At 43.2% G+C, this 144,179-nt stretch overlaps 1 protein-coding gene across 1 annotated transcript; it reads right to left on the reverse strand.

Annotated features, from left to right (window-relative positions):
- Positions 1–10,463: 10,463 nt before the first annotated feature.
- LOC128833203 (sodium channel protein type 5 subunit alpha-like) lies at positions 10,464–111,810 on the reverse strand. Its single transcript, XM_054021227.1, has 26 exons — positions 111,568–111,810; positions 108,885–109,003; positions 108,107–108,229; positions 105,841–105,969; positions 98,789–98,880; positions 97,654–97,875; positions 88,574–88,637; positions 85,739–85,880; positions 84,614–84,811; positions 83,069–83,251; positions 80,644–80,770; positions 73,433–73,671; positions 72,878–73,072; positions 69,957–70,310; positions 65,960–66,406; positions 56,751–56,897; positions 52,934–53,054; positions 38,119–38,273; positions 29,334–29,507; positions 28,677–28,799; positions 23,764–24,042; positions 22,925–22,982; positions 14,824–14,961; positions 14,068–14,168; positions 13,395–13,665; positions 10,464–11,744 (listed from the first exon to the last, which is right to left on the reverse strand). The coding sequence occupies exons 1-26, from the start codon at positions 111,808–111,810 to the stop codon at positions 10,519–10,521; spliced, it is 5,670 nt and encodes a 1,889-aa protein (XP_053877202.1). The 3' UTR covers positions 10,464–10,518.
- Positions 111,811–144,179: the final 32,369 nt, after the last annotated feature.

Genomic DNA, 144,179 nt, shown 5'->3' on the forward strand with positions numbered 1-144,179 from the left:
TGCTGTCCTTTCACAAGCAGGCCATCAGCCCTGTGAAGGTCATTTCAGTCCTGTCAATGTGGTATGAAAGTGGACTCCTTTGTTTTTTATGTCCTCTAAGTGATGGATAACTAAAATGTCTTTTTGCTTCCCTTATATTACTCAAACTCCATTGCTCGACCTCAAGAGCCAGGAAGGATTCCAGTGGTGCAGATTCTATTCTCTGGCATGCTCACTAAGCTTCTGCGTATTAGCTTGATAGCTTTGCTTACCCCGTTTATACGATCGAACGGGGACTGGTGCCAGATCAGAGCATCAAAAATCCAGATAAATTGGAGAATCGGAACGTGCAAGGCTGCAGCACCATCTAGCGGCCACAGGAGAGATCGCCCCCTTCTGGACCTGTGTGTGCCGGTTGTCTGATTAACACAGAGCTGGATAATGGCAGGTTGGCTAAACCGAGTTTTACTGTATGTAAACATATTTCCATTGTCTTCTGCCTGTAATCAAGATAGTCAGACAGGGGAATCCACATTCCCTTCTCTAAGCTGGGCTCAGCTGCCTCCCAGACTTGCATCTGAAGAAGTGAGGTTCTCACCCACGAAAGCTTATGCTCCCAATACTTCTGTTAGTCTCAAAGGTTCCACAGGACCCTCTGTTGCTTTCTGCCTCCCAGACACACTTTAAGAACACATTTCCACTACACAAATATAACTCTTTATACACAACCCACACATGTATCACACAGGGATTTTTGTGTTCGGCATGTCAACAGTTTACAAAGGATACCTTCTGTGACACCTTTTAGATATGGCTTATGACAACACTGTGTTGGGGGTAGTGCCTTTGTCAGGCCTGATATGAATTAAGTTATAGTGGGCCCTCCGCTAGTTGGCACTGAGGGGCTCTTAGCGTCACAACTGCCTGTTAAATTTAACTCTCTTGTTTACAATAGTCTGTTTGCGTATGAAAAGGGCACCAAAAGCTCACTTTGGTGTATTCTCTCTTTCCCTCATCAACGAGGAGTAGAGCACAGAGGATGTCCGCAGCAGCAGCACCCAGGGCAAATATCAGGATGTTTACCTGATATTCTTGTGTTCTCGCTGTTAAACCAGAAGCCACCTAGAATTGCTTAGATCTCTGGGTCCAGCAAGGCCAGCTGCCTGAGTTGCCAAAAATCATACTTCTGTAACAAAGCCATTTATGCTATGGGCTCCTTGGCTGCATTGCAAGACGGCTGTGCATTCCTGCCCATCCTGGCTAAGAGCCATTGATGGACCTATCCTCCATGAATTTATCTAGGTCTTTTTTGAACCCTGTTATGGTCTTGGCCTTCACAACATCCTCTGGTAAGGAGTTCCACAGGTTGACAGTGTGTTGTGTGAAGAAATACTTCCATTTGTTTGTTTTAAACCTGCTGCCTATTAATTTAATTTGATGACCCCTAGTTCTTGTGTTATGAGAATATTTGTGCCATTCAGGTGCTTCAAACTGATTGGGTGCATGAACACAGAATTACCTAATTAAAGTAAGTTATCAAAGTACTTTTTTCATAGCCTTTTTGAGGGAGAAAACATAATAACCGAACCAATCTGAGGTAAATTTTGACCCACAGTAAGAGGAGCTGAAACTGAAACAAGCCTGAGGAAAGGACCTCAATTTTTCTCTCCTGTCTCTTTGACAGTCCTGAAGTGGTACAGGGAACATGGGAGAAATATGGACAATCTGTTATATTTTAACCCTTCCATTATGGCATTGTTTCCATTCACCCTAGTAATTACGGTTTTCATCACAACCTAGTAGCAATTTCCAATTACTCAGCAAAACATGCCTTGTTTTTTGAGAACCATCTAGTAATAAACAACACTTCCTTATCCACTTTCTCTATGATTTTATAGACCTCTATCATATCCCCCCTTCCTCGTCTCTTTTTCAAGAAGAAAAGTCCCAATCTTATTAATCTCTCCTTATACGGAAGCCGTTCCATACCCCTAATCATTTTTGTTGCCCTTTTCTGAAGCTTTTCCAATTCTAATATATCTGTTTTTAAGATGGGGCTACCACATCTGCACACAGTATTCAAGATACATGAATTTATATAGAGGCAACATGATATTTTCTGTCCTATTTTCTAACCCCTTCTTAATTATTCCCAGCATTCTGTTTGCTTTTTTGACTGCCGCTGCACATTGAGTGGATGTTTTCAGAGAACTATCCATAATGACTCCAAGATCTCTTTCTTGAGTGGTAACAGCTAATTTAGACCCCATCATTTTATATGTATAGTTGGGATTATGCTTTCCAATGTGCATTACTTTGCATTTATCAACATTAAATTTCATCTGCCATTTTGTTGCCCAGTCACTCAGTTTTGAGAGAACCTTTTGTAGCTTTTCACAGTCTGCCTGGGTCTTAACTATCTTTAGTAATTTTGTATCATCTGGAAATTTTGCCACCTCACTGTTTTGCCCCTTTTTTCCAAATCATTTATGAATATGTTGAATAGGACTGGTCCCAGAACAGACCCCTGGGGGACACCACTATTTACCGCTCTCTAGTCTGAAAACTGACCATTTATACCTATCCTTTGTTTCTTATCTTTTAACCAGTTACCAGTCCATGAGAGCACCTTCCCTCTTATCCCATGGCAGCTTATTTGCATAAGAGCCTTTGGTGAGGGACCTTGTCAAAGGCTTTCTGAAAATCTAAGTACACTATATCCACTGGATCCCCTTGGTCCACATGCTTGTTGACCCCCTCAAGAATTCTAGAATATTGGTGAGGCAAGATTTCCCTTTATTAAAACCATATTGACTTTTCCTCAACAAATTATGTTCATCTATATGTCTGACAATTTTGTTCTTTATTATAGTTGCAACCAGTTTGCCCGGTACTGAAGTCAGGCTTACGGGCCTGTAATTACCAGGATCACCTCTGGAGCCCTTTTTAAAAATTGGCCTCACATTAGCTATCCTCCAGTCATCTGGTACAGAAGCTGATTTAAATGATAGGTTACAGACTACAGTTAGTAGTTCTGCAATTTCACATTTGAGTTCCTTCAGAACTCTTGGGTGAATACCATCTGGTCCTGGTGACTTATTGCTGTTTAATTTATCAATTTGTCCCCAAACCTCCTCTAATGATACCTCTGTAATGATATCTCATGTGATCTAGTAGAATGTGCAGTCAGTCATAGGGGAGATTGAACAACACCAAACCATAGCAGCCAATACTACATTCAGAGAGCCTATTAGAGAGTCTATGCATGGAGAGAGTGGATCCCATAGCCCTATCCACAACAGACACAAAAAGTGTCTAGGGGACTTTCTGGATGGTTTGATTCTGTAAAAACCTATTGCCAGCCTGACATCTGGTGTATGGAAGGTAGTTTTCTGCATAGTCTGAAACAGCTTAGGAAAGAAAACTGGAAGGTGAATAGTTCAGTTAATGTGATATTCTGAAGAAACCTTTGATAAAAGTTTTGGATGGGGTTGTAATGATGCCTTCTTCCTGGAGAACACAGTAAATGGAGGTCCTGCATTTAGAGCCCCGATCTCCCAAACCCTTTGAGCACAGAGATGACCACCAGAGAGCCGTCCTCAGAGATAAATGTAAAAAGGAGCAACTAGTGGTTCATACAGCTGTTTCATGAGAGGATTACGAACGTTGAGATCCCAAAGCAAAGTAGAATCTCTAATTTCTGTAAAAATATTCATAAGACATTTTGGGAACCTCATTGTGGTTGGATGGGTGAAAATTAAGAACCCTTCTACTGGTCAGTGGAAGGCTGTTATTGATGCTAAGTGCACCTTAATGGAACTCGCAGACAGTCCTGATATCTTCAATTCCAACAGATAATCCAAGATTGTGGAAAAAGATGATGGTAGTTACACCAAAGAGGATCTCTTTTCCATTTCTGGAGATAAGTTTGTCTTGTAGATTCCTTCCTGCTGTTTAACAACACCTGTTTTACTTCCAATGAACAGGACGCCTCTAGTCCCAAAACCCACTGAGGTTACTTGGAGTTGTGGAATGTTCAGACTGCGGTGAAGTGTGCAACCCACATCCTGAGACAACAGTCAAGAAAAGATTGGGGAAATTTTTTTAGGGAAAAAAGAAAATGGAAACAATTCCAACTACTATATATCCTATAAACTAACTAACGTCATAACAACTATGTACTATATCCTAAACCTAAAGAGAACAACTGGCACCCATTAAACATCATTTCTGGCCAAAGGTGGTTGAGAAGGAACTGAGGGCAGTTCACCCATACATCCCTATATAGCCTCAGTGCCTGGCCTGAGAATGCGTAGGGTGCACGTGAGGGCTGAACGTACATTGCTACAAAAAATCTCTGCACAAAGGTGCAGAGCACATGCACACCTGAAGTTGGGCACCCATAAGGACACTACTTGAAGAAGATGTCTACTGTAATAGCTGCTGTTTGACATTATCCAGAGCTATAGTGAAATGGAGTGCTATCATATACGACTACACCATCAGTTTTTTCCCAAATACAGATCAAAGAAATATTTATTGAACTCTTCTGACTTTTCTGCATTATTATTGATAATTCTACCATTTCCATCTAGTAATGGACCCATACCATTGGACCGATACCAATATCATCACTTTTTGTTCCTAGTTTACTTAATAAGCTCTTTCTTATTGTCCTTAACTCTGCCAGTCATAGATTTCTCCTTGTGTCTCTTTTCTTTCCTTATTGATTTTCTACAATTCCTAGCTTCTGATTTATATTAATTACAATCAACTTCCCCTTTCTTTCATGTTATATATTATTATTTAACTTTTTATAGCTGCCTTCACTTTCCCTCTAAACCAGGTCATTTTTGTTTTAACCAATATGGCTTTCTTAATTGTGGCTTTTTGGGCGTCTAAGTAAATTGTTCTTAATTCCCAATTGTCATTGGGAATTGAAAGGGCAGTCTGCAGACAGGTTTTCTGTAAGTCTCCCTCAGGAAAATAATTGCGACTTTCTGACCTCCTGTGGGATCCTGGAGGCTGGAAGATGAGAGGATGGGGCCAATCTCCATGGGAAAGGGATCTGAATCACTTCACCTCATGCTGGGTCCGGGCTGAGGGGAGGCCAATTGCACAGGACAAGGAATAAGCCAGAGCAACTGGATATGAGTGACTCACTGGTATCTGAGATGTTGCAGGAGCTGGCACCTTTCATAAGGCCTTGCAGGTAAAGCAGCTTGTGGGAAGGGGAAAGCTTTGTGGCCTTTTCAGCCATTACAGCACAGACCTAGCCTATGTGCTGACCAAGATCAGAGATTTCTTCCTCCAGATTCCCCCAAACATTGCCTTTTCCTCTGACTCAGGAGGCTCCATTGAAACTTTCCTGCTTGCTCTCCAAGTTGAGGGAATAGGGGGAAACAAGGAGGGGCGGGGGGCTTTGAAAAAAATTACCCCCCAGCTCTATGCCATTTGTTCTGGCCTGCTCTCAGTGAAGGGAACTTCCATGTGGCCTGCCCAGCCGTCTCTGAGGGGATCTTGACAACACATTGCCTGGGAGCCAGGTTCACTGTGGCCTGTTGTCTGCCTACCATTTTAGAGGGGAGCTGCCATCCTCCAAGCCATCCTCAGAAAGCCCAAAGCAGGGGATTGAGTTTAGCAGGTCTGAGGAGAAAACCCTCAAAGCCAGTGATGAAATAGAGAGCTGTTTAGTTACAAATCTTTTAAAACTCTCATGAAAGCTGCACCCCAAAGGGACCCAGAGGCTGCAGCATGAGCTGCTCAGATGCAAAGAATTCTACAATGCTCTTCTTGAGGGACTGCCGGACACCAGGATCACAGCCAAGAGCTGGCTTGTCCCCAGTTGCATGGATACAGGGAGCATCCCACTGTGAAGACTGGCTGCCTGGGAGGAAGCAAAGGGGAACAATTTTCACTTTTTCACTGGTGGAGAAACTGAGGCAGAGAGGTTGAGTGACTTGTGCAAGCTTGCACAGGAAGCTTTTGTCAGAGCTGGGACGAGAAACCAGGGTTCCTGCCTCCCTGTCCTGTTACTGATAACAGGGCATTAAAGTAGTAAGGATTTTCTGGTGACTCAGTGGCTAAGAAAAAACAACCTGGCAGGAGACACTCATTGGATAGAACCTCAGATACTCTGTAACCTTGATTGTAGACTTGGACTACCCTAAAAAAAATCCCTTTTCTATCAGGAGGCCTTTAAAACTTTGGATAAAATTTTGAAAAGCACCTGTGTGTCTTAGGAGCTTCTATCCCATTTTCAAAAATGACTTAGATAAGTAAATAGGACTCAGACTCCTATCTCCCCACTGAGTTCTGAACTGTAAAAAGTACATCATATAACCACATCATTTGGCTTCACCCAGTTTAATACCTACTTCAGCATAGTATCTTATTAACAAGAACTTCAAGCATACAATATAAATCCTTGCTCCATATTAATGAATGTAAGGTTAAGAAAGTTTCTCTTTATATGTCATTTTAACCAAGACCACTAGGTGGAAGTGTTCAGCAAATTTAACATTTATCTAGCCTGCATTTCTAGTTTCATGCCACCTGCTGCTAATATTCTCAGATTCTAAATTACTCCAGAACTAATTGCCTTGTAATTTTAGTCAAATTTAGATCAAGATTGAGAGTATTTCTAGCAGGTATGCTCCGTCTAGTTCAATTATAAGTTACTGGGCTCACTGGAGGAATAATTGACCTGTGTTATGCAGGAGGTCAGATAGCTAAGCATTGCTCACTTTTTTCAGATTGCTGACCCCTTATTTGAAGACAAGAATTTTCATAACCCCCTTACATTTGCTATAAAAGTAAGAGTAAAAATATATCAGTGGTAACAACGGTAAGCCTATATAATTTGTGTGCTTTGAAAAGTGGACAGATAAAACTTTAACTTCAAAGGCAAGCTTGTGCAGGAAGTAAGGGAGTGAAATTTTCTTTGTTTTAGATAGAAATTTTATTACAAACACCTTCTAACCCCCTGATTGCCTTTCATGGCCTCCCTGGTGGTTGCAATCCATTGATTGAGAACCAATGGACTAGATAATCAGAATGGTTCCTTTTAATAATGATAATCTTAACAGAGCTTTCCAGTTTCAAGTCTATCCCATGGTATAACTGCTGATATAACTAACAGAAGTGGGTGTTTTACTGGTTATTGCTAAGTGGTCCAAAAATCTTTCCATTAATTCATGTTCTGATTAGCGTGTGCATGTGAAAGGGAATTAGCATGGTGATTACTATAATTTTCTGTCAAAGGTGTGTGCACTGAAGCTAGTGGGATGAGGCATACAGAGGAGAGCTGCAGTATTGCTGGTTGTGGGGGCTTTCACTTCTCTTTACTATGGAGATATTTACTGGTACTCCCTCACAGTCAGAGATTTGCTTGATAACATGTTGTGTTTTCAGTTAGTGTGTTTCTAGTGAAGTTGTGCCGGAATCAGTTCTTGGTCTTTTGCTATTTAATAATTTTTACTAATGACTTGGAAGAAAACATAAAATTATTACGGATCAAGTTTGCAGATGACAAAGATTGGGGGAGTTGTAAATAACGAAGAGGCCGCTGATACAGAGTCATCTGGATCACCTGGTAAGCTGGGCATAAGCAAACAATGTGTAGTTCAATATAGCTTAATGCATAAAAGAACTGGCCATACTTACAGGATCCTGGGAAGCAGCAACTCTGAAAAAGACTTGGCAATAATGGTAGATAAGCACAAGAACATGAGCTCCCAATGTGATATTGTGGCAAAAAGGACCAATGCAATCCTTGGATAATAGGGGATTATCGAGTAGGGACGGTATGTTACCTCTGTATTTAGCATTGGTGTAACTGCTGCTGGAATACTATGTCCACTTTTGGTATCCACACTTTAAAAAGGATGTTGAAAAATTGAAGAGAATTAAAAAAAGAGTAACAGGAATGATTAAAGGATTGGAAAACATGCCTTATATGAGAGACTGAAGGAGTTCAATCTGTTTAGTTTATCAAAGAGAACGCTAAGAGGTGACTTGATCATAAGTACCTACATAGGGAATATATTTAATAGAGGGCTTGCAGACAAAGGGATAACAAAATCCAATGTCTGGATATTAAAGCCAGACAAATTCAGACTAGGAATAAGGTGCAATTTTTTTAAGGGTTGTAGTGAGTTCCCCATCACTGTAAATTTTTAAATCAAGATTGGTTAGATAAGCTCTAGTTCAATCACAACAATTGGCTGTGAAGCAGGAATTAATTCAGAGAAGTCCTATGGCCTGTGTTATGCAGGAGATCAGAGGAGGTAAGCATAATGGTCCCTTCTGCCCTTAACATACAAACATGAATCTATGTTCTTTTGGTGTCCCGGAGTCTCCTGCTTGTTTAACAGAAGAGTAAAGATGAAGGCTGGCTAGTCTCCCAGCCAGGGTTACAAATGAAAAGGAAATGCTTGTAATTGTACATTTTCATGAGGTGGGATGAGGATGGGGGCTTCATACACTTACACATAATTCAAAGCTTTGAGAAGTGCAAGATCGCTGGTGTGCAGAATGCTAAATACTGTGTGTGTGCAGTGCACAAGATGGGGCAGGTACCTACCTCATACAAAGACGTGTGCAGGAATTTAAATCTGACTGCTTTTAGAGCAGCAGTCAGGGGCTGGGGCAGCGAACAGTGGTCAGCCGCTGGGGTTGGAGTAGTGGTTGGGCTGGGTCTGAGGCCAAAGCAGCGGCCGGGTCCAGGGCTGGAGCAGAGTTCGGAGCTGGGGTAGCGAACGGCGGTCAGCAGCATAGTTCCACTGATTTCAATAGTACGGAGTCACAGACTTCAATGAAACTATGCAGATTCACACCAATAAAGGATACTGACCATGGTGTCTAGCTTCAAAGTACAAGGAGAAAGTAACAGCATGGGCCCAAAACTCCATAGTGAAAGACCATTTACACCAGGAGAAGCAGGGGGAATAAAACAGAGAGAAAGATAAAAGGGGTTTACAAATATTATTTATTATTTTTTGTATTCAAATAGTACCTCGAAGCCCCAGTTAAGACTGGGACCACACTGTGCAACGCACTGTACATATGCATAGTAAGAGGCAGTCCCTGCCCAAAGAGCTCACAATCTAAATAGATAGACAGACAAAAGTGGGAGAAAGGGAGATTTATTAAAGGAAGTATTATTATTCCCATTTTATAGAGGGGGAACTGAGTGAAAGAGATTAAGGTACATCTGCACTGCAGTCAGACGTGATTTTCCTATGGTCACATGGAAAGTCTGTAGCCAAGCAAGGAACTGAACCCAGATCAGAGTCCCAATCTAGTGCCTCAGGCACAAAGCCAAGCTTCTTTTCTGTTTGAAAACACTGCGGGGAAGAAAGGAAAGTTGTGCCTCCCCTGGACCAGTCACCCTTGATAGTCACATAAATCTTGCCACTTTTTTTTAATCTTATCTTGAAAAGTGATTTACATATACAATTAACAGTTTTAAATATGGAATGTAAGTGTCAAGAGAGACTTGAGTGGTCTTGTGGCTCTGAATACCTGACAATGCAACAGAAAGGAAGACAAATCAGTAAATGAAAAGCAAAATGGTTCATACAGAAAGTATGAACCCATGCATCTCAAATAAATATTTACAAACATGGTAGAAGAGACTGAAGGCAGGCCAAGGTGTAGAGTTCTTTGTGGAGAAGTTGCGGCTAATGATATCATGATGTCATAAGAATCACAAAGATCGTTAGAAAGAAAACATGATGAAGATAAAGATACCAACTTCATAATTCCAGAGGAAAAGCAGTTCAGTTTTGTGTAAATAAAATAAAATAAAATAAAATTCTAATGTAATTCATTACTGTTTCTGGAATGTTAAGTATTACATTCATTATGTCATTATACTGCAGTAACTTGACTACAATAGTATACATACCATGGCTATTGTTTAAATTCATCATATTGGAGGAGTTCCAGTACAGTTTGACATATCAATGGGTCATGCAATAGCTATGTTTATGGTATGTGGGTCACAGAACTGAAAAGATTGGGAGTCATTAATCTACCAGGTTTATTATCAAAGTGTTAATTACGCTATATTTTACCCCCCTCCCTACTTCAAAACCCTCACAAACCATTACATTTTCTCCCACCCCTTTCCCAGACATCTTGAAACTTATTTTCCACTTCTTGAACTTGGTCCATAATGAGGCAAACCAATCTAAGTGGGTGGGTGTTTGGTTAGCAGAAGTAAGCAAAGTGCAGTTCTAATCAGCTCTGTGTCTGGGCCATAGTAACAAGATTCCAAGGATTCTGCCTTAACTCACAACTGCCACCAATATAACAGTTATGACTCTACACAGATACTTCCTAGGTATATCTAAATATAAACATTGAGTAAAGTTGAATGTAGCAGGGTCAAAGGTGACAGCTTATGAACTCCCATAGTTAAGGGTAGAACCCTTGTTTCTTTTGCAACTAATGTTTAAAAAGAAGGCTGTTTCAGTTGCTATATATTTACATCATTATATTCTGTGAATATTTTAAAGCATTATTAACAAATTATTAAACAATGGATTCTTTATCTTTGTCTGGAGATAGCTGACAACCTATAGGTACATCACATTTGGAAGAGTCTGCCGTCTTTACCTGGAGGTTGTCATTAGTATCCCCAGTGACACTGTTATAGGATGGAGGGAAAGATGTTGAGGACACAGTCTCGGACTTGTCTAGATTCCTACCATAATTTTCATTCATCATGAATGCAATGAGACCTTCCTTCTGTGAAGCATCTTCAAGGATGTCACCATCACAAGTTCTGTGATATAAGAGAGAGGCCTGCTTCATGGACCGTTGAATCAAATGACTCCGATAGGCCCTCTGGATAATAATGGCAGAAACCTCCTCTTCTTTGTGTCTGAGCGTGGTTGTGATTGGTTCATGAAAAAACCTGGATGGATTGGCAGCCATAAACTTTTCCTCTGTCTGTTCTTTTAGTTTGTCCATTTCCCCAGATTCTCCTAGCACCCGTTTGGTAAAAGCAAACAAAATATCCAAACAGTGGATCCTATCTCCGCTGGCCAAGGGAAGGTCCATGGCTATGAGTTTAATTTTGTTTGGTTTTGCTATGCGTAAAGGTTCTGCCAAAGCATCTGCAAAGTCTGAAAGTACAGAATACTCAATAAATTGAGTTGCTTCAGGATCAAACTTCTCCCAGATTTTATAAAACATATCAAAGTCATCTTCACCCACAGGAACTGTACTTTCCTCAGTGGCAACATTGAAGTTCTCTAAAATAACAGCTATATACATGTTTACAACAATGAGAAATGATATAATGATGTAACTTACAAAGAAAATAATACCCACAACAGGTTTACCACATTCTCCCACAACATTTCGTATGTTTGGATCACAAAACGGAGGTTCAGTGTTTAAAATAGGACTGAGAAGACCATCCCAGCCAGCAGATGTTGTCATTTGGAAGAGACAGAGCATGCTATTAGCAAAGGTTTGGAAGTTGAACATGTCATCAATCCCACTCTCCCACTGAACATAAGCAAAGTTAGCCATGCCAAAAATGGCGTAAATAAACATGACCAGAAAAAGTAAGAGGCCAATGTTGAACAAAGCAGGAAGGGACATCATTAAGGCAAAAAGGAGAGTTCTAATTCCTTTGGCAGCTTGGACAAGTCTTAGTATTCGTCCAATCTGAGCCAACCGAATGACTCTGAAGAGTGTAGGTGAGAAGTAATTTTCAAATGCATTAACAATGTGAGAAAGCAGAGTGCCTAAAAAAAAAAAAAAAAAGGATCAATCAGTTAGAATTTCTAATTTCTTCTGAATTAGTAACTAAAAGAAATAATATTATTCGTAAAACTGATATCTCCCTGACATTAATGCGTTGATGATCTAGCATTGACAACTCTTACAGGAAAACTTACACATTTTAAAAAAAGATTAATGTCTTATCTGTAAAACTTTAGAAGTTAAAAAAATAACACACCTTTATGGAATTATTGTGCCCACAAAATCTGTGAGCTGCTGCACAAGGAAAACACACATGTATACATAAGTAGGTGTTTTATGTACAGCATTTTGCACAGCCACTGGGTGTGTAGGTTATGTGACTGTGTTTTAACATTTGGTCCTAAAGGTTGAAAAAAATCAAAGTTCAAATAACAAACCAAAACATGACACCAGAATCATAGGCACTCAGATGCCTAGATGAGAACTATGTAAGCAAGATAGACAGAAACAGATAAAGTAACTATAAGTGTAATCCATGTTAACAGCGGCAAAGAGTCCTGTGGCACCTTATAGACTAACAGACGTATAGGAGCATGAGCTTTCGTGGGTGAATACCCATTTCTTTGGATGCATGTAGTGGAAATTTCCAGGGGCAGGTATAAATATGCAAGCAAGAGTGAGAAAGGCTAGAGATAGCGAGGTTAGTTGGCTAGCCATTCTACAAAAGCAGTTTCTCCTCCCTTGGTGTTCACACCTCAACTGCTAGAAGAGGGCCTCATCCTCCCTGATTGAACTAACCTCGTTATCTCTAGCCTTACTCAATCTTGCTTGCATATTTATACCTGCCCCTGGAAATTTCCATTACATGCATCCGAAGAAGTGGGTATTCACCCACGAAAGCTCATGCTCCAATACGTCTGTTAGTATTGAAGGGGGGGAGGGATAGCTCAGTGGTTTGAGCATTGGCCTGTTAAACCCAGGGTTGTGAGTTCAGTCCTTGAGGGGGCCACTTGGGGATCTGGGGCAAAATCAGTACTTGGTCCTGCTAGTGAAGGCAGGGGGCTGGACTCAATGACCTTTCAAGGTCCCTTCCAGTTCTAGGAGATGGGATATCTCCATTAATTTATTTATTTAGTCTATAAGGTGCCACAGGACTCTTTGCTACTTTTACAGATCCAGACTAACACAGCTACCCCTTTGATACTTGACATCATGCTAACAGTGTGGCTTTTGGCCCCTCTCTTGTGATTTGACCTCTTTATTAGTCTGATAATGCCACTAAACTAATGGAGAAGGTCCATTTTTTGTGCATCCTTTGTCGAATGATTAATAGACTTTATTTAGAAATGTATTAAGTGCATAAAAAAAGCATATATTCCTTTCATGAGGAAAAGGCATGAAATCTATATTTATTCATTCATTTTTTGATGGTTTCCAGTTAAGTTAAATTATTATTTTTTTCAAAATGGCTAATGGTGCCAAAAATGCACATGGGTCCAAATGTGATACCTAGGGAACCCAGAAAGCGTCGGAGTGGACTTCCAAAAACCATACGGCCAACTCCTAGAGCAGAAAGGGGGAGGAACAAAATGGTAGCAGGAGGGACGGGGGGGCATGGAAACATATAAAATAATATATGGTAATGAAATATAAAGGGCTATTACTGAGCTTGTTGGTATATTTTTACCTACCAACTACAGACATAATGATCACACTTAAATCAAATATGTTCCAGCCATTGGTGAAATAGTAGTGTCTCAGAGCCAACAATTTCACGATGCATTCTACAGTAAAGATGGCAACAAAGAACATGTTGATTTTGTTAAGAATGTCAGTCTTCCTTATACTTTGATCATCAGTTTCCACCATCATAGTGATCATGTTAAGGCAGATGAGTATCATGATGATAATATCAAAGGCTTCGCTTGTTACAATGTCAAAAAAAAACCCTTGGTATTTGTTCTGCAGGGGGAAAAAAAGAGTATTTAGTATTAGTTATGAAAATGTGGCCATGCTTAGGCATGCATATTTCCGTACTAGCAGTCTTTATATGTTTCAATGTTATTTAATTCCATTATAAATAGATATATTAGAGAAAGGTAGAGTATAAAAGATGATAGCATAATTCCCTTCCCATTCTGAAGGATAATCAATTCCATGGTAAATATTTCTGCAAAGAACTTCATAAATATGTATTCTTTATAATCCTTCATTGGTAATTTCTATGAACATTTTCTGAACATCAGTGGAAACAAATACATTATATATAATTAATTAATACATTTTTGGGTGGATTAAGTTAATTTTACTATGGATTTTCACTGATTAGAAATATTTTAGTTGGAAGAACTCAAGTGGTCTCACCAATGGCCTTGGGATGGGTTTTTGGGGTTTCTTGGATCCCAGTTTTTTCATTGCGTTATAATATTTTCTCTGTTCTTCTGTCATAAAGATGTCTTGTCTACCTAAGTATATGGAGATAATGATACTGTTACTATTGATGAGAAATTTTTAATTTTAAATTTATAAAAAAACATCCCTGCTGTGCAAGTCTAAAATATTGGAAGCTAACATTTCTTTCTTTTTCTGCCCTTTTATCTCTTGTTGTTACTAACTCTTCTCACAGTACCTAATTGGGACCAAATGCATTTTAAAAAGTTCTGAGGTGGCACTCCACTGGCTCAGAAAACAGGAAAATGACTAGGCACATGAGGGAAGGATCAACTTGTTCCTGCCCCTTGACCTCCGCTTGTTGCTGCCCTTACCAGCTCTGGCACACTGCCCAATCCCAGAGCTGCTCCTCAGACCCTGTCCCACAGTGCTTAGCTCCAAGATAGGGGAAGTAGCATTCAAGGGACTGTGTAGCTGACTTCTCAGCCTCTTGAATCAGTGCTGCCTCTGGAGCTAACAGCTACATGGAGGGAAACAAGGAATGGCGAAGGGGAAGCACTTCATAGCACTTACACTTGTAATGCTTCCTCAATTAAATTCAATACTGATGCTGTTCCATGTAATAAATGTAAATAAATGTTTTAGAGATTCAGTGTACAGCAGGCATCCTATACACTGAAGACAGCATGTAAGGGATATATCAGGGGTCTGGAAACATATCCAATATACTTATCTTTTTCTTTTGTTGGTTAAAATTGTCAATAATGACACCAACAAAGAGATTCAGTGTGAAGAAAGATCCAAAGATGATGAAAACCACAAAATAGAGGTACATGTACGGATTATTTTCCTTCTTTGGCTGTTTTTCTTTCTGCAAAAATGATAACCAAGATGAAAAATGACTGAAAACAATATGCCTCTGTTCCTAGAATGAGTTTGAAATCAGTGCCTCGATTCCCCCGTGCAGACTTCATTGCAGGATATCAAATTTACTACATCACTACAAATCGTAAAAAAAAGTTGTCTAGTTAAAAACTCTAGTTGGCAACAATAAGTACTCCTGACAGAATTCTGCGCCCTTGCAGGAGTGCAGAATTCATATGGCCCGCATATTTCTGTGCAGAAAAATGCAAAAAAAAAAAAAAAATCTGCCGGGCGACTCGCATCTTCTCTGGTAGCTCATTCAGTGCATCTATTCCAGTGTGCTTGGAGCAGCCTCAGAGATGGGGGAGAGGGGCTGGGTGGTGGCTGGGTGTGCATGCCTGTGTGGTTGATCACTGGCGAGGTGTGGGGGAGAGAGGCTAGGCGTATGTGCGTGCCAATGAGAAAGAGAGAGAGAGAGAGAGAGAGAATCTGCCCCTCTCTCTTGCGACTGCAGCTTGTGGCATGGAAGGGTAGAGCTTATTATGCAGGAGGCTGGCTATATCCTGGAGGCACAAATGTAGAAGCGTGCCTCTGTAGTAACATTGTTAAAGTTGCTGTTGATGTTTAATTGAGCTCATTCTCTGAGGCATAAATGTAGCAGCCTGCCTGTGTAGTAACATTGTTAATGTTCCTATTGTTAGTTAACTGTTCCCATTCTCAGTCAATTCCCCCAGGAGCATAAAACCTGTAAAAGTTTTAAGGCTGTTACATTGCCAATGTGATGTAAAGGAGCCTTCTTATAAATGACAGTAAGGAAATCTTCAGCTAGAAAGATCTATGTGCTTTTTCACTTTTTTCTTGTGCCAAAGTGGCACAATGGGGTTAGATTACAGCTCAGGATTTATTTTACTTACCCATTTAAAAAAAAAAAAAGACTTTGAGGGCAAATAAAACATTTACCAACCAGTCAATAAAATGTCAGGACAATCAGAACCAAGCACTTCTGAAAGTACCCAGCCAGGTCCAGGACAATGATTAGCAAAACTGTATGACTTTCATGTATGTAAGTCTGAGCAATTTAAAATAACAGTCTGCCTTTTTTTTTTTTTTTTTTTTTTTTTGCTGTTTGGTGTTCTGTAATGTAATTTAAATGAAAATCCAGGATTATAACTGGAATGCTGGGTATGCTACCAAGTGTTTGTAACTTAGCTTTCATGTGTTTAGGAAATGCTGACTAGTTATTGTGACTTTTTCTGTATTGTAGTTTAAATAAATTACCAAAACAATTGAAACTGGGGTGATTATATTGTATTATTATGACAAATAAAATATGCAGAATTTTGAATTTTTTGGCACAGAATCCCCCCAGGAATAAATAAGTCTTGCATTTCATGGATGCATTTGAGGAGAGGGAGAGAAATCTGCAGTGTGACTGTTGGATAACGTTAAATCTAAGGACACCACAGAAGACGTGGATGACAATTTTACTGAGAGCAATGTTTCTCCTAACACTTGACTATCCTTCTTGGTGACCTGAAAATATCTTCTAAAAATAATATGCCAAATTTTCTGTTGTCAATGAAGTAAATGGGCAGTGAATTTGGCCCAATGTATTTTAATGGTATTATTGTTTTGATTTCTCTGCAATCTTTAAGGTCTTCTCTGTCCACATATGGAGGAGATCACTGCAACTGACACTGATGTTGATTATACTTGTGCTAAGAAACTTGTAGGACAATATCTCCCATTCCATTTATGCTGCTGACAAAGAAATTAAAAGCTTGAAGAATGAATTATTTTAAGGAGAGTGAGAGGAGTTGCACTTCTGTCTTCATGCAAGGACACATAGGAAAATGTTTCTCTTTTTAACCTTCTGTTTAAAATATATATCATGACTTAGTCAACGGGAGTCTTTATTGACTTCAATGAGAGTTGAATCACATCTTACTGGCATGATTTTCAAAGGTATCGAGGAGCAACCAACAGCTTTGATTGAGGTTGGTGGGAAAAGACAGTTACCTTTTCCGTAACTGCTGTTCTTCAAGATATGTTGCTCATGTCTATTCCACAATAGGTGTGCATGTGTGCCACATGCACCAGTGCCAGAAGTTTTCCCCCTAGCAGTACTCGGGGGGGGGGGGGGGGGGGGCGGCTGTGACCCCTGTAGTGGCGCCTGCCTGGCGTGGTATAAGGGAAGCTGCACACTCCCCCCACCCTCAGTTCCTTCTTGCCAGACAACTCCGACAGAGGGGAAGGAGGGTGGGATGTGGAATAGACATGAGCAACACATCTCGAAGAACACCAGTTACAGAAAAGGTAACTGTCTTTTCTTCTTCAAGTGATTGCTCATGTGTATTCCACAATAGGTGATTCCAAGCTATATTTGTTGGAAGTGGGTAGGAGTTCACAAGTTCCCAGGACGGAGGACATCCCTGCCGAACCCAGCTTCATTCCTGGTCTGGGGGACGATCGCACAGTTTGAGATGAACGTGTGAACTGAAGACCATGTGGCGGCCCTACAAATGTCCTGGATGGGGACGTGGGCCACGAAGGCAGCCAAGGAGGCCTGCGCCCGAGTCGAGTGTGCCCTCACAATGAGTGGCGGGGGGGGCACCCACCAGCTTATAACAGGAACGGATGCACGAAGTGATCCAATTGGAAAGCCGCTGAGTGGAAATTGGCTGGCCCCTCGCGCACTCAGCCGAGGCAACGATAACTTGTGAGGACTTTCTGAACGGCTTATTCCACTTGAGATAGAAAGCCAGAGCCTGCCGCACATTGAGCGTGTGGAGACGGTGCTCCTCGCTGGACACGTGAGGCTTGGGGGAGAGGACCGGTAGAAAAACGTCCTGACCCATGTGGTAGACGGAGACCACCTTCGGGAAGAATGAACGGTGTGGGTGGAGCTGGACTGTGTCCTTATGAAAGACCATGTACGGCGGCTCGGAGGTCAGGGCCCTGAGCTCCAAGACTCGCCTGGCCAACGTGATTGCAACCAGGAAGGCCACCTTCCATGAGAGGTGAGACCAGGAGCATGTGGCCAGTGGTTCAAGCGGGGGCCCCGTGAGACGAGCCAACACCAGGTTTAGGTCCCACTACAGGACTGGGGGTCTAGAATACGGAAAAAGGTGGTCCAAACCCTTAAAGAACTGGCCAGTCATAGCACGGGAAAATACCATGTGCCCTTGCACCGATGGATGGAAGGCCGATATGGCTGCCTAGTGCACCTTGACTGACGAGGGTGCCAGGCCCTGGGCCCTCAGGTGGAGGAGGTAATCAAGGATAAGCTGTATCAGGGCGGTCACTGGGGGAGACACCCCAGTCAGCCGCCCACATAGAAAACTGGGACCACTTCGCCAATTAAGCGCGGCGAGTGGAGGGCTGTCTACTTTCGAGGAGGATGCGCTGAACCTGCTCTGAGCACGTCCTTTCCTCTCCACCTAACCACCGAGCAGCCATGCTGTGAGATAAAGAGCCATTAGGTTGGGATGGAGGAGGCGGCCCTGGTCCTGAGAGAGCAGGTCCGGGCGGAGTGGCAACGGCGGAGCTACCACCAGGCCCATGAGGGTCCCATACCAATGCTTCCTGGGTCACACCGGGGCAATTAGGAGGACCCGGGCCTTGTCTGACTTTATCTTCTCCAGGACCCTGCTGATTAGAGGGAACAGGGGAAAGTCGTAGAGAAGCCGGCATGACCAGGACAGGAGAAAGGCTTTGGAGATAGCGCTCCTCTCCAGGCCACACCCCCACCCCGCCCGGAGCAGAACTGGGGGGCATTGCCAGTTCGCGAATAGGTCCACCTGGGGAGTTCCCCACCTTCGGAAGAGCCGGTGGGTTATTTCCGGGTGGAGGGACCACTCGTGTTGCAAGGAAAAGTCCCTGCTCAAGCGATCTGCCCTCTCGCTCCTGGCGCTAGGTAGGTGGAAGGGCTTCAGATGGATGTCGTGGGCTATACAAAAGTCCCACAGCCTTAGGGCTTCGCGGCAGAGGATCAGGCTCTGCCTTGCCTGTTGATACAGAACATCGAGGCCGTGTTGTCTGTGAGGACCCTGACTACCTTGCCCTCCAGGTGAGAGTGGAAGGCCATACATGCCAGCTGCACCGCCCTGAGCTCCTTGATGTTTATATGTAGAGTCAGGTCTTGAGCCGACCACACGCCTTGGGTCTGAAAGTTCCCCATATGGGCCCCCCAACCCAGGTCCGACGCATCGGACACCAGCTCCAACAACGGGGCCTTGTTCCTGAACGGGACCCCTTGGAGCATGTTGTTTGGGGTGGACCACCACTGTAGGGAGGCGATCACAGAGTCTGGCATGGTGAAGACTTTGTCCATCCTGTCCATGGCCTCGGAGAACTTTGAGGCCAACCAGAGCTGGAGAGGCCTCATCCTGAGTCTGTCGTGACGGACCACGTACATGCACGCCGACATGTGATCCAAGAGTTGCAGGCAAGCCCTGGCTGTTGTCACAGGGAACCAAGTCGATGAGGTCTTTCAGGATCTCGAATCTGTCTGGCAGGAGAGAGGCCCTGGCTGACACTGCATCCAGGAGCAGCCCAATAAACTCTATGCGTTGGATCGGGACTAACACGGACTTGGTGTTGTTTACCAACAGGCCCAAGACGGTGCACGTGGACAGGAGGAGCGCCATGTGATCCCGCATCTGTGACTGGAAGGTGCCCTTGAAGAGCCAATTATCCAGATAGGGAAATATCTGGACCCCTGTCGTCTGAGGTAGGCTGCTACCACCAACATGCATTTTGTAAACACCCTGGGGGCAGTGGACAAACCAAATGGGAGGACTGTGAATTGGTAATGATTCTGTCCCACCACGAAACAGAGGAAGCTCCTGTGCCCCTTGAATATGTGGATCTGGAAGTAGGCATCCTGAAGATCGAGGGCAGCGTACCAGTCCCCGGGATCCAGGAAGAGGATGATGGAGGCCAGGGAGACCATGCGGAACTTGAGCTTCACCATGTACTGGTTCAGACCTCGGAGGTCCAGGATGGGCCTGAGCCCCCCTTTGGCCTTCGGGATAAGGAAATAATGGGAGTAATACCCCTTGCCCATGAACTCCTCGGGCACTGCCTCTATCGCTCCTAGTCCTAGGAGCCGCCCCACCTCCTGCTCAAGCAGAGCTTCATGCAAGGGGTCCCCAAGAGGGATGGGGGGGGGTTGGGCAGGGAGGAAGCACACTGGAGGGTGTATCCCCGGGAGATGGTGTGGAGGACCCATCGGTATAAGCTTAGCTGTGACCATTCTGGGAGGAAAGCACACAGCTGGTTGGAGAAAGGAAGCTTTATTGGGGGTGGATCCCTGATGAGGACTGGCGGGGTGGCCCTGAGCGTCCCGTCAAAAACGTCTTTTCCCTACCTGCTTGCCCTTGGAGGACCCAGGCGGGGAGGGTAGGCCGAAACTGCCTCTGAGGCCATCTCTTATGGTCCCGCTGCTTCTTATGGACAGCCTCGTACTTCGCAAGAGCGGCCTGGGCGGGAGTTTGCTGCGGCTTGAACTTAGGTTTTGCCAGAGCCAGGACATAGACGCCCAGAGTCTGGAGGGTCGTGTGGGAGTCTTTCATGCCATGCAGCCTTGTATCTGTTTCCTCCACAAACAGAGCTTTCCCGTCAAATGGGAGAGCCTGAATGGAAGACTGCACCTCGCTGGACAGCCCAGAGAGCAGGAGCCATGATGCCCATCTCATGGACACCACAGAGGCCATTGATCATGCAGCTGTGTCCGCAGCATCCGAGGCTGCCTGCAGGTACCCCCTAGCGGCCGCTGCCCCTTCCTCTACTAGCACCTTGAACTCCTCCTGCAATCACATCCTCCGGGTGGGGCGAAGAGGTTGGTGCGGTGCTCTGGGTGTCGGCTGGCACCAGAGGGTCCGCCACCTGGTCAGACTCTGGGCACGGTGCCGAAGACGTACGTCCCACCAACTCCTCTCTCGGAGGTCTGGAGAGAGAGGTCAACAGTGCTTCCAAAGCTCCGACCACCAAGCGAGTTCCCACTGTGGGCTGCGCCGGAGGCCACAGTGCCCACTGGTACCATTGGGCTTGCCATGACGCTTGGTGCCACTGCACCTGCTGTGGCACTGGTGGGTCTGACTGTCTGGGTTGGCTGGCCTAGTCCATCAAAGGACTGCAACAAATGGAGACCAGGCTGGCGTAAGATCTGCTGATGTCTCTGGACTGGGAGAAGTGGCAGTGCCAGGATCTACGACGGCCACAGGACCGTGACCTCGACATGGAGGACTGTACCGACGGTAATAGCTGCTCCACGAATGGCCTTGAAGGGCAGACCCGCAACGGCGAGACGACGGCGATCGACCCCCGGGGCTGCAATGTCTTGGCGGAGACTTGGAGCGGGAGTCCGAGCGGGAACGGCATCGATGATTATGCCATGACCGACTGCGGTACCCTCTCCGAGATAAGGACTGACGGCGACGCTGGGGTCCCCTTGATATTCGCTCCTTGAGGACGAGTGGTGCTGCGAGTCCCAGCCGGATGGGACCCAGCCAGACAGTCTAGTCAGTGTCGGTGGTGCTCCGGGCACTGGCATGGACATGACGTCCTGGGCTGCCTGGAGGGCTTCAGGCATGGACAGCATCCGGACATCTGGAGAGGCCTGTCCCGAAGGGGCCGGGGTATTCTGTTCAACTTGAGTCGGAGGCCTGGGGCCTGGTGGGGATCGAGGACTGCCCGACATGGGGTTAGCCTATGTCCCCAGAATTCCCTCGGTGCCTCTGCAAAGAGGGAGTCTTCCTGGCCCTCTTGGCGTGACCCAAGGACAGGGAATGGTGCTGGCTGGTCGATGGCACCGGAGGGTCGCCGCGTACTGACGCTGGGGTGCCAGGTACTGGTTCGGAGCGGTGTGCCGGGGTCGGGGTCAGTGCCGACTTCATCAGGATGGGCCGGAACCTAATTTCCCTCTCTCTTTTGGTCCGAGGCTTAAACGACTTGCAAATCTTGTACCTTTCGCTGATATGGGTTTCTCCCAAGCAGCGCAAAAAGTCTGCGCGCGGGTCACTTCTTGGCATAGAATGCCTACAAGAGCCACACAACTTAAACCCCAGAGCGTGGGGCATGCCCCGGCCCAGGCTCACTGACTAACTAAACTAAACTAACTACAGGTACTAATGCTGAACGAACGAACAGTTCTGGGTACGAGCTACAGCAAAGCTGGAGCAGAGAAGTTCCAACGCACCTTCACTGGCAACAAGAAGGAACTAAGGTTGGGGGGAGTGCGCAGCTCCCCTTATATTGCGCCAGGCAGGCGCCACTCCAGGGGTCGCAGGGAGCGCTCCCCCCCATGGGTACTGCTAGGGGAAAAACTTCCGGCACCAGTGCACGTGGTGAGCAGGCACACCTATTGTGGAATACACATAAGCAATCACTCGAAGAAGAACTGTTGAGCACCCAACATTTGAAAATCTTATTTAGGAGCCTAACTTCAAGCTTCTGCTTTTGAGAATCTTGGCCTAGATGTGTTCTTCCAATTTAAACCTTTGGTTGAAAAGTTATTCTATTACTGTTGGGAAAAAAGCAACAAAGTTTTAAACAAACCCGAGAAAATTTATTTTTGAATGTGGTTACATTTGAGCTCATTCATTTCCTCAGAAGATATGCTGGTAATTTTGTTCAATTTAAGTCCTTTGGATGCAGGACTGTATCTTCCTCTGTTTTTTGTACAGCATCTAATGCAGTGGAACCTTAATCCTGACTGGAGTCTCTAGGTGGCACAGTAATGCAAATATTAAATATAATAATAATAATTAATAAATAATGCTTGACCATTTATTTTAAATGGATGCTCATCCATTTTAGCTCAGTAAGTAGATAGCACCAAAAAAACAATGAACAGACTATATCTACACATTGTGTTCACTAACACTAATAAGCACGAAAATTACAAAACACAAGTAAAAATTGGAGAGATGGTTACAAGAGAGAACATTTTAATTTTCATGACCTACCCCTCGTGAATCTACTGCTGCATACATAATGTCTGTCCAACCTTTAAATGTTGCCTAGAATAACAGAAAAATTATTAAAATCATATTAAATTTTGAGGATGAGATTGTTTAGCCTGTTTACAATATCTTTGTGCTTCTGAGATGGTGCAAAAGGACTATAGTCTGTCCACAAATGCCCCGCACAGAATTCCTCTGGTGTAGGCTATCTCCTTACTAACATGTTTGTGACAGAGTTGGGCTCTAGGTGTCGACCCCCCCTCACCCGTACCAGTGTAGAAAGGATGTCAGGGGCAAGGAGGACATGTGTTGCAGTGACGTTCCACTACAGCAGTCCTCCATAAGTTATAGTTGATTAAGGATCCAAATCTAGCGACAAAAAACAAAGCTGCCTGACAACAGCTCTAAATTGTTTTGGGGTGGGGGTTGATCACAACAAATCAGGGAATTGGAACCAGCCCACTGATGCTCTCTCCCCACTTCCCATTTCTGCACTGAGCTTTACTCAGTGCAGGAGAGAATTTTGCATTTAGTTTAATGAAATTATAACAAACATTTCATAGCATCTTCCCAGGAGATAGCTGCAAATCAGAGGAGCACATTTTCAAATGGTTACATCATAAGTTCGTAGCTCACCACTGGACACTATATGTGCATACACTGGAGGAAGGGACCCTGAATGGGCTAACCATATTGCCAGTCTCAACATGGGGAGGGGATGGGACAGCAGGCTCTGCAGGACCACTGCTTCCCACTCCTTGCAGATGTGGGTAAGCAACTGGAAAAACCTTGATTCCATCCCACCCCACAATGTGCCAGTCAGCAAAATAGAACTTACCACCTGAAGAAGAGCCAGATAACCAGAACCAACATTATCAAAGTTGACTTTACCATTTGTCCAATACATTTTTTGTGTCTCATTATAGGCTGTGCAATTCTGTTTGTTCTTAATACTTGTATTTAATTCTGATTTTCCTTCAGTCAAGTTAACGCATTTTCCAAATTTTCCTGCAAATAGGTGCACTCCCATGATACTAAAAACGAGCCAAAAAATGAGGCAGACAAGCACAACGTTCATGATGGAAGGGATGGCACCTACTAAGGCATTCACCACCACCTTAGGAGAAATGAAAGGAAAACATGCAGTTACTATAGATATTCACATGTGCAAAGCCTTAAACAGCTATTTGCTACATTCAACTGTTTTGAAAATCTAAGCAATCCCATGTCATTTCAGCAAACAGTTACACACATGAGTAACTTTACTCTCATAAATACTTCTACTGAAGTGGCAATTATTTTGAGTAAAGATTCTTACATCTATAGTGTTGGCAGGATCAGGCCCTTCAATTGTCAATTCTTCTGGACAGGAACCTGTTTTTTGTTTTCTGTGAAACACCTAGTGCACTTGGACGCACTATTAAATAACAATAAAGTATTTGAATGTAACGGTAGAATATTCACTTTTGGAGCTTCCCTTTTTTTTTCTTTTTTTCTTTTGAACAAGATTCTAAATACACATTATTTCTTCATGAGGATTAATACAGCGGTCTGTTTTTATTCATGTCAGCATGACATTTATTCAAGTTGTGTGGAAAATTAGTTATTAGAGGATCAATAATGAATCTCTGATAGATATGTAAAGGTTGCTGCAGATATTGTAACTTCCATGAGAAGTTTTGCACAATTCAAGAGTAACCTGGAAAGTGCCAATTCAGCATGTAAGTTTTGAGCACACTTACAAGTTCCACTGGTATGAAAAAATAAGATCTACCATAATCTCTCCTGGGGAAATAGCAGAAATTGTGACCAACTTGCATAAATTACACATTCTGTCTAATGCATGATGGAGACTAACTTCCAAAGTGGATCTCATTACATCTGGCTAGGTGTTTCAAGGAGTAACCTCTACTAATGATCTCATAGAGTAAACAGATGTCAAAACTGTCACTTCCCGCTTAGGACAGGAACTTCTGTTCATGGCCCAGTAAAGGGCAGAGTAGAACCCAGTACCCCCCAAAAGTAGGATATGGGTGATCCTTTACCTTCACACAGGTCACAGCCAGTGGGGCAAGCTAGCTTCCCAAAGGCAACACTTTGAAAAAGAGCGGTCAAGCAGACCACTGGGAATCCCCTCTAAGAAATATCTAAAGTTAAAGTGGGAGCCTGGGTTTATTGGGAGGGTGGAGTGGGAGTGTCCTAAACTGAGTGAAAGTATAGCATGACACTCACCCTATATGCCAGTGAATACATTTCAGATTCATAACAAATCCCAAATCCAGGCAAGCTTTTCTTGTTTCCTTACAAGTTTCATACAACTTTCAAATTAGAGGAGAGAGCAGGAAAGAAACCGCAAATATTGTACTAGTCAAGTTTGTGCTTGCTGGGTTTGACATGCCCAGAAAAGCCTTCAAGGTCTATATGGTTTGTGCAGAAACTATAGCATTTCCCAGACAAAAACTTTATGATAATGTTAAGATTATAAATAAATATCTTGATTCAGAACAACATTTTTAGAACACCGGGATTATATAAATAGAGGACAAATCTGTAGTTAAGATTGTACAAGCTGTCTTAACTATACCCCAATATCCTCATGCTACCTTTAGTGATACACCAAAAACCCTCATCTCTACCTGTCCTGTTTCATATAATTTCCAGTCTGGACTACAAATCATCATGAACCACCAATTGCAAATGGCCTACAGACAATTGTGTATAATCTTTTGATTCACTTCCCTTTTATAGATCAGAGACATCAACATCTTACTGTCCATAGACAGTTCAGATGATTGACATCCCCCGTATCAACTTTCCTCTATGGCCAACAGACGACAAAGATATCACATCAGACTTGTAGTATACAGATAGTACAGCTTGCCAGAGACAGGTATATAGAATGCCACTTCTACAACACATTTTCCTTTCTTTCCTGTTATCCCAAGAGAGGCTCTCCAACTGACACTGTGGGGCCAAAGGACTGGGAGGGGAAGCAGCAGCTGTGGAACCTGTCTAGAGACACAGGACCCCCACATTGACAGACATCACCTTCACTGGATCTACCAAGATCTGGAACTGATCTCCTGGCTCTTCCATAGGAAGAACAGTGACAAATTCCTTATGTAGGATCTTCCCACATATAGGTGATGATTTGGAGATAATACTTAGCAGAACAAAGAAAAGCAGTAGATATGTTAGTTACAAAACTGCCTTCAGCTACCCTGTGCAACTCCTGTGGAATTCAACAGGGGTTGCACAGTTTTAACTGAGGACAGATTTGGACCAGTTATCCAGGATTCAAAGCCTTCCTGCCATGTAAAATATAAAAGCCTTTGACTTAACATAAAAGACATCTAAAAATGCATTTACACCCTCTATCACAACATGTAATTGTTTTCCCACTATATAACTAAGTTTTTGCTACTACTGTATGCTAATGACTCACATTAGCATTCATATATAATGATTTAACAGTCTTTCTATAAATTCCAGTCTATATTTGAATGAGTTTGCTGCTCAGTTCTTTCATGCTATCATAGACTTTAAGGTCAGAAGGGACCATTATGATCATCCAGTCCGACCCCCTGCACAACGTAGGCCACAGAATCTCACCCACCCACTCCTGTAACAAAATTAGGATCTTCTCTGCTGACACAAGTCTTTTTTTCTCTTTTTCTCTGACATTTCTGAGCCTAAGACAAAGTGATATTGATTCACAAAAATGAAATTTTATCTATTTTTGAAACTGAGTATGAAAATGCCAGGTCTTATTCTCCATCATATCACAGTATTTCACTTTCTTCTAAACTATTAATATAGTATTTCTCTGTCCCTTTTGCATTTCTCTACATATCACAGAAAAATGACATTACACATTCACAACAGGTAATCATGAAGGCCACAGTATGGATCAGATCCTCAGTTATTGTAAATCAGTATAGTGTGTCCTTCACAACTAGCTTCAGGTAGTGTGAGTTTTTGCAGTGTAACCCAGAGATGCTGAAGGCAAGGGTCATGGTAGTTAGGTGAACATATAAGATTCAGGGGGCAAAGTGACTTTAGACACTCAAGTGAATCCCCAGCTTTTTCTATTACTAGTGTGTACAATACCATATTGTGAGTGACCAAGGTAAATTATTTTCATTATTAATTATGATTATTAATTAGTGAATTTAGTGCTAGTGAAAGGGTCAGAACTGGCAGGCCTCGAGATGGAATTCTTATATCCATAGAACATGTATGTAGATTAATTAATGATAGTACAAATTTCCCCATAGTATCCAACTAATGTCTCAACCTTGAAGTGCAATTACGATGTTGGGGGAAGAAGGAGGGAGAGGGGAGATTATCTAGTTTGCATTAGAGATGGGTCTAAACCAAAACATTTAAACAACCTGTGGTAAGTTTTAAGGAAATCTTAATCCAGTTTCAAACTTCACTGTTGGTGCGTCTTTCTCTTATGGGTTGAACCATAATCTCTGGTCTAAACTTCTCCAAACTCTGGGAAAGTTCAGATCTGAATATTGTGAGTTGGACTTATCTCCAGTTTCCACATTCACTGAATCCTTGACCTTTCTGCAAGTAAGATCAACAAGGGTTCCAATTGTTCTGGTGGTTTTGTTACCTTAATGCAGACAATTTTACTTTAGAAACAGGAATGAGCCATCAACTTATTGAACATTCTATAGATATTAATGACTTTTAGTTCATACAAACATGTACTGAATCTGAATTTGATATAGATATAATAGGCTCCCTATCTTAATACCAGTCTCCTGAGTTTATATAATTATTACATAATTAATACATAGTTATACCTTTCCTTAGCACAATTAAGGATTTTGTGTTTTCGAATATAGTTTTTGCTTTCATTTATTGAAAAAATTATATGGTACCTTGCTATGTGTGTCTGCATCAGAAATCTTAGGTGGATTTGTAAATGTTAATTACACTGCTAACCTACATATCGTGTGTTGCCATGTGATCTGCAGTATTAGTGGTGCACTTGCTGATATAGAATACAATTGTAATAATTTGCTAATCATGTAATGATAAAAAGGAAATACAAAAATAACAAATCCAGATCACTACAGGTCAAATCCTGGTCCAATTGAAGTCAATGGGAGTTTTGCGGACTTAGTAAGATCATCAAACAAAAATAAACAGATACGAGAACTCCTGGAGAAATATTAATTCACCAAGAAAATGCAAAAGTGAACAAGAAAATGTTTGGACAAACAATGAACACAAGTCATATGGTTACAAGCTAATTATGGCATTCCAGATTTAAACTGAAGTATATTAGAGGATTTTTGTGTGTGTGTGTGTAAATTTACTTATAAATTTTCCAGATTTATAAATGTAAGATTACTTTTCTTCATTATTTAAAAAAAAAATCCTCAAACACTTTGTGACTGTTTCTATGTCTGAATTCAAGTGAAAGAAAAGAGAAAATCCAGTGAAAATCAGCCAAAAATGATTTTTGAAATCTTATTGTTCTCTGCGTTTCAATTCATTGTTCATTAAAACCACCATGAAAAATCCAAAAATATATAAACTTTGAGCATGATTTGATTTTTTTTTTTTTTTTTACAAAATAAAGTTTTAAAAACTCCTCTTAACATTTAACTCAAATGTAACCTTAACTATTATGCAGCACCATAATGAAAGCAAACCCATATGAAATAGGGGTCTTTTACATGCTTGATGTTCACACAGAGAAGCTTCAGTGATTGCTTTATTTACTCTTACCCTCATCCCTTCAAATTGTGACAATGCCCTTAATGGTCTCAAGGCTCTCAGGGTTTTAAGGGATTTCATGGGTCCCATTTCGGTATTTCCAAGTGAGCTGGCTATAAGGCTTGCTAAAGAGACCTGAACAGAGAGAGACAAAAAATATTAGCAAAATCCTGCCTTCTGGTTTTCTTTTTTCTCATGCTTAGAAACTCCTATCCATGAAAGTATGAAATGGCAGTCTGTACAGTACAATAGAAATGCATCTTAAGGGGACACTAAGAGGTATAAAATAACAAGTGAAATGCAGGCCACATTGAAGTTAATAATAAAACACTCAGTGATTTCAGGGGTGCCAAGATTTCACCCAATCTATTTTAACAAAACAAATGTACTTGACCTGTGTTACTAATGTTACCTTAGATTATTAAAGCTGTAGGAATTTTGAGGCCAAAATTTTAACAAAATTACTATTTTTATTGCCCAAATTGAGATACTTTGAAAGGTCTGGTTTTCCAAAGGGTAGGTGCTCGGTACTTTCTAAAAATCAGTTCTGCTTCAAATGAAGGTGCCTCAATTTGGGACATCCAAAAAAAAAAAAAAAAAAAAAGTGAACATTCTGGTGTTCTATACTACGTAATCCAGTCCGCAAAACTGATCAAATGCAATACTTACACCTACAATTAGGAAGTCAAGCCAACACCAGGCATTGGTGAAATATTTCTTGAAGCCATAAGCCACCCATTTCAGAAACATCTCCAGGACAAAGATGTAAGTGAAGATTTTATCAAAAAATTCCAACATAATTTTAATGTTTTTTCTTTTCTCAAGATGTATATCTTCAAATGCCTGAAATAATAATGCTTAGATATAACCCACTCTACAGATTTTCATTGGAATATTGTAATGTGAACGGTTACACAAGAGTTTAACTTTACACAAAAGTAGTCACTCTGAAGGTAATCATGATGAAATGGACGTTCGACATTTTGGAGGGGCTACAAAATATTACCATACATAAAAAAAAAGTGAGTCCTTGCTCCATTATACAGTTGAACTTCTGTATTAAATTTGTATTTTGTGGCACAGCAATCTATTTTTGGCAGAAATGTGTGTGACAACAGTGATATGGGAAAAGAGAAGATACAAAGTCAGTGAAGATGAGCGATGGAAATGCCAACTTTGCTATATTTTATGCTTCTCCATATATTACATTAGCATCTATGAATCCTCCAGGTATGAAAGCTGAAAGGACATTGTGTGTGGTCACTTTTTTAGTGATGACGTAATCACACATAATTGATTATTTCAACAAGCGAAGAGCAGGTTCTTAATCAAAACTGTGTGTGCATTTCTGCTCTAGCCAACCCCCCTGTGGAAAGTTGACATATTTCTTCAGATAAAGAAGACCCCCAGATAAATCAGAATCCTAGAAGGAGAATTTTGAGAGGGAGCAGCAGTAGATGTGATGTCCCTCAGATACTGAATATGTTACATGCGGAAGTTTGGGAGTTGCACCCCCTGTCTCTACGAGAACCCTGATACAAGTGTAAATAGGTATAAACTCAGCAAAAAACAGACCTGACCAACTATCACAAAAACAACAAGGAGTCCGGTGGCACCTTAAAGACTAACAGATTTATTTGGGCATAAGCTTTTGTGGGTAAAAAAACCCCACTTCTTCAGATGCATGGAGTGAAAATTACAGATGCGGGCATAAATATATTGACACATGAAGAGAAGAGAATTACTTTACAAGTGGAGAACCAGTGATGACAAGTCCTAATTCAGTCAGGGTGGATGTGGTCCACTCCCAATAATTGATGAGGAGGTGTCAATACCAAGAGAGGGAAAATTACTTTTGTAATGAGCCAGCTACTCCCGGTCCCTATTCAAGCCCAAATTAATGGTGTTAAATGTGCAAATGAATTGTAGCTCTGCAGTTTCTCTTTGAAGTCTGTTTTTGAAGGTTTTTTGTTGAAGGATGGCTACTTTGAATAGGGACTGGGAGGGGCTGTCTGCTGTAGTGGTTTTACTGTTCTGCTAATAAAACAGAAACTAACATGAAAGAGACTTGCATGGTGACAGGTTTCAGAGTGGTAGCTGTGTTAGTCTGTATCTCCTCGTTTTTGCTAACATGAAAGTGAGGCTCTGCAACTGATTGCAGAGTGACCAAACTATGTAAAGGTGCAGAATATCTCATTTCTCCACCCTCCATTAAAATACTTTCCAAACATATATACATTACCATTTATGTGGATAACATAAAACACTATATAACCTAACTAAAAATTGTGGGTGGACTACTGCAGACTCTTAAATTGCAAGGGATTATTCTACCTTAGAATAGCATCTCTAGTTAATGTGACAGGGCAAGGCCAGATGGCTATAGTAAAGTAGTGAGGAACAGGTATGTTAGCCCCAGGCTAAACAAATCCCTGGTACCATGGTAACCAAATGGCAGTTGCTCCAGGTTAATCAAGACACCTGGGGCCAATTAAGATCCTTCTAAAAAGCAGTGGAGATAGCTAGGTTGACTGGGACACCTGAAGTCAATCAAGGGCTGGCTAGAACTAGTTAAAAGCCTCCCAAGGTAGTCAGTGAGGTGTGCATGTCAGGAGCTGTAGGAGGAAGTTGCGCTGTGGGAGAGACTGAGCAGTACACACCATATCAGGCACAAGGAAGGAGGCCCTGAGGTAAGGGTGAAGTGCATCTTGAGGAAGTGGGGGCTGCTGTGGGGAAATAGCTCAGGGAATTGTACGCGTCCTGTTTCTAAAAGATCAGCTACCATAGCTGATACTATTAGGGTCCCTGGGCTGGAGCCCAGAGTAGAAGGCAGGCCTGGACTCCCTCCTTGCCCCACCTGATTAATCACTGAGACTGGGAGACAGAGACTGTGCAAGGGAGGATAGCGTCTCACCTCCCTCGCTGGCTTATGATGAAAATGGCTCAATAGGCTGTGACCCTTGCCTCTAGAGAGAGAAGGGCTATGTGAAGGGTCACAGTGAGCCTCTGATACATTTGCAAATTCAACACCATTAATCTGGGTTTGAATAGGGACTGGGAGTGGCTGGCTCATTACAGAAGCAGCTTTTCCTCTCCTGGAATTGACACCTCCTCATCTATTATTGGGAGTGGACTACATCCACCCTGATTAAATTGGCCCTGTCAACACTGGTTCTCCACTTGCGAAGTAACTCCCTGCTCTCCATGTGTCAGTATGTAATGCCTGCATCTGTAACTTTCACTCTATGCATCCGAAGAAGTGAGGTTTTTACCCACACAAGCTTATGCCCAAATAAATTTGTTAGTCTTTAAGGTGCCACCAGACTCCTTGTTGTTTTAGTGAGCCTCTGAGGCTAGCAAAATCCACCAGGAAATGCGGGACCCACGGAGATAAGGACAGAGCTTTGTCACACTAAACAATGTATAAGTTCAGGTGCAAGCACTGGTTTTTGCACTCTCTTGGGATAACATGGTGATGCTGGGGAAGCAATGTCTGGTACAACAAGAACAGTCTGTGGTACAGAATCAACCGGGTCCGGTACTAAAATTTGTTCCAACAAGTCATGAAAATTAAGAGTTGAATGGAAGGAGGTTTGATCAGAGGAGCAGAGTCTCCTGCTGGAATAGTCATGGATTCTGGTACTTGTTGAGGCTGCAACTGGTCCAGATGTCATTTCCACAAAGTACCATCACATAGTTTAACCATGAAGGAAAAAGGTCTCATGCATTTCACAAGTTCCCCAAGTATCCATTTCACTCAACAACTGTAGTTGTGAGTCCACATTACATCTCCTATTTGAAAAGAACAATGACGAACCTCACGTCATCAATCACTTTGCATGGAATTTGATTACACATAAGGCAACATCAGGACATAGCAGGTCCCAAAAGATACCCAATGATTGCTTCAAAAAAACAGTTGCAGCTGACTGCAAGGTGGTAGCACATGGTGTGCTCCTGCAGACAAACAAGAAATTGTCCAATTTCTGCTGATGACTCAAAATAAACTTGCTTAAGTGTTCGTACAAAGTGTTCCACTAGTCCATTTTTAGCAAGATGGTATGGAGCAGAACATATGTGCTGAATTCCATTTGATGCTAGGAACCTCTGAAATTCTTCTGAACAGAATAGAAGTCCATTGTCACTCAGCAACTGTAACAGTAGACAAAATTGACTAAACAAGGCATGAAGATGTCCAATGGTCTTGATAACTGTGTTAGAAGTCATTCTGAAAACTGGTCATTTCAAATGGGTGTCAACTATGACCATATATATATATATATATATATATTATATATATAATATTCTAATGGTCCAACAAAGTCCACATGAACATGTGTCCTCCAAGGAATCTGAGGCCAGAACCAAGGGTGTAAATATGCTGGGCCAGGATCATGCTCAATTTGCTGACATGTAGTACAGCACTTCACCTTCCTCTCAATGTCTTCATCTACCCCTGGCCACCAGACAGACCTCCAGACTATAGCGTTCATCCATACAGTGCCAAAATGACCATCATGAATTGCTTCTAAAACATGAGACTGAACTGATTCTGGAAGGATAACTCAGATTCCCCATAAGATGCAACCTTGATCCACAGATAATTCAGGCTGACACGACCCAAATTGTGTAAACTGGGGATTCATAAGATCCAACGCTGTACCTTGTAGTACCATTCTCTTCACAAGAGAAAGCACATCATCCTTAACAGTTTCTTTGTGCTACTGACAGGCAATCTATCCCTCACATTTGAGATAAAACACTCCGCCTGAAGTTTCTTTGGATTGACAGGAGCTTGGGCATGACAGATATGACAGCCCATCATCATTTCCATGCCGAGTCCCTTTATATAACTGAATAGTATAGAAATCAGCTGAAAGTAGTAACACACATTGTTGCAGATGAACAGCAGCTAATGATGGAGCCACTTTTCAGTCCAAAAATTGAAAATAATGGGTGGCCATCTGTTAGCAAGGTAAAATGTCTACCATACAGACAGGTATGGAACATCCAAATTCTGATGATAATGCTGAGAACTTCTTGCTCTGTTTGTACATAGTTCTTCTCAAGGGTGGTGAGTGTTTGTGAAACAAAGGCAATTGGTTTCTTTCTGTTGTCAGCAAAAATATGGAAAAGAACACCATTCACTCCATACGGTGAAGCATAAGAAGCCAATTGCAATGGTAATGAGGCATCAAAGTGAGAACTTCGACTGATCCCAACAGTTTCTTTGCCTCCTTAAAAGTACACACACATTCTTTAGTCCATTTTCATTTGTTGTTTGTAACAGTTCCTGCAAAGATGCAAATACTGTCACCAGTTTAGGCAGAAATTTACCGTAGTTATTAAGCAGTCCTAAGAATGAATGCAACTGTGACATGTTCTCTGGCGGTAGTGCTTGAAGAATTGCCTTCTCTTTCTTTGGCAATTTCCTTTAGCCCATCACATCAATTCCATGCCGAAGGTATTCAACTGAAGGTTTGAAAAAAAAGCTCATCTTTGTCTTGACATACTCTCACTCCATTGTCTTCCAAATGTTGCAAGACAGCATCCAAATTTTGAAGATGATCTTGCTTTGCTGTTCCTTTCCTGTAACAAGGATGTTGTCCAAATAGCACTGATTTCCATTCAGTCCCTTCAGAATTTTATCCATGGCCTTCTAGAATTGCTATCACATTAGCATCTTCCCTAACGGCAACTGATAGCAAAATAAGCTATGATATAAGCTGGGTGTATTAGTTGATCACAGGATGACTATAAGCTGTCAATGTGATGTGGCTATGAAAAAGGCTAATGCAGTCCTAGGATGCATCAGGAGAGGTATTTCCAGTGGAGGCAGGGAAGTGTTAGTACCATTATAGAAGGCACTGGTGAGACCACATCTGGAATACTGTGTGCAATTCTGGTCTCCCATGTTTAAGAAAGATTAATTCAAACTGGAACAGGTGCAGAAAAGGGCTACTAGGATGATCTAAGAAATGGAAAACCTACCCTATGAGAGGACACTCAAAGAGCTTGGCTTGAGAGGAGATATGATTGCTCTCTCTAAATACATATCAGAGACGGAGAGGAGTTATTTAAGTTAAGCACCAATGTAGACACAAAAACAAATGGATACAAACTGGCCATCAACAAGTTTAGGCTTGAAATTAGATGAAGGTTTCTAACCATTGAGCAGTGAAGTTCAGGAACAGCCTTCCAAGGGGAGCAGTGTGGAGGCAAAAAATCTAACTGGCTTCAAGATTGAGCTTGGTAAGTTTAGGGATGGGATGGTATGATGGGACTGTCTACAATGGCATGTGGCAAAAATCCCCAATTGCCAGAGATGGGGCACGAGATAGGGAGGGCTCTTAGTTACTACAGAGAATTCTTTCCCAGGTATATGCCTGGTGAGTCTTTCCCACATGCTCAGGGTCTAACTGATTGCCATATGAGGGGTTGGGAAGGAATTTTCCCCTAGGTCAGATTGGCAAAGACTGGGTATTTTTTGCCTTCCTCTGAGGCATGAGGCAGAGGTCAACTGCAGGTTTAAACTTGTGGAAATGGTGGATTCTCTGTAACTTGAATTTTTTAAACCATAATTTGAGGACTTCAGTAACTCAGCCACAGGATAGTGGGTGGGTGAGGGTCAGTGGCCTGCAATGTGCAGGAGGTCGGACTAGATGATCACGACAGTCCCTTCTGACCTTAAAGTCTATCCATCTATGAATCTATTTGTAGGTATGCATTAAACAAATCCAATTTGCTGAAACACTGTCTTCCACGAAGAGTAGCAAACAAATCTTTGGTACAAGGAAGTAGATACTGATCTGCACATAAAACTGGATTCACTGTCACTTTGAAATCTCTGCAAATTCGAATGGAGCCATCATTCTTGATCACTGATACAATGGGTAGCCCACTCACTGTGTGTAAAACGACTCCGATGTTCACTAAATGGTCCAAATGAACTTCCACCAGAGGCGTCAGAACATAAAGTGCAACTCTGAGTGTGCAATATTTCATCTGGCGGTTAGACTTACCAGTGAACTTCACTGACATGTTGCTTATCTGTTCAATTCTTTTTCAAAAACTTTGGAGTGTCTGTCCAGTATTTCTTGAAGATTTTGAGATGCTTTTATGATCACCTTGATCTTGGTCCAATTCACCTTGAGCTTCTCAAGCCAAGTCCTGCCAAATAGTGATGGATACTTTACTTCAATCACATACAAGGAGTATCTCTTAACTTTTCCCTGGTATAAAAGTCTTCAAAACTGGAGAGTTTTCTTCCAGAGGAACTTCTGAGAAAGTCGGGTGATGGCAGATGCAGAAATCAGTGCGATGGCAGCTCTGATGCCAAGCTCCATTCTTGTAGGAACTCCCTCAATCAATGGTGTGACCCAGATGACATCTTTCTCCAGCTTCCAACAACATATGAAGTGCTATGGTTTGGTCAGTGCCACTAGAGCTCTTGACTTTTTCCACATTATGAATTCCCAACTTCTATACTTTCTTAGGTTCAGTCTTCATACATGTGCTCTTGGATGGATGGTTACTCTGTGTTGTTGGATGTTGAACAGTGCAACCACAATGTTTCCTTTCTCCTGGCACTTTCTCCAAATGACCAGATATGCCCAGCAATCCTTCTTAGCATGTGCAGTTTGTGCACAATGGCCAAACAAAAATTACTTGCATTCTCATGGTCCTCTGTCTCACCAATTCATGAGATGTACCTCTTGGTTCACACTAAATTCCAGAGAATCCTCTGTGGTTTCCATGGCAATAGCTACCTCAATAGCCTTCTTGAATATAACACTGATATACAGGTAGTCAGTAACTTCTTCTGGATCTAGTCGTGTAATCCAGAGACAAACTGGTGACACAAGGCATCACTTAATGTTTGTCCACACTGACAATGCTCTGAGCACTGTCTTTAGAGGAGCAACAAACAGTTTCACTGACTCTCCTCTTTCCTGATGTCTCTGATGGACCCGCTGTTATTCTGCTATTATTGATGGGTAGGAGAGAAATATTCCTGCATTGCTGCAGTAACTGCAGCATATGTGGCAGTTCCAGGCATAGCTGGATATAGTAGATCATGCAGCAGTCTGTATGCCTTAGGACCCATCTCTGTCAGCAAGGTTGAAACTCATTGTACATCTGGAATGGAATTGCAGGTCACAAATCGCTCAAAATGCTTGAAGTACACAACTCATGATTCACGGTTCTTTTCAAATTCACTAACATTTCCCAGAAGAGTTGCCATTTTACTTCTGTCCTGTTGAACTACACACCCTCCTGGATATCTGCTTTTCCACTGATTTTTTTTTTTTTTTACCATGCGCTGTCTGTACTTGATCTCCCTTTGCTGGCTGTGTGCTTACACAGCAGAATCATTCCTTTGACAGTATTTGGGCTCCCTCTGACTGTATACCCTCAGTGCAGGTTAAGGCTGTCTCTGTCTTCTTGCATGAGGTCATCCAAGATGGCTGCTTCATCCTCACTGCTCTGTGTCTGGCAGCTCAGCAGCAACTGCAACTGCTTCCTTCTTTGTTCTGCCCTATTTGCCTACTTTCCCTGTTTTTCTGGCTGGCTAACACTGTCCCCATGGGACAAAAGCTTCAGTCTGCTACCTTGTGCCTCAAGGTTAATTTTTTTCCTTTTTAAAATAATATTTAGTTACTTTTTCTCCATGGGCAGGCAGCAAGAGCACTGGACAGCCATGGGTTAGAAGCTCCCATGCTATATTTGGAACCAGCAGACAAGAAGATAGACTTAGGGATTGCTAATTTAAATACAGCTGACCACTTTATTGTTTTGGCAGAAAAACAGAAACTAACATAAAAGTGAGGCTCTGCAACTGATGCAGTGTGACCAAACCTTTTAAAGGTGCAGGGCATCCCAAGTCTAAGAAAGTGTAAGTCAAGAGGGAGACTAAGTTAATTAAATCTTCTGGCCCCTCAATATGTAAGTTACACAAACCTAGCTCCCTTTAGACTTATTTAATTTACACTATCTTACTAACTTGTAACTTTTACACACAGACACACTACACTTCTGTCCTGAGGAGTTCATTTTCAGTAATTTTTAGGGAAGTATTTTTTCAGATGGATACAAAAATCTAGTTCAAAAGTAGATTCAGCTTCATGTTCCAAGAGAATTAGCACCAGGAAAGACTCTTTGGTCTTAATGATGAACATAAAAATGATAGTCTCTGTGTGTGAAATAACTGCCAGACAAAGCTTCAGAAAAACCAATATACAACCAGAATAGAAATCATCAGAGCTTGTTAGAGTTGCTCATTCTGTCATTCAACTTGTTGTATTTTCTCATTATTATAAAAAATAAGTTAGCCCTTTACTAGGCCAGTTTTCTTCTTCTTCTTCTCCCCCCATCAGCTTTGAAAATACACCCTCTTTCCTGTGCTAAAAAATCATTTATAATTCAACCTGATATGAGAGTAAGTTAAATTTACCAGACTTCCACTGCTTAGCAGAATCATGAATATGATAAAGCTTTCGAACCAGTCGTGTTCAACAATTTTGTAGCATGTTTTCCTCAGGTTCCACCATGTTTTGCCTGGAAACTTTGTGGTATTCACTGAACAGCAAGGGGAACGTCGAATACAGCCTGAAAGAGGGACACATGGTAAATAACTGTACATGAACACCCAGGACTGCTGTAGAAATTTCTGGGTTCAGGGGAAAGTCCTTGATCACCTTAAACTTGTGTCTCTGCTGTTTCATCTCTCTGTCCATTTTCCTTTGAAAACAAACTACAAAAATATTTTTAAGCAATGAGGAATATCTTGCACCGTTTAGTGAGCTACCTTTCTGATCAACAGATATTGCTGAGAACACTGGCAACACCCTCAGAGTGATGATGTTCAGATTGACAAAACAAAGGCAACATAACATGACGAATTTCATAGCTTTGCCAGCATTTTCAACAGCACAGTTAGCACTGGAATATGGAAGGATAATGCAGTTGGCAGAAGGAGTTATTGCATCATAAAAATTAAAGATAAAGACGAGCTGTCGGGTCATCTAGTCCACCTTCTTAACAGTGTATTATTGTTCCCTACATTCTAACTTCTAGTCATTTATTCATTCTAGATTCAAATGTACAAAGCAACTGGGTTTCCACCATACACCTTGAAAGAAGATATGGAGGTTCCTTAACTGTAACTGGAGGTTTTTTGAGATATGTGGTCCCTATCTGTATTCCACATGTGGGTATTCATGAGCACAGTGCACCTGAGACTGGAAAATCTTGTGAGCAGAATCTATTGGTCAACCCTTGCATCCTGGAGATTCTTGTGCTCAGTATCCAAAGTGTAAGGGGAGGTGCAGACTGACGACCTCTCCAGTTCCTTCTCTACTACAAATCCAGTCATGATCCAAAGCAGAATGGAACGAGGGCAGGTAGTGGAATAAATATAGGGGCCACAACTCTCAAAGAGCCTCCAGTTACACGTAAGTAGTTTTCATTTCTTCTTTGAGTGCTGGTCCCTACAATGCATTCCATATGTGGGTGACTGGTAAGCAGTAGTCAAGTAGGAAGGAGGTGCAAAGCTGCAGAGGGTATAGATTCTGTAATATTGCTGTTCCAAAGACTGAAATCAGCAGAAGAGGCTTGGACTAAAACTTAATGCTTTGTGAAGGCGCGGCTGCAACTCCAGATTGCTGCCTTATACATGTTCAGCATAGGCACTTCTCGGAGACATCCTTTGTGAGGACCCTAGGTGCTAATCTGTAAGATGGGTGAAAGTTCACATGAAAGTAAAGCATCTTTCATGTCAAGAACCGCAAGCCCTGTATCTTTTTCGAGGGAGGGAATTATGGATGCCAATGTAAGCAAAACTAATTTTAATTTGCAAATAAAAATAGTTAACTGACAAGTCAAGAATTGGTATCCATCCTCCCTTTGTCTTAGGAAATAAAAAATACTTGGAATAGGACCCTTTCCCCCGATGCGCAGGAAGCACTCACTCTATAGCCCCTTGTGGGGAGAGAGTCTGCCTCCTGATGGAGGATTTCCTTGTGAGAGTGGTCTCTGAAGGGGGATTGGAAAAGAAACTAGATGTAGCCAGAATGCATGATATCTAGTACCCATGTGTCCATTGTTATGGCCCTCCAGTTGTCGGCGAAGTATGCTAGGCAGCCAATAAAGGTTTAGGAAGCAGCAGGGGATGGTGTCTCTGATGGTTTGCAACCCTTGAATGTCCAAGCAAAAGTAACCCTTTGCTGGTGAATGAGGTTGGGTGGCTGATATCGAGGTGGATGAGGCTACATATTTTGGTCCTCGGATCTTCTGGCACTTGCAGCACAGTCTGTATGGAGAAGGTGGTAGAAAGATAGTGGGAGAGGAATTAGCTTCTACAGCTGTTTATAGTATTTCCTCTTACAGGCTGGGAAATAAATGCCATTGCAATGGAGGATTGTCCTGGAGTCCTTTAATGAGTGTAAGGATTCATCTGTGTTCTTGTTAAAAAGATTAGACTTGAAGGAAAGATCCTTGATGGTATTCTGAACCTCCCTTGAGAGTCCCAAAGAGTGAAGCCACAATTCACGCTGCATAACTTTTACAGTTGCTATGGCTTTAGATGTGGTATTAGCCATGTCCACTATGTCTTTGCTACCAGTTTACCCTCATCAATGTGGATGAAATTGGACCTTCTGTCACTGTGGGAATTTCTCCTTAAACTTCAGGAACTTGGAGTACTTTGTAAAATCATACTTCGCTAACAGGGCCTGGTACTTAGCAATTCTAAACTGGAGGCTGGTTGGTGAGAATACCTTCTTCCCCAGAAGGTCAACGCATTAAGCACCCTTGTCTGCAGGGGTAGTCTTGAGATGTTGCCACCTGGACCTTTCTATGGCTCCTTGTACAACTAGGTAGTTGCGGGCAGGGTGGGTGAACAAAAATTCCTCTACTTTTGGTAGGTACAAAATATCTTTCAGCCCTTTTAGGTGTAGCAGTGCAAGAGGCAGGTGTGTGCTACATCACCCTGGCAGGTTCCACGATGGCCTCATTTAGAGGGAGAGGCACTTGATTGAGACGAGTAGGCTGCAGGATGCCCAGAAGCTTATACTGAAGTTGGATCTGGAGGTCAGCCGCTACCCTCTGCAAGAGTTCTTGGTATTGCTTGTTGTCATCAGTCAGGGATGGCGAATATAGGATGCTAACCTCATCAGGTAAGAATGATGATACAGGTCTGTCTCATCTTACGCGGGGGTTCCGTTCCGCGGTTAGTGCATAAAGCGAAAACCGCGTATAGTTAAAATTACATTGAGTTCAATGGCGGGTGGAATCGCCCGCACTACAGGTACTGTATTAAAATATTTTTCTCTTTTTTTGTTTTTTTTTTTGGCCGACCGCGTAAAATTGAAACCGCGCATGTTAAATGCATGCAAGATGTGACAGACCTGTATGCTTATTGGTACTGCTGCCACCACGGGTTCCAGCTCAATATCTTCCTCTTCTGCATACTCTGGTGGAGCTGGTTGGTGTTGTCTAGGGGAAGAGTCAGTGAGACTCTTGCATGGATCAAGGGTGCCATGCATAGGGATCCCATGGGCCTCAGTAGGGCCAGTATGATGGCTTGAAAGCTGGTTGGGGAGGACTCCATTGGGTACTATCGGTCCCTCAGAGGGTAATAGTGTCTGGGTGGAGGGAGGGTCCAAGACAGTCTAGAGGCTCTGTCAGGGCTAATCTCCCTTGTGGAGGTGATTGCTCATTTTGGATGTCAGATTTGGCTGAAGAGAAGGTTGGATCCAGCGATAACAGTGATACTGGGAGATGTAGACTCCAGTCTGTGGACAGAGTAGGGGAGTAGCTCCTTCTCCTCAAGGTGGGTTCCTCTTTTGGGGTCAGAACCATCCTTAGAAGAACTGGATTTGGGAGAAGAGGAAATTGAGGGTAGGGAATGTGAAGATACCATCCAGAAAGGTAGAAGTTTCAATTAATCCAAGAATACAAGGTGTCCCAGTAGTTGGTATGGGCAGATCCAGCACTTCCACAGGCTTAGCAGTTGGCAGATCCTTATGGGGTTGAGTCAGTACCATTGGAGAAGAAGATTCCTGCCTGGAGCTGATGGTCAGTGCCAGCAGATGGTGATCTTTTGGCTTAGTAGTCAGAACCAGAGTCAGTACCAGTGGATCCTTGCTTCTGCATGCCTTACCCTTGTGGTTGGGAGGTTTAGGCAGGCCTAAGTCTTTAGGATTCGAGCACAAGGTTTCATCTGATTTGGAAGGAATCAGGGAGGGATCCCTTCTTTTGGAAACAGATTTGGAAGTGTATCTGGTCCTGTGTTTTAAGTGTACCCCTTCTCTCATGAAAGGGCCAACACAATGGGTCCTTTGACTTAGTAGATTTGACCTCTGTTCTGGAGCTCATGCTCAGAGAGGTGCTGCACTAAGTCTTCCCAGCCCGGATCCTACTGGGATCTCATGGCTTTCTCCATGAGACACTTCCTCAATTGAAGCTCTTGTCCCTCTCACGTTTGGGGAGGGAAGGAGCAGCAGATGCTGTAGTTGGTGGAGATATAAGCTTCCCCAAGGCAGGAAAGGCTGCACCCAGGATCACTACTGACTGAGAACGAGCAGGGCAGGACACATGGTTTTTTAATCCCTGATCTCTGGGCATAGGCTTTCTTCCAAGTGGGGAGAACAGGGAAGGTTCTGAGGTGGGGAAAAACTATGTGAGGACTGAGGCATGGCCAGTCAGGCCTAGAGGTTGGAGTCAGGGGCCCAGAATGAGAGCCGGGGGCTGGAGCTAGAGACAAGGTAAGGAGTCAAGGCAAGGGTCAAAGCCAGAGACCGTTACAGTTACCAGTGTTTTACCCTACTTCTAGGGCAGATGTTAGTTTACGTACTCTGGATGTTGGAAGGACATTAGCCTTTCACTTGGAAAGAACAAAATCTTTTAGACCTTTTCCTAGACTTTTCATCTCCTTTACAGCTCGGATGAGGGGAACCCTTATCTCCACCCAAAGACTTTCAAAGAGGGTCTTGGATTTTTTTTTTTTTTTTTTACTCATCTAATCTTCAGTGCCGTTCAGTTGTTATGGCCCATTTCACTAAGTAACAATCAGCTTCTTGTTGAAAAATATTCCTATTTTGGACATATGTAAAGTTGCCACTTGGGTGTCTGTTCTCACCTTTTCTAAACACTATGCAACAGTGCACAGTACTTCAGCAGATGTTGCTTTCAAGGGAGCTATTCTTCAACCAGTGTTAGATGGACCTCCAGAATACCCACCTCCTTAGATGGGATTGTACCTAGGAGTCATACCGAGCAAAGCACCCATAAGGAAATTTACTTGAAGAAGAGGGAGAAATTACTTACTTTGGACAGTAGCTGGAATTCTTCAAGACGTTTTGTCCCTGTGGGTGCTTCACTGCCTGACCTCCTTTGGAAACCTTGCTGTGGTTGGATTCTGCAGTAAGGAAGTAACTGGAGTGGCAGTTGGTCCAGCACGGCCCTATGTACCCTTAGTACAGGGCACAAGGATAGTTATGGTGCATGTGTGGACCGAACAGACTGCTACCAAAAATCTCTCAATCTGAGGCACATGCATACCTATGGCGGAGCACCCAGAGGAAAAAAACATCCTGAAAAACTCCAGATACCGTACACAGTAAGTACCCTATCTTTATTTCCCTTCCAACTGCTTCTGACTCCCCATCTCTTCCATTCCTGAGTTTTGACCAAAAATCCATAATGAGGCAGGTTAATGGTATCTCCTCCTACTAAAATTACTGTGTTTTTTTGACAACAGATTCATACTGTAGCTTCAGGGTGGAGACAAATAAAGCTAATAGTATTGTGGTGTTATGCTTGTGATTTAGACTGTAAATTAATGTTAATTGACTGTAATATAGCTGAATTGCTTGTAATGGAAACGGTTGCAGTAGAATGCACAAGGATAATGATATCCTGGAAAAACTGAAAACAAAAAAGAGAATACAATATTTACACAAAGTAAATAGTTTGATGTGCTAGTCTGATATATTTGGAAACGTTCCTACTTCCCAATGCTGCTTTAAATGGGAATTTATACTTTCTTCTGGCTATGAAAATATATGGCCAGATCCTTGGCCCCAGTCAGGTCCCTTTGGGTCAATCTCTGACAGGGAAGCTGGAGGTTCCCCAGATTAGAGGAATCCCTGTCTCCTGTAGAAGTGACATAGCCAGCTCTGCACCAGCTCATCCTTCCCGATCTCATGAGGCATTGTCATAAATATAAAGGGAAGGGTAACCACCTTTCTGTATACAGTACTATAAAATCCCTCCTGGCCAGAGGCACAAAATCCTTTTACCTGTAAAGGGTTAAGAAGCTCAGGTAACCTAGCTGGCACCTGACCAAAAGAGGACAAGATACTTTCAAATCTGGGGAGGGGGAAAAGCTTTTGTTGTGTCTGTTCTTGGTCTGTCTGTTCTGTGTGCTTGCCGGAGACAGATCAAGAAGGCAAGCAATCCAACTCAATTAGAATTAGTAAGTAATAATAAGGAAATGCGTTAGCGTACTTTTATTTTGGCTTGTGATTTTCCTTGTCTAGAGGGAGGTTTTGTCTCTGGATTTGTAACTTTAAGGTTTTGCCTAGAGGGGAGATCCTCTATGTTCTTGAGTCTTTTGTTATTCTGTAAAGTACTTACCATCCCGATTTTGCAAAGGTAATTCTTTTACCTTTTCTTTAATTAAAATTCTTCTTTTAAGAACCTGATTGTTTTTTCATTGTTTTAATATCCAAGGGTTTGGGTCTGTGTTCACCTGTACCAATTTGTGAGGATATTATTCTCAAGCCTCCCCAGGAAAGGGGGTGTAGAGGCTTGGGGGGATATTTGGGGAAGGTAGGGCTCAAAGTGGCCCTCCCTAAATGTTTGTTTAAATCACTTGGTGGTGGCAGCGTTACTTAATCCAAGGAATAGGGGAGTTTTTAACCTAAACTGGTCGAAATAAGCTTAGGGGATCTTCATGCGGGTCCCCACGTCTGTACCCTAAAGTTCAGAGTGGGGAGGGAACCCTGACAGGCATGTACCGGGATTAGAAGTGCTTTGCACTCCAGTAATCTCCAGACAGCAGAACGGCTCATTGGAGGCCATTGCTGTGGGCAGAGATTAGAGAAGCCTACAGGTCAGAACAAGGTAGAGACTGCTCTAATTTATGTTGGGGCAGAACTGGCTCCGGCTACCGTGAGGATAGTCACCTTTTCTTTCCCCACCTTGGGTTCTACGCTGAGAGTAACTTGGCTAGACCTGAGGATCTGGTTTGTAATAATTTTCCTGTTTTTAAACTGAAATTGTCTAGATAGAGGGGATACAGAACTAGTCCATGCTAAATTCCAGTGGAATTACATAAAATCCACAACAATCCATCATGCATAACGTAATTACAAAGAATGCTAAAGTATAGTACCACACAAAATCCTACTTAGAATATGAATTTAAATGCCATGGGATATGAGATCATATGGATTAAATATTTGTTGTAGGATCATAAACTATTTCAAGCTTATGCATGATCTTAACTGGAAGAAGGTGAGTAGCCCACTGGAAGTCTACTCACCTGCTTACAGTTAAGTATGTGTGTAAGTGTTTGCAGGATTGGGGCCTAAACAGACAAAGCTGCATACAAAGGTTGTTGGGAAGAGAGAAAGAGTCAAATTAAAAATTATAAACACACATATACACACACACGCACACACTCACTCTACTGTTTGATTTTATAGCAGATACCCTAGAGAATAATTTAATGGCAGAGTGGAAAATGGAGGATGAATATCAGGAAAAGTTTCTTTCCATATCAGCACATTACTCAAACTTGTTTGTACTTATTCATCCTCCATTTTTCTAAATAGTAAAATCAACTGAAGTGCTGATTCTTCTTTGAGTACTGGTCCCTATGTGTATTCCACCTAATGTGCCTGAAACAGGAAAATCTTGTGAGTTTATTCCTGTGCTCTGGAACTCCTCTTGCTCAGTACCATGGTATAATGGGAGGTGCACACCTACCGCTTCTCCAGTTCCTTCTCATTGCTGCACGGTCTGAGTCAGAATCCTCTCTGCCCAAAGCTCCTTCACTGTCTTATTATCTATTAAACATTTCTTAGTTTTGTTCTGCTAGCCCTTTGAAGTAGCAGAGAGTACTTTGTGAGGAAATCATGGATCTTGAACCCAGGCCCATAGGTCCCCAGGTAGTGCTCAGACCACAGCCACCACCCAGTGCTCAGCAAGGGCTCCACCCATGAAGCTCCTGACTGGAAAAACATCCAGCCCCACCAATTGGCTCAGACGCACTACTTAAGCCAGGACGTTGTCTGAGCTAGTAGGTGATGTGGCGTTGTGCAGTCTATATGGTTTTATAAAAATATAAGATAAAAATATAAGTGAATGTAATGTAACTGGGATATGCTTCGTGCAAAAGGTCTCTTGTAAGGTATCATTACAAAGCTCATAATCTACTGAGTGTGATCATCCTATTTGTAGAAATGTACCACTCTAGTATCTAAAACTAGAAATATAAAACATAACTCTGAGGGCCTATTGTAATTATGTAAAGTGTGGGCCATTAAGGATGGTTTGGAATCTTGATGACTCCCATTGTCTGCAGATGGCCGTATTTACCTGTGAGTCTTCCTGTATATGTGTGTGCTGGCAAGTGAGTAATGAAGTCTTGCAGTGACATGTGATCATGTCACCTGAACTGGAATCCATTTTTAACCTGGTGCTTTTCCAGTGAGGGGGGATGGAAACCCAGAGGGACAAAGGGTTCCCGCCTTATGCAAAAGATATATAAAGGGGTGGAAGAGAACAGAGAGGGAGAGGAGCCATCATGAAGAATCCCCTAGCTACCACCTGAGCTGCAACAAGAGCTGTACCAGGGGAAAGAATTGTGCCCAGGCCTGGAAGGTGTCCAGTCTGAGAAAAAACTTACTGAAGCATCTCTGAGGGTGAGATTATCTGTATTCAGTTTGATTAGGCATAGATTTGCGCATTTTATTTTATTTTGCTTGTGACTTACTTTCTTCTGTCTGTTACTACTTGGAACCACTTAAATCCTACTGTCTGTATTTAATAAAATCACTTTTTATTTAGTAATTTACTCAGAGTATGTATTAACACCTGGGGGAGCAAACAACTGTGCATATCTCTCTATCAGTGTTATAGAGGGCGAACAATTTATGAGTTTGCCCTGCATAAGCTTTATGCAGGGTAAAACGGATTTATCTGGGTTTAGACCCCATTGGGAGTTGGGCATCTGAGTGCTAAGGACAAGCACACTACTGTGAGCTGTTTTCAGGTAAACTTGCAGCTTTGGGATAAGTGATTCAGGCCCTGGATCTGTTTCTGGAGCCAGACGGGAGTGTCTGGCTCAGCAAGACAGGGTGCTGGAGTCCTGAGCTGGCAGGGAAAACAGAAGCAGGGGTAGTCTTTGCACATCGGGTGGCAGCTCCCAAGGGGGTTTCTGTGATCCAACCCGTCACAGGTGAATCCCTTGCTGGCTGCCACTTTGGACCCTGCCTATTCAGCTGATTCCTGAGCCCTTCCTTCCAGCCTGGTCAGGGTTCCTGCCCTCCTTATTCCAGATCCTCCAACACACCCAGTTCCTGTGTTCCTTCCTTGCTCTAGGTCCCTGCTCCACGGAAGGGCTGCTGGGAGCCCGGAGCTTGCCACATGGCAGGGCAACCAGCATCCTGGAGCCCATGGCCTTTAGCGCACAGCTGAGCTGGGCCTCCAACACCCCCAGTTCCTGTGTTCCTTCCTTGCTCTAGGTCCCTGATCCTCTGCCCTACCCTTTACTCTATCTCCGGCTCGACCCTGGCTTGACTCCCTCACTCTGACTCCAGCTTCAACCCTTGTCTTGACACCTCACTCAGACTTTGGTGGACCCTTGACTCCTTGTAGTCATGGAGGGCTCTGAGCATAGGGGTTTGTGTATGTGCGGGGGAGGGGGGGGGGTTAGGTGAGGGGCATTGTGGTTCTCAACCTGTGGCCCAGGTAAAACTTTGTGGGCCGCATATGCAGCTTACAATGATAAATAGGTTGAGAACCCCTGATTTAGCATAACAAAGAGAAGGTTAAGGGGTGACCTGATTAGAGTGTATATGTATCTACATGAGAACAAATATTTAATAATGGGCTCTTCTATCTAGCAGAAAACAGTATAACATGATCCAATGGCTGGAATTTGAAACTAGACAATTTGAGACTGGAAATAACATGTAAATTTTGAACAGTGAGAGTACTTAACCATTGAAACAATTTATCAAGGATCATGGTGGATTCTTGATCATTGACAATTTTTAAATCAAAATTGTTTTTTTCTAAAAGATGTGCTCAAGGAATTATTTTGGGGATGTTCTACTGCCTGTGTTACATAGGAAATCAGACTAGGTGATCACTGGATTTAAAAGATCTTTAAGCTCCAAAGGTAATATAATAAATGTGGTAATTCAGAATTGGAAGGAGAAAAGCTGCCACATATACACCGAGACTGAAACCTCTTCCATTTCTCAAGGTAAGATTTCTTTGTGGATGGTTTTCTGCTGTTCACCAATGTTTTGCAATTCTGCAGTACAGTTCATCTCTATGCTTAGCAAACATATTTTGAGATGGATCAGATAGGGGTGGGGGAAGGATAGCTCAGTGGTTTGAGCATTGGCCTGCTAATTCCAGGGTTATGAGCCCAATCCTTGAGGGAGCCATTTGGGAATTTGGTTGGGGATTAATCGTTCTTTGAGCAGGGGGTTGGACTAGATGACCTCTTGAGGTCTCTTCCAACCCTAATCTATGATTCTAAGACTGGAATGGAGAGTCCTGAGTCAGCAATTTGGGCATCAATGGCAAATAAAGTGACAGTTAAGACATTAATAAGGTCTGGGAACTATATTTGTCTTGGACATGCTGGTGCTATAAGAATGACTCTCACCTTTTCTTTCTTTATCTTTTTCAGTACCTTCAAAAGCAACACCGAATGGGAGAATAGGTATAAGCCAAACTCCCACACCATGTTATGAGGAATTCATCCTCTACAAAACTGTGACCTAGACTTCCCCTAAAACAGTACCCAGCTAGTAAATTTTCTGTAAAACACTGAATGGTTCAGCTCCTATTCGTGATCCCACAGGAAATGTCTACTTTGTCTGCTGTAGTGTTCTGCAGACCCAGTAAGTATACAGACAAAATGGCTTATGCACCAATTGTCTAGCTTCCCTGCTTCTGTACATAGGGAGAAAGATCTCATTGCTCATTTATAGGTTACATAAATCATCAAAAGCAACAGAGGGTCCTGTGGCACCTTTAAGACTAACAGAAGTATTGGGAGCATAAGCTTTCGTGGGTAAGAACCTCACTTCTTCTTGCATCTGAAGAAGTGAGGTTCTTACCCACGAAAGCTTATGCTCCCAATACTTCTGTTTGTCTTAAAGGTGCCACAGGACCCTCTGTTGCTTTTTACAGATTCAGACTAACACGGCTACCCCTCTGATAAGTAAACTATGGTCACCTTGTCATCTGTCATGATTCTGATCACATGATCCAGAAGATGAGCACCCCAGAATATTACAAAGGCATTTGTCACTATAGTCTGCATGGGTAAGGTGAGTGGGAAAGAATAAAAGGTACTCCAATGCACACCTTTTTTGGATCCTTCCACCAACTGAGCAAGTCAAGAACCCTCTAAGAAACTCACTGTTTAGACTGTGGTTTTGGGTATATTAGCACTCTTTAACAATGTTTTAAGGCATTGAAGATGCAAAGTGGCATGAGGTGTTACAAATGTACATATAGCCATAACAACTCAACATGTACTTGCTGTTTTGTGTGGACTCAAGTGCAGTTGGAAAATGAGGCTTGACTTTGTATCAAACCTGTCCCCTGATAAGTAACCTCTGGCAGTTTTGGAGTCCAAGTTGGTTCTTATAAACTCAATGAGCTGAATGGATATCAAAGTCGACTCTCCTTTGTTGAGTTTTAACCCTAGAGTCTCGAATAAGGTTATTGCCTTGTTTATTGCTGACTGTACTTTGTCATAAGATCAACCTTGAGGAGCCAGTCATCTAGGTAAAGGGAGACTTGAACTCCTAAATATCTTAGGTAGGCTGCTATTACTGATAGAACTTCCATGAAAACCTTGGGGACAATCAAAAAGCCAAATGGAAGTACACAATGCTGAAAGTGATCATGGTCAATCACTTTGCTATAAGAAAATATTCATTCTGGAGGTCAAGGTCTGCAAACCAGTCCCTTGGATCTACTGTTATTGTTGCTGCATAGGTAACCATCCTGAATCTCTGTGTCTCGATGAAGGTATTCAATATTCTGAGATCCAAAATAGGTCTCCACCCTACCTTCTTGGACACTAAGAAGTATTTTGAGTAAAAAAACCCTTCCCACATAGGGGAATAGAACTGGTTCTAGATCTTCTAGTTATAGAAGAGATTCTACCTCCTTTCTTAAAAAGCTTCTTGTGAGGGGGGTCCCTGAAAAGGGACAAGAAAAGTGGGTGAGGTGGAGGAATGGATTATCACTTCTAATGCCCATTTGTCTGATATAAACTTTCCCATGAGTCTTTGTAAAGGGAAAGATGGCCTCCAAATGGCGGGAAGAGTGAAGTAGAAGGGTAATGCAGCTGTAAATCCAAACAGTGAAGTGGTTCACAGCTCTCAACCAATGTGAGGTGAGGTAATATCTTTTATTGGACCAATTTCTGCTGGTGAGAGAGACAAATTTTCAAGCTACACAGAGCTCTTCCTCGGGTCACCAACTGCCTGAGGAAGAGCTGTATGTAGCTTGAAAGCTCATCTCAATCACCAGCAGAAGTTAGTACAAAAAAAGATATTACCTCACCCATTTTGTCTCTCTATTATCCTGGGACTGACACAGCTACAACAACACTGCATACAAAATGAGTGCTTGCCGGATGTGGAAGACTGTGTTGCAGTTGCAGAGGTGGAAGGTCTATTCTTCTGGAACTTAGATCTCTTTCTAGGTGGCTACAATGCCCTGTGATAGGTTGGAAATTGAACTGGATGAGATTTGGTATGTCTGTGGCCTGCTATATTTTCTTTTGTTAGCAGGAGTATAAATTTTGAGTGAAGGAAGCATTGCCCTCAAAAAAGAATGTCACAGTCATGGTTTGAGGCCAAAGGGACCCATCAGGTTACCTAGTCTGAGTTCCCGTATATCACAGGCCATCAACACCACCCAGTGCCCACAATGTAACAACAGAAATTATACCAAAGTATTACTGCCAAAAGGAGACTAAACTATTATGTGCCACAGGCAGAAAATAGGAGGCACCAAGGTGCACCAATGCCTAAGGCCCCTGCAATGGAAGGGAAATGATTAACTGAGATATACCCAATTAATGCAGGCAAATTACCATTACACCCCATTGCAGAGGAAGGTTAAAAAACCCCACGGTCACTGCCAATCTGACCTGGAGGAAAATTCCTTCCAGACTCCATGTATGGCAATCAATTAGACCCTGGGCATGTCAGCAAGAATCCACCAGGCACACACCTGAGAGAGAGAGTGCTCAGTGCAACCTCAGAGTCTTGGCGCTCCCTTTCCAATGTCCCATCTTCAGCCGTGGCCATCCCTGATGCTTCAGAGGGAGGAGATAAACTAACATAATAAGGAGAAATCCTTTCCTGACTCCTGCAAGTGCAGAGGTTTGTCCATGGTATCACTAAGCAGTTTTGTTCCATCAAATGAGATATTCTACACAGTATTCTGGACCTCTTTTAGGATTGCAGCCGCAATGCCCAGTTTATCACTAGTGCTGTTCCCATACAGCAGGACACTGTAACTGCCACATCCAATTAAGCTTGCAGTGATGCTTTGGAAATAAGCTGACCCTCCACAATAATTGCCTAAAACTCTCCTTTTTGTTACTAAAATATTCAATAACAGATGTCAATTATTATTGTTGAGATAATTGTATTTAGCAATGAGAGCTTGATAATTTGCCACTCTAAATTGCAGAGAAGCCAAAAAAATAACTCTTTCAGCCTAATAAATTCAAACATTTCTGGTCCTGGCATGAGATAGTCTTGGAGTGGTGTTGCTTATTTAGCTCATTCAGAGCGTTCATCACCAACGAATTCAGCGTTGGGTGTGTAAATAGGTATTCTGTCTCTTTCACAGACAACATTTTTTGTCTGCACTCTTGCAGATTGGAGGTGCAGTCGCTGGGGGATGTTTTAGGTGGTTCAAGAAAGGCTTCACTTATTGGTGGAATTACTTTGCCTTAGGGAATGGTGTGGAGTATAATTACCAGATGGTGGGTTTCCTGAACCTCCTCCAATGAAATTTGTAAAATCTCAGCTACTCTCTTGAAATGTCTGAAGTCATCTCAAAAGGCAGGAGGAGAAGGCATTCTTGTCTCATTAGACGAAGAGTAAGATATATTTGCTGCTGGTGGTGTTTCCTCATCTGGTCCCATCTCTTGCTCTTCAATAAACTCCTTTTGCTGAGGAGATAGATGGGAATGGTCTTGTGCTATAGCTGGTTGTCTCCTCTGATTCTCCCTATCTGGATGTCTAGACACCCTATGATAGTGCTCCCCAGCCAGTAGGAAAAAACAGCATGTCAGCTAATGCAAGTGACAAGGAGCGAGAACGCTGTGGAAAAGGGATCTGAATACTGTCAGGCTTTCTAAAATCAAAGAGTTAATTATCCAGGAACTCTATTCCTTTATAGTTATATGGAATTGTAACCTAGAAGGAAATTAATCCAACTGTACACCATTACAGATGTACACCATTACATCTATTACAGACAGAGGGAGACTATCCTTTGTTCAGAGTAATAATTGATATAAGGGTTGGAAGGAACTGTTAATAAATTTAACTTTTCCTCTAGCGCCAACCACAATAATCTTGTTATGGATAGTTTTCGCTAGAAGGAGCCAGCTTTGAAAATTTAAAAACACATTGAGCACAAATATTGGCATGAAATAAACTTGTAAAGCTAAAAGCTATACAGCAATTTAAAGTGGGCCTCCAGGCTTACCATCCTAGAGAAATTCAACCAAACACTAACAAGTTCTCTCTGCCTATTTCTCGTATGTTTTCACTATTACTAAGATCTATGGATGAAAAGTGCTACACAAGTACTACGTAATTATGTATTATTAAAGTATTTTTAGCATTAAATACTCTGCAAATAGACAGAGTTCCTTGGTGTTGAGTGCATGAGTGTCTCAGCATTAGCTAGGAGAACAGGTTACTGTGGGCTGTTCGTCTTACTTCCTAGTCATACTGAAATCAGCAGATCCTTACCGTCTGGAAAACAGTTATCAGGTTTCTTTAAGTATTCAGCCAGCTCAGGAATCTGTTTCAGAAGCTCCTCAGGATTTGTCAGATCCACTGTGCTGCCTTCAGAACAGCTGATGTCATCAAGCTGCTACACGAGAAAAGACAATGCATCAGTTTTCCCTTAATGCAGTCATTGTGCTTTAAAATAAACTGAATAAGTACATTGGTGAACAGTTGTAATTAAGGGAAATATTAAAAAAATAAAACTTAGTTGGGTACAGTACTTATTAATAACATGGCAGTCCTGGAATGGCCTCCTGCTTTACAGTGTATGTGATCCCTAAAATATCTCCACATCAATTCAAACAGAAGTCAAAGTTATATTTAAAGGAACCAGATTAATCAGTGTACTAAAGCTCACAAATGGGAATGATTCCAATTCTTCTGCATTTAAGTACATGTGGTTTTCAAACATGGATAGGCTTTAAAACACTCTACTAGCTAGGGCTGAAAACAATTAAAACAGAGGACAAAACATAACATGAAAATATAATTTCATCAAAGGACTACTTTGTAGAGCTCTAAAACTTTCTGTTCAGAATGAACCTATGAAATGCCTATGGCAGTTTACATGAAATAGAATATGTAATCATATCATGTATTCTTTACTGTGTGACAAAGTTCTGTCCTTGGCTCGGTGGGTCCTGCGTTTCCTGACAGATTTTGCTAACTTCAGAGGCTCACTGTGACCCTCCACATAGGTCACAGTCTACTGAGCCATTTTCATCAGTAGCCAGCAAGGGAGGTGAAGAGAAACAACCCTCCCTGGCACAGTCTCTATTGTCTCCCAGTATCAGTGATTAATCAGGGAGGGGAGGGGGGAGCCCAGGCCCGCCCTCTACTCCGGGCTCAAGCCCAGAGACCCTAAAATTAGCAGCTATGGAAGCTGACTTTTTGGAAATAGGACATGTACAATTCCCTGGGCTACTTCCCCACAGCAGCCCCCACTCAATATCTTCTTCACAATTACTTCAGGGTCTCCTTCCTTGCACCTGATATGGATTCATACTACTTCATTCCTCCAACAGCACAGCTCCCTCCTATAGCTCCTGACACCCACACCACACTAACTGGGGGGCTTTTAACTAGTTCCTGCCAGCCCTTGATTGGCTTCAGGTGTCCCAATCAATCTAGCTATCTCCACTGCCTTCTAGAAGGATCTTAATTGGCCCCAAGTGTCTTGATTAACCTGGAGCAACTGCCATTTGGTTACCATGGTACCAGGGATTTGTTTAGTCTGGTGGTAGCATACCTGTTCCTCACTACTTTACTGTAGCCATCTGGCCTTGCCCCCATCACAACTGGTATAGACTTCCATCCTATTTCAGTATATTTAGGATATCACACCACTAGAGATGTGTGAATAACTCATAACTAATAATTTATTCAATTATTTTTACTGTTTCCAAATTGTATATATTCATTGTTCAAAATTACTCTCCAAAATATTTCTGTGAATAATCATTGGACTTTAGTTTATTTGTGAGCAATTCATTTAAAATATTCTGTGTTTGAAATCTGAGCTGTTTTGATTGGTCTCACAGGCCACATAGTATGTTTCCTTTCTCTGACCGAAGGAGCAATTTTCAAAGCAGAATACTCATGATTACATATACAGCATTCACTTGAAGTTCTTCCAATTCAAATAGAAAGAACACACTGGACACACCAGAATTTTCTGGGATAATCTTTTAACACCTTTTTATTTCAATAATTCAGATTTCAAGAAAAATACAGTAGGCAATGTTAATTTTATAGTGATCTTTTTGAATATAATGATTTCACATTGTTTCAGTAACTCAGGACTATTTCTCTTCTTATTAATGTTTTATATCAATATTTAGAAATACAGCATTGTGCCATTTCCATTCACTGAAATCCACTTTATCCTTCACCAGTGAGACAGAATACTTCAAGCTAAATACAACGAATGCAGCTAAATTTATTAGTGATGTTATGATGCAATTGTGAACACCTATGTGGCTAAGATATCTGGGGACTCTCATAACACAACTGGAATTGCAGCTAGCAAGGGATGCAAAGGGTAACAAAAAGGGTTTCTACAGGTATGTTAGCAACAAGAAGGTGGTCAGGGAAAGTGTGGGACCTTTACTGAATGAGGGAGGCAACCTAGTGACAGATGATATGGAAAAAGCTGAAGTACTCAATGCTTTTTTTGCCTTGGTCTTCACAGACAACATCAGCTCCCAGACTGCTGCACTGGGCAGCATGGTATGGGGGTGGAGGTGAGCAGCCCTCAGTGGTGAAAGAACAGGTTAAGGACCATTTAGAAAAGCTGGACAGGCACAAGTGCATGGGGCCAGATACAATGCATCCGAGAGTGCAGATGAGTTGGCTGATGTGATTGCAGAGCCATTGGCCATTATCTCTGAAAACTCGTGGTGATTGGGGGAGGTCTCGGACGATTGGAAAAAGGCAAATATAGTGCCCATCTTTAAAAAAGGGAAGAAGGAGAATCCAGGGAACTACAGACCGGTCAGCCTCACCTCAGTCCCCAGAAAAATCATGGACCAGATCCTCAAGAAATCCATTTTGAAGCACTTGGAGGAGAGGAAGGTGATCAGGAACAGTCAACATGGATTCACCAAGGGCAAGTCATGCCTGACAAACCTGATTGCCTTCTATGATGAGAAGGCTCTGTGGATATGGGGAAAGCAGTGGACATGACATACCTTGACTTTAGCAAAGCTTTTGATATGGTCTCCCACAGTATTCTTGCCAGCAACTTAAAGAAGTATGGATTGGGTTAATGGACTATAAAGTGGATAGAAAGCTGGCTAGATCTTCGGGCTCAATAGGTAGTGATCAATGGCTCGGTCTAGTTGGTAGCCGGTATCAAACGGAGTGCCCCATGGGTTGGTTCTGAGGCCAATTTTGTTCAACTCTTCATTAATGATCTGGATGATACAATGGATTGCACCCTCAGCAAGTCTGTGGATGACACTAAGCTGGAGGGAGAGGTTGATATGCTGGAGGATATGGATAGGGTCCAGAGTGACCTAGACAAATTGGAGGACTGTGCCAAAAAAAATCTGATGAGGTTCAACCAGGACAACTGCAGAGTCCTGCACTTGTGAGCCCAAATCTGGAGTACTGCATCCAGTTTTGGGCCCCCCACTACAGAAAGGATGTGGACAAATTGGAGAGAGTCCAGCAGAGGGCAACGAAAATGATTAGGAGACTGGGGCACATAACTTATAAGGAGAGGCTGAAGGACCTGGGCTTATTTAGTCTGCAGAAAAGAAGAGTGAGGGGGGATTTGATAGCAGCTTTCAACTATCTGAAGAGGGGGGAGGGGTTCCAAAGAGGATGAATCTAGGCTTCTTCTCAGTGATGGCAGATGACAGAACAAGGAGCAATGGTCTCAAGTTGCAGTGGGGGAGGTCTAGGTTGGATAGTAGGAAAATCTATTTCACTAGGAAGGAGGTGAAACACTAGGGAGGTGGTGGAATCTCCATCCTTAGGAGGTTTTTAAGGCCTGGCTTGACAAAGCCCTGGCAGGGATTGGTCCTGCTTTGAGCAGGGGATTGGACTAGATGACCTCCTGAGGTCTCTTCCAACTCTAATCTTCTATGATTCTATGACTAGTAAATTAGAGAGTTCTTGTGCATTAACACAAAATAGGGTAATAAATACAAAATTTAAAGTACAAATTTATTTCTTGATTAATGATCTTTATAGGATTCTGAAAAAATGAAACCGATATAAAAGAAATCAACTAATGTTGGTGATTCCATGTCAGATATGAACACAGTGTTACCTCTTTTTGTAGTAGAGATGATGATCCAGCCTTCCACTGTTTATCTATGTTAAACTCACTTAAGTCTTTAGAGGAAATCTCAGATCCTTTACACCAAGCTCCAGGTCTCTTACATTGCTCTCCCCTCTGTCTCAGGTGGTTTTCCTGCTGAAGATAATTTGAGATGTGTTTATTTTATTTTCTCTCTTCTTTTTGGTGGCAGAAGGATGGCACACATAATTTTAAAGTAGAACTTTCCAAATGGAACACAAAGCACCTTAAACTGCTCATTTTCAGTATCTATATTTTTACAGAAAGAAACAAAGGGGGGGAAAGTTTTCATCGGTGACCTAAAATAAATTATGGAACCCACAGTTTAGCCAGGCCTGATCCAAAGCATACTGATGTCAATGGGAATCTTTGCATCTGGACTTAGTGAGGAACTCAGTATAAATATGTAGCAGCCTTCAGGACCAGAAGGGGAACATTTTAGAGTCTTAGGCCTGGTCTACACTACGAGTTTAGGTCGAATTTAGCAGCGTTACCTCGATTTAACCTTGCACCCGTCCACACGAAGAAGCCCTTTTTTTCGACTTAAAGGGCTCTTAAAATCGATTTCTTTACTCCACCCCCGATGAGAGGATTAGCGCTGAAATCGAATTTGGGGTAGTGTGGACGCAATTCGACAGTATTGGCCTCTGGGAGCTATCCCAGAGTGCTCCATTGTGACCGCTCTGGACAGTGCTCTCAATTCAGATGCACTGGCCAGGTAGACAGGAAAAGTCCCGTGAACTTTTGAATTTCATTTCCTGTTTGGCCAGTGTGGCGAGCTGATCAGCAGAGATGACCATGCAGAGCTCATCAGCAGAGGTGACCATGGAGTCCCAGAATCGCAAAAGAGCTACAGCATGGACCGAACGGGAGGTATGGGATCTGATCGTTGTATGGGGAGACGAATCAGTGCTAGCTGAACTCCGTTCCAGTAAACGAAATGCCAAAACATTTGAAAAAATCTCCAAGGGCATGAAGGACAGAGGCTATAACAGGGACTTGCAGCAGTGCTGCGTGAAAATTAAGGAGCTCAGGCAAGCCTACCAAAAAAACAGAGAAGCAAATGGCCACTCTGGGTCACAGCCCCAAACATGCCGCTTCTATGATGAGCTGAATGCCATTCTAGGCGGTTCAGCCACCAGTACCCCAACCCTGTGCTTTGACGCCATCAATGGAGTAGGACGCAACATGGAAGCGGGTTTTGGGGACGAGGAAGATGATGAGGAGGAGGTTGAAGACAGCTCACAGCAAGGAAGCGGAGAAACTGGTTTCCCCAACAGCCAGGATCTGTTTCTTACCCTGGACCTGGAGCCAGTAACCCCCGAACCCACCCAAGGCGGGCTCCCGGACCCTGAAGGTGGCGAAGGGACCTCTGGTGAGTGTACCTTTGTAAATATTAGACATGGTTTAAAAGCAAGCATGTTTAATGATTAATTTGCCCTGGCATTCGTGGCCAATACAGCTACTGGAAAAGTCTGTTAACGTGTCTGGGGATGGAGCGGAAATCCTCCAGGGACATCTCCATAAAGCTCTCCTGGATGTACTCCCAAAGCCTTTGCAAAAGGTTTCTGGGGAGGGCAGCCTTATTCCGTCCTCCATGGTAGGACAATTTACCACGCCAGGCCAGTAGCATGTAGTCGGAATCATTGCAGAACAAAGCATTGCAGCGTATGGTCCCGGTGTTTGCTGGCATTCAAACAACATCCGTTCTTTATCTCTCTGTGTTATCCTCAGGAGAGTGATATCATTCATGTTGAAATAGGGTGGTTTTATTAAGCCGACATTCAGAGGTGCCTGTTCCTGCTGGGCTGTTTGCCTGTGGCTGAACAGAAATGTTCCCCGCTGTTAGCCCCGCGGTGGGGGGAGGGGTGAAGCCATCATCCCAGAGAATTGGGTGTGTGTGTGGGGTTAGTTGGGTTTGTGCTGCACGTTAACCTGGAAACCGCAGCCCCGCCTTTTAAATTGCCAACCCATTTTAAATGGCCAACCCAACGGCCGCTTGGTATGGGAAATGAGGGCGCTGCTGTTTGAAACCATTCCCACATGTTATGAAGGTTAAAGAAGCCAAAAGACTGTGGCTTACCATGGCTGCCTGCAAGCCGAGTTCTGTTGCGCGGCCCTGCGTGAGTGATCTCTCACACCAAACTGGCAGGCCCTCCCTCAGTAACAGGCAAAATGCGACCTTGTAATGAAAACACGTGTGCTATGTAATGTTAACAGCAAGGTTTACCATGAAAGAGTGTACCTATTGTTCTATAAACTATAAACCCATTGTTCTTATTAACTACCCCTCTCCCTTTTTTTTCCTCCACCAGCTGCATATGTTTCTCCTTCCCAGAGGCTAGTGAAGATTAGAAGGCGAAAAAAACGCACTCAGGATGAAATGTTCTCTGAGCTCATGCTGTCCTCCCACACTGACAGAGCACAGCAGAATGCGTGGAGGCAGACAATGTCAGAGTGCAGGAAAGCACAATATGAACGCGAGGAGAGGTGGCGGGCTGAAGAGAGTAAGTGGTGGGCTGAAGATGATAGATGGTGTCAGCTTGCTGATAGAAGGCAGAAGTCAATGCTCAGGCTGCTGGAGGATCAAACTCATATGCTCCAGTGTATGGTTGAGCTGCAGGAAAGGCAGCAGGAGCACAGACTGCCGCTACAGCCCCTGTGTAACCAACAGCCCTCCTCCCCAAGTTCCATAGCCTCCTCACCCAGACGCCCAAGAACGCGGTGGGAGGGCCTCTGGCCACCCAGCCACTCCACCCCAGAGGATTGCCCAAGCAACAGAAGGCTGGCATTCAATAAGTTTTAAAGTTTTTAAGTTTTAAAGTGCAGTGTGGCCTTGTCCTTCCCTCCTCCCCCACCCCACCTGGTGGCTTCCCTCCTCTCTCACCCCTCCCAGGCTACCTTGGCAGTTATCCCCCTATTTGTGTGATGAATTAATAAAGAATGCATGACTGTGAAGCAACAATGACTTTATTGCCTCTGCAAGCGGTGATCGAAGGGGGGAGGGGAGGGTGGTTAGCTTACAGGGAAGTAGAGTGAACCAAGGTGGGTGGGGTTCATCAAGGAGAAACAAAACAGAAGTTTCACACGGTAGCCTGGCCAGTCATGAAACTGGTTTTCAAAGCTTCTCTAATGCGCACTGCGCTCTCCTGTACTCTTCTAACTGCCCTGGTGTCTGGCTGCGTTTAATCAGCAGCCAGGCGATTTGCCTCAACCTCCCACCCCGCCATAAATGTCTCCTCCTTACTCTCACAGATATTGTGGTGCGCACAGCAAGCAGTAATACCAATGGTTTTGCTGAGGTCTATCCGAGTCAGTAAACTGCGCCACGCCACTTTTAAACATCCAAATGCACATTCTACCACCATTCTGCACTTGCTCAGTCTATAGTTGAACAGCTCCTGACTACTATCCAGGCTGCCTGTGTATGGCTTCATGAGCCATGGCATTAAGGGGCAGGGTGGGTCCCCAAGGATAACTATAGGCATTTCAACATACCCAACGGTTATTTTCTGGTCTGGAAAGAAAGTCCCTTCCTGCAGATTTTCAAACAGACCAAAGTTCTTGAAGATGCGAGCGTCATGTACCTTTCCCGGCCATCCCACGTTGTTGTTGGTGAAACATCCCTTGTGATCCACCAGTGCTTGCAGCACCATTGAAAAGTACTCCTTTCGGTTTATGTACTCGCTGGCTTGGTGCTCCGGTGCCAAGATAGGGATATGGGTTCCGTCTATTGCCCCACCACAGTTAGGGAATCCCATTGCAGCAAAACCATCCACTATGGCCTGCACATTCCCCAGAGTCACTACCCTTGATATCAGCAGCTCTTTGATTGAGTTGGCTACTTGGATCACAGCAGTCCCCACAGTAGATTTGCCCACTTCAAATTGATGCCCGACTGACTGGTAGCTATCTGGCGTTGCAAGCTTCCACAGGGCTATCGCCACTCGCTTCTCAACTGTGAGGGCTGCTCTCATCTTGGTATTCTGGGCGCTTCAGGGCAGGGGAAAGCAAGTCACAAAGTTCCATGAAAGTGCCCTTACGCATGTGAAAGTTTCGCAGCCATTGGGAATCATCCCTGACCTGCAGCACCATGCGGTCGGTCCCACCAGTCTGTGCTTGTTTCCCGGGCCCAGAATCGGCGTTCCACAGCATGAACCTGCTCCATTAACACCATGATGTGCACATTGCTGGGGCCCATACTTTGTGAGAAGTCTATGTCCATGTCCTCATCACTCTCGTCACTGCGCTACCGTCACCTCCGCACCTTGTTTTGCTTTTGCAGGTTCTGGTTCTGCATATACTGCAGGATAATGCGCATGGTGTTTACAGTGCTCATAATTGCTGCGGTGATCTGGGCGGGCTTCATGATCCCAGTGCTATAGCGTCTGCACTGAAAAAAGGTGCGAAACGATTGTTTGCCGTTGCTCTGATGGAGGGAGGGGCAACTGACGACATGGCTTACAGGGAATTAAAATCAACAAAGAGGGTGGTTTTGCATCAAGAAGAAACACAAACAACTGTCACACAGAATGGCCCCCTCAAGGATTGAACTCAAAACCCTGGGTTTAGCAGGCCGTTGATTTCACGGAGGGAGGGAGGGAGCAAATGAATACAAAACAAATCGGGTCTATTTCATGTTTTGATCCACTCCATCTATCTTTTACATCTTAGACTGGCAGCAGACGGTGCAGTATGACTGCTAGCCCTCGTCATCTCCTGGGTGCTCGGCAGAAGATGCTGCATTATCATTGCTAGCCCTTGTCATCTCCTGGCTGCTCGCCAGAAGATGGTGCAGTACGACTGCTGGCAGGACTAAGTCTCCAGGAGATGAAACTTAAAAAGGGAATGACCTGGCTGAGTCACTCCCATGTCTGCCCAGGCGCCCCTGACTGACCTCACCGAGGTCGGCTAAAAGAGCACTGTAGCGGGGTGGACACCCGCTCCTGCCCTGAAGGGCTTGAAACCAGCCCTGAAAGAGGGCTGCAGCTCTAAAAGCTGGGCTGATTGGGGAAGCGGCTGCAGCCGGGCCACACCCCAACCAGGCCACAGCTGGCCTGTATATAAAGGCTGGGAGCCAGGAGCTCAGAGGTCTCTCTCTGCATTCAGAGAGAGAAGGGCCTGGCTGCAGGGAGCTAGAGACAGGGTACCTGAGTGGAGCAGGGCTGGGGACAGGCTGAGGAGCTGGGGAGCTCCAGCCTGGAAAGCCTCATCCTGGAAAGCCCCAGGCTGCAGCCTAGCAGAAGGCCAAGGGGTACTAGGGGTTGCAGAGGGCAGCCCAGGGGTAGGCCAAGGCAGCAGGTCCAAACCCAACCTTGCCAGTGGTGAGTAGGCTGATACTGCAGACTGCCCCAGGGTGTGGGGCTAGACAATGACTGGCAGTAGCCTTATACTGAGATTAGGTGGGAATAGTGGGTGGGGGTTCCCTGGGGAGGGGAGGCCCTAAGACTGAGGGGTTACTGCTAGGGGGCAGCATCCCAGGTAAAAGGGCACCGGGGTCCAGGGAGGGACACGGGGGCCAGAGGATAGGTGGATCACTGCAGAGGGCACTCCAGGATACTGGAAGAGCTAATTCCCAGAAGAGACCAGCAGGAGGTGCCGCCGGGTGAGTCCGCTCCTCTACAAGAACCCAGGAGTATGACGGCGACGGCTACCAGTCGTAATGCACCATCTGCTGCCAAAAGGCAATGAGCTGCTGCTGTGTAGCAATTCAGTCCCACGTCTGCCAGCACCCAGGAGACGTATGGCGACGGTGAGCTGAGCGGGCTCCATGCTTGCCGTGGTATGGCATCTGCACAGGTAACCCAGGAAAAAAGGCACAAAACGATTGTCTGCTGTTGCTTTCACGGAGGGAGGGGGAGCCTGATGACATGTACCCAGAACCACCTGCGACACTGTTTTTGCCCCATCAGGTATTGGGATCTCAACCCAGAATTCCAATGGGCGGCAGAGACTGCGGGATAGCTACCCACAGTGCGACGCTCCAGAAGTCTATGCTAGCCTGGATACTGTGGACGCAGTCCGCCGACTTAATGCACTTAGAGCATTTTGTGTGGGCACACACACAATCGACTGTATAAAAACGATTTCTAAAAAAACGACTTCTATAAAAAAAGTTGGTGTATCACAACATTCCATCAATTACAGTAACCTTGATGGCCTCCACAGCACTAAAGTCTGCAGGCATTGCGGACCATGCATAGCTCTAGTAGATTGATACGATGAGTCTTGGCAAGAAACCATTTGCCTTGAACCATATGCTGATGCATGTGGGTACCCCAGCCTAGCAGCGAAGCATCAATCATGATTACTATTAATGGGGGTTCCTGTTAGAATGGGATGCCCATGCAAACGTTTTCTGGTGTTGTCCACCAGCGTAGAGTCCAAGATATGGGGTGGTACTGTCAGACGCTTGTGTAGGCTGTGCTTGCTGGGTATGTATACTGAGCTCAACCAGCCCTGTAGGCAGCACATATGTAGTCTTGCGTGTTGTATCACAAATGTTGTAGCTGCCATGTGTCCTAGCAATTGCTGGACAGTACAAGCCGGTATTTGGGTGCTGAATTGTACCTCAGAGATAAGGTTTGTCAGAGTTGTGAATCTGTTCAGGGGCAGAAATGCCTTGGCTTCTATGGCATCGAGATGTGCCCCAACGAAGTCCAGTTGTTGGACAGGGATTAGAGTGGATTTTCATTCATTTATCTGTAGCCCTAGATCCCTGAATTGTGCAATCATCATCTGGACTGAGTCCAGTGCTTCTTGTTAAATTGGGCCTTTGAAAAGGCAATCATCCTGGTAAGGGAAAATCATTATTCACGGTCTGCATAGATGTGCCACTACTACTGCTAGGTTTTTGGAGAAAACTCTTGGAAGTGTTTGTGTTCTACTATGAAACACAGGAATTTCCTGTGAGAAGGGTATATGGTAATATTAAAATAAGCATCTTGGAGGTCGAGGGCTGAAAACCAGTCCCCCTTTTGCAGTACTGGAAGCATCGTGCCCAGTGTCACCATCTTGAACTTTTGAGTGTGTATAATCTTGTTGAGTTTTCTGAGATCCAAGATAGGTCTCCATCCCCCATTCTTCTTCTGTGTCAAGAAGTAGTGGGAGTAGAACCCTTTCCCCCTGTATTGTAAAGGCACTCATTCCACAGCACCTAGTTGTAGAAGATGATCAACTTCTTGTCATAACAGGTGCTCGTGAGAAGGGTCCCTGAAGAGGGATGGAGAGGGGAGGTAGTCGGGAGGTAAAGGGGATGGTATACCCCGATTGTACAATCTTTAACACCAATTGGTCTGTGGTTATTGATGCCCAGATGTGGTAGAATGGGTGAAGGCAGTGACCAAAGCATGGGGACTAATCAGGTGAAAGTGCTGCTTGGTGAGGGAGGTCATCTAGACCCTCGACCAAAACTGCAAAATTGTGGCCTGGGCGGAGCCGATTGAGAAGTCTATGGTTGAGCTTGAGGTGCTCTCTGTCACTGCAACCTTGGTGATATCGTTGGTTCTTGTATTGACGCTGTTGTCATCGGTTGGAAAAGGAATCCCTGTTCCTCCGATAAAGCTGGTATCGTCTTTTCTTAGCAGATGGAGTGTAGATCCCTAAAGTGCAAAGAGTGGCTCGAGAATCCTTCATTGAGTGGAGGACCTCATCAGTCTTGTTTGAAAATAGCTTCTCTTGGTTGAATGATAGGTTTGGAGTTCTTTAGGTATGCCAGAGGATTGTAACCAGGATGTCTGGCAAATGACTATGGACGTGGTTCTGGCTGCTGTGTCCATGACATCCAAAGATGCTAGGAGGGCTGTTTTAGCTATGAGTTGACCCTCACTTACAATGGCCTGAAATTGTGATTGTTTCTCCATGGGGAGCACCACTGTGAACAACCTATGTTTCCAATAATTATCATAATTGTATTTGGCCAGCAAAGCCAAACAGTTGGCGACTCAGAATTGTAATGTCACTGAGGAATAAATTTTTCATCCAAAGAGGTCAAGCCTCTTGTGGGGTCGATCTAAACTGTTGTTGTTTGCCACGCTTATTAGCAGTGTCAACCACCAAGGAGCTGGGAGGCAAGTGTGAGAACAGGAAGTTCATCCCTTTGGCAGGGATGTAATACTTTCTATCTACCCTTTTGCATGTCGGCCAAATTGAGGCCAGTGTTTGCCAGACTGTCTCTGCTGGTTCCAAAAATGCATCATTGATGGGCAGGGTGATTTTGGAAGTAGATGCAGCTTGTAAGATTTGTACAAGCTTGTGTTGGTTTGTCTGCACTTCCTCCAACGGGATGTCCAGGCTTTGGCGACCCACTTAAACAGCAACCTGGCAGGAGACCACCATTGTTTCTGCGGTGCTCTCTTCAGAGATTTCTGCGCCCTTTGCCTTAGTCTTTTAGAGGAAGGCATGTCTCCTGTCCCGATAGGGGGCGTACCCGGAGAGAAGGTCCGTTGGTCTGGCTCAGTTTGGAGAGATTTCTCCATCAAGATCATTTTGAGTCTGAGATCCTGGTCATGCTGGGCTCTCACTTTCAGATTGCTACAGTGGGCGCATTTTTGTGGGATGTGTGCCTCCCCAAGAACATGAACACACAAAGAGTGTTAGTCCGAAATGGGCATTGCTTCATGGCAGGAACTGCACTGCTTAAAGCCTGGGGAGCCAGGCATCTTAATGGTTAACCCCCTCCCCCTCAGTGTGGGGAGGATAAACATAAAAAGTAAACTTTTTTGGAAAGGGGGGGGTTAATAAAAACTAACGCTACATTAACTATAACTTTCTATATGACTAACTAATTAATTATATTATTTTTTTCTGAAAGGTTTGGAAGAGTGACTGCCCCAGGGCTCTGTCTTCAGCTGAGGACAGTTGAGAAACGCTAGATGCGGCACCAATGGCACCCTGCGACCCGCGCTGACACTGCTACTGTAAATCTCTGATCGATGTCGCCGGAATGCCCTGATACCTGAAGTGGAAGACCCACAGGGACTTCAAGAGATGGAAAATTGACCATACTTCTTGGTAAATTCTTCCAATGGGTAATTACCCTCACTTTTGAAAAATTACACTTTAGCTCTCTTTTGAATTTTTCTAAATGCATCTTCCTGCAGCTGGATCATGCTATGCCTTTGCCAGCTCCATTAAAGAGCCTGTAGTCTCAAACATCTTCTCCTGAATAGGCTTCTTACCTGTTTACTGTATTCCATTTCTGTGAATTTACTTGAATTATTATCATCATCTTCATAGTCCTCACTATCAGATTCTGCATCAGCAAGAGGGACGCAGACAAACATGTTGGGGTTGGTGATAAAATCTTCAAGAATGCTAACGGAGCATTTCTCTCCATTCTTCTCTGTCAGACTGTCACTGTGATTTTCTTTACAATTCTTCCCTTCTTTCCCAATCTCCACACATGTGTTCTCAGCAGCCAATTTCATTTTCTTTTTGGTGATTTTCTTTGGTTGCCAGAGCTTTCCACAACAGTAATCCCATATTGCGTGTTTCAGCAAGCGAAGTCCTTTGTGGATCCGAGCAAATGCAATCTGAAGGTTGTTCATCTCTGCATCTTCTTCGGGTGCTTGGAGGTTGTCAGCACTGAAGGAGTTCAGCAGTAGTGCAATGAACAGGTTGAGAACCTGAAAATAATTGAAGTGAAAAGAAAATCATGGCAATATAATTTTGAAATTTAAATAGGACGCTTGAAGATTAGTCAGTTTCTAAACAATTTGTTCTTAATGCATCAACCTTAAGACAAAACAAAATTATTATTGTTCATAAAATAATTTTTCATGGAGCATATTTAGCTCTCATAAGGGTATGTTTTCATGATCCTCCAAAAAAATAAAAAACAAAAAACATATTTTTGTGGCATAAAACCTGATCTTTTCTGTAATACAGGCCTGTGTATGAAAATCACACAATTTTACTGCAACATGTTTTAAAATGTTAGTAGTAGTAATGGTAAATTAATAATTAATTGTGGTCATGACTATATAAGTAAGGTTGAGTGCAGTTTTGCTCTTCAAACAAGAATTTAAACTTTTTGTATTTGTATAAAGAATACTCTGCATCTTCCCCCAAAATTACAGCATTTACTCTTTGAGTATTGAATGAATTGTCTGAGCATTTACAAGTAAATCCATTAACATGAGTTAAAATTACAAAAAAAATTTAGCACTCTCAGTCAGCCCTTTTTGTCTTAAATGTTTTCAATTCATGTATTATCTATCTATGCAAAACTTGGCAGAGATAAATCTTGAAACATGGAACGCCCAGGTACAGCACACAAAGAGCCTTCCTTGACCCTGTAGTGATATGTGGAGGGGGGAAAAAAGATTAAACAAATCTAACATGTCTTTTAAAATCACTTTAAGCTAATCTGGAACAACAAGCATTAAAATGCATCAATGATTTTTATGGTTATTGCCTGGCATCACTATAGGAAAGAGTTAGGTTGTTTGGGTGCATTAACTGTGCATTTCTATATCTTAATATGTTTAGATTTCCTTTAAGTTTATCCTGAATTCTGAACATTCTATTTATAAAGTTTGTTTTGGGGATGATTGCAACATTCTTACAGTGTTTATTACCTTTAAATCACTGTTATGCACCCTCCTGCTTAACATTTTTTGTCTGGGAATAAACTCTAGTAGTATCAGCTGTGATGGATGAGTCGAGAAATCAAGTCAATTGAAGTAGGGAAGATTTTATGGCAGCTGGAAAGATGTTGGTGAGAAGAGCGTCTGGGAGACAGTGTGTCTGAGGGAACTGGGAAGAGTATGGCATTTGGAGGCAATTCACCAAGTGCATATTGGGACCCACCAGGTTCTGCAGCTTATGAGGCCTTGCAACTGAAGAACCTTTAATGTTTGCCTCAGAGTCACAGTCTCCTAGGAGCACTTCCAAGTGGTGTAAAAGAAAAAAAAGTTGGTGTATCACAACATTCCATCAATTCCTTGAGGGGGAGACAATTACAAAAGTTACTGATATACATAACTATGGGGGCACTGTTCCTTTAGCTGGCCAGAATTGGCAAAAGGAAGCTGGAGATAATTTGTACAGTAGAACTATCACCCCCTGTATTAGGCTAATAGCACAGATTCAGCATAGTAAAGAATAGTGAGGGCCTGATTTTAGTCTCATGATGGTATTCTTAGGTGAAACGCCACCAGACCTGAGTGGAGCTGCTACGGATTTGCATTGGGTCCAAAACCCACACTGAATACTTCTACCCCTTCTTTGGTGTTTAAACCCTTCGGGTGCTGGCAGCTGATTATCAAGTCCCCTGCTGGACATTCTTTAGCTGAACAGAGCCCCCTGATTATTTATGATGCTTTGCTTTCAGAGAGACAGTCATCCCCAGGTGGGTATCATACATCCCCTCACCTTGCTGCCACAAAAGATTTCTGACAGCTTTAAGTTCCATCCAGGACTCCCTAGGAGCTCTGTAGGAAGCAGATGCACTGATTAACATGTCCGTCACCCATCCTGATTCTCTCCTGCCCACATTTAGAGCTGTGCGGGTCAGCCATGAGCCTCGCATCTTCCAAGCAGACTTCCACCAGAAAGACTTCCACAACCCAGATTCCACTGGTGGAACCCAAATTACCGTGTCCACTTCCCCCTTCCCTTTTCTCATTTCCAGTCTCCAGTGCGTTTCTGGCTTTATTGCATTAAGCTTCTCTTTAAAAGAGATCACTGCCAGCTCCAATCTACTATTTTAAAACGTAAAATGAGAATCTTTGGTCATGATCTTCCTCGCCCTTCCTCCAATGGAGTAACTCCTGACATTGATGTAAGCAAAAGAAGAATCAGGTTTTGTATCCCCTTATGAGTCTTTTTTATATATTTCATTTTGCACTATGCTTGCAAATGTGGGAGGATATCATGTAAACATGCTAGGCTGATGTTTTTCATTATCTCTGAATATCCTGGGTTTGTAATGCATGTTTGGGGGATAAATTAAAACATCCTTATAATGTTTGGGGCTCTTAAGTTACTGATATGTACTTTCAAACTCACTTCCAGATTAAGGTTTTTATTATTCCCACACAAAATACAATGTTCACATCTTAATATTTGTTTAAACAAACAAACCAACAAACAAGAGATTCCACTGATTCGCAGAAAGCCGACAAAAGTAATTCAAAACGAAAATTTCATCTGAGAGTTAGTTTTCTCTCAGCAACTCTACTTTTACAGTAGGGCAATAACACTGATTTTAGTGTATTTACTTCTGATTTAGCCTACTATAAGAAAGAGGAGAAGCTGATCCGATGTCTTGCATCTAAAGAGAACTGAACTATGACCCTGCATTGAGCTATGTTCTGGCAGAATCCTGATTTCAGTGGGTTCATGTATGGGCCCAGGGATTGCCTGCAAAGAACTCAGTAAAGAAACAAATTCTTAAACAAAAAACAGGTTGTGATATGCAAACACAGGGCTGCGTTCTCAAAAGGAGTTAGGTCCCTACTTTCTATTTAGGCATCTAACTCCTATTGAAATCAATGGTAACTATTAATCAATAACTTCAATTTCAATAGATTTCAATAGAAGTTAGGAGCCTAAGTAGACATTTGGAGCCTAACTCCTTTTGAGCATTCAGTCCTTAGTGATTATTTCCACCAAAGTCTTGAGATGAAAAAGAAAATTGTTGCTAGTAATTTTTTTCTGTTAGAAAATTGTTCCTCACTGGAATGAATATTGGTCTGTGAAAAGATTCAGTGATGCAATATTGAAAAAGTGTCTTACTTTAAATATGAACACAAGTTCCACAGGTGAAAGACAAACAGGGGATTTACTAGAGCACAATTGACATGGGGTGGTCCCTTTACCACCATCTCTTAGAAACCTACCATTCATAGAAAGTCAAGTCAGTAGATTATGCAGAGTTTTGTAGCCATGTTGGTCCCAGGATATTAGAGTGATAAGGTGGGTGAGGTAATATCTTTTACTGGACCAACTTCTGTTGGTGAGAGAGACAAGCTTTTGAATTTTCACAGAGCTCTTCTTCAGGTCTGCTAAATCCAGACCTGAGGAAGAGCTCTGTATACGGTCCAAAGCTTGTCTCTCTCCCCAACAGAAGTTGGTCCAATAAAAAACATTACCTCACCTACCTTATCTCTATAAGTCAGTATATTGTATACTGTACAGGCAATAAAAATAGAAACATATCTGGAAACTCACCACTAGGTTTCCTATCACCATGGTCAGCAAGAAGACAATAAGGCATAACGGTTGCCCATCTACCACCATACAATCCCACATGGTTTCAAGCCATTCTCCACACAGAATTCGGAATATAATAAGGAATGAGTGGAAAAAATCCATCATATGCCAACGTGGCTTGCAATCATCACTTATTTTACAGCAATGTTCTTTGTAGCTTTTACCAAAAAGTTGCGTTCCTAATACAGCAAAAATAAAGACTATGATTGCCAGAACCAGGGTAAGGTTACCCATGGCACTCACTGAGTTACCAATGATTTTAATAAGTGTATTCAAAGTTGTCCAGGACTTTGCCAGTTTGAAGACCCTCAGCTGTGTATAAACAAAAAACATAGCATTAGACAACAGAAGATTAGATAATCTTCATTTTGCACTGTTTAAAAATGGTTAAAAACATTATGCAGACATTTCAAACTACTCAAACACAATGAAATGGAGGGTATTTTAAGTCAGTATATGATCAATGTGTAATACAGACTACTGATTTGTATATATGTTATATCTCTGTGTCTTTTAGCACAATGATGCCACAATCCTGGTTGTGGTCTTTGCACAATTCCATAACATAAATGTTCACCATGCCACCAGTAGCAATTTATTACCACCTTCCATTGTGAGTTTCTCAGGCAAGCAAGTTGTTGCATTTCCTTCTTCCTGCATTTTCACATCTTCTAGAATCTGAACTTAAATTCCTGTTTATCATAATCTGTACTTTATTTCCATTTTCAATAACCAAATATTTACATGCAAATGTCCTGAATTTTAGAGGTGCTGAGCACCCACAATTCCCATTGACTTAAATAGGAATCATAGCTGTTCAGCACCTCTGTAAATCAGGCCAAGGATCTATCTTAAGTTTGTATAGCATCCATCACCACAGTATCACAGACACTAAACAAGCAAACCACATAAAGTACATGCTTAATTTTAAGCATGTGACTTCAATGGCTCTTCTTACATGCTTAAAATTAAGCATGTGCTTAAAGGACTTTGCTCGATCAGGGTCTACGTGCTGATGCAGAAAGGTAACTACTTATCTGTAATTCTTGTTCTTTGTATTTATAGAAGTTATAACATCTCATGACTCTTGGGATCTCTGCCTCTGGCAAATGTCAGGTTCCACAGCCTGTAATCTTTTAAAGAGTCAGTTCCTTGCCATTTTGAAAATAAAATGGTAAAAACAATAACATCTTATAATTCTGAGCTGGTGAATGAGGATCTATTATAACCACAGTACAATGCATTCAGAAAATAATAAAAGGTAAGTAATTTTCTTCAAAGAGAAATGTTATGATAGATCTCCAATCTTGAAGAATAAAATTCTTATGGGAACTTTCTCAGAAATCCTAATTAATCAAAAAGAAAAAAATTACCACAAAGAGGAACCAGTAACGACTATGACTGACAAAGTGGCAACAGTAATTTTTTATTTTAAATTTTTTAATTTAATTTAATTTAGTAGACTGGTAGAGCAAAGGGGGAAATAAATAAATGGGAAAATGTGTGCCTATAGAGTTTACATATAGACACAATACATCTCTGTTTGTGCACTGGGAGAAAGTGAGATACCTTCAAACAAATCACAAATACCAGCTAAAATCCCAATTCAGGAAAACACTTGAGCTGACACTTAAATCCATCCCTATTCAAGAAAGCGCTTAAGTATGTGTTTGTCAGTTAAACACATGCTCAAGTGCTTTCTGGAACAGGGATGCCACAAGTACTCCTGTTCTTCTTTTTGTCCTAAATTGGTGTTTAGGAGACATCCCAAAAACATTTAAATGAGAATGCATGTTATATCCTCCTTTGTCCATCCAATCCATCACATAGGCCCCAAACCTGTGAATAGTTACACACAAGAGTAACTTCAAGTCTCTTGATGTGTGTAAAGTTACATGCTTGAGTGCTGAAAAATATCCTTATTCTTTCATGTGGGCACTATAAAATAATAATCTTAGCCTGAGACTGATTTATTTGAAAGGCTCACACATTTCTCTCTCTCAGGGTCAGATGCCTATCTTTTCAAAAGTTATGTAGAATTTGTCACATGATTTGCTTTTCTTTTCAGCCATTCCTTTAATTTTGACAACATTTTCTCCTCAGAAGCTGCCTACTGTGATGGTCTCGGACAGGCAGAAGAACAACTTGCAAAAGTACATCACAGGAGAAGGAACTAGTTGACAATACTAAATATTGTTGCTGGAGATGATATAGCAGTTGCTGTTGCAATAGTTAATACGAAGAACAACAACTTTCCATTCCAAACTGAAATGAGGTAAGGATGGCAAAATATGCATTTTGAAGATTTCACGAACCTGAAATACTATTTCAGGGGTTTGTAGGATTTACCAAAAAAAAAAAAAAATTGAGTTTGCAAACCATTTTCACATTAAATTAAAAAAAAAACCACACTTTCCCCAAGGTTGTTTTATTTGTTTTTTTAGAAAGTGTTTCTAACTAAAAAGAAGACTGTGATATAGTGTATGAATAGATAAACGAACCACTTCCCTAAAATCCAGGATAGCACAAGTGTATGGTGATTATACAGTATAAATATGTCTTTATTACATTTTTTCTCCTCCATTTCTTCTTTCTCAGTTTCTCTGAATTTGTTTTTCATTCTCTGCTCCAACATTAACTACATTTTAACATTGGATTTTTCTTTTACTCCTTTCAGTCCATGTTTTAAAATCATCTCACAGTGAAATACAAAGGCTATATATGTTTGTCAAACTTTTAAATGGGTTTGAAATTAGACAAAATGAGTTTCCAGTTCCTAATACAAGGGTGCAGAAATTGCACTGAATGGGGGAACTGAAATCCTCTCTATTGTATTCATGCAAAAAGTTTTATGAGACTGAATATATATGAGCCATTACCAGTTTGAAGGAACGTAAAACTAACAGGTTTCCCCGTTCTTTTCTTTCTTTAGCTTTGGTGTATACACTCAGGTCAATTAAGCTTACGGTGACAATTATGCTGTCAAAAATATTCCAGCGCTGCTGAAAATAGTAGTAGGGATCTAGAGCAATGATTTTCAAGATCACTTCTGCAGTAAAAATTCCAGTAAAGACCTGTGACAAAAGAAACAGTAAGTCATGTTTGCCTAAATGGTTCTGTGAGCACATCTCTCTAGACCACCCTCCCACAAATATAGTAGTATAGACATAGGTACATCAGTAAAGTGAACAGCAAACCCTACTTGTATCATGTATATCATAATGGATTGTCAACAAAAATCCTAGCCTTGTCTGCTCTTATTTTAAAGGATGTTTAGAACAACTGCGAAACAAGAGTAACATTTGAGAATCCCATATCCCGGAAATTAACAGACAAAGAATGAATAAATGAATCTTTCTTACTACCATTCTTTTTATCCTGGGTAGAAATATACATAAATTCATTCTTGATAGTGAATGTCAGAATTCACTTACCTTGTTGCCTACGTCAAGCATGAATTTTAAACTTCTTGTCATCTTATAGTGCTCCAGTGCCATGAAGATAGTATTCATCACGATGCAAAGAGTGATAGTGAGGTCAGTAAATGGATCCATTACTAAAATTGTCACCTTTTTCTTGATTCTCAACCACAGAGGACAACAGTCCCAAATAAGATATTTTAGGGCAAAATTCTTCAAGCAGGGAGGGCATTTCTGTTGTGATTCTTCAAGTTACAAATGACAAAGAAAACAAAGCAATAACCAGGTAATTAGTTTCAGAGTAGCAGCCGTGTTAGTCTGTATCAGCAAAAAGAGCAGGAGTATTTGTGGCACCTTAGAGACTAACAAATTTATTAGAGCATAAGCTTTCGTGGACTACAGCCCACTTCTTCGGATGCGTATAGAGTGGAATAAATATTGAGGAGATATATACACACACATACAGAGAGCATGAACAGGTGGGAGTTGTCTTATCAACTCTGAGAGGCCAATTAAGTAAGAGGAAAAAAAACTTTTGAAGTGATAATCAAGCTAGCCGAGTACAGACAGTTTGATAAGAAGTGTGAGAATACTTACAAGGGGAGATAGATTCAATGTTTGTAATGGCTCAGCCATTCCCAGTCCTTATTCAATCCTGAGTTGATTGTGTCTAGTTTGCATATCAATTCCAGCTCAGCAGTCTCTCGTTGGAGTCTGTTTTTGAAGTTTTTCTGTTGTAAGATAGCCACCCGCAGCTCTGACATTGAATGACCAGACAGGTTAAAGTGTTCTCCCACTGGTTTTTGAGTATTATGATTCCTGATGTCAGATTTGTGTCCATTAATTCTTTTGTGTAGAGACTGTCCGGTTTGGCCAATGTACATGGCAGAGGGGCATTGCTGGCACATGATGGCATATATCACATTGGTAGATGTGCAGGTGAACGAGCCCCTCATGGTATGGCTGATGTGATTAGGTCTCATCATAGGACCTAATCACATCAGCCATACCATGAGGGGCTCGTTCACCTGCGCCTTGGTCCTGCCCTTGATGAGCCAATCGTCCAGGTAGGGAAACACCTGAATCCCCTGCCTGTGCAGGAAGGCTTCCACGACTGCCATGCACTTCGTGAAGACCCTTGGGGCTATTGACAGACCAAAGGGCAGAACCCTAAATTGTAGATGAGCATTGCCCACGACAATCCTGAGGTAACGACTGTGCTGAGGGATTATCGCAATGTGAAAGTATGCGTCCTTTAAGTCGAGGGCAGCATACCAGTCTCCTGGATCCATGGAAGGAATGATGGAGGACAGGGAGACCATGCGGAACTTGAGCTTCTTTACAAACTTGTTGAGATGCTGCAAGTCCAGAATAGGTCTGAGGCCCCCTTTCGCTTTTGGTATTAGGAAATAGCGAGAATAGAAGCCCCTGCCCCATAGCTCCTGAGGAACCTCCTCTAGTGCCCCTGCTGCGAGGAGAGACTGAACTTCTTGAAGTAGAAGTTGCTCGTGAGAGGGGTCCCTGAAGAGGAACGGAGAGGGGGGCTGGTGGGGCGGGAGGGAGGAGAACTGGATAGAATATCTCCTCTCTACCGTGCGAAGCACCCAAGTGTCCGATGTGATTCGGGCCCACGCACGATAGAAGGGGGACCAACGTGACGAGAAGGTAAGGTTGGACGGATCCGGGGTTCTGACTGGGAGGTCGTCCTCCACCAAGCCATCAAAATGGTGGTCTAGGCCCCTGTGTAGGCCTTGGTTGGGCAGATGACTGGCCGAAGGGCTGCTGTTGTTGCCTCCTTCTGCCCATCCTTGCCCTTCTGCGCAAGGCATCCCCTCGATTTTGAGGCTGGTACGGCCGTGGGGCCTGTGGTGGCCTCAACTGCCTATGCTGGGTGACCGGGGTGTGTAGGCCTAATGAACAGAGCGTGGTCCATGAATCCTTTAGGCTATGAAGCCTCTTATCCGTCTTCTCCGAGAAGAGCATGGGTCCTTCGAAGGGGAGGTCTTGGATCGTTTGTTGGACCTCATGTGGGAGGCCGGAAACTTGAAGCCAGGCTCCGCGCCTCATGACCAGACCAGTTGCCAATGTGCGTGAGGTTGAATCGGCCGCGTCCAAGGCCGCCTGGAGGGAAGCCCGGGTAATCAATCTTCCTTCTTCAACCAGGGCTGAAAACTTGGTTCTCGACTCCTGTGGAAGGAGGTCCGCGAACCTAGACAAAGCCGAGCACGTGTTGTGTCCATACCAGCTCACTATGGCTTGCGGATTGGCAATGCGCAACTGCAGATCCCCCGTCGAATATACCTTGCGCCTGAACAGGTCCAACTTTTTGGCATCTCTATTTTTGGAGGTAGCTCCCTGGAACCACTGGCGCTCCCTCTGGTTGGCCGCATCTACCACTAGGGAGTCTGGGGGAGGGTGTGTATAAAGATGTTCATAGCCCTTGGATGGAACAAAATATCGCCTCTCAGTCCTTTTAGCCGTAGGGGCCACTGAGGCTGGAGTTTGCCACAAGGTGCGGGTTGTGTCAGTAATGATCTTTATGAGAGGTAGGGCTATCCTGGATGGGCCAGACGGGGTCAGGATGTCCACCACCAGATCTGTATCCACCTCAATCTTCTCAGTCTGGATCGAGAGGCTCTGGGCTGCTTGAGTAAGCAGCTGTTGGAGGATCCTATTGTCCTCTAGGGCCGGTGCCGCTGAAGTTCCCACAACTGCCTCATCCGGAGATGAGAAGGAAGAGATCCCCTGAAGAGGGCCTTCATCTACCCCCTCTCCCTCTACAAGGGCCTACGGCACACGATACTCAGGTTGCGCGGCCGTTGCGGACTCAGGATGTGGCACCGCGGCCGGTACCGGGGTCGACACCGAGAGACAAGGCGTGCTGGACAGTGCCTGCAGCATTGGGAGCAAGGTCCCCGTCGCTGCTGTTGTCTGGCTAGGCGGTGCCGTGTCCCTTTGTGGCACACTCCTGTCAGACGGCGGTGCCGGTGGTGGTGGCATTAGCGGTGGGGCCGCCAACGTCGAAGAGACAGATGCGGCTCGTGAGCCGGGTCCATACGCCTAACCCACTGACGGGTGGTAGGCCCATGGTGTCCAGAACGGCCACTGGGGGGGCGGTTGCCACTGCTGCTGCCACGGTTGGGTACTTGTACGTGAGGACGATTGCTTGCTCCTCGATCTGTTAGAGCGGTATGAGTCCGCCTCCGAGGTCTCTGAGTACGAGGACATAGGAGGCACGGTACCCACTATCACCGGGGACCGGTGCCGCCGGAGCGGAGAGGGTGCTGTTTGCACCGGTGCCGCTAGAGTGGCGCGGCGTGGGAAGCGCGGCGACAGCATTGCCGGTTTGCCCCTAGATTGAAACTGGGGTCGAACGGTAGCCAGAGGTTCTCAGCACCAGTGCGGCGACGCCAGCACCGGGAGGCTCAAGAGGTCTGAGGCGGCCTTGAACGCCTCCGGCGTCGACGGGAGGTGCACTTCTTCCATAATATCCGGGGATCTTGGCCTGTCCGTACTTGACCGTACCCCTCTCCGGGGCGGGAGTCAACGGGATGGCTGAATGGGTCTGCGGCGCAGACTGTCCCGTAGCACTCGTTGATGGCGATGGCCCCTTAGAGTTCCGGTGGGGGGAATGTTCCCTCACCGGCCTCTTCTTTTTAACCGGCACTGGCGATGGGGAACGGTGTCTCATTGAGGCTGATTTCTTGGGCGCCGATTCTCTCCGGTGCCGGGATTTGGGGGCCTTGGCTTCACGACTTAGCGCCAGTGCCGGGACACTGCGCACCGAGGATGAAGTGCTGAGTGCCAGCTTGGTAGGCCCGGGATCTGATTGTGGACGCAGGGCCACCTCCATTAGGAGGACTTTAAGTCTCTGCTCTCTATCTTTGAGAGTCCTGGGGCGAAAACCCCTGCAGATACTGCATCTATCTCTTTGGTGGCTCTCCCCTAGGCATCTTAAGCACGAAGAGTGCGGGTCACTCTTCGGCATGAATTTCCCGCAGTCCCTGCAGAGTCTGAACCCTGGGGACCCGGGCATGCCCCAGCGGGGCGACGAAAACTTGGGGAACCCCCCCCCCAACTACTATCTAACTAAACTAATGCTAAACAACAAGCTAACTAACTATTTACAACAACGACGGAACACTGCCACGATTGCTGAAGAGCAAGCGAAGTTCCAGCTAGCCGTCACCGGTGGTAAGAAGGAACTGAGGGGGTGGAGGGTCGGCTGGCCCCTATATACAGCGCCATGACGGCGCCACTCCAGGGAGCGCCGAAGCCGACCCTACGGACGCTGCTATAGTAAAATCTTCCGGCTGGCGTGCACGCGGCGCGTACACACCTGCTTGGAATGGACATGAACAATCACTCAAAGAAGAACATTGTCTTTCTAAAAAGAGAAGTGGCTACAGTCAAATCTCATACACTTCAGGAGATATATAGATATAGTGTGTCCTCCCCTCCAAAAGCAGAATAGGAACTCTTTTCCAATTTGCACATGGGCTGGCATCAGCAAATACACCTCTATCCCGATATAACGTGACCCGATATAACACAAATTCGGCTATAACGCGGTAAAGCAGCGCTCCAGGAGGGGCGGGCCGGGGGGCTGCGCGCTCCATTGGATTAAAGCAAGTTTGATATAACGCGGTTTCACCTATAATGCGGTAAGATTTTTTGGCTCCTGAGGACAGTGTTATATCGGGAAAGAGGTGTACTAATGTGGGAACACTGCTTCTTGACAGACTTTGTAGGATGGCCTGGCACTAAATGCAATATATGTTGTAATACAGATATTATACTGACGTTGTGATATGTACTGCATGATGTTCAGGCATATGGGGTCACGTTCAGATGATAGATTTGTCTCTGTATAGATTAGGTACTTGTTATAGCTATGGATATGATTTCTGTTAATTGACTGTCTTACTGAATGTATGATAATCACACAGTGTGCTACCAAGATGTGCATTACTGAAAACATCGTTCCAGAGCTAACATAAATCCACAAGTACAGGGTAATTAATAGCATACATGGAGCACTATTGGACTTGCTACACAGCATTTTTCTGAGCATGTATGTGTGTTGGAGGAGGATAATTTTGTGAAATCTATATGTATACATTCTTCGACAGGGTAACAAGCCTTGTGGATGGGGGAAGCAGTAAATGTGGTATATTGTGACTTAGTAAGGCTTTTGATACTGTCTCGCATGCTCTTCTCATAAACAAACTAGGGAAATAAAACCTAGATAGAGTCACCATAAGGTGGGTGCATAACTGGTTGGAAAACCGTTCCCATAGAATAGTTATCAGTGGTAAACAGTCAAGCTGTAAGGGCATATCAAGTGCAGGGATCAGTTCTCGGTCCAGTTCTGTTCAATATCTTCATTAATTATTTAGATAAGAGTACACTTATCAAGTTTGTGGATGATACCAAGCTGGGAGGGGTTGCAAGTGCTTTGGCGGACAGGATTAAAACTCCAAATGATCTGGACAAACTGGAGAAATGGTCTGAAGTAAATAAGATGAAATTCAATAAGGACAAATGCAAACTACTCCACTTAGGAAGGAACAACCAGTTGCACATATACAAAATGGGAAATGATTGCCTAGGAAGGAGTACTGCAAAAAGGGATCTGGGGGTCATAGTGGATCACAAGCTAAATATGAATCAACAGTGTAACACTTGCACCACCCCTCCTTTTGTCCTGACCACTTTTTGTCAATTGAACTGGCCATATGGTGTTGGAAGCCCTATATCCCTCTTCTCCCACTTCCAGGGCTCCTAAGTATGAACATTTTTGGCTCCATCATCCATTTTGGGGGGAATTATTTTAAAAATATTATTTACTATACCCTTCTGGGAAGTATTAAAAGTAAATCATAGAATTATAGGACTGGAAGGGACCTCAAGACATCGTATAGTCCAGGCCCCTACACTCATGGCAGGACTACGTATTATCTAAACCATCCCTGACAGGTGTTTGTCTAACCTGCTCTTTAAAATTTCCAATGATGGAGATTCCATAATAATTAATGGAGATATCCCATCTCCTAGAACTGGAAGAGATCTTGAAAGGTCATTGAGTCCAGCCCCCTGCCTTCACTAGCAGGACCAGTACTGATTTTGCCCCAGATTCCCAAGTGGCCCCCACAAGGATTGAACTCACAACCCTGGGTTTAGCAGGCCAATGCTCAAACCACTAAGCTATCCCCCCCCTCCCATTTAAAAAATTAATGGAGATATCCCATCAAAAGATTGCAGTCTTTATAAGTATACCTTGAGTAAAATACGGCCTGAACCCAGGTATGTACCCAGGTATGTACCTTTCTACCCAAACAGTGCCTCCTCCAGCTACACTGCTATTTTTAGCAGTGTAGTGTCCTGCGGCCTACCCACTACCAGAGTCTTTTCCAACTGCACGGAAAGGCTCCAGCAGCAGGAAAAAGCTCTGGTGCGAGGAGACAGCGGAGAAAGACTCCGGCAGCTCCCCTCTGCCACAGCTTTTCCCCACTGCCTCTCCCGCCAGAGCCTTTCACATCGCAACATGCTTTTCTCTGTGGAGCGTAGCTATACATACCCTACACACTGCCACCAGTGATGTGCAGTGTAGACATAGCCTTTGAGTATGATCTTTCAACAAGTTTTGCACCCACCTTATAGTAATTTCATCTAGTACACATTTCCCAAGTTTGCTTATGAGAATGTCATGTGGGACTGTGCCAAAAACCATACTAAAAAATCAAGATATATCACATCTTCTGCTTCTCCCCTATCCGCTAGGCCAGTAACCCCGTCAAAGGAGGAAATTAGACTGGTTTGGGATGATTTATTCTTAACAAATCCATGCTGGCTATTCCTTATAACCTTATTATCCACTAGGTGCTTACAAAATGTTTAATAATTTGTGTCAATATCTTTCCAGGTATCCAAGTTAGGCTGACTGGACTACAATCCCCTGGCTCTTCTTTGTTATCCTTTTTAAAGACAGGTCCCCTCTAGAAAGACAGGTATAAAATCATAATACTGTATATATTCACAAGGGAGCCAAATTAAGGATGCACAGAACATTTATTCTGGCATTTCCTAACTGAAGCATTTGCAAAGGCTCTATTCCCCGCCCCCCCTCTCCCCGGGCCTGTTTTTTGTTTGTTTTTTAAAGATTTTGATCTTTTATATCAACATATGCTTAGGTTTCAATTAAAAAATGATGAGAAATAACTTACCCTCCAGGACACAGGTAATGGTACTGACTGCCCCAGTTGTCCTTTGACTTTGTAGTGGCTCATTAAAATAGTCCACTGACAGATGATGAGGCAAATGCTTCTTGCTCACTTCATCACATACAGGAGTCTGTTTAAAGAAGTAAACACGGTTAGTAACATAAAGAGTACAAAGTGAGGAAACAATTAGACAGGGATAGCCATGGACATTAATATGAATGTTGACATGCAGTGAAATAAATGGGCCTCTTCTATAGGAAATAATAGCATTTAGAAGGGGTTAAAAAATAAAGGCCTGACTCCCTTGTGGCCATGACAGTTCCCAGGGTATATGTAGGGTGACCAGATGTCCCGATTTTATAGGAACAGTCATGATTTTTGGGTCTTTTTCTTATATAGGCTCCAATTAGCCCCCCACCCCTGTACCGATTTTTCACACTTGCTGTCTGGTCATCCTGGGTATTTGCCTTCCAGTATTTTGAACAAACTGCAGATTGGTTAATGAGATTCTGCCCATCTAAAACTTCTCTTTGATTACAATATTTTGCCTTTCCTATCCTGAACTAATCTGTAGTGTTGCTTTTTCATACTCAAAAAATGGATGCTCTGTTTTTTCTCAAAATTTTCATATTAAAAAAAAAAAATCACCTCTGGGAAGAGACCAGACCTAGAAAGTTTTTACTCCTCAAGAAATAAGTTTGAAACATGTCAGGCTCAATGAACCACAGACTAGCTGGTTCCTGCCAGATTGTCTAGTGGACTTCTGGGGACCCCAGGCTTCTGGTGAGTAAAATACGGCCTGAACCCAGGTATGTACCTTTCTACCCAAACAGTGCCTCCTCCATCTACACTGCGCAACTCCACTATGTGTACTGTCCCAGGGCCAGAGATGCGGGACTTCCACATTCTGCAGCTCTTGGGAAGCCTCACCATGTGGACTGCCCTGGGGGCAGGGACCCCAGGGCTTCTAGACTCCCATACCAACTAGCTCACAAGCTGCACAAATCCGACAACCTGGTGAGCCAGCTTCCCTGAGAGTCAGACAGTCTGGGGAGACAGCTGGCCTGGGAGTCTAGAAGCCTTAGGGTCCCTGGCCAGAGCAGTTCACATGGTGGGGCTTCCCAGGAACCATGAGATCCCTGGCAGCTGCTGACTGAAATTTACATGAATCATGTTATTTTCAGTCAGCAGCTGCTAGAGTCCCAGGGCACATATCTCATTTTGGAAATACCAAGTGTTGGTATTTCCAAAACAAACGTTTTACAGAATTTCCAATTAATGGGAAATGTCAAAAAATTTGGGTTTGGTCCACATCTAAACAAATTTTGAAATCTCTAATTTCACACAAACTAGAAATTTTGCCAGTTCTAATTTGGAGTAGCAGAGTCATAATTATGGCTCATTTAACTTTGCACACTTGGTTGTCATCAACATAGGTGTCATCAATAGTGACCTGCACTGGATTTCATTTTCCAAAACACTGAAGATCTCATCATCAACAAAATCAGTTTTGGAGCCAATGTCTCTGCCAGCTAACTGGAAATTGAATATGCTTCCATGGCTGACCCTGCATTTCATTTGGTTTGCACTGGGACCACAAGTAAGTGCAAGGAGAACCTAAAGTCCCAAAAAATGAAAAAGGGAAAAATGCATCATGCAATATGTTTCTTGAGAATGATAAAGATTTTTAGTACCTCAATCAACCATGGAAGGTTTGTAAGTCCAACATTAAATAAAGTTACTCATACAATGATTTAATTTAGGGCAGGTCTACACTACTGCTTAAGTCAATCTAACTTACGTCGCTTGGGGTGTGAAGACAGCCTCTTGAGCGATGCAAGTTACAGTGATTTAAGCTCTTCCTACACCGGCACTATGTCAGTGGGAGATGCTTTCTTGCCGACATAGCTTCCGCCTCTCATGGAGGTGGAGTAATTATGCTGACAGGAGAGCGCTCTCCCATCAGCATATAGCATCTTCACCAGATGCGCTACAGTGGTGCAGCTGCATCAGTGCAAAAGTCTGTTATGGAATGTTAATTAAATTCCAGTTCCAATGTATTTTTTTTAATTTCCCAGTATTACATAGAATGTTAACGTATTTTTAATCTACATATATTTTAAATGTTCATGAAAATATTTGTTATAGCAAAATGCTTCAGTGCATGTCGATGCCTCACTTTCATTACATCTTCTCTGTTTTCATTCACACATGACTTTCTCAAAAGTTTTCCTTTTGCATTGAAATGTTATCTGCTTCTTTCTCAGCTGAAAAGAGATTTAGTTTTAAAGACCAAAGAAGCAGATGCTAGTTTATATCTATAAATACAGCATTCTATTTCTTAATGGGATTGTGTTTGTGCTTTTGAGCAATTTCTGTTCTAAAACTGACAAAGCTATAAGGATTTTCGATTTAGATAATTAATTACCAAGTTTTGTTGACGGCTACTGGACTGTGATTTGGGAACTTTTTGAGCTTCCCCATAATCTTCTCTCCCTAAGGACATATTTTTATTTCTCCTATTGCTTCTATCTTTGACTTCTTTGGAGGGTAAAGGTGACATTTCAAAGGAGCAAAGTGACTTTGTATCATTTCCTTTAGCAGCCAATGCCTAAAAGTAAACAAACAAAAAACATAGCTGATACTCTAGATACAGAGTTAGGATATCAGTAAGGGAAAAGTACTGCTGTGCTCTATAATTCTTGTTAACAATTATCATTTCATATAGATGGTTAAAATACTAACAATGTTTCTGGTGCAAGCTGATCCCTGAAGGTATTAGGAAGGATTTCCCACTCCATATAGAGAATTGAGCAATTGGTTACATGCAGTGTTTGTGTGCAAACAGATACTCCCCCTGTCAGAGGCAAAATATAAAACTTTGGATCGTTCATACCACTTAACTCCTATTTTTCTGGGTACATATTACAGATTGTACAGAATCAGTTTAAAATTTGAGTATTAGCACATCTATCCACTTCCCAAAATGAGGACTTAAACACTGAAAATCACAACTTCTCTGTTTTCATGGGTGAATACCCACTTCGTCGGATACATGCATCCAACGAAGTGGGTATTCACCCACGAAAGCTCATGATCCAATATGTCTGTTAGTCTATAAGGTGCCACAGGACTCTTTGCTGCTTTTACAGATCCAGATTAACATGGCTACCCCTCTGATACTTCTCTGTTGGGAATCTTCAGGATCAGTGTCACACCGTGGTCTGCTGTCATCACTCCAATCTGTGTTTTCAGCGATATTTCAAATATACAAAGAATCCTGCTCTCTAGGAGCCTGATCCATTGAAGTCAATTGCAGTCTTTTCATTGTCTCCAATTGGCTTAGGATCAAACTCTAAAGCAGTGAAAGAATAGAATTATTGGATGTTTCAATACCCTGCCTACCCACAAGAATGGGCCAGCTGAGCAATGGAATAAAAAAACAACATTCATGTGTCCTTATGGAAACTATAGGTTGGTGGAATTTTAGACCCGTCAGCCTTTACAATACTATTTTGCTTACAGTACCATGAACTAATGTTGCATTTTTATGTTCACTATTCACACATACTATTTATGTGTGAGGAATTGTTTCTATTTGCCCTAGAAAGCACTCTGATAACTTTGAATAAGATAGTAGCTGGCACCTGTTCTCATCAGTGATCACAGTGTCATTGTTTATACACACTCAAAGATAAGGAGGGACTGATAAATTCCTCTACAAATACCTCTACCCCGATATAATGCGACCCAATATAACATGAATTTGGATATAACGCGGTAAAGCAGCGCTCCGGGGGGGGGGGGGGGGCAGGGCTGCGCACTCCAGAGGATCAAAGCAAGTTCGATATAACGCGGTTTCATCTATAACGCGGTAAGATTTTTTGGCTCCCGAGGACAGTGTTATATCGGGGTAGAGGTGTATATTGTAAATGGAGAGTGCCAAACATTAACAAGGGAATAGTTTATGGACCTCTTGCTCTTTTTTCAACAGTTCCATGGCTTCCTGAAACTTCCTTTCCTTTGCCTCAGTTTCAGCAATAGTAGCTTTGTTCTGCTCTTCATATGCCATAGTCACTACAGCCAGGATCAAGTTGATCAGATAAAATGAGCCCAAAAAGATGACCAGCACAAAAAAGAGTATGTAGATCTTCCCAGAAGCTCTGAGAGTCTGTAAGCACAAAGTACACACTACAGTAAGGAGTATGACATGACACTTCTAGTGTAATTAGATTAGTTAACGCTCGTAAAGCATATTGAAGATGTAAAGCACTATATGAAAGTAGTAAATATTATTTTAGGGTATTTTTAAAAACCTTGGTCACATTTCCATATTCCTGAATAAATGCTTTAAAAAAACCTTTAAAACCCCACAGCCTATTTGGGCTTCCTTTCCCACTTCCTATACCGCCCTCAATGAGCCCTAATGACCTTCCTGATAGTGGCCAGTAGAGCTCAGTTTGGGTGAACAGAAGGGAGCTGCACATCTGAGGGGAAGGCTCTGTTGAGCTGTGCATGGTGACATCTCAGTCCCCTTCTGCTGCACTACACTCCCTGGGACTGCAGCACATTAGGGTTGGTTTAAAGGGCTGTGGAAGCATTTTGTTGTCCCCTTGCAGGAAGTCTGGCAAACACCGCAGTACAGAGAGGCTATGCTCTTGCCAATCAGCCATCAAATTGGAAGAGTTTTAGTCAGATTCAGAGGTGCAAAGCTTTGTATTATGTTACCGCTCACAGTCCCTTGTGGTCCCCCTTTTGGGGGATAGAGATGTAGCATGTTTTGAATCTTTCCTCCAGGCTAGTAAAATCTTCTGCTTTGTACTTATTGACCCATCATATAACAAGCTATTAAGTGTTTTTCATGATGTTTAATTTCCTTGTAAAAATTCTTTATTGAAAAAAGCAGAAGCTTTGTATCGTGAGTTAGCTGTAGTACTCTCATCATATGGATGTGCAGAGTATAGTCACTTATTCTGTGACTTGCGCCCGTCATTTCATTTTAAGACTTCTTTTCCTCTCTTTTTACTTTAAATACTTTATACATTTATCCAACTACATTACTGCTTTATTTAATATTTGAATTAAGTAAATCTGATACCTGTTGATAGAGACGCTCCCAGTAATCTTGTGTCATCAGGCGGAACAAGGAAAGAAAGGCCCAGCCAAATGTATCAAAACTTGTGTAGTTAAAATCAGGATTTTCCCCAACTTTGAGACATACATATTTATCTGGACAGGAGCTACAGATGAATAATAAAAAGTGATGAAAACTTAAAATGTCCAAATTTAAAGGCAAATAGCTTCAGTTCCTGTGAAAACTCAGATTATACACTCAGTTATACTACAACTGAGATATAAGGACTCACTTCTTCCGTGAGACCTGCAAACACTAACCCACGCTAAGCAAATATCCTCCACACCCCTACAATATTTTGTTGGGAAAGAGGGCCATAGAGTGGAAGGACAGGGAGAGAAATACAAAAACACACGTACACAAAAATATGTTAAATATTATTTTGTATATAGATAGTATTATTTCCCATTTTAAGTTAACATTTCCTTTGCTTCTTTTAGTGGATCTTGTCTTAAACACAGCCCCAATTCTGCGGAGTTATACATGTGCATAGTCTGATTGAAATCATTGGGAGAATTGATGCTGGAGTAACTGTTTAGAGGACCTATCCCTACCTTCTGCCTTTTACACTGTGAACTAAGGTTATCTTTAGACTCTGAACTAGTCAGAGGCTGACTGCATATGCAATCGGCAGAGTTGTATCAGAGTAACATATTATAAAAGCTGTTTCCGAGCCTATGTGCCTTGAGAGATGACAGGACGACAATCATGATGAGGATGACTAACACTTCAGGTGCTTTTGCGAGGGATGGTGTGAATTTATGGATGCTCAGATCTCATTCTGTATTCTCTCTATCTTGCTCCATGGAGTGTTTGTGATTTTGCTAACTGTGCTAATGAAACTATTGCAAATACAAGGTTTTTCTAAGTGTAAGTGTTGCAACTATGCATGTCGGGGTTCCCAATTTAACAGTAATTCTAACAACACTGGGCCTGATTTTGAGACTAGAACCTCCTAACGTCTGAGTGTTGTCGACTGGGGATTCTGGAGAAACAGAAGAGGAAGAAAGAAGATCAGAAGAGAGCTGAAATCACTGAAGAATGGAGAGCTGCAGCAGCAGTGACAGCTAAGAAGTCATGACAGAGCAAAAGGACTGTAGTCAGATTCGAGGGGAAAAAAACTATAGAGAAGTAAGCATGATGACCATAGTATAAGGAACCAAGACAGATGAGTGTGTATGCCAGAGATGATAAAGTTGGATGTTGTGTATGTATGTTTGTTACTATGTATACAATTTTAATGTTTTAGGTAAGTACTTGCTGTCAGCATTCTACATGTGATTGATCACCACATGTAGAATGTAACCACTTAAAAAGCTATTTCCAACTGTATTGTATTGCAGTATTGGGTACTTTGATATGCATACATGTGCTAATGGGATTTGTATTTTGTTTCTTGAAATATGCGTTTAAGGTTTATTGTATCAGGGAATATTGGTATATTAAATTAAGATTATTTTGTTTTTTGAAGAATTACTGCCTGAGTGTCAATCCTTCAATCGGAAGGCTGTATCCATGTCCTCACAAGGGTCAACAGAGTTAGTCTACCCTGCGGTGTTTTCTAAGGGTCAGAGAGAAACCCTTAGTAAAACCCCAGCAATTCCTCCAGGGCGGGCCACCCCGTTCCACCTACCAAAACAGACAAATTGACAAGTGGGTTACTGATATAGGCAGGCCATTGTGAGGGTGCCTGGAGTCTGATTTTGGGGGTAATACAGCAAGGGAGATTTAGGTTAGATATTAGAAAAAAAATTCAAACTATAAGGATAGTAAAGTACTGGAATAGGTTACACCAAGGGAGGCTGTGGAATCCCCGTCATTGATGGTTTTTAAGACTAGGCTGGACAAACACCTGTCAGGGATAATCAAGGTTTACTTGGTACCGCCTCAGCGTGGAGGGATGGAGGCCCATCCAGATTTACATTTCTATGCCTGTATTAAATTAATCCTGTCCTCAGAGTTCCCACATCTCATTGACATATCAATTCTGCCTGTCCCCCAGCTCCAACATCAGATCAGCCCTACAGCCCACACCTAGACCCTAGATCAGTGTCCCCCACAACCCCACATCTGCTGTACCCCATCAATTCTGCCCCTACATCTGCCCACATCCCCCACAAGCTCTTCCCTTCCGCCTGGCATCCTCACTTCTCCTCCTCCTCTTATGGTGAGTGAAAGGGGAGAGACTCTGCCTCCTTCCTGCAGGGTTGAAATTTGTGAGGGGGCTGGAGTTTCTTGCATTATCAAGAGACAAAAAAAATCTCTATATCTTGTCCCTGACCCTTTAAATCCTGTCTGATGTCCTGGATAGAGAAGAGGAAGTGCAGCTGAGCCTCCCCAACCTATTTGTCGGTCCTCTCCTTCTACACCCTTAGGGTAGAAACAGATTTGGGTTAAATTTTATTTTTTTCTGAAATGATGCACCTATCCCTACTAGAAAACACTGAAGTTAACCCTACTTCCGTCTCCACCTCTCATTCTTTTGAAATTTAATTCACTAAATGGAAGTGTATTAAATACATTTCTGAGAAAAAAGTTAAAGTAATTGCAAGAACATCTGCCAGAAGGCCTAGGAAGAATTTAGATTTGAGTATAGAAACCATGGGCTCAAACTCTATCCCCTGTCATTCATTATACTGTCTTATTATTTGTTATATTTGTATTATCCTTGTTCCTATTACTGTTGTCTTTAGGAACTTGAAATTTGCTCTTCACATTAGTCACTGGTGGGTTGAGCTAAGCCAAAAGTACTGAAGCAAAGAAAAAAGTTCAGAACCAAGAAAAGTTAACTGCACTTACCCAGCATCTGAGCTGTTGCCACACAATAAAGGATCCTTGGTGCCATTCTTCTTGAAAACATTTTCTACACGAAAAATGAAAGCATAATACATTCAAAATACTTTTTAACATGTACCTTCTAGATTAATATGACATGATAAATATCCAGTGAAATAAATATTGGCAAGGGCACATAGACACAAAGGGTAAATTTGACATGTGTTTATTTACCTGTACAATAACTCGTAGGTAGGTAGGTAGGGGTGTGTGTGTATTTTTCCACTCTTGGTTCGCATGCATCCCATGCACTGGAGATTGGAGTCTTTTGGCCATTAGGTCTGCACATGTGCCCTGAATGTCCTTGTGATCCTGTATGAGGGGCATCAAGGGCAGTGTACGCCCACCTGACAGTTCCTTTGCAACCACAGAATCCACATGTAATAGGATTCTGTAGTAGTGGGAAAGGACGGCAGGTCATAGAATATCTATATGGACAACACATCTTGAAGAACTCCAGTTACTGTACAAGTAAAACTTCTTTCTTCATTGAGTGTTTCTCCCTATATATATACTTTTTTGGCAATTCCCAGCAGTGACATGATATGAGTAGGTGGGTATTCGGAGTCTACCTAAACAGAGATGTCAGCACGTCTTCCAAAAGAAGTGAACAACATGGATGCTTCCACTATGGAAGGATGCTTGATAAAAGTATGTACTAAACCGCAAGTAGCTGCTGGACAGATCCAAAATGGGGATACTTTGCAAGGATGCAGAAGAGGCTGCCAGTGCCCAAGCAGCATAAACTACCTAAAACATAATAAAGTTGAATTCACCCCAAAACCCATTGAGATAATCTCTGGGTAGGAATTGGTTGGCCTTCATTGTGTCAGGAAATGATATGAACTGTCTAGGGGAAGCTCTGAAGGACTCTGTCCTTTGCAAATAAAAGGCTAGGGACCTGCTAACATCCAGGGTATGTAATCTGGACTCTCTCTGGTTAGAATGTGGTTTTGCAAAGAATACAAATAGATGAATCATTTGATTTAAATGCAGTTCTGAAAACTACCTTGGGAAGGAATTTGGGATCTGGCCTAAGAGACACCTTATCAGTACGGAAAACCTGCCATGAGTCCCTGTATCTCCCCAATTCTACAAGCTGATGTAATCGCTACATGTTGCTGGGGTTGGAATGGAGGGTCCACCAAACTTACAAGCAATTCACTAAGGTTCTGGGAAGATAGGGGAGGTTTCTTTACTAGTAGAAAAACCTTAGGTCTCTGAGGAATTTAGACAGAGGGGTGGGAAGAGACTTTACTGTCTTCAATAGGAGGGTGATATGCAGTGGTGGCTGCCACGTGTACTTTATCAGAACTAATCAAAAGTCCAGAGTTCCTTAGAGATAGTAAATAGCCCAACATAGGTATCTTTGTGTTAACAGGGCATAACTGGTACTATATGTACCCTATTGTAAATCTTTTCTGCTTAGGAGTGTAGATTTCTCTGGTGGAATTTTTCCTACTATTTATCAGAATGTTCAGGACATCTGGAAAAAAAAAAGATCTTTCTATATCTGACACCCATCCATTAGCCATGCAATGAGATGGACGATGGATGTTCCTATTGTCTTGGGATATCACATCTGCTGTTTGAAGTAAAGGTCTTAGAGAAAGGATCAGTAATAGTACCAGCTCCAGGTACCAAAACTACCTCAGCCAGGTGGGAGCTATCTAGATGACACTGGCAGTGCCTTGCTTGATCTTTCCGAGTACCCTGGGAATCGAAGGAACTTTGTCCAGTCATGATCTGAAGAGAAATGCCTGCTCAAATTGTCTGCCAGAGTGTTAGCAGACCTGGAAGGTGAACTGCTGTTAGAGATATCTGGTGTCAAATGCATCAATCCATAATCAAACCACCTCTTGGCATAAGGCAGGATGATCATGCTTCCTTCCCCGCAACCTCTCTCTTTTAATAAAACATGAGTCATGTTGTTGGTCATAATTTGGGTAGACAATCCTTAATCAGAGGTAAGAATTCCATGCCTTGTAAACCACTGAGTTCCAATAAGTTTATATGTAAAAGAGTCTTCTCAAGAGTCCATTTGCCATGTGATCCAGATGTATTCCCCATCCCAGAAGTGATGCATCTGTCACAAGATCTTTCCACCAATTCAGTGAGGAAAGAACATCTTGAGGACGCAACTTGGCGCATACACTGATTTTAGCCAACCCTGCATGCTGCCTAGGTGTACTCTGGCATTCAGCACAGTGAACCTTCTGGAAACCAGGTGTCTGAGTAGACTTACACAAGTCCTTACTATTATCTGTAGATTTGTTTGAAGTTGAGTAATAAGACTAGACATGGTTTGAAATTTGTCTTGGGGAAGACAGGCTCTGTCTAACACTGATTTCTTATATGAGCAGCAACTACTGTTAAGACATTGGTGAATACTGCATCTTTGGTTATAAAGAGAGATCAATGGGTCTCTGCTGATACAGTAGTGTATTGTACTGTCCCATCTGGAAATTTAAGCATTTTCTGTGTGCCAGATAAATGGAAATATGGAAGAAGGCAACCTGAAGGTCACAAGCTGCAAACCAGTCTTGTGGATCTAGAGATGGAATTATGAAGACTAATGTGACAGTTTGCATTTAAAATGGTGTATGAAAATGTTGAGCCCTCTCAAATCCAAAATTGGATTCCATTCTCTCCTCCTTCTTTACTATAAGGTACTAACTAGAGCAGAAACTTTTCTTCTTGCATTCCTGTAGATCCTCTTCTATTGCTCTGAGAGACAGAAGTGTTTCTAGTTCCTGCTGTAATAGTCTCTCATGAAAGGGGTCCCTGAAAAGGCATCAGAAGGGGGTGAGGGGCAAGTGCAGAATGGAACTGTATGGACTAATGTACTGAGACAATCTTCAGTCTCCTGCAGTCTGTTAGAGAGTCCCATAATTTTGGGAAGAAGCGTAGATGGTTCCCAAATGGAGTGGAAGAAGGGTCTAGATCTATTAAAATGGTTGTGGTGTGAATCTCGACCAACCTGTCAAAACAATGTTTGTAGGTTCAGGGTAGAATTGAGAGATGGCTGATGCAGAAACTCTTCTCTTTGGAAACACTTCCTCTTTTTATGGAGTTGTTTTTCTCTGGGAAAAGAAAATGCATATGATGTTCTCTGTTTAGAATAGCTATGAGGTCTCCTTGGTTTTCTTTTGGTTACAGATGTATACACTGTAAGAGAGCAAAGTGTGGCTTGGGGACCTTTCAACATGTGGAGAGTGTCATTGGTTTTAGGGTTGAAAAGATCTGAACCACAAAGGGAAGATCTTCCACAGTTAATTGAACCTCTGTTGGAATGCCTGAACTTTGGAGCCAAGACATCCACTTCATAACTACTGATGTTGCCTAGTTGATGAAGCAGACTTAACAGTTTCCAGAGCTGCCTATAAGGACATTCTAGCAATCAGTTATCCTGCAAAACTAAGGATTTAAACTCCTCCCTATTTTATTTTGGAAGCTTATAAACATAATCCATACATTTGTTGTAGTTGAGAAAACCATAATACACCTCTACCCCGATATAATGTGGTCGTGGGGAGCCACGACCACATTATAGGTGAAACGCCATTATATAAGGGTAGCGGTGGCAGGGCTGCAGCGGTGATTTAAAGGGCCCAGGGCTCCCCGCAGCAGCCGGAGCCCCGGGCCCTTTAAATCGCCTGCAAGCCCCACTGCTGCAGCCCCAGGGTAGCAGTGGCAGTGCTCCGGTGGTGATTTAAAGAGCTCCAGTCTCTGGCAGCTGTGGAGAGCCCAGGCTCTTTAAATCGCCGGCTGAGCCCCACTGCCGCAACCCTGGGATAGCGGCAGCATGGCTCCGGCGGTGATTTAAAGGGCCTGGGGCTCCCCGCAGCAGCCAGAGCCCCAGACCCTTTAAAGCACCACCGGAGCCCCACTGCTACCGCGCTATATGCGAACCCATGTTATATCTGGTCGCGTTATAGCGGGGTAGAAGTGTATGCTAACTATTTCTGATACTTTGAAATTCTGAATTTTAAACTGGCAGATGAGTAACATTTATGACCAATGAAATCTAGCCATTTTGGTTCCTTTTCACTAGGAGTCATTCTTGGTTGGCATTGTCTGTTTTTATCATTATCTGCCACAATCACCCAAGAGATAAGTACTAGGTTTGTGAAAAGATATTTTGCTCCAACAGATGGCACCTGAAATCTTTTGTCAGCTTTCTTTGAGGTGAAAGTGATCAACACAAAAGCATTTGCCAAATATTTCTGGCATGGTCCAATGAAACCTCCTTAATGGGGAGTGCCACAAACTTTGGCACTGTGGCATGGAGAATGTCCAGCAATTTCTGTGGGACTCCTGCATCTCTGCTAATGGAATCTGGGAGGACTCAGCTATCTGCTTCAGCAGTTCTTGGAAGCTTTTGTAGTCATTCAGATGAGATAAAATAAAGGGGATCACTACCTCACTTGAAGACAAGGACAAAATAGTCAGATACTTGTAGATTTTCAGTCTGAGGTTGTTCCTCCTCAGAAAGTTCCTCTGTTGTTTGAAGATCCAATGGTGTCATCTGAGGCATCATAGGGTTTTGCCTCTGAACAGGGAAGGAGGATATCTTCCTGAAGGTTAGTGCCTGGGAGTTATGCCTTATACGATAAGGACCCCAATAGTTCCAATATGGCCATGGTGGTACATTAGTCATACAAGGACTGGGGGGCCACGGGAAAAGGTAACAGATTATGTGCATCTTCAAACTTTATGGTGTCTAGGTCTACATGAAGTCCTGGATTCCCTCTCAAATTCATAAAATTCATAAGAAGGGATTCTTGGGGAATAAATATGGAATCCTTCCCCACTGTGCTGAGACTCACAGGATGAGTATGAACATTTCACCTCTAAGGGAGGGGCTGCTGAAGGTGGAATGATAGGTTCTAATGTAAGTCTAGCAGTGAGTTCTACGGAGGAGCTCAGTTCTGAGAAAACACTGGGCATCCATACTGAGGACTGAATATTTAGCCCAACAGAAAGTAAAGGAGATTCCAGCTCCCCTAACAGTTGAATGTCCTTCAGTACCATATACTTTCCTGTAGCAAGATGCACTCAATCAATCACCACCCTTTATCTGCAGCTAATCTGCATGCAACAATTCTATTGATTGTAATGACTCAGTCATATGAAGGAGACTGGACACAACAGTTCTCACTGGTAGATTACATGGCTTAATTGTCACTGCTCCTTAAAGATTCTATGTTTGGATGTTGGCATGAGCATCAGTGCTTGAAAGGCACTGCTACTTCGGCTTTACTGCACATTGAGGTAGAAGTGCTGGAGAACTGAGGCAGGAACTCAGGGGAAGCCCTTAAAGTGCAGAGATATTGAGACTCGGAGACTGGACTATTTCTAACCCCCTTCATACAGTACCAGTCTCACTAATATAGCCCTCTTGTCAATTGCAAGTTAAGGGACAGATTCACCAATACAGAATCATAGAAATATAGGGCTGGAAGGGACTTCAAGAGGTCATCAAACCCATTTCCCCATGCTGAGGCAGGATAAAATATATCAAGACTATCCCTGACATGTGTTTGTCTAACCCAGTGGTCCCCAAACTTTTCAGGGTCACGTCATCCCAGGGAGCTGGGGCTAGCAGCAGGGCCACGGCTCGGGGGGGAGGGGTGAGGAGGAAAACGAATAGGGGTAAGGGGGCTGAAGCTAGAGCTGGGAGTGGGTCTGGGGCCAAGGCCAGGAACAGAGCCATGGCCGGGGGCCAAGGCTGGGGGCGGGGCTGGGAGCCAGGGCATGGCTAGGGGTCAGGTGGGACTAGTTGGTGCTCCTTCCCCACCCCCCTGAGGGGGCTAGCCCAGGCCCCATTGCACCCTCTGAACATTCCTCTGCACCCTCCAAGGGGGCATGCCCCAAAGTTGGGGAACCTCTGATCTAACCTGTTCTTATAAGTTTCCAAGGATGGGGATTCCACAACCTTCTCAAGAAACCTACTGCACTGCTTAACTATCCTTATAGTTAGAAAGCTTTTCATAATATCTAACCTGAATTTCTATTGTTGAAAACTAATCCGATTAATTCTTGTCCTACGCTCAGTGGACATGGAGAACAATTGATCACCATCCTCACTGTAAAATCTTTTACATATTTGAAGACTGCTAGCACACATACCCCCTCAGCCTTCTCTTCTCTAGACAAAACATAAGAACATAAGAAGGGCCCTACTGGGTTAGACCAAAGGTCCATCTAGCCCAGTATCTTGTCTTCCGATAGTGGCCAGTGCTAGGTGCCCCACAGGGAATGAAAGAACAGGTAATCATCAAGTGATCCATCCCCTGTCGCTCATTCCCAGGCTTCTGGCAAACAGAGGCTAGGGACACCATTCCTGCCCATCCTGGTTAACAACCATTGATACCCAATTCTTTCGATCTTTCCTCATAGATCATGTTTTCCAAACCTATCATCATTTTTGTTGCTCTCCTCTGGACCCTCTCCAATTTGTTTACATCTTACTTAAAGTGTGGTGTACAAAACCAGACACAGTACTCCAACTGAGGCCTCACCAGTGCCAAGAAGAGTGGGACAATTACCTTCCATGTCTTACATACAATATACTTGTTAATACATCGCCGAATGACATTTGACTTTTTTGGAACAGCATCACACTGTTGGCTTATATTCAATTGTGATCTACTGTAATCCCCCAGCTACTTTTCTTCAGTACTGCTGGTTAGCCAGTTATTTCCCATTTTGTATTTGTTCATTTTTTTCTTCCTAAGTGTCATACTTTTCACTTAACTTTATTGACTTTCATCTTACTGATTTCATACCAATTCTCCAATTTACTATGATCATTTTGAATTCTAATTCTGTCATCTGAAGTACTCTCCACTTCAATATCCAAGTTGTTAATGAAAATATTTAATAGTACTGGACCTAGAACAGACTTTGGTTGCTTTGCACTGCTCTAGCCCCCAAAATTGTGCTACTCTGCCGCCCCAAAATTACAATTTATTTTAAGATAACATAAAATGACCAAGTTTAACATACAGTAGGAGGGAAGCAGTGGAGGGAGGACAAGGAGCTGAAAAGGTAGAACAGCAGCTTAGGAAGTCTCTAACTCCCACTCCCTGGAAAGGGAATTGAACTGCCATGGGATCTAGTGCATGGTTTCAGGCAGTTCCACCCCTATCCACAGCAGTGTGTACAGTGTGAGAGATCCAACTCAGCACTGTCTACCAAAGGCCAGCCAAGACCCCCCAGAACTCCAGACTAAAGAGCCAGGAGATGACCTTGCCCCATCCGGAGGTGAAGACACTCTAAGAGGATCCTTTTTTGTTTGTTTATGCTGGCCAATGTTCACAGCACTGCAGCACTTGTCTCTGGACTCAACCTTAGCATGCCACCTGGCTGGGAAGATGCCACGGAGGGAGCTGTGGTTTGAGAAGAGTAGCGAGTGCTGGGAGGTGGGAAATTTGTTGATGTGTTAGTACTTATAAGTTAACCCTAAGGCTTTCCTTTCCCAGATGCCATTTTCCTGCCCTGAATAAAGACCTCCTTTGTAATTTCTGGGTGTGTCATTTCTTTGCTCTGCTTTGTGTAGATGTGCTTTATTCTGCCATTATGTAGTGGATTTTATACTCCTTTGCCATTAGCAGCATTAGTCGTTTTTCGAAAAGACAGCACCCCTTGTGCCCTGGGCACAGTGAAGAGTCACCTTGGGTGGAGGCACCAGACATCACAATAAAGAGCCCAGGACCAGCCCATGCAAGGAGAAGAGAGAAGCCACTCTAAGTAGTAAGCATCCCCAGGGAGGCTTGAGCCACACCTCAGGGGAGGGGCAACACTATGAATCACAAATGTGTATCCTACAATGAAATATAAATTATGTCCAACACAACAAAGTTAATGTTTGTAAAGGAACATTTAAAAATTAAAAGAAAAAAATGAGGGCTAGGTCGGTAGTTTCTGTTTCATGTTATTCCTCTTGTGTATTTTGAAATTCCTCTTTGTAGCCAAAGCTTTTACACATCCATTGCATGAAAAAGATCTCTCTCCTGTGTGAATTCATTAGTATTTTTAGAGATTGCCTTCTGATTGAGACTCTTCCTATATTCCATGCTTGTAAATGACTTGGTTCCTGTGTGGATTTTTCCAGTGGGTTTTGAGAATTCCCTTACCATTAAAGTTTTCCCTACATCTGGTACATATAAATAATTTTTCTCCTGACTGAATTCTTTGGTGTGTTTTGAGAGATCCCATCTCAGTAAATCTTTCACATTCAGTGCATGCAAATGGCATCCCTCCTGGGTGGATTCTTTTGTGTATTTTAATCTCTCCTTTACAAGTACAGTTTTCTCCACACACAGTGCTTATTGATAGTTCCTTCTGCGTCTAAATTTCCTGGTTATTTGGAGATTTCACTCACTGGTGAAACTTTCCCCAGATTCAGTACATGCAGATGATTTTTCTCATGTTGTTTCTCTCATGTATTTTGAGATAGCTTTCCCTTGATGCATCTACATTTTTTCTTTCCTCTGAAGATGCTTTGTTGTGTTTTCAGATATCTGTTCTATTCATCCATATTTTCAGCACTAATTGTAGTCAAGAAACACATATGGAATAAAGAGATATACAACTTATTTATAAGGAAAACACACATTTTAGCTGAATATTTAGTTCAGCTGAAACTGTTCACAGTCCATATCAAAAGACATAAATCTGTAGACTTCTTAAATGTACAGCAAACTATGTATATAACTGCTTTGTACACTGTACAAGGCCGAACTTCTGTAAATTATGTCAGAGAATGAGCTAATGTGCATTTCAGTTACTATGGTATCATACTGGGAAACACAGATGACTATTGTTTCCAATAATGGGTTGATGGGGAAAAAAAAGAAAGGAATTGTAGCACCAAGAGCAGAAATCATCCCTGGACCTTTGCAAACCACTCTGGCATTTCAAAGACTAACATTGCGCTGTGGTACTAATTCATCTGTATTTTCAATATATTTTGCAGTGCAGAAGTCAAAAGATATATAAAATCTACCATCTTAAAAGGAAACAAGAGGACAACATACCTGAATCATTAATAAACTCATCAAAGGAGCCCCATTTTTTGTCATCCAAATAAATAGTTCCATTGGTGGAGTTAAAATTCCTGACACACTTATGTCTCAAATTGCCTTTAAAGAGCTGGAGGCCTATGAGGGCAAAGACACTCAAGCAGAAAGCAGTCAGGATCATCACATCAGCAAGTTTCTTAATAGACTGAATAAGTGTACCTACGATGACCTTCAGTCCTAGAGAGATAAAATTCAGCAGTATAAGGACTAAAAAACTGAAACACATGTATCATTCTTTTTGAGAGTCAAAACAACATACAGCAGCCACAAGTTCATAGTTACTTGGCCAGTGTTCATGTGTCTTTTCAATACAAACATAGTCCAGATGAAACAAAAGTAATGAAAGTAAGAAAAGATGTTTTTCATCTAGTCTAAGCAATTGACCCTAACACTTTTGTAGGGAGTATGGAGTGTGTGGAGGGGGAAAGGCTCCTTTTGTCCTTCCTGCACGAATTGTTCCCTCATCCATGCAAGGACCAGGGAGAATCTCACTTTCATAATCTAGAAAAGGGAATAAATATCCTGCTAATTAAATCTGCAATGATGCTACCTTGGGAGGACTTGTAAAACACTAGACGCATACAGAAAAATAATACAAGGGGACCAGAAAGAGACCAATGGACCAGATCCATCAATCATATTCAATTTGATTATAGCTGTTAACCAGCGAATGCCTAATTTATTTGCCTGATTAAGGAATGAGTAAAAACTGAACAGGATTTGACCCAATAATAATAAATATTAATTATAAAGCAGAAGTCTGCTGAGTCTTTAAGGACATTGCACAGTTAAAACAATGATAAACAAGAACAATCAGAACAGCCTTCTGTATAACAGATATTATAAAAATCAAGCAAAATGCTTAAAGACATGAACAATCAAAATAAATAAAATGGCAGATTGTTTCCAGTGCTTAAATTATTCTGACTGGGACAACAATCCTGAGACGCCACCCACATCCACAAATTCAGTTGTTTCTGTAACACAAAGTCACTCAGATAAGAAAAGACAAAAGACCTGCAAAACCAAAGAAATGGTTGGAGGAGAGAATCCAGTTGGCAGAAAATATTCAAAAATCTGGGCTTCTTACCTGGGAGTATTGAAATAGTTTTTAAAGCTCTCAGAACCCTGAATGTACGAAGGACCGAAACATTGCCTATATTACTAAACTCCCCTGCATATCTGTAAAATCAAGACATGACAAAATATGCTACTGAATTGAATGAACCGTGGAAATATTTTATACAACTTTTCTTAATTGCTAACCCTTCTGAGCATACAATATCTTGAGCATTAACAAACCAAATGTCAAGGGCTCATCCTGAATATTATGTATCAAGGATCAATTTCCTGATTACTTCAAATAGCACATACTTATAAATTAGGGCTTGGTTATGAATGATGCCAACATCCCACAATACCATCAACTTCTAAATTTAGCCAAAAACAGCAACAGAGAAATTATTAAAAATATTTATTAAAAATATTTTGGCCAGAGGAAGGAGAAAATAATTGCTTTTGATCAAATTCCCAAGTAATACTTCAAAGTTTGCTTCCTCCCTAGGTCACAATAAATCTATCAATTCCTCCTACATCATGGTTCCTCCCTGGAAAAAAATCCCTCCGTTCTCCTCACTATAAGAAAATGAATCAATTCCACCCTGTAATAGTCTCTTCTATTCCCAGAGTACAGCTCAAACAGTCCAATCCACAAAACAAATCTTACACACACACACACACACACACACACACACACACACACACACAGTCCCTAGTACCTCTCAGTTACTGCCTTTGGGTCTTCTTTCTTAGAAGGAAGGTAATATGGATGGTGAGTGATCAGCTGTTGTGCCCTGCACAGGATGTGTCATGTTTGTCTTTCTTCCACAGGACAGAAGCGACTTTGTCTGTACAAAGTGCAAGCTGGTCTCCATATTGGAAGAGAAGGTTCAAGGTCTGGAGAAACAAGTATCAATCCTGCGTTGCATAAGAGAAAATGAAGATTTCCTGGACGGACGTCAGGATATGCTTCTATGGGCACAACATTCTGAAGAATCAGAGCAGGCTGCACAGTGGGGACAGAAGGACGGTGAAGAAATTTGGAAGCATGTGACCTCCAGAAGAAGAAAGAGGAGTGTCCATGTACCAGCAATGCAGATACAGGTGAGCAACCGTTTTCGTGTTCTCTCCACAGGTACTAATACGGAGAGTGGACTAGATGACACATCTGAGGGAAGGGAGACTCCACCGATTGGAAGGCATGAGATGCACTGTCCTAGGGATGGGAGATATCCAACCACCGCTCCCAAGAAAAGGAGGTGGGTGGTGGTGGTCGGGGACTCTCTCCTCAGGGGGACTGAGTCATCTATCTGCTGTCCCAACTGGGAAAACTGAGAAGTGTGCTGCTTGCCAGGAGCTAGGATTCACGATGTGATGGAGAGACTGCCAAGACTCATCAAGCCCTTGGATTGCTACCCCTTCCTGCTTCTCCACGTGGGCACCGATGATACTGCCAAGAATGACCTTGAGCAGATCACTGCAGACTACACGGCTCTGGGAAGAAAAATAAAGGAGTTTGAGGTGCAAGTGGTGTTCTCGTCCATCCTCCCTGTGGAGGAAAAGGCCCGGGTAGAGATCTCAAATCATGGAAGTCAATGAATGGCTACACAGGTGGTGTTGGAGAGAAGGCTTTGGATTCTTTGACCATGGGATGGTATTCCAAAAAGAGGGCATGCTAGGCAGAGACGGGCTCCACTTAATGAAGAGAGCGAAGAGCATCTTCGCAAGCAGGCTGGTTAACCTAGTGAGGAGGGCTTTAAACTAGGTTCACCGGGGGAAGGAGACCAAAGCCCTGAGGTAAGTGGGGAAGTGGAATGCGAGTTATCTTAAGTGCCTATACACAAATGCAAGAAGCCTGGGAAACAAGCAGGGAGAACTGGAAGTCCTGGCACAGTCAAGGAATTATGATGTGATTGGAATAACAGAGATCTGGTGGGATAAATCACATGACTGGAGTACTGTCATGGATGGATATAAACTGTTCAGGAAGGACAGGCAGGGCAGAAAAGGTGGAGGAGTTGCATTGTATGTAAGAGAGCAGTATGACTGCTCAGAGCTCCAGTATGAAACTGCAGAAAAACCTGAAAGCCTCTGGATTAAGTTTAGAAGTGTGAGTAACAAGGGTGATATGGTGGGAGTCTGCTATAGACCACCAGACCAGGGGAATGAGGTAGACAAGGCTTTCTTCTGGCAATTAACAGAAGTTACTAGATCACAGGCCCTGGTTCTCATGGGGGACTTCAATCACCCTGATATCTGCTGGAAAAGCAATACAGCAGTGCAGACAATCCAGGAAGTTTTTGGAAAGTGTAGGAGACAATTCCTGGTGCAAGTGCAGGAGGAACCAACTACGGGCAGAGCTCTTCTTGACCTACTGCTCACAAACAGGGAAGAATTAGTAGGGGAAGCAAAAGTGGATGGGAACCTGGGATGGTCGAGCTCAGTATCCTGACACAAGGAAGAAAGGAGAGCAGCAGAATTCGGACCCTGGACTTCAGAAAAGCAGACTTTGACTCCCTCAGGAAACTGATGGGCAGGATCCCCTGGGAGAATAACATGAGGGGAAAAGGAGTCCAGGAGAGCTGGCTGTATTTTAAAGAATCCTAATTGAGGTTGCAGAAACAAACCATCCCGATGTGTAGAAAGAATAGTAAATATGGCAGGTCATCAGCTTGACGTAACAGTGAAATCCTTGCTGATCTTAAACACTAAAAAGAAGCTTACAAGAAGTGGAAGATTGGACAAATGACCAGGGAGGAGTATAAAAATATTGCTTAGGCATGCAGGAGTGAAATCAGGAAGGCCAAATCACACTTGGAGTTGCAGCTAGCAAGAGATGTTAAGAGTAACAAGAAGGGTTTCTTCAGGTATGTTAGCAACAAGAAGAAAGTCAAGGAAAGTGTGGGCCTCTTACTGAATGAGGGAGGCAATCTAGTGATAGAGGATGTGGAAAAAGCTAATGTACTCAATGCTTTTTTTGCCTCTGACTTCACGAACAAGGTCAGCTCCCAGACTACTGCACTGGGCAGCACAGCATGGGGAGGAGGTGACCAGCCCTCTGTGGAGAAAGAAGTGGTTCAGAACTATTTAGAAAAGCTGGATGAGTACAAGTCCATGGGGCTGCATGCGCTGCATCCGAGGGTGCTAAAGGAGTTAGCGGATGTGATTGCAGAGCCATTGGCCATTATTGTTGAAAACTCATGGCAATCGGGGGAGGTCCCAGATGACTGGAAAAAGGCTAATGTAGTGCCCATCTTTAAAAAAGGGAAGGAGGAGGATCTGGGGAACTACAGGCCAGTCCCTGGAAAAATCATGGAGCAGGTCCTCAAGGGATCAATTCTGATGCACTTAGAGGAGAGGAAGGTGATCAGGAACAGTCATGCCTGACTAACCTAATTGCCTTCTATGACAAGATAACTGGCTCTGTGGATGAGGGGAAAGCAGTGGACATGTTATTCCATGACTTTAGCAAAGCTTTTGATACAGTCTCCAACAGTATTCTTGCTGGCAAGTTAAAGAAGTATGGGCTGGATGAATGGACTATAAGGTGGATAGAAAGCTGGCTAGATCGTCGGGCTCAATGGGTAGTGATCAATGGCTCCATCTCTAGTTGGCAGCAGGTATCAAGCGGAGTGCTCTAAGGGTTGGTCCTGGGGCTGGTTTTGTTCAATATCTTCATTAATGATCTGGAGGATGGCGTGGACTGCACCCTCAGCAAGTTTGCCGATGACACTAAACTGGGAGGAGTGGTAGATACACTGGAGGGTAGGGATAGCATACAGAGAGACCTGGACAAATTAGAGGATTGGGCCAAAAGAAATCTGATGAGGTTCAACAAGGACAAGTGCAGAGTCCTGCACTTAGGATGGAAGAATCCCATGCACTGCTACAGACTAGGGACCGAGTGGCTGGGCAGCAGTTCTGCAGAAAAGGACCTAGGGATTACAGTGGATGAGAAGCTGGAAATGAGTCAACAGTGTTCCCCTTGTTGCCAAGAAGGCTAACGACATTTTTGGGCTGTATAAGTAGGGGCATTGCCAGCAGATCAAGGGACGTGATCATTCCCCTCTATTCGGCATTGGTGAGGCCTCATCTGGGGTACTGTGTCCAGTTTTGGACCCCACACTACAAGAAGGATGTGGAAAAATTGGAAAGAGTCCAGTGGAGGGCAACAAAAATGATTAGGGGTCTAGAGCACACGACTTATGAGGCGAGGCTGAGGGAACTGGGATTGTTTAGTCTGCAGAAGAGAAGAATGCGGGGGGGATTTGATAGCTGCTTTCAGCTATCTGAAAGAGGGTTCCAAAGAGGATGGATTTAGACCAGGGGTCGGCAACCTGCGGCACGCGTGCCAAAGGCGGCACATGAGCGGATTTTTACTGGCACGCTGCTGCCAGCCGGGGTCCAGGCTGCCGGCCCCTCTCAGAGCGCTGCCAGCCTGAGTGAACGGAACCCCAGGCCGGCCGCGATCTGAGCAGGGCCAGCGGTCGGCACCCTGGCTGGCAGGAGCCAGTGGACAGAACCCCCGACCGGCGGCGGGCTGAGCGGGGTGGCGGACAGAACCCCAGACCGGCAGCGCTCATCTGCTGCCAGTCTGGTGTTCCGCTGGCTCCTGCCAGCCGGAGTCCCGGCCACTGGCCCCACTCAGCCCATTGCCGGCCTGGGTGAACGGAACCCCAGGCTGGCAGTGGGCTGAGTGGGGCCGGCGGACGGGACCCCGGCTGGCAGGAATTGGCAGAACCCCAGACTGGCAGCGGGTGAGCCGCCACCCCTCTGATGGTCTGGGGTTCCAGTCACCCAGCCCCCTGCCAGCCGGAGTCCTGGCCGCTGGCCCCGCTCAGCCCGCTGCCAGCCTGGGGTTCTATCTGGGGCCCCCTGTAAATGTAAAATTTATTACTGGCACACAAAAGCTTAAATTAATGAAGACTTGGCACGCCACTTCTCAAAGGTTGCCGACCCCTGATCTAGACTGTTCTCAGTGGTACCAGATGACAGAACAAGGAGTAACGGTTTCAAGTTGCAGTGGAGGAGGTTTAGGTTGGATATTAGGAAAACTTTTTCACTGGGAGGGTGGTGAAGCACTGGAATGGGTTACCTAAGGAGGTAGTGGAATCTCCTTCCTTAGAGGTTTTTAAGGTCAGGCTTGAAGAAGCCCTGGCTGGGATAATTTAGGGGATTGGTCCTGCTTTGAGCAGGGGGTTGGACTAGATGACCTCTTGAGGTCCCTTCCAACCCCGATATTCTATGATTCTCAGCCCTGCCTATTGCTACCTCTGCTTCTCACCTCTCTTTCTCTGTCTGACACACACACACACCCACACACACGTACGTGTTCACCTATCCACCCACACACCTGTTGTTCTTTCAATGAAGTGGGAGGTAGAGTTGGAGACTTTACAATGAGTCACGTCTTCACTGGCAGAGACTGCTAGAACAGTAAAAAGAGGAAGCTCTCTAGCGAAGCTCTGTGACTGTAACAGGCTGGAAGAACCAACAGGAGGTGAAATAGGCTGCTATAGAGACAAGCCCTGAATGGCAGCTTAGACAGTAAGAGCCCAAAGAGAACTGTCAGAATCACGGGAGAAGGGAGACACTGGGGAGCTAGTCAATCAGCAAGGTCCAGGAACAGAGTTGGTATCTGCCTCTGGACCAGAGAGGTTTACATTTTGAGCCTGGGAAGGATGCAGAAAGATAAAGAGTGTGCTGACAGAGACACCCTGAAGAGGAAGTAAGTATCTAAGACATTAGCTCTCCATTAGCTCTCCAGAAATAGCAGAACACGAGACTGTACTCCAGAGTGGATGGGAGTGGAGCAGCAAAGTCTGGAAAGCAAGAGGGGCTGATGACAAATTAGAGACGGTGAGAAAGATCATCCTCTGATGAGGAAAACTGAAGCCTGGAATTCTGTATTTTAATTTAATGGTGATTAATGAATAAAGTCCTTCCTTGAACAAGTAGTTATTGAAGGTGAAGTCTGACTCGGGACTGACTTACATAGCCAACAGGGGAAACTGTGGCATGACCCAGGGCCTTGGCTGGTGACACTTCCCTGAGAATGGTTGTCAATAGTGTCCTGGGAATTAGTAAAAGGGACCTATGGATTTAATGGAACTATAAAGTCCTGAGGCTGTCTCCGTGTGTGGTAGGAAGTTCCTCAACTCACCTCTGCTGACTGAGCTGCGGTCAGTGTGTTGTCACTGGGAGCACAGTGAATGAGAAGCTGTCTGTGCAGACAGCTCAGAGGAACTCTGCAGGGAGTAGCTCTTGTCACTGTTGGTATGGAGTATACTTCATACTATCTACAGTGAAATAACTGGAAATATTATGGATGATAGTATTGTCTGGTTATTGCCTTATTGTGACAAAATGAAATGAAGATGCAAGGGACTGAATGGCCCACTTTCTTTGGAACTCTCATCACTCAGGCAAGTTGGGAGTAATCAAACCCTGGAGTAACAATTTATGCCTCCCCCCTTGTTACTTATGCTGTAAAAGAAAGTGACAGAAAAATTTGACATCCCATATGGGTCTTGAACTCCTGTGGATTGCAGACCTTCTTGGCAAGCTGTGTGATAGGAGGAGCCTGTAATACAGTGGCTTAATTAATTTGATTGTATTGCTTTCTAATTGCAGAAAGTTCAAGCTCACACTGTTTTTGGTGATGCTGATCCCAGATTTAATCCACTGACTACCCTGATGTCTGCACATATGTGGCACACAGATACTTCATGACAGTATAGATATTACATCTCACTTCCTGTCAGGTCAGACCCTTTTCCTATTTCACAAATAGGGGCCACTGATGGCTAAATGATGGCATTGAATATTTCATATATGTTTCTATCTCTATCCTCTGTACAATCCCCTTACCCTCTTTTTGTGGGATTGGCATGCTGTTGATATCCCGTATACCATAAAACAAAGGTAATACAAGAGCACTAGATACAGTTATCACTCCTTACAATGTTGTGTCTTAAGGGCACAGTACAAAACCTTAGCGAAAAGTTCTAGAGAAAATAAACACAAGCAAAAATAATTTAAACTTCATAATAGCCTTTTAAAATATACCATGTTCTTACTTACGCCATAGCAATGACACTGATATCAAACCAATTCCACGGATCTCGAAGGAAAGTGAATTCATTCAGACAGAATCCTCTTGCCAATATTTTTATCAATACTTCAAAAGTGTAAATGCCAGTGAAAGTGTACCTGGGGAGTAAAGTGTCCAAGAAATGTGAGAACATTAGCAATTAGTGGAGAAGGGTAGGTGGCACATGCAGTTTACTCACTTTGAGCTATCTCTTTGCCCAAGTGCCCCCAAATGAAGTTAATGGACCCAGTGCCCCCAAATGAAGTTAATGGAAAGGCTCCCATTGATTTCAATGGGTACTGGATCAGGACTTAACTCCTACAGGCAACTTGAAATATTAGCTACCAGCAGTCTGCATGTGGCTATCAATATCTGTGTTTGCGGTATACTTACTTACGTGTGACCATTTTTTGTTTGCTACAATTTTAAAGTGACTCAGGTTGGGCATCCCTAATTTGAGCCACCCCAAATCACTGTCCACTTTTAGTTTTTTTGACAATAATCCATATCTTCACTGGTTCAAGATGCCAAAGTGGCTGCTCAGTGCATTTTATGTTGTTCACTTTGTGCATCTGGTAGCACTTTCTTTAAAGAATGTTGAAAAAAAGCTCACAGAAATACAAATTTACAGGACTTTAATTTTAAAGGCAGCATTTTCTTTAAAATGGAAACTAGCAGTAAAAGCTCTCCTGGCTTTTCTGAGTGCACTTATTTCAGCAAGATTGAGATCTCCTTAGATAATTTTAAAGGTATTTGGTATATAGAAAATATCTTCAGGAATTATTTGACAGCAATGTAGCCCTTTTTACTGGGGAGGGGGAAACATTTGAATTACCATAGCATATATTACTTTGTCTAAATTCTGACCCCCTTGCAGATAAACATATTGATGTACACTGGTTTTCAAATGGGGATATATATTAAAATCACAAAGTTTTATTCAGATATTACAGTTAGCAAAGTGGATGATCTGGTAGAGTGAAGTTACTAATTTAGATGCTGATCCTGCATCGTGTTCCACAAAGGCAGAACCCTGCACCCACAGGGAGATGCACTGATGTTAATGGGATTCATGCAAGCACAGAGCGCCAACCGCATAGAGCCAGGGCTGCCCAAAGAGGGGCAAAAGGGCTAGTTTGACACAAGCCCTCTGTTTGAGAGGGTACCCAAACTGACTGGTGCTCCAAACTTGAGTGAATGGCATTGTGACCTTGCATGCCAGGTTGCAATGCCCAGAGGGAGAGGAGACACTGCTGCAGGGTGACTGCAGGGAAGGCTCACTCTCCAACACTCCTCTCCCCCCCCCCCCGGCCCATGTCCCAGGGCCTCACCTCAGTGGTATTTGTTTAGAAGGATTGGGGGGGGGTGGGGAAGCTCAGTTTCAGATTTTGTCCCAGGCCCCTGAAAACATGTGTTCCTGCACAGAGCTCATTGGAGTACTCAGTATTGTCAACACAGCGTGTTTGAAAATCATGAGTCAGGCCCCAACAAGTCATGCGATTGGCTTAAAACAAATGTTTAAAGTAATAGGTTCTTTGCCATGTATGTTGGGGTTGTTAGGGTTCACGTTTTCAAACTTTGAAACTGGGAGGGATAGAAGTTTACACTTTTCTTTAAATGAAGTTTGAGATTCTCAGGTTTTCACATGACATCAGGAGTTGAGGCTTTAAGAAAAAAAACACTAAATATTTTGATATTTGTGATAAAATTGCGAGATCTGGCCAATGCTGAAGAAAAGGCCCCTTATTAACAAAGTTCCCCAGGCAAGAAGCATCTGACAGATTATTTTATTAAAGCAAATAGTGCACAAATCAACATTACAGAAACGAATTCAGTAAGGATTTCAAGATCTTATCCTCTCTTAGTCAACAATGACATTGACTGGAGACTTGCCTCAGTAAAAAAATGTGTAAAAATTAAGGAAGGACTTTAGGATTTAGAACAATTAAATGTGGACAAAAGATAATGAAAATAACTTAGCACTTTTTTGGCACTAAATGGCTGATTCTGCTTTCATTTACCCCACTGAAAATCCAGAGCGACTCCAAAGAGTTACTCTGGATTTATAGTACAGCAAATGAAAGCAGAAGATGGCCCTATATACACAAAGCAGTAATCCTGAAATTCTTACACAAGCAAAATTCCTAATGACACCAACATGACATTATCTTGTGTGAGGACTACAAAATTAGACCAATTAAATAATTAACTAGAACTAGAGAATTAGGGAAAATAAATTCCTACAGAAATACTTACTCGACATACTTGTTCCATGAAGAAGGTAAAGATGACTTAGAATTAGACTTCCTAGGAATCTCAAATTTAGCCATGAAGACACAATTGGTTAAAATAGTGCACATAATAAAAACAGTGAACAATGTAAGTAACAGGAGTTAAGGTAAAGAACATTACAGTGTTAACAAAACATTCCACTAATACAAAAAATGTTTAAATCATGATGATTTTCAACAGAATCACCCTCCTTGCACTGTTGCAGAGCCATGTGCACCACCTCTTAACTGAGGCCTGTTTACTGCAGCAAGAGTGAGCTTAAGATCACACACACCTCTGCAAGATATGCAGGACACCCTTGCAGGGCTCTGCGTGACTGGTGGTACTTAGATCTCCACAGTGGCTGGATCAAGACCCTTGGGTCTGATTCACCACTGTGATATTCCAGTTTTACTCCAGCATAACTTTGCAGCATAAAACTGGTGAAACACCCCAGTGAACCAAGCCCATTGACTTTAATGGCATTAATCACAGGTGTAAGTGAGATCAGAATTAGGCCCTCTATTACCTGGTTTCCATCCTTCCTCCCTGTAGGTGGATCCCTGTACACTTCCTGTTTCAGATACCAATAACAGTCATTTCTAAAATAATTCACAATTATCTGAAACGGGTGCACTATTGCTTTTAGAAACAGACTAGATCCAGGATATGTTCTACATATGACACAGTCAGTATTACACCAATATTATTTCATACCCATTATAAAAAAAACTAGAATAAGTAAAACCAACTGAAAGGATATGAATGTACCAAAATTTTAATCACTGCTCTTCTGATTGGATTAAAAGGGCTAAGTATACACAAGGCACGTGTGGCAGTAAATCGGAAGATTGTTTTCCTTTTGTTCAGTACCATAAATGTCTTTAAGAAAAAAAAACAGAGATAATTTTAATTAATTAAACTTCTCCAGAAAGTGAACTGTGGACACTGAGGGTTTGTATTCTTGGCAGAACTGCAAATAATTATGTGTAAAAATTTGATGGTTGACTTTCTGTTTGTTTGTTTATACTGAAAGATTCCTCATAATTCTTGTTTGTTACCTTTTTTGATTCGTTATATATTTGTACCACACATTTTTAAAGTTTCAGTAAAGAATATTGTATACTCTGGAGAGCACTTTTCATGTCCCTTTTTAAAGGTAAATTTAGGCAATTAACTACTGAATTGGAATTTCTCACTATGAAACTTCTATGCACATTTTGTGGGATCAGGGCTAAAGGAAGAAGTCATTTTACTCATGGCAGCATTCTCATTAAAGTAAATGAGATTATTCATGTAAGTCAAGTTTATATATGTATAAAATCTGAGAGCATTTGCAGGATCAGGGTCTTTATTTGCTGAACCACTGACTCAGCATTCACTAATATTGACCAGAACTGGTCAGGAATTTTTCAACAAAACAATTTTTTCATTGAAAAATGTGGATTTGTCAAACCTGAAACTTTTCCCAGGCAAAGAGTGGTTTCAACAAAACTTTAATTAGGAAAGTGTCTCCGGTCCAGGGTGGAATTTCCCCCTCCTCCTCTCTAGCTTTGAGTAGAATGTCCTAACAATGTGTCTACAGTTAGCTTGTCTCCCTTGCTCACTCCCTCCTGTTGGAGCTGTTCCACTTTGTAGAAATAATTAAATAGTAGTTGGGCTAGAGGGAGGCTGACTTTATTGCCCAATGGTCACGGCACCCACCTGGAATGCATGAGACGTGGACACAAGTCTCGGTGCCAATGATATTTAATTATTTAAACAAAGAGAATTAGAGCAAGCCATCCTAGTATAGCCAATAGCCTGGGGGTTAGGGAACTCATCCTAGCCAATCGCCCGGGATATGAGAGATCTGGGTTCATGTTTTAAAAGCTAAAATATATTCTAAAAATCATTTTGTACTTGGAAGAACTGGTGGTTTGAAAAAAAAAATGTTTACTTACAGGCAGTACACCGCTACCTCGATATAACACGACCCGATATATAACACAAATTCGGGTATAACGCAGTAAAGCAGTGCTCTGGGGGGGGGGGGGGCGGGGCTGCGCACTCCGGTGGATCAAAGCAAGTTTGATATAACGCGGTTTCATCTATAACATGGTAAGATTTTTTGGCTCCCGAGGACAGCGTTATATCGAGGTAGAGGTGTATTTCCTTATTAAAATTTGTAACATAGGGAAAGAGACTGTATTAAGTGGTTCTGATTATTAGCAGCCTATAGAGTGAGAAGCAGCATGTAATGTAGTGGCTTTGATTCAGCCTACGTATAGGTCTAGTAGGCTTGAAGATACTTTAGATAAAAACCAATAACTCCATTTTCAGTCATCATGCAGCAACAGATTTTTATATTCTCTGTCCTATGTTATATTCAGTGTGAGTGACATTCATCTTTGTGTAGAGGGCTAACATATACCTCTTAAGTCCCACTTAAGCCCTATTTGGAGGGCTTAAGCAGGATGTAATTCAGGAGTAGGCAAACTACGGCCCGCGGGCCACATCCAGCCCATCAGACCTTTTAATCCAGCCCTCAGCTCCAGCTGGGGAGTGGGATCGGGGGCTTGCCCTGCTCCGCATAGCTCCCGGGAAGCAGCCGGCATGACCCCCCTCTGGCTCCTACGTAGTACACGGAGGCACGGCCAGGCAGCTCTGTGCCCTGTCCGCAGGCGCCACCTCCACAGCTCCCATTGGCCAGGAATGGCGCCTGCGGACAGGGCAGTGCGCAGAGCCGCCTGGGCGCACCTCCGCGTAGGAACCAGAGGGGGGACATGCTTCCGGGAGCTGCTTGAGATAAGCGCTGCCTGGAGCCTGCACGCCTGACCATCCCCCGTCCCCCCGTGACCCAATCCCCTGCCCTGATCTCCCTCTCAACCCCTCAGTTCCAGCCTGGAACACCCTCCTATACCCCAAACCCTTCATCCCCACCCCAACCCCGGAGCCCAGACCTCCAGCCGGAGCCCTCACCCCCCTCCCCCGCACCCCAATCCTTCCCCCAGCCCGGAGCCCCCTCCCATACCCTGAACTCCTCATTTCTGGCCCCATCTCAGAGCCCGCATCCCCAGCCGGAACCCTCACCCCCTTCTGCACCCTTACCCCCAATTTCATGAGCATTCATGGCCCGCCACACAATTTCCATATCCCGATGTGGCCCTCAGCCCAAAACATTTGCCCACCCCTAATGTAAATGGTGCACATGCCTCATGCTGATGAATTTCATTCTCTATGATTAGTAGAGTTTAAAACGAAGGTTTTATTACATGATCACATAGTGATCAAAGTATGATGTCTTTTTTTTATTATAACTTGATTGAATACAACTGTCTTAATATATGATTCAAAGGAAGCACTGCCAAATTTAGCTCTCTGACTCCTAAACCAGAAAAGGCTCCCTATTGACAAATGATCAAGGCGGGATGAAATCAGATCCCTCGGCATAAGCTGTCTCTAACCTTGTGATCATTGTAATAAGGGTCAAGATCCTCCAGTGGTTTCCCAACAAGCTCATGAGGAGGATTCCCATAGAGAGTAGGCAGCTTTTGGAAAACCTGCAGGTCAAGTTGGGGACGAGGTTTCTCTTTAGGTTGGTTGTCTTTGTATTTCTTGTTGGCAGCAATTCGCTTCTCAATAGCAGCTAAAGATTCACGAGTGAACTGGCGGAAATGGTTAGAACACGGTAGTGAAAAGTCAGCCATCTTTTCATCCTTTTCCTCCTGCAGTAGATTTTACTCCTAGTAGTGGAAATAACTAAAAAGAAGAATCAAGATAAGTGACTACCAAAAAGGAAAGCTGTCAACGACAAACAACCTCATTTAGCTTTCCAATTGTCTTGTAAGTATTTCCACTTTTGTAGCAGTCAGCCTTAGAGAAAAATGGGGGGGGGGGATAAATTGCACTATATTCCTGATTGATAAGTTACAGGGTTTTATTTTTAGATTACATGTAACTGATAGGATTTAGATATATATTATAGATGAAATGGAGTAGTGGGTGACCAGCACTTCTTGACAGAATAATTTTCCAGAGATCTAGGGATGATCAACCATATCTATGAGCGCCTCCTAATATATTTTTCTTCCTTTAAACTCTCAACATGCCCTAGAGGCCTTGCATCTCAGCCACAGTCCTTCCAGCCAAGGAGGATTAAAACATTATTTTTCTTGAAATCTGTCAGTTACATTCTCCAGAATCTTTACTGATAAGCGCTGCAAAGAGCTTCCTGCTCGGATTAAAGACATAGCCTCCATAGTACTTGTAACTCTTACAACCTTGAGAAGTAACAGAAGAGGAAAAGAAAGGAAGTCTTACACATCTAACTTAAAAGTAACGGATACTTCTAAAATGTAAAATACATTACACCTAGAATTATCCAGTGATCTTAACATGGAAACATAGTAACTAAATTGAACAGCATTATTTACTGTTCACACTTACTCATTAGTATACCTATACATTTTGTGCAGTGTACTTATCATGCTAAGCACATGCAACATCAATAGTTAAAGCACATATTACAAAACAATTGAGAAAAACACACTGGTCAAGAATACTGAACACCCACAACTCCACAGAAATAGACAACCTCTCCACTCTGCTCAGACCCACAAAGAAACCCTGGATGAATATTTAGGCTTTGAAAGATGCCCTGAAGAGATGCAGCATAACAGTACACAGGAAACCAATAATTTTCTTCCAAGTGCTATAACTATGAAGGTTACCAATAACAACAACATCCGCTAACAATTAAGAGAGCATTTGAAACAATGCAGCATCTCCAATATCATTGTGCGGTAACTAGAGCAAGACCAAGTATCCAAAAATAACCAACCCCCCCCAAAATACCCCCTCCCAGATCAAATAACTTATCTTTTTTACAAAAGTCAAAGTTCCTATGTAAGAAAATCAATTTTAATCATTGCAAATACTGGCAAGCTAATAGGTTTATTTTCCAGCAGCAATGACCAGATAGGAATATGATGTTACAAACTAAAGAGCACACTCTATTACAATATGTAGTAAACAGACAATAACATTTTCAGTGTTATTAAACAATGACTGGATTGTTTCATGCCATTTTCTAGTTATAACCTACGTTCACCAAAAGTCAGACTCTCTAATGAAGGGAGAGCCAAGCAGTCCCACGTTTATGGTATGGAGAACTGAGTCACAGCTTGCTGGGTCCCACTACCTCACACGTGACAAATGCTATATGGAAATTTCCCACAAGTACTTATGCTGGAGTTGATTACAACCTGTAGGGTGATATTAATGTTCTGATGCAGGATCATAAAGCTGCTGGACAATGGCCTGAAGAACTGTAACTGCCAGATAACCCCCTGTTTTAGCCTTCGTCTACACTGTACAGAATGTCTCCAAACCCCACACATTTAAATTACATGGCTTTCTTTTATTTACAACAAATCACTTTGTAAATTATGCTATTGTTTGTTTCTTTCAAGTCATTGTTTCCTTTTCCCATGTAGCCTCTTGATGGTACCTGTGTCTGAGAGACGAAAATGCATAAGACCCACTCTGTGTATCCTGTTTTCCTATATTTATTGGACAAAGTTCAGTCCTGGCGTAAATAGATCCAACTCCTACTGAAGTTAATGGGAACTTAGGTCCACTTATGCCAATGGTGAATTCAGCCCATATTCCTATCCTGCATATTTGTCAATTCTACATTCTTTTCTTGTTTCTTCCTCTCCAATATTTCTACCAAAGAGTAGCAAATCTGCTTTTCTAAAAAGGAGATAACAGGTTCCTTCCTTGAAGCTCTATTGCCTGGCAGTTCCCTCTTGCTGTCCCCTCCCTCCAATCTGAGTCCACTTCCCCCAAATGGATGGACAGCAAGGGTCTGGCATTCTAAGAACTAACAGTCAGAGCCCAACTGCCAAACTCCAACTGCCTTAGAACCAGTTGATACCAGTGTTCTATCTCCATCTCCTGTAAAAGGGGCATACAAAGCAAAAATGTAAAGGCAACCTAAACTGTCAGCACAGAGTAGGGAGTGCTGAGAGAAAAGGGGTAGGCTCAAGAGGGAAAAGGGTATATTCAGCTTTTCTTCTTATGTCCAGCTGCCCTTGCAACATCAATTCTGGTTTTCCAGGCACTTAAAAAACAAAAAGAAAAAGAAAAACACTACGAGAGATAAAGATAGACCAGAAAGCATAGTAAAACTAGTTAAAACGTATGTAACACAAAATATTATACATACCCCGCCTTTATCAATACTGGTCATGTAAAACTGAAGGCATTTGAGGTATTTTTCTTATAAAAGCTAAAATTGAAAGCTCTTTAACTCACTGTGCCTCGGAGGCATGAACCAATATTGTTATGGCTTTTTGCTTAATTAGGTTATGCAAGCAAAGAGTCAACAAGCAAGATAAAAGTAATTCAATCTTCTATCCACAGAGCGCAACATTTTCAAAAGTGTTTAAGTGATTGCAGAGCCTAATTTCCATTTTCAAAAGTGAAGTGGGAAGAGCATCTGTACTACTGCTTGCTATAGCATTCTGCCTCACAGCAGTATGGGAATAATTACAGAGAGCTGTCAATCAGAAAACAGTAAAACACATCTTAGCCCAGTGAGCAGTAGGAATAGTTCACTGCTGGCAATATTGTTATACAGCTCTGTGGCCAAGGTGGATGCAGGCTGCTTGAGCTCTGAAGCTCAAATAAAAATAACATGGCCATCACCCTATTATTATAGCTGGAGATTTTAGCAAAACTAGACCCATTTCTTCATAAATCATCTCCAACACTGCATACAAACACTAACATTTCATACATACATGGCTGTGTGAGCTGCGTGGCCGTCCCTCCTTGTCAGTCTCTGAGGGAGGTAACACCCCCTCGCTACAGGCTGATTTAGGCTAACGAAATGTGTGGAGATTGGGAAATCCTATGGCCAGAGACTAGATTGTTTTTTCCCTGAAGCTCATTCAACATATTCAGGATTGGACTATTTCTTAATAGCACAAGACCTGACAAATTCTATCACTGATTGTGGCATTGGTACTATTGCTATAACTCACCAGGCTCCCGTATGTATGCCTTTTAGGCTCCCAGGGTATGAACACCCAACTATGCAGTGGACAGAGATGAACATGATTTTCTGGGGAAGATTCAACATGGCTTTTGTAAAGGGAAGTCATGGAAGGTCCTCTCATGGATCAGTAAGTGATTAAGAGGTAAGATACAAAGGATTGGAATAAATGTCCCCTAGGGGGTCTGTACAGGGGCCAGTGCTGTGCAATATAGTCATAAATGATCTGGAAAAGGGGGTAAACAGTGAGGTGGCAAAATTTTCAGATAATACAAAATTACTTAAGATAGGTAAACCCAAACAGACTGCAAAGAGTTACAAAGGGATCTCCCAAAACTGGGTGACCCAGCAACAAAATGGCAGGTGAAATTCAATGTTGATAAATGACATAATCCCAACGATTCATACCAAATTATAGGGTCTAAATTAGCTGTTACCACTCAAGAAAGAGACTGTGATGCTTTTGTAGACAGTTCTCTGAAAACATCCATTGAATGTGCAGCAGCAGTCAAAAAAGCTAACAGAATATTAGGAACTATTAGGAAAGGGACAGATAATAAGACAGAAAATATCATAATGCATCTATATAAATCCATGGTACGTCCACATCTTGAATACTGCATGCAGATCTGGTGACCGCATCTCAAGAAAGATATAGTACAATTGGAAATGGTACAGAGAAGGGCAACAAAAAATGATTAGGGGTATGGAGCAGCTTCCATAAAAGGAGAGATTAAAAATTTGGGGACTTTTCAGCTCGGAAAAGGGACAACTAAGAGGGGATATGATAGAAGTCTATAAAATCTTGACTGGCACAGAGAACGTGAATAAGGAAATGTTATTTACTCCTTCATACAACAAAAGAACTAGGGGGGTCACTCAATGAAATTAATAGACAGCAAGTTTAAAACAAACGTAAGGATGTACTTTTTCACAAAATGCACAATCAACCTGTGGAACTCATTGCCAAGGGATGTTGTAAAGGCCAAAATAATAACAGGGTTCAAAAAAGAACTAGATAAGTTCATGGAAGATAGGTCCATCAATGACTATTAGCCAGGGTGGGCAAGAATGCAACCCCATGATCTGAGTGTCCCTAACCTCTGTTTGCCAGAATCTGGGAATGGATGACAGGAGATGGATCATTCGATGATTGCCTGTTCTGTTCATTCCCTCTGAAGCACCTGGCATTGGCCATTGTCAGAAGATAGGATACTTGGCTAGATGGACCATTGATCTGACCCACTATGGCCGTTCTTATGTTCTTAAGAGTGGAGATTGAATACCTATCTGCTGTTTGATACATTATTTATTAACTTTAACCAGCAAGAACGACAATGTTTTTTTTTTTTTAAATGTACAAGGTTCAGTGCTGGTGTAAGCAGATCAAAGCAGATCCAACTCCCACTGAAGTCAATGGGAACTGATGCCCACTTATGCCAAGGGTGAATTCAGCTCATATTCCTAACCTGGATATTTGTCCAGTCTACATTCTTTTCTTATTTCTTTTTCTCCATTAATTCTACCAAGACATAGCAAATCTGCTTTCTTGAGAAGAAGATAACAGGTTCCTTTCTTGAAGCTCTATTGCTTGGCAGTTCCCTCTTGCTGTCCCCTCTCTCCAATCAATAACATGCCACTTGCCCCAAATGGATGCAACAGTTTGGGAAGCCTGTAAAGATGTATCCTCTCTTTTGCCACCTTTAAAAAGAAATGCAGAGATCAAAGAATTCATACCCTGGCAAAGGAAATTAAGAGCTTCTATATAGACTATGCTTGCACCCTCCCCAGAGAAACTCAGAATCCTCAGGTTTCAGAGGGGTAGCTGTGTTAGTCTGCATAAGCAAAAACAAAGAGGAGTCCTTGTGGCACCTTAGAGACTAACAAATTTATTTGGGCATAAGCTTTTGTGGGCTATAACTCACTTCATTAGATGCATGGAGTGAAAAATACAGTACGCAGGTATAAATATACAGCATAGGAAAAGATGGGAGTTGCTTTACCAAGTGCGGGTCAGTGCTAACGAGGCCAATTCAATCAGGGTGGATGTGGCCTATTCCCAACAGTTGACAAGAAGGTGTGAGTATCAACAGAGGGAAAATTACTTTACCCAGCCACTCCCAGTCTTTATTCAGTCCTAATTTGATGGTGTTCAGTTTGCAAATTAATTCCAGTTCTGCAGTTTCTCGTTGAAGTCTGTTTTTGAAGTTTTTTGTTGAAGAATGACCACTTTTAAGTCTATTATTGAGTGTCCAGGGAGATTGAAGTGCTCTCCTACTGGTTTTTGAATGTTACAATTCTTGATGTTCGATTTGTGTCCATTTATTCTTTTGCCTAGGGACTGTCCTGTTTGGCCAATTGACATGGCAGAGGGGTATTGCTGGCACATGATGGCATATATCACATTGGTAGGTGTACAGGTGAATGAGCCCCTGATGGTGTGGCTGATGTGGTTAGGTCCTATGATGGTGTCCCTTTAATAGATATGCGGACAGAGTTGGCAACGGGTTTGTTGCAGGGATTGGTTCTTGTGTTAGCCTTTTTGTTGTGTGTTGTGTAGTTGCTGGTGAGTATTGCTTCAGGTTGGGGCGCTGTCTGTAAGCAAGGACTGGCCTGTCTCCCAAGGTCTGTGAGAGTAAGGGATCCTCCTTTAGGATAGGTTGTAGATGTAGATCCTTGTATGATGCGCTGGAGAAGTTTTAGTTGGAAGCTGTAGGTGATGGCTAGTGGCATTCTGTTACTTTCTTTGTTGGGCCTGTCCTGTAGCAGGTGACTTCTGGGTACGCTTTTGGCTCTGTCAATCTGTTTCTTCACATCCCCAGGTGAGTATTGTAGTTTTAAGAATGCCTGATAGAGCTCCTGTAGGTGTTTGTCTCTGTCTGAGGGATTGGAGCAAATGCGGTTGTATCTTAGGGCTTGGCTGTAGACAATGGATCATGTGATGTGGTCTGGATGAAAGCTGGAGTTATGTAGGTAAGTGTAGCGGTTAGTAGGTTTCCGATATAGGGTGGTATTTATGTGACCGTCGCTTATTTGCACAGTAGTGGATCGCTTGTATGAACTGGTCCAGGCTGAGGTTGATGGTGGGGTGGAAATTATTGAAATGCTGGTGGAATTCCTCAAGGGCCTCCTTCCCATGGGTGCAGATGATGAAGATGTTCTCAATGTAGCGCAAGTAGAGTTGGGGTGCTAGGGGACGAGAGCTGAGGAAGCATTGTTCTAAGTCAAACATAAAAATGTTGGCATACTGTGGGGCCATGCAGGTACCCATAACAGTGCTGCTGACTTGAATGTATAAATCGTCCCCAAATCTGAAATAGTTGTGGATGAGGACAAAGTCACAAAGCTCAGCCACCAGGTTTACCATGACATTATCGGGGATGCTGCTTTTGACGGCTTGTAGTCCATCTTTGTGTGGAATGTTGGTGTAGAGAGCTTCTACATCCATAATGGCTAGGATGGTGTTTTCTGGAAGATCACCAATGGATTGTAGTTTCCTCAGAAAGTCAGTGGTGTCTCGAAGATAGCTGGGAGTGCTGGTAGTGTAGGGCCTGAGGAGAGAGTCCACATAGCCAGACAATCCTGCTGTCAGGGTGCCAATGCCTGAGATGATGAGGCATCCAGGATTTCCAGGTTTATGGATCTTGGGTAGCAGATAGAATACCCCTGGTTGGGACTCTAGGGGTGTGTCTGTGTAGATTTGTTCCTGTACTTCTTCAGGGAGTTTCTTGAGTAGATGGTGCAGTTTCTTTTGGTACTCCTCAGAAGGATCAGAGGGCCTGTAGAATGTGTCAGAGAGTTGCCTAGCAGCCTCTCATTCATACTCCGACCTATTCACGATGACTACAGCACCTGCTTTGTCAGCCTTTTTGATTATAATGTCAAGGTTGTTTCTGAGGCTGTGGATGGCATTGTGTTTTGCACGGCTGAGTTATGGAGTAAGTGATGCTGCTTTTCCACAATTTCAGCCCATGCACATCGGTGGAAGCACTCTATGTAGAAGTCCAGTCTGTTGTTTCGACCTTCAGGAGGAGTCCATGCAGAATCCTTCTACTTGTAGCATTGGTAGGAAGGTTTCTGTGGGTTAGTGTGCTGTTCAGTGGTGTGGTGGAAATATTCCTTGAGTCAGAGATGGCGAAAGTAGGATTCCAGGTCACCGCAGAACTGTATCATGTTCATGGGGGTGGTGGCGCAGAAGGAGAGCCCCCGAGATAGGGGTCACTACAAAAAGGAATTTTCCCCCTGTTGATATTCACCCCTTCTTGTCAACTGTTGGGAACGGGCCACATCCACCCTGATTGAATTGGCCTTGTTAGCACTAACCTCCCACTTGGTAAGGCAACTCCCATCTTTTCATGTGCTGTATATTTATACCTGCCTACTGTATTTTTCACTCCATGCATCTGATGAAGTGAGTTATAGTCCACGAAAGCTTATGCCCAAATAAATTTGTTAGTCTCTAAGGTGCCACAAGGACTCCTTGTTGTTTTTTCAGAATCCCCATCTATCTAAGATATGAAATCAACAAACTTCTGTCCCACAAGGCTGAGTTTGCTTTATTCTGTTTGAAGCTAATCAAAAAGGCTGACAAAGGAGGTGCTGTAGTCATCATGAATAGGTCCGAGTATGAACGAGAGGCTGCTAGGCAACTCTCTGACACCACATTCTACAGGCCATTACCCTCTGATCCCACTGAGGGGTACCAAAAAGAAACTACCATCTGCTCAAGAAACTCCCTGAAGAAGCACAGGAACAAATCTACACAGACACAAAATAAGATTGTTGCTATTTGTGATAGTAGCAATAAATTACACACAACACAGTCAGATATTAACAAAATTTCAATAGCTTTATTCAAAACTATATTTAACTGAAGAGGAAATCAGTAAAGATGCCCTAAATAACTGTTTTATTGTATTGTGTCTCCCAGAGATCTGATTGTTGAGATGCACCTCTAGAAATTGAATAACTGACACGGGATATAAAAGAAATGAAGGTCTCCTGGTGCAGATGGGTTCCCTACTGAACTTTACAAAAAGTTCTGTGAAATTTTAACCCCTAGATTATTGAATATGTTCAATGAGGCCAAGGATGAGCAAACTCTCCCACATACTCAAAGAGAAGCTTTAATTTCAGTTATTCCTAAATCTGGGAAAGACCTTGGACTAGGTAGTAATTACAGGACAAGCTCTTGCAATGAAAAAGTTCTCTCTCACATTATACGCAAAAATCAAATAGGCTTCCTACATAATAGAAATGACTCAGATCATTTGTGTTAACTGATATATATTATTGCCACCTTGAGACATTCTAAAGAACCTTTAGCTATTAGTTTATTAGATGCCGAAAAGGCCTTTGACCACACAGACTATGTCTACCACTTATGTCGGCAAAAAAAAAAAAAAAAAAAAAACAGTTACTCACCTTCTCATAACTTTGTTCTTCAAGATGTGTTGTTCATATCCATTCCAATCAGGTGTGCGCGCGCACGTGCACAGTAGCAAGAAGATTTTTCCCATAGCAGCATCTGTTGGGTCAGCCTGGGCACCCCCTGAAGTCGCACCTTCATGGTGCTCAAATATAGAGTCCTGCCGACCCGCCACCCCCTCAGTTCCTTCTTGCCAGCTGCTCCCACAGAGGACTAGGAGGGGGGATATTAGAAGGAACATGAACACATCTTGAAGAACAACAGTTACGAAAAGGTAACCGTTTTTTTTTCTTCGAGTGCTTGTTCATGTCTATTCCAATCAGGTAACTCACAAGCCCAAGTTCAGGAGGTGGGGTCAGAGTTGTCCACTGATTGGAGCAGTGCTCTTCCAAAAGCCGCATCGTCTCTGGCCTGCTTGGTGATTGTACAGTGTGTGGTGATAGTATGTATGGAGGACCATGTCGATGCTCTGCAGATTTCCTGGGTGGGAACCTGCGCCTGGAACGCCATTGAAGAGGCCTGAGCCCTGGTGAAGTGTGCAGCGATTAGAGGAGCGGGCACCTTCGCCAGGTTGTAGCACTCACTGATGCAAGACGTGATCCATGACGAAATTCGCTGAGAAGAGACAGGAAGACCTTTCATCCTGTCCGCTACTGCCACGAATAACTGGACTGACTTTCGGAATGGTTTCGTTCTCTTGATGTAGAAGGCTAGCGCTCTGCAATCATCCAATGAGTGAAGCCTTTGCTCCTTGCCGCCCGAGTGAGGCTTAGGATGGAATACTGGGAGAAAGATGTCCTGGTTGATGTGAAACTGGGAGACCATCAGGAGGAAACTGGGTGGGGTCTGAGCTGAATCTTGTCCTTATAAAAACAATGAGGAATCCTGTGGCACCTTAAAGACTAACAGATTTATTTGGGCATAAACCTTCATGGGTAAAAAACCACTTCTTGTTGTTTTTGTGGATACAGACTAACACATCTACCCCTCTGATACTTGTCCTTATAGAACACAGTGTAAGGGGGCTCTAATGTCAGGGCCTTGAGCTCAAATACCCTTCTGGCTGAGGTTATTGCTGCCAGAAACGCTACTTTGTAAGAGAGAGAGAGCAGGGAGCACATTGCCACATTGTTCAGAGGGCAGTCCCATGAGTCTGGAAAGGACCAGATTGAGGTCCCAAGCTGGGACTGGCTGTTGGACCTGTGGGTATAGCCTGTCGAGACCTTTAAGGAAACAACTGACCATAGGGTTAGCAGAGACCAAGAAGCCCTCTGCTCCTGGATGAAAGGCAGAGATGGTGGCCAAATTAACCCTTATTAATAACATGGATAGCCTCTGCAGCTTGAAATGGACGAAGGAGATAGTCTAATACAGGGGTGGGCAAACTTTTTGGCCCGAGCGCTACATTGGGGTTACAAAACTGCCTTCCCTACCTGGCCCTCCATACAGTTTTGTAACCCCAATGTAGTGCTCGGGCCAAACACCCCAAACAGCGCCCCTCCCACTTCCCGCCCCCTGACTTCCCTCCTCAGAACCTCCAACCCATCCAACTGCCCCTGCTCCTTGTCTCCTAACCGCCCCCTCTCGGGACCCCCTACCCCTAACCACTCCCCGGGGCCACACCCCCTATCCAAGGCACCTGCTCCCAGTCACCCGACCCTTGTTCCCCATCCCCTGATCCTTATTCACACCCCCGCCCCCTGACAGGCCCCCCAGGACCCCATGCCTATCCAACACCCCCTGTTCTCCCTCCCTTGACCCCCCTCCCGCGCATCCAACCACCCCCTGCTCCCTGTCCCCTGACTGCCCCCTAGGATCCCCACCCCTTATCCAACCCCCCACCGGTCTCGGCCCCCTTACCATGCCGTGCCGCCATGCCGGAGTTAGACACACTGCCGCTCTGCTCGGCAGGAGCTCGCAGTCCCGCTGCCCAGAGCGCTGCCGGCATGGCTGCAGGGGAGGGGCCGGGAGCTCACGGGCCAGGCAGGACAGTCCCGCGGGCCGAATGTGTCCCGCAAGCCGTAGTTTGCCCACCCCTGGTCTAATATAAGTGGCACAGGGGTGAACGTTGGGGAAGAACAGTGCTGCGCCGACCAGATTGAAAATCTCTTCCACTTGGCAAGGTAGTTAACCCTGGTGGAAGGCTTCCTACTGCCAAGAAGGACTTGTCTAACCAGGTCTGAGCAAGAGAACTCCATTGGATTCATCCATGGAATTTCTACTCCGTGAGGTGCAGCGACTCGAGGTTCGGGTGTTGGAGACAGCTGTAATCCTGAGTTAGTAAGACTGGGAAGAGTGGCAAGGTGACTGGGGCTTCCACGGACATTTCCAGGAATGATGAGTACCAGTACTGGTGGGGCCAGTTTTGTCTGTCATAACTGATACACATCCCCCTATAAAGTGGGCTTGGAAAGTCTGACATTGATGTGGAGAGCGAGCTCCACCTGACACCAGAGGCTTTGTGTTCTGAGTTCTCCCAAATGTGCTCCCTAGCCCAGAGCTAACAAATCCGTCACTAGCGAGAGGGACAGCTGAGGGCTGGTGAAGGGGATCCTTGCACATAATATGAATAATAATAATATATGGAGATATACCTATCCCATAGAACTGGAAGGGACCTTGAAAGGTCAATGAGTCCAGTCCCCTGCCTTCATTAGCAGGACCAAGTACCGATTTTGCCCCAGATCCCTAAATAGCCCCCTCAAGGACTGAGCTCATAACCTTGGGTTTAGCAGGCCAATGCTCAAACCACTGAGCTATCCCTCCCCTGGTGTCATACCGCCACAGAAGGGAGTCTAGTACCGGGCAAGGCAGGGTTACTATTCTGTCCAAACTGTCCCAGACTGGCTGGTACACTAATGCCAGCCACGACTGAAGAGGTTGAAGTCTGAGTCTGGCATGCTGTACTACATAGGTACAAGCCGCCATGTGTCCTAGCAGTCTCAGGCAATTCCTTGCCGTTGTGGTGGGAAACTGCCTGAGACTTCAAATGATGTCGTTCAGAGCTCGAAACCTCGCTTCCAGGTATGCCCTGGCCTGTGTTGAATCCAGTACTGCCCCTAGAAACTCTATCCGCTGAACAGAGTCAGTTTCTCCATGTAACCCACAAGGAGATTACCTAGATTCCTGGGGCTCTGTCTGCTGGCAGCTCAGGGAGGGGGAGCCAAGGCAAACTCAGAGTCTGCCCGGCAACCAATAGGGAGTGAGATCCCCTCCCAGGGAGTTCAGGAAAGGGGAGAAGCCATTTTGGAGTCAGTCTGGAGCTAGCCAGGGCAAGGGCAGGACTGGCTGTGTGGGGAGCTGGTGAGTCCTAGACCTGCATGCAGGGTTCCCCCTGAAAACTGGCCTCTACGGACCTGAAAGCAAGATCCCTCAACTGGGCTTTTCCTTCTCCACTGATGATTCCCAGTTTGTAGAGTTTTGCTGGGAAACTCCCCCAGCCAGGCTGAGTTATCCCTCCAGCTCCCTAGGTGAGACCAGTCACCACATGGTCAGCTCTGCTCTGCCTGCTAGTTCAGGGCTGCTGCTTGCTGTGCATGTGTCTGGATGCTGGGCTAGGAGACTGCAGTTTGGATTTTAGTACAGTTGTGTAACCTGCACCTTGAACCCTGCACCCCTTTGTGGTGAGGGGAAATCCTGGGACCGAAGCAGCCTGATTCCTGCCTGAAGAGGAACCCTGCCAGTAGTGATCAGCTCCTCTGCAGTGACTGAGGAGTCCAGAGTCATCCCTGAACCGGAGGATAATTCATGGAGTTTATGAGTGCACCATCTTTTAGTTAGTTAGGGAAGTTGTTTTGGGGACCCCCTACTCCCTGAACTGTGTCCTCAAGCCAGGGAGTGAGGGTTTGGGGATTTTACAACCTGCTGCATATTAAACCTAAACCTATGGAGGGATTTACCACTCTCTCCCACTTGTGAGTCCTTTGGGCTATACTGAACCCAGTCACTCACACTGCTAAACCACTGCAGAGAAGAATTTTGTGGTCATAGGTCATCAAGGGCCCCAACGAAGTACGCGAACCTAATCTTACATTTGCTACATCAAGTCACATGACTGGGGAAAGTCACAGGTATTAGCAGCGTGGGCACCGGTAACCCTAACAATAGTGTTTTACCCTGTTATGTTATATTTGTCTCTTGCTTAATATAATTATTGTGTTGAATATATTGCATGTGTTTGTGTTATTTTTTGGAAGTCTCCAACTATCTGGCAAATAAGTGGGGATTACCCTACGGTTAGAATTTTCCTCCCAAGCTGCCCTGGTGACCATGCCAGGAAGGAGCGAGGGGGGTGGAGGCACCGCCAAATAAATTCATAGGAAAAAATAAAGAAGATACACCCTGCTGAGTGGGTAGCAGGATCCAGAAGAACCCAGACCTGTCCATCAAAACCTGTAAGCAGGTTGGCATTAAAGAAGGTAACCGGGTGGAGATGGGGCACTACATCCATATTGAGAAGAAAGCCCAGTTCATCGAACGTCAGTCTTATCAAGTTGACTTGTGCCTCCGCTTGAGCCCTGGATCGGCTCTTGATCAGCCAATCGTTGAGGTACAGGAACACCTGCACCTGTCACCTGCGCAGGAATGCAGCCACAAGTGCTATGCAGTTGGTGAACACTCGAGGTGCCGCTAACAGGCCGAACGGGAGGACTGTTAGCTAGTCATGGGTGCCGTTCACCACAAACCTGGGGTATATTCTGTAGGACAGAGTTATTGCTATGTAAAAGTATGTGTCCTTCAAGTCGAGGGTGGGTGGCAAATCAGTCTCCTGGATCCTATAAAGGGATAATGGAGGTCACAGAGATCATATGGAACTTGAGTTTCTTCACAAACCTGTTGAGTTCTCCCAGGTCTAGGATGGGTCTGAGCCCGCCCTTGGCTTTCGGTATTAGGAAATACCAGGAATAGAAGACTTTGCCCTTCTGCTCCTGAGGAACCTCTTCCACTGCCCCTAGCGAAAGGAGCAAGTGCACCTCCTGTATAAGGAGTTGCTTGTGAGAGGGGTCCCTGAAGAGGGATGGAGAAGGGGGGTGGAAGGGCAGGAGGACACAAAATTGGAAGGAGTATCCCCTCTTTACCGTGCAGAGCACCCAGCGGTCCAAAGTGATACGGGATCATGAAAGGGGGTAGAAAGGGGATAGTCGAGACGAAAAGGTAAGGCAGGGTAGATCCAGTTCTTGTTCTGGTGTGTCGTCCTCGACCGCACCTTCAAAAGGCCAGTTTGGGGCCAGAAAGTGGCTTGGGTTGGCCAGAGCCCTGGCTTGAGGACGGGTGTGGCCTTTTTCTGCCGCTCTTATTCCTCCTCTGAGAGCTGTCCTGTCAGTTCTGTTGGTAGAACTGCGGAGGGGGTTGAGGCCTGAAATGCTTCCGCTACGTGGCGGGTGTGTGTAGGCCCAAGGATTTGAGGGTGGCTCTAGAGTCTTTCAGGCTATGTAGCCTTTTATCTGTCTTCTCAGAAAACAGAGTCACACCTTCAAAGGGGAGATCCTGTAAGGTCTGCTGGACCTTATACGAGAGAACAGAGACCTGGAGCCAGGACCCCCTTCTCATGGCGGCATCAGCAGTGTCCAGCCTGGAGGGAAGCTCAGGAGATTAGCTTGCCCTCTTCAAACAGACTGAAAACCCAGCCTGGGAGTCTAGGGGGAGGAGCTCTGCAAATTTTGCCATTGCCGAACAGGTATTATAAGGGTACCAACTGACGATGGCCTGTTGGCTGGAAATTTGGAGTTGCAACCCACCCATAGAATAGACCTCTCTCTCAAAAAGGTCGAGTTTTTTAGCCTCCCTGTTTTGGGGGACGGCCCTTGGAAACCTTACCGCTTGCGCTGATTAGCAGCGTTCACAACAAGGAAATCAGGTTGCGGGTGGGAATGAAGGTGTGTTATACCAATAGAATAAAAACCAGCAGGATCTTATTAAGAGGGATAAAGCAAAGATGCCACATTTATTGTAAATATAATAATAAAGCAAAAGATAAAAGTAAACAACGTTGTTTGACTACTTATTCCTATCACTACTTATTCCTTATACACACACACACACACACACACACACATATATTCATTCATTTACACAATCATTCATTCAAGTTTTGTATAGGTGTTATAGTTACCAGCCTAGAAGATATTGAACAAAACCAGCCCCAGGACCGACCCTTGGGGCACTCCGCTTGATATCGGCTGCCAACTAGACATGGGAGCCATTGATCACTACCCGTTGAACCCGACGATATAGCCAGCTTTCTATCCACCTTATAGTCCATTCATCCAGCCCATACTACTTTAACTTGCCGGCAAGAATACTGTGGGAGACCATATTAAAAGCTTTGCTAAAGTCAAGGAATAACACGTCCACTGCTTTCCCCTCATCCCTGCCTGGGAGCACTGCGAGCTCCAAAATTCCAGAACTTTTGTTATTTTGGAGAAAACTTCCTGGATTTACTCAGCAAATGCTATCCTTCTATGATTTTCTGGCCCAAAAATCTCTTCCATAATTTGAGAGTTGTTTAGAATAGAGATTTGGATACACAGCTATCTCAGATCCAATGGAATACAATTGTATCTAGTGTTAAATCAACTACAGACCTGTGACTATGGCTTATTCACCAAAAGACACTTTTTTTAAATCTACTGGTTCCCATAAAGGCTAGTGGTAATGGGCCTCAGAAATGCTGACAACTGTTGGAAATGTAACTCCTTTGATGCTGCATTAAATCATATGTTTAGGGAGCTCCCCTGTATCAAGAATTTCTGGTTTGAGATGGATCAAATGACCAATTTGATATTGGATGCAAGTTGGAGCCCACCCCTTAAGTTTCATTCTTGGATATATTCCTGATACCTGAAGGTTACCTGGTAATAAGATGGCATGGTTCCAATGTGCAGCTTTGGTTACTAAAAAATTAATCCTGCAAAAATGGAAAAGTCTATGCCCACCAAACACTGACGCCTGGCTCAGTGATATGACTGTTCTCACAGCTAATGAATGACTGCCGTTCAGCAGAAGGGGAATGCCTGAAAAATTCAAAGCAAGTTGTTCTGACTTTTTTGTGGTCTGTGATTAACGCAGACCCTGAAGATAGATCCTAGCCCTCCTTACTTACTTTGTGTATTATAATGGATCTTGTATTTTGGTATATTTGTTGTATTTGAAAAAATTAATAAAAAATATAAATATAAAATGGACAGTGGCAAGTGTTATGCTCACAGTATACATTCAGAGAAGTTAGATATAACTTATATAATAAATATATAAAATACTCTTTCTGGAAGGTTGCAATGTAACACTCCTTTATTTCTTAGCATCCAGAACCCTAACACACAAGAACCAAACAGAGAGAAACAAAACAGGCTGCTCCCTAAGGCAAGGGCGTCTAACTCAACCCACCTTGTTCTAGGCTGAAATCTTTGCAGAGTAACTGCTGAAGACCCAGCTCATGTGATTCCCTACAGAGACCCTTAGCCTGTAAAGAGGACCAGAAAACACCTTGAAACTTAAAGTGACAGCTTGCAATTTTAACATAGTTTTGAATACACCACAGAAGATTCCCCAGTATATTCTGGTAGTGTTGCCCGATTGCTCTGGTAAAGAAACTGCAGATCTTGTGTTCCAAAATAACCTTCCTGGTCATCAATAATATGACTATTTCACCATTTCAGTTTTTTGAAAGTTGGCTGCATTTCATTCTAGAACTGTAGCCTTTAACACCAGGCTAGGAGGATGAAACTGTACAGAGTCAGGCAAAACAAAGGGAGAAAAAAAAATCAAATCAAAAGTTCTGGGCAGTTGAATTTGTTTGCTAATTGAAAGCTTTTTTCCAATGTAGGGGGATGAGATGTGTGCCAGTGGCCCCAGTTTAGGAAAAACACTTAAGTACACGCTTAAATACACCCCTATTCTGGAAAGCATATGCTTAAGTGCTTTCCTGAATCAGGGCTAATATATCTAACATTCAACTTTGTATACATACAACTTTGTATTATGTATGTGATTTTGAAATCAGCGCAGCTTGTAATGTTGTGAAATTAAAATGAAACCTGCTCTGATGTATTAAAGTCCAAACCCATGTTTGTTATTTGTTGTTCAGGATAATTCAGATGTTGTGGTATTGATAATGAGAGTTGTGAATGATGTATGAAATGACACCATTTCTGTGCAATGCACACAGAGAATACAACATTTGCTTTGCTATTTGCCAAATATTACACAAAGCTCATCAGCACAAATGCTTCCATAAAAGTCTACCAGTCTCAAAGGCTTTTAAAAAATTATTTAAAATGCCTCCTCACAGTTAATGTTGTTGTTTTGTTGAAGACTTTATTAACATATTAGAGGAGGGGAGAGCAAACACCCTTCAAAATGCAAAAAATTCTTTAAATTTAATATTGTTATATTATCCTCTCCTGAGGACTATTAGCACCTAGTGCAAAAGTATTCTAATATATGGGTAGGGACCAGACAGGACCTGGCTGGCCTAAAATTGGGGGTAGGGTTCAAAAAGAACTCCAGAATCCCTGCTGATGGTGCCTTGGCCAGAGTTGGGAATCCAAGCCAGAGTGTGCTTTCTGGTCCAGATTTTTGTGCAAATGTCTTGACCTCTGAGCAACTGTTAGGTGCTACACAGGAAGTAAAGGCTTGATCTTGTTGTCACAGATGACAATGGCAAAACTCCTATTGACTTCAAGGGGAGAAGAAGCATTTCTAAAATATAGTTTTCACTCATGGGGAGTTCTGAGGTAGCTAAACTTTTGCTAAGTAAAAACTTCTCAGTATTTAACACACACAGGATTCAAGAAATATATAGTATATTCAAAATTCTTCAATTATATCCCAGCAAGACAGTGGTGGAGGAGCTGAGGGTGTGGGGCTGCCCGGTGGCCCCATGTTCTGCTCCTTTTCCCGCTGAGGTTCCCGGGAGAGCCCTGAACTACAGGACAGAACCCCCAGCCCTGTCCCCTGCCCTTCCACAGAGCTGCGTCTCCTCTGATTCCCAGCAGCAGCCGCGCCGTAGGACAGGGCTGGGGGTGGAACAGCCCAGCCGATGGAGGAGCTGCCAGCGCTCTGCTCCTTTCCCCACTGTGGTTCCCGGAAGAGCCCTGAAGCACAGAGCTCTCCCAGGAACTGCAGCAGGGAAAGGAGCAGAACGTGGGGCCACCGGGCAGCCCCACAGTGGCAGCTCCTCCGGTGCGGCTACTGTACTTCCCCAGCCCTGTCCACCAGCGGGGCTGGCTGCTGTACAGATGTAGGAGACCCTGCGTGGAAGGGCTGGGGTGGTACAGCTGCGCCGGAGGAGCTGTGGGCATGGGGCCTCCTGGTGGCCCCACGTTCTGTTCCTTTCACTGCTGCAGTTCCAAAGTCGCAGCAGGAGGATGACAGAGGTCCCTCCCCCCAAGTAAGGGGGATGGATTATGGGGAGGGGATGAGGAGAGTGTGGTGGCCCCGGGTTGGGGGCAGGGCAGAGTCATGTGGAGGGTCCCATGAAGAGGTCACGTGCCCCCCATACCGATAAGAAATGGATTCCACTTGCACCACTGGACACAGTCTCTGGATGGGGAGGCTGAGTGCTGGGGGCCAGTCCTTGGGGTGCTGAGGGCAGTTGCTGGGGGCTGCTGGGGGGCAGTCCCTGGATGGTGGACTTGATTCTGGAGGGACAGTCCCTGGGGTGCCATTCTGCCCTGTCTCTGTTCCAACCCAGTGTTGGGGGTGTGTGTCTGGATGATGGGGAGACAGTCCCAAGGTGTTTGGGTGATGGAGAGCATTCCCTGGCTGGGGAGGAGCAGTCTGGGGAGGGGCTGGATGCATGGCAGGGAGCTCTGCACCAGGCAGGGCTTCCACCTTTGCAGGCAGGCTCTGCAGTCGAGCTCTCTGGGCGCTCAGCCCAACAGCGCAGAAGTCAGGGTGGGAATACATCATGCCATGCCATCCAGACAGTAAAATTAATTAATGTTAATAGTTAATGTTAACGTATTTTGCTAATTTAAAATGCTCGATAGATATTTGCCCACGTTGAAATAAAAGGTAATACACCACTACCTCAATATAACGTGACCCAATATAACACGAATTCGGATATAACGCGGTAAAGCAGTGCTCCAAGGGGGTGGGGCTGCGCACTCCGGTGGATCAAAGCAAGTTCAATGTAATGCGGTTTCACCTACAACGGGGTAAAATTTTTTGGCTCCCGAGGACAGCGTTATATCGAGGTAGAAGTATATATTGATTTGAATCCTATTGCTCTCATATAACAAATACCAAACCTTTTTTTGGTGTGTACATGTACAGGTAGCGTATCTATTGTGTGGATGCAGCCCACATAACACAGAGAGTTGCATATGCGGCCCTCAATGGTAAATAGGTCAAGAACCAGTGCTCTAGGCAGAGCCGTCCCTAGGGTACGGCGAATCAGGGCGACCGCTCTGGGCCCTGTGCTTTGGGGGGCCCCATGGGCCGGCGTGCATGAATGACACGGTGCTGCTGCAGCCTCTCCAGCCCCGGAGGGCTGGGAGGGAGCATGCGCTGGCACCCCTGCAGCTTCCCCAGGCCCAGCTTGCCAGGTCTCCACCTGCCTTACTTATCCTAGGCAAAAAGCCAAGACTAAAAATAAACATTTGATCTCCCTCATCCCAGAAAATAATCTGTTAAATATCACAACATTTGAAAAACGATTCAGGATTTAGCAGTACAAAACACTTAAGACTATGAAATGCACACAAGCTCCATAAACGGAGCTCCAATGACAGTCAGCTCTGAAAGTCTTTAAGTTAGGTACATCTACAGGCATACTTGTTGTTAGGACTGACAAAGACTTCTATTCCACTTAATACTATCTTTCCAGAGATTTATCCATTGTTCCTGTGGTGAGCTGAATATATACATGCCTCCACTATAGGGATAAATGCTCCATTAGCTACCCCAAACACAAACCTTGCGAGCTTTCATCCCTCCTACTAGATAAAAGGAAAGAGGCCTACGTCTGTCAGTTAGATGTGTTTCAAGACTTTATCTTCACTTTCCCGCTCAAATCCCACCACCTATCCAGTTTATTCTCAGACGCTTTCCTCTTGGCTTCACCATTATTGAATTTATTTCTCCACCAATGCTGGGCTCATTGGAGTCACTGCCCTGCAGGTCATCTTGATAAAACCACAATCCATAAACATCCTCCAAGTCTCCCAATTAAGGGTTTTTGGTTTGACAAACAAAACATAGACTAAATTAAGTTTCTGATTAAAAAAAAAATCCACCCTAAAGTAAGGACATGTGACTGGAAGGGGCCTCCCAGGTCATCAAGTCCAGTCCCCTACTATCGCAGGTAACTCCATCATATAACCCAGTTCATAAACTTAAACTTCATCTTAAAACTGGTTTAGGTTATTTCCCTTACTTATATTGGGAGGCTGTCACAGAGTCTCACCCCCTGGAGGATTAGAAACCTTCTCATTTCCAGCCTAAATATATTCATGGCCAATTTGTACTCATTTGTTCTTACACTAACATTGTCCTTTAGCTAAAATAGCTCTTCTTCCTCTCTGGTTTACCCCCTGATGTATTTATAGAGAGCAATCATATCCCGTCAGTGTTTTTGTTTGTTTATTTATTTATTTAGTTTTTTGCTGGGCTAAAACAAGCAAAGCTCTTTGAGTCTCCTCTCCTAAGGTAGACTCCCCATTCTTCTGATCATCCTCGTAGCCCTTCTCTGTATATTTTTCAGTCTGAATTTTTCTTTCTTGAACATGGGTGATAAGAATTGAACATAATATTTCAGATGAGGTCTTACCAGTGTCTTGTACAATGGCATTAATATTTCTCTATCTCTATTGGAAATACCTCACCTGATACATCCTAGGATTGCATTTTCATTTTTCATGGCCATATAACATTGGTGGCTCAGTCAGTCTGCAATTGATTAATACACCCAAGCCTTTCTCCTCCTCTATCATTTCCAACTGATAGGCACTCATAACAGAAAGTCTTATTAGTCCCTAACTGCATGACTTTGTACTTTATATTGTTACATTTCATTCAATTTTTATTACTCCAGGCCTCAAGGTCATCCAGTTCTTCCTCTAGAATATTCTAATCCTCCTCTGTATTGATAATGCCTTCCAACTTTGTCTCATTAGCAACTTTTGATAGTCCATTCCTACTTTCAGTCCCAAGATCATTAATGAAAGTATTAAATAAGACTGGTCTCAAGACAAATCCTTGAGAAACTCCACTAGTAACCTCCCTCAAGCTCAATACGTCTCCTTTCAGCACAACCTGTTGGCATCTCCCTTTTAGACAGTTCCTTATCTATCTACCAATTCATGTACTAATCCCCATCTTTTCCAGTTTAATAATTTTCCATGTGTTACTGTGTCAAATGCTTTACTAAAGTCCAGATAGATTGTATCTACTGATTTCCCTTATCTAAAAAATCAGTTCTCTTATCAATGATAGATATCAATTAAGTCTGGCACAATCTATTTTTGGTAAACACATGTGACATTTTATTCCATTTTCCATTTATCTTCATGTCTTTGATTATTTTTTCCTTCAAAATTTGTTCTAAAACCTTGTATGCTATTCAGATCAGATTAACAGGCCTGTAAATGCCCAAAACATTTTTTTTCTTAAATATAGGTACTGAATTTGCTATTCTCCACTCATATTGTACCTTCCTCAATTTGATAGATATATTAATAATCCTTGTTCCTGGATTGGCTATTTCATGTGCCAATTCTTCCAGTATTCTGGGATGGAAATGATCTCCCTGACTGGAGCTCATTAAGATCTTTGAGTTTTGCTTCCACCTCAGATGTGGAAATTTTAAATTTTTATACATTCATTCCCATTCACCATCCTGCCTTTGTCCCCACGTTATACATCATCACCCGTATTGAAAAGTGAGGCAAGATATTCATTTATGTTTTGTCCCATACTTTGATTATCCTTCCTCTCTATTCCCCATCCTCACTGCATAGTAGCCCCACTTCTTTTCTTGTTCTCTTTTAGTTTAGATGGCTAAAAAATGTTAAGATTTATTCTTTTTCCACTTTCAGTATATAAAGGTTATTCAGTCAGTTTAACATGAAATGAAATAAACCTATTCATTTTCAGATAAGATAATGAGGTATCAAACTTTAATTTATTGAAATAATTGCAGATTGTATGAGGCCCTTGGATTCTGAAGTAAAACATATACAAAAGGAATCTTTATTTTATAACAATCATGCATCTAGTATCTCAGCAGAAGAGCACGTACAAAATTATTGATCCATCTACTACTTCTTGTATATGTTATCTTTGTCCCTAATTTATCCACATCATCTGAAATCACAGGCATAAAATACACCAAAATTGGAGTAGGAAAAATGCCATTTCTCTTCTTAGATGAGAAGTAAATATTCACATTTTCTTTAACTCCTATTCACTGTTAATGCCTTGTACGAACTACTCACCTTGAGGAAAGGTTTTGCTTAGCTTCCTGAATTCCTCTTAAGCAGATAAAAGTTCCCAGCATTTATCTTCCTGTTGTCAAGAAGAAACAAGAGTGTATTAAGCATGTAAGACTTACATTCTTTTCCACTTCTTCTAAACAAAGATTATATTCAAAGAGAAAAAAAGTTTCAGTCCAGTTATCTCCAGAGGATCAGAAAATTCTCTCCTGGTATCACCTTCTCTATTTCCCTCGTAAGCAATTCCTCTTCACCCTGGCTAAGCTCTTATTCCAGAGAGTGTGTTATTGTCATGTGGGGTGTGTATATGTGGGGAAAGGAGAGAGGGAGGAGAGTTTAGATGTGAAATTAACTAATGTGATTTTATGAGTTCTCATGGGAAAGGCTGTAGCCCGAGTAAGCAAAGAGTTGGGGAGGTTCCTAGCAGAGTATTCATTTAAAATATTATTCTGTCCATGCAGAAATGAGAGCGTGTCTTTGATAGAAAAACAGACTGTTTTCACTGAATCTGAATAAAGTGGGTAGGAAATACAAAGGCAAAATCTGTTTTATAAACTCTTCTCTGCATCTAGTGGGCTCGCCCTGTCTGTACGGCAAACACTTTGACTGTAAACACTTCCATATATGAATATTTTATTCCATCTCCTTATGCATTAGTCCAAATAGTACAAAATGCCAAGTCTGAAAAGTATATTGAAAGAATAAGATTCAAGTTAGAGAAAAAAATATCATGGTAATTGAAAAAACATGTAGCTTTGTAGTACTTAAAGGTTGCAGAAGCAAGCAGCAAGAATAGGGATGCTACCACTGAAGCTAGTCTCCATCCATAATGGTTTACTTCATCCATTTGCTGACCTCACTTGAGATCCAGGAATGCTCTAACTTTCCCCCCTCCCACTGCCCCACTCCCTCCATATGCTTCTGAATAATGACAAAAATGGAATATAGTCTGAAGAATCTTTCTATTGCTACTATATCCGGGAGATGTGAGATTTTGTTTAACATCAGCTCACGTTCAATGTGGTTGTTCAAGATGGGGGACTGGATAAAAAAGAGATGTGGTGGGGTCGTTAGTTTGAGGGAGTATCTGCGACTCACTCCCTCTCTCACTCACTGGTCTGCAGTGCTTAATTTGTAATGAAAGAGGTGCCAGGGCTCAAGCATTTAGGTGCCAGAGCTCAAGCAATTTTTTTACATTCATAACTGATGCAGCAAGCTCAGAGGTGCCTGGGCTATGAACTGTTGAGCCTCAAGGTGCCGGGGCTTAGCCTTGGTAATCCCTAACACAAATTAAACACTGCTTGTCTGTGGTCAATCAAGACCATTCTTCTGAGAAGTGGGAATTTCTGCCTCCTAGATTCCGGTCTTGGTGGAAACACATTCACTGTATCACAGTGGGCTCTCAGAGACTTTTGCACCCCTTCCCCAGTTCTAGGGTTTTCTCTGGTATACCTGTAAGCTTTCCTCTAGTACCTTTCTGAAGATGGATGGATGGATGAAAGGAACATTTTTGTCTATGGCAAAATTTGTAGTTCCTCCTTAGAGCACTGATTTCAGTGGGGATGGACTGTTTCGGTTTGGCACCACTTTCTGCCACTCTTTTGCCTAGATTTTCCCCAGAGATTTTCCCCATTTAGATGGGCACAGAATTCATTTGGAGTGAGCATCTATCTGCCAGGGGTGAAGCCAGACGTGGTGTCTGGCTGCTGAACTAGATGTCATGGCACTGATTGAAAATCTCATTGCATCCACTGAGGCAGCTGCCACAAAAGCTTTTGCTGGGAATATTTTCTTAAGTGTAGACCAGACGTCAGGATGGTCTCTGTCCTTCACAGCCTTTAGGTCACCCAGCCAGTACATTGTGGCTCTTGAGAAGAATGCAGTCTCCAGGGATGCAATTAAGGGTGGATGATGAAGCCTCGAAGACCCTTCTACGGGTGGTTTCCACATTTCTATCATCTGGATTTTTGGGAAAGAAATCGCCTTTTGATGGAATTACCATATCTTTTGCTGGCAATGCTATTGCAGAATCTACCTTTAGAATATCTGTAATGTGAATTTTTTTTTAACTCTTCCAACTTGAAATGTCTAAGCGCATGCCTGCTTATGTATTTAACCTTCCCATTCCTCTCTGATCACATCCTCAAAGGATGATTGCAATCAGATTGCTGTCTCAGGTGAGGATTTAGAAGGCAGGTACTTCACTGTATGCTTGTCGTCTAGTGTCTACTCAAGTTGGATATGGATTGTAGATGCAATCTTTTTGCACATGGTTCCAAACATTTCAGAGGGGAGAAACTTTTGTTACATTTTTTCCCCATGTCCTGCTCAGAGCCTCAATCTGAGAGCTCCCCTTCCTCAGCAGAAAAGGATGTATCTGAGTCAGGGGACAAACACCTCTTTTCTTTTACTTTTTGCTCCTCTTGGACTTCTTTAGTTTTGTTGGCCCACTTGGTAAGTTTTGCTGCCCAGCTGTGGCCCGGGTATGGTCCTATGTGTCTCACTTTATGCAACACCTTGAGACCTCTAGATACATCTCCCTCAGTGTTCTTCCACTCTGGCTCCCACTTCCGCATCCTGGGAGTTCCCTGATTCATGCTGGGAAGAAGGGGAGATTAGTATGTCTCCTACTTATCCCCCAGGGAATTTAGGACCCATTTTAGACTTTGGAGGAGGACCTGGAGCCCCCTTAAGGGTTTGTTTTTGGTCCTGTTCTGCCCCAGAACTTACACCCGGGGTTAGATGAAAGACAAGTCCTCCTCATCTTTGGAGTCTCTTTCCGCTCTGCTCTGCATCTCCAGCTCAGGCTTTTCTTTCTGTATTGGAATCGTGGCTTCTTGGGGGGAGGGGGAAATCCAACATGCTTGCCTGATTCAAAGTTCTGTGCCCTAGCAATGCAAGGGTCAGCTGACTGAGAAAAGGCAGGGCACAATTTGTGATTTGAAGAGCCTGCAAAAGCTGTCTCAAACAGAACACTGCTTGAGTTTAGTGTGGTGTTTGCACAAAAGTTCTGCCATGCATGAGCGGGGGCAGAGGCGTCTGGCAGGGAGATGTGCCAGCTCTGAGTGGCTGAGACCACACCATTAAATATTTGATTCAGAAGAGGGTGAAGAAAGGCTGCTCATGACTGCCGTCCCCCAAAATGGATAATAAGCTGGCAAAAAAAGGTCAGGGCAAAATGAACTGCCACTTGCCTGCTGCCATGGAGGCAAACGATCTGATTGCAGGCCAGAGAATGGAGCACGGCTATCACAGGTTTTGCTACCGCCTTAAACAGCCTCTAGAAACTGTAGATAGGAGGGGAATAGTCCATACATTTCAGAATTGTGGGAGACTGGGCTACAGAATATGAGAATGACCTCGATCCATCATCAGCAAGAAACTATCCATCAGTGCCTCACTGTTTCTGTCATAAATGTCCTGGCCTGAATTTGTATTATTCAGGGCCTAAGATATTGGCTTTGGCGAGATGAGCTTGAAGCAACTTTTGGCTTGTTTTTCAATAAACTCACTTAGGAATGGAAGGTTTTATCCTGAGCCGTAGTTGGCCAGGTCCAGTGCATCCAGAGTGGATTATTTCAGCATTGGTCAGACTACCACATGTTTTAAGGGAAAAGGAAGACTTCTTCTCCAGATGAAGCACTAAGTCAGAAGACGACCCACATTCTCTTGACTCTCTCATACCAAAAACAACAAGTGGGGGCTGATTCACAGGTCTTGGATGAGGTCTCCTTCAGGGTGTCTGATAAACAGAGGAAATAATAGGATATGCTGACCTAAGGAAGAAAGCAATCTGGTAACTGGACGTCATCATAAGGGACCATATCGAAGCCTTTCAAAATGTGAGCAATATTTAACAATGGAGAATGCAGTGCTTGGTTCTGCTGTGAACTACAGGCAGTCAGAGCTAATGACACAATTTACCACTGTGAATAGCTATTTTGGCAACTTCTGTAGAGGTGGTGAAGAAAACTCCTGGGGCTTCCAACATAACCTTGCAACATGCTTAGACATATTCTGTTTCATTCCTTCTTTAAGTCTTAGTTTTCTGACACTGATGCTCATGGTTTGGTCCTTCTTGGTCCTCCTAATCTAGCACATTGTTTCACAAAACCAGCAAGATGTGTGTGAGAGATGAGTATGAATGGGCCACTTAGGAGACAGTGACAACAGCTAAGGCAGGTGTATCATGATGATACTCCAGATCCACAACTCTTATGTAATGGTAGCGCCCCAAACTCATCCATTTCAACCTCACCCAAAACAAATTTTATATTCAACAGCAAACACACACTTTGTCCAAACCATGGGTAGGGTCATGTGTACTAGGATAGCTCCCCAATATGCCAACCTCTTCATGGGCCACCTCAAGAAAGAATTTCTGGACAAATGCACCACAAAACAAGTGTTATACCTGAGATGCACTGACAATATTTTCATCCTCTGGACGGATGACTAAGCCCCCTCATAGATTTCCATCACAGCTTCACCAACTAGCACTCAACCATCAAACTCTCTCTAGAACATTCCCACACGAGCATCAACTTCCTGGATGCCACTATCACGTTCAATAATGGAACCTTACAGACAACTATATACAAGAAATCCATAGATCATCACACTTGCATTCACACATCCAATAGCCAACCCAGTCACACCAAGAAGTCTGTTATCTACAGCCAGGCATTCAGATATCACAGAATATGCACTGAGGAGAAAGTCCGTGATACATGCCTTAACACATTGAAAACCGCCTTTATCAAACAAGGACACTCCATCAAAGAAGTAGATCACATCTTGGAATGGGCTATCCAAATACCCCAAGAGAACCAGCTTCAATACAGGGGAGGAAAAAGAGCCCTCTGACTGCACACCCTAAACCAGTGGTAGGCAACCTGCAGCCCGCAGGTGGCCTGTCAGGGTAATCTGCTGGCGGGCCGTGAGACAGTGTTTACATTGGCCATCCGCAGGCACAGCTGCCCGCAGGTCCCAGTGGCCACGGTTCGCCGTTTCCGGCCAATGGGAGCTGTGGGAAGCGGCGCATGCTGCAGGGATGTGCTGACCACCGCTTCCCACAGCTCCCATTGGCTGGGTACGGTGAACCGCAGCCACTGGGACCTGCGGGCAGCTGGTCAATGTAAACAGTGTCTTGCGGCCCGCCAGCGGATTACCCTGACAGGCCACACGTTGCCCACCACTGCCCTAAACTATAACCTGCCACCCCTCAGTGGAACCCATATGAGGTATCATTAACCAATTACTATCCATACTCAATGAGGACCACATCTTGGGGGGAAAAAATAATCTTTCCCACCCCCCCTTTTTTTCTGGCCTTCAAACAACCCCCTGCATCACCAAGCTCATCATCATAAGCAAGCTCCCCACTGACACCCAACTCAAAGCAGCACTAGACCCTGCCATAACAAGATGCAAAAGCTGCAGACATATCCCCACTGCTATGATGATCAATACCCCTCACAACACACCTTTCAAGAACCATTGGTCCTACACATGCTGATCAGAACATGTGGTGTGCCTCATCCAGTGCACTAGATGTCCCAATAACAAATATGTGGGTGAAATGAGACCATCATTACTCTCTCAAATGAACTCATACAGAAAAATAATAAAAGACAAAAACATCACCCATGGGCGAACACTATTCACAAGCGATCACTCCATATCTGCTCTCTCTGTCCTCATCCTCAAAGGCAACCTACACAATACCTTCAAAAGACAAGTCTGAGAACTTAAATTTGTAACTTTGTTAAAGACTAAAAATCATGGATTCAATGAAGACACTGGTTTTATGGGTCATTACAACAATTTATACCTGATTAAACCTTTGTTCTATGACTGCAGAAATGTTAACTCCCACTTCATCTTGAATAGTCTCCTACCACATGTTATCGCCCATCTGTTCCACCTTGTATTTAACCGTGATACTGTAAGTAGCTTTCCCAGATCTGAAGAAAAGCTCTGTGTAAGTTCAAAAGCTTGTCTCTCACCGACAGAATTTGGTCCAATAAAAGACATTACCTGAGCCACCTTGTTTCATTGAAATAAATACCATTTATGCACCCAGAAACTTTTGAAAATACCACTAGGCACCTATCCACATCTTTAAATGCCTAAATACCTTTAAAAATCAGCCTGTGTGTGCCAACTACCATCCCCTTGCACATGGGGGTGAGGAGTGGACTGAAGAATAGCAACTTTGGCTTCACCCTACCCTCCTCCCAGGTCAGTGCTGCTGAGCTGGAGAAGGCGTATTGGAATGTGTTACTGGTATAGGCAGCAGAGAATTACTACAATCTCCATGCAAGCTGGGGAAGACAAGAAACTCAGACGTTCATGTCTCAGTCACTCTGCATTCCAGGAATCCACCTGGGGTGGGGCACATTACTCACCACTTCTTTCTCAAGACTGTGTTGAAATAAACAAGCTAGTTCTTAATAATTAAAAGATGTTCCAATACATTTTTAAAGAACATATACTTTATCATGTTTCATTACATCTGTATTTCTCTATTTGTGCATATTTTGAAGGAAAAAACTAGGTGCTGAATTATCCATCCCTAGGAACTACCCATTAGAAGGGGAAAACTAAGCAACATTTAAACCTCCATAAGTTTCACCTCAAAGAATGAGAGTCACATGATCCTCTCAAAGGGTGAGATATTTAAACTCTTCTGGAAAGGACAGGCCTGTGAGCCACAATCTCCCACTGATCATCAGAATCTGTGTGAAAAGTAGAGTAGAAATGTGAAAAAACCCTGGTACATTTCCAGGCAAGCTTTTCCCTTCTGCAATAATTCCTGGCATTTCTCTTCCTCCTGGCAGCATGACCACCCATGAGCTACAATGTCATTTTCTCTCTCCGTTGCACCTATGCCCTATCCACCTGTGCCCCATCCACCAAAGGGATTAGAAATGTGGATCAAGATTTAATGCTATCTGTTGCAGAATTAACTCCAATGCAGTTCTCTTTTGGAAATCCACCAGATTTAGGATAAGAAGATCATGAGCAGCAACTGATCTTTTGATTCAACCCTTTCCCACCTTGACTTGTTTCACCCAAACTCATCTTTTGAATCCCCAATCATGGTGTGTGAGCACTTTGACTCCCCATTTCTATGCTCTCCCACTCTACTTCCACCTTGTTTTTCTCCCCTCCATCAGTGTAAAAAGAGAAGAATCTTAGACCTCAAATAAATAATTATGATGATAAATGAAGGGAGGAAGCATGTACCATTGAAACAAGGCTAGCAGGAAATGTATGTTAGGGTTAATGAAAACTGAAATGTGGAGAATGTAAATGCTGCTTTGATAAACTTATCTTTGCAAAAACAAGAGGTGGCAAAAAAGATTTCCACTATGGAAAGAAAACATTTGGATAGGCTTTGCAAAATAATGATGAGTGCAGAGTGCAACTACATAAAGGTGATCCAAAAGCACTAAAAGACTAAGCAATATACCTTAGAGTGGATAGGGCACAGAAAATGGCTTAATCTAAATAGCCAAAATAAATACTGGGTGGCTCTTAATGGATATCAGAATTCAAGATAAATTAATACTTAAATATAAGAGAAACATTTCACTGTTATATATTACCTTGGGGTAATGAACAGAGATTTTAAAAAACATTTATTATTCTAGTACCAAGGAATTCCAGTTTCTAGTTCTCTTTAATCTGACAGTTTAGTTCCTTATGTTTGCTGATGGTTGTATATACAGTTTATCTGTTGTATTAATTTTTTTACAGCAAGTTAGGCACTTCATAGTATGGATAGAAAGTTCCTGCTATGAAGAATTTACAATTTAATTTTAGAACTAACAAGGAGTAGGTATAATAAGAAAATGGGGAATTAAACATAAGTGGATCAACCGCACACACTACCTATCTAGGTTTTTATATGACTCTCATCACTATTGTAACCGTGTAACTAGTATTTGCTCCTGCAATTACTAAAGTTGTGAATGCAACTGTGCTAACTGTGAGAGCAAATTAGACATGCACTTCACTGAAAGCGTTTGCAAGCAGTTCTGAAAAATATGGCATCAAAATCCTTAAAGATAAACTTCAGGTCTTTCCAGATAGCCTAGACATTAGCGAGAAACATCATAGTAAATTCTATTTCAATAAAATCCATTTTTAAGGATATACAGTAGGATTGGTTAGCATGAGCTATATCTGGAAAGATGTGAACATTCTGATCATGAAATAAACCACAATTGTGTCATGTTCTTTGTCTCACAAAGATACAGCAGTCATAACTAGAGCAATTAGACTTTATGCGGAAGGTGAGGTTGTAATACTTGAGAGATGAGGCATATGTGGAAAGTTTTAGTAAAATGTAAGGTATAGTTTCTCAAGTAACTTTCAGAAATGGGAGTTTTCAATACTATGTTCTTTCTCTTCCACTGTAATGTCCAACATTTCCATTTACAATTCTTTGACAGATTTCAGGCTTTCACTGTAGAACTGTATAATATTTAAATCAAGAAAATTCTTGGATACTGTAACAGGTATACCTACATTTAAAATAAAAACAAAGAGCTTCTTACTTGCAAACACTGGAATTTCTAATTTCTAAGAGAGATATCTGGCAAAAATGGGATTTTGCAACTTCTGTGGGCATATCATAGCACAGTAGTTTAAGTGAAATAGAAAGTTCTTCAAACAAAGTTTCATTCACATTTAAAACAAAGCAAATAAAGGATCAAACTGTACCCCATGTGGGTTATTCCTTGTAGAAAACAGAAAACTCAGTGAGTCTGATATCACAGATGTTCCACCTTATTGTTCTGTTCAATGTTGTTGTGGGAGTTGCCTTCAATCCCATAGAACTGGCACAGAGATTCCACCCAAAATACATAGTGTCCTGACATTACAAGGGATCCGGTCTATCCACACAACTTCCAGCCTCCTCACTGAACTCTGCACACCCCTTGGGGGAAAGAGGGCTGCTGTACCATGGGGAAACCCTCATAAGTCAAGGTTAGCATAATAAGCATCAGCTTAAAAGGGGATTCCTCACCCATTTTAAAGGCTGGGGAATGATTTACAAAAGCATTTAGAGTATGTCTTCACTGCATCTGGGAGTAAGCAAGCTAGCCCCAGGTCCACAGACTTGTGGTAGCAGGGCTCACACTAGCGCGCTAAAAATGGCTATATACATGGTGCCGCTGCTCATATTCAGAGCCCAAGCGCCAGCCCAAGCCCTTACTTCAAACCACCACCTACACAGCTATTTTTAGCATGCGAGCATGACCCCTACACCACCAGAAATCTGTGTGACCAAGCTGGGAGGTTCATTCCCAGAGTAATTATAGCCCTATGTGATTTGCAGTGATTTATAATTACACAGAGACTAGATTTCAGAGTGGTAGTCCTGTTAGTCTGTATCAGCAAAAACAACAATTAGTTTTTGTAATTTCCCTCTGCTGATACTCTCACCTTCTTGTCAACTGTTTGAAATGGGTCACCTTGATTACATTGGCCTTATCAGCACTACAAAAGTGATTTTTCCTCTCTTGGGATTCACCACTTCCTGTCAACTGTTGAGAACAGGCCACTTCCACCTTAATTGAATTGGCTTTTTAGCACTGACACCCCCCCACACACACACTTGGTAAGGCAACTCCCATCTTTTCATGTGCTCTGTACTTATACCTGCCTATTGTATTTTCCACTTCTTGCATCTGATAAAGTGGGTTTTAGCCCTCAAAAGCTTATGCCCAAATAAATTTGTTAGTCTCTAAGGTGCCACAAGGACTCCTCATTGTTTTTACAGAGACTAGAATAGCTTTTATAATATATTATATTGTGGTTTTCCTTTAAGAGGAAAATCCAAGCCATTTTTCAGTCCACATAATAGTGGAGTCTAATTGTATAAAGTAGTTAATTGGCATCTTTGTCAAAATAAAGAGCTAGTATAAAGGATTCTCATTTCCTTCTATCAGAGAATTAAATAAGAAATTGCACTGATGTAAAATCCAAACTCTTAAATGGATAGTTGGTATTACAGAACAACAGGAAATGACTTCCACTGTAAGTTCATATTGAAACCATTCTGTTATATACAGTAATTTTCAGCTAAATGGTCTAATGCACATTTCAAACAGCAGGAAAATTTGCTTATCATCT

Source organism: Malaclemys terrapin, chromosome 2, assembly GCF_027887155.1.
Source record: "Malaclemys terrapin pileata isolate rMalTer1 chromosome 2, rMalTer1.hap1, whole genome shotgun sequence".
In the NCBI taxonomy this organism is placed as follows: Eukaryota; Metazoa; Chordata; order Testudines; family Emydidae; genus Malaclemys; species Malaclemys terrapin.

Coding starts and splice junctions, on each gene's coding strand:
- LOC128833203 (XM_054021227.1), bottom strand. CDS start 111,810: ATGGCTGACTTTTCACTACCGTGTTCTAACCATTTCCGCCAGTTCACT. Junction 66,407..69,956: donor TGGTGATAGGAAACCTAGTG/GTGAGTTTCCAG, acceptor AATTATTTTCAG/GTTCTCAACCTGTTCATTGC. Junction 14,962..22,924: donor AGTAGATTCACGAGGGGTAG/GTCATGAAAATT, acceptor TTTTGCAGAAAG/AAAAACAGCCAAAGAAGGAA.